This window comes from Engystomops pustulosus, chromosome 4 (assembly GCF_040894005.1).
Source record: "Engystomops pustulosus chromosome 4, aEngPut4.maternal, whole genome shotgun sequence".
Lineage (NCBI taxonomy): Eukaryota > Metazoa > Chordata > Amphibia > Anura > Leptodactylidae > Engystomops > Engystomops pustulosus.
In genome coordinates this window covers 195,126,152-195,270,330 of record NC_092414.1, presented here as the reverse complement: position 1 = coordinate 195,270,330, position 144,179 = coordinate 195,126,152, and the positions used below count along the sequence as shown (strand labels likewise).

The following is a 144,179-nucleotide window of genomic DNA, read 5'->3' as shown; positions in this document are numbered from 1 at the left end:
AAGATGCCTGATTAGAGGATTTCTCCTTTTCTTCATTTTTTCCCTAGGGGACTTCTTCCAGCCATGACTCGTCTCTGCAGATTTAGCAACAGAAATATTTTAGCAACAACATAACACAAACTCAATACTGTTCTTCGCACAGTAGTCAATATAGGAACGGTGCACCCACAATGGCTAATATGGTAACAAGAGCCTCACAGTAGCCAATATAGTTACATTGTCCCCGTGGTAGCCAATATAGCTACAGTCCCCCATAGTAGCCAATATAGTAACGGTGTCATCACAGTAGCCAATATAGTCACAAGGACCCACATAACCACATAGTCAGTGTTCCTACTGTAGATAATATAGTTATAGCACTCTAACAGTAGCCAATCTATTCACATTGCCCCCACTGTAGTCAATCTAGTCACAGGGGCCCCACAGAAGACAATATAGTCACAGTTCTTCCACAGTACCCAATAGTCACATTGGGGGATACTTATCAGACACTGGCGCACAATCGCCTCGCCGCTGCAAATTCGCAGGCTTCTGCCTCTTGATGTATCCAGCTGCCAGTAGCGCAGCGTTTAAAGAAAAAATTGCAGCCGGCGACTTTTCACGTATGAAAAGTCGCCTGCAGCAGCGAGTGCGCAGGCGCGGGGACAGTAACGCCCCGCGCCGGCCCACTCCCGTCCGGCCGCGCACCCCCTTCACGCCCCACTGGCGTGAAGGTGGCGGATTGGGGAAAATAATCGCAAAAGCTAGCAATAAGCTAGCATTTGCGATTATTTCAGGGCCTCTGCGCAGAGGTCCTGATAAATATGCCCCATTGCCTCACAGTAACCTATATATTGACAGTGCCCCCATCATAGCCAATAATCAGTTTTTCCACAGTAGCCAATACAGTCACAGTGCCCCAACAATAGCCAATATAGCCAGAGTTCCCCCACAGTAGCCAAGTCACAGTACCACCCCTGCAGTAGCCAAGTCAAAGTACCCCCACAGAACCTACCTCACAGTGTTCTCCAACAGTTGCAAAGACCAAGTCCCCCGACAGTAGACATATTTCAAGACCCCCTCCCCAACTAGTAAGAATCCACTATAAACTAAGGAAAAATAAAATATTTGACTGTTTCTCCTTCTCTTCATATCTTCTTTATAATAATAATAATTGTTTTATTTATATAGCACCTTTTGGAGCTGTGGTGCAGGCAACATGTGAGGACACGTTCACCTTCATGAGGTCAGGTGTGATCATAGTACCTAGCGCAGGCGTAAGTGTCATCACAAGTACCTACTCTGACAGTGGAGCCAGGGGCTGCTACCGGGCCTGCAGGTTCAGGGGGCCGAGGTGCCGTTGTCACGAACTGCAAACATCTTTACAGGGACCCCTGACCCTGCTATATATAGTTCTCGATACGGCCATTGTGAAGTGCTTCAGTACTATTACACCATGGCCAATAAATCAATGGTATCCGTAGGATTACATGTATAAAGCTAGTGTGGCTATTCTACTCACTTTTGCATGCCCCAGCTTCCTTTACACAGATAGCGCAATATGATAATATCATCATCTTGAAAGAGGAGGTCAAAGGCACAGACAGGACAGGGATGGGGTGGGTATTGGTAAATATAATTTATTATGAGGCATAGCATACAATTATTCAGGGGTCCTGTATATTATTTATTAGTGGAGGGGGGGGCTGTGCATAATTAGTTAGAGAGGGGTATTACTACATTATTAATTATCCTCCGCCCCAATCAATTGTGCACAGCCCCCCTAAAAAATTATATACAGGGCCCCTGGAATAAATATATATTCCCCATAATAAATTATAAGGGGTATTCCTGTGACAACAAATCAATAAGATAGGAGCCAACTTGTTGAGCGGGGGGGGGGGGAGGAGACCCCTGAGGGATCATGTTGTACCAAGGATAAACAGAGCAGCCAGTTGCTCATGCGCAGGGTGCTCTGTTCATGTCTATGGTGCTGAGCCGAAAACTGGCTCTCATGTGTGACTGGCTGCTCTATTCATTGAATGTACAACAGGGGTACAACATACAATCCGTTGTGATCCCATCACTGAAACCCCCATCGATCAACAAGTTAGCTTAACTTTTTAATTAAGTTTGTTATGGGGCCCAGCCTCTCCTGTGCTCTGCTTCCACACATAAAAGGCGGGATACGGCCTTTCCCAGTTGGATCCCACCACAGAAGCAGTGATTAGGGACAGTGTGGGGACAACACGGAGGGTAGCCCTCAAATGCTCCCTCCACCTGTGCTAAACTTAATTTTTGTCAGATGCATTTTATCCTCCCTCTGCAATTATACATATTTGGGCTGCACCTGCTTATCCTACACCTTACTATCTAGTGTGGTACCAATGGCAGAAGTTGAGGGCAGAAAAATTAGGTAGTAGGATTTAAGGAGAAGGCCACCATTAGAGTATAAGATACTAGGGATAAAAGAAGACCGAGGTTTTACCTAATAGTGCTGAGAGTAGGGTTCATGATGTAATAGCTCCAAAGGGAAGGCAGTATGCACACCATATCAGTGACCATCAGTAAAGCCTGATGGTAGATTAGTACAAGGATGACTCAATATCTGAAGTTATTGTCTGTTTTTTCATCAAGACCTCATGCTGTTAAGTTCACACTAGTGTAATTACATAAAGTAATATCATACGGTGAATAATACTAACAGCTGCAGGGAAGATTAAGATGGACTTATTATATCCTCAGAGCAAAGGACCCACAATCCAAGTCCAAACACCATGATTGAAAGAGTTACAGATGATCGGCTCACGAGAAGCAAAAAGTGCCTAAAGATGCAGCATCATCTCCTGTCTATTTTCTATGAAATTTTTGGATGTTTGAAACGCCATCTGCTAGATAAAGATTGCTGGAGGAGGAAAAGACTTGACTTAAAAACATTGTGGAGGAGGGTGGAAGAGCAGGGTTGCTGGTTGTACTCAATATTTGTGTGAGAAAAGATGTGTATAAACAGAAATATATTTGGTAATCATGTCATCATGGAGAGGGAGGGAGAGGGAGCTGGAGAGGGTTCAACGTAGAGCCACAAAAATGATAAGGGGTATGGAGGGTCTTGGTTATGAGGAAAGATTAAAACAACTAGATTTATTTAGTCTGGAAAAGAGACGACTACAAGGGGACATGATTAATTTATTTAAATATATGAATGGTCCATATAAAAAATATGGTGGAAAGTTGTTTCAGATTAGATCAAATCAAAAGACGAGGGGGCACTGTCTCCGTCTGGAGAAAACAAGGTTTAATCACCGGAGGCGACAGGGCTTTTTTACTATAAGAACTGTCACTCTGTGGAATAGCCTGCCTCAGGCGCTGGTCACAGCAGGGACAGCAGAGAGCTTTAAGAAGGGTCTAGATGCCTTTTTACACCTAAATAACATTGATGGTTATGTTATATAGAATTGTTTCCCCTAAATCCCTTCCTCATCCAATCCCTTCCCTTCCTTGGTTGAACTTGATGGACAAGTGTCTTTTTTCAACCGTATAAACTATGAAACTATGAAACTAGGTGGCCCCCTACTTAAGAACACCCGACTTACATACTACCCCTAGTTACAAACGACCTCTGGACATTGGTAATTTATTGTACTTTATCCTTAGGCTACAATAATCAGCTATAAGAGTTATCACAGGTGTCTGTAATGAAGCTTTATTGTTATTCCTGGTTCTTATGACAATCCAACATTTTTAAAATCCAACTATCACAGAGACCAAAAAAAATTTGTCTGGGGTTAGAATTATAAAATATACAGTTCTGACTTACATACAACTTAAGAACAAACCTACAGAACCTATATTGTATGTAACCTGGGGATTGCCTGTACTCAACTAGTCAAAAAGTTGATGAAAAAGTTGGGTATAGTCTGAAGAGTGAACCATATAGGTTTCACAAAGCAGCGACCAATAAACTGTAAAGTGAGACAGCACAAAGCGGTACTTTGCATTATTTCAATAACCCTAAAATATCTGATTGTTGAAACACCTGGCCAAACCATCATGGTGCATAGAGTGGTTGACAAAGTGAGATCAAATGATCCAAGATCTATCAAGAGATAAACTCAACTTAGAACTTTTGCACACCACCAAGATTTAGCACCTACTCCTAAATATCATTGTTCCGGCCCAAAGAATAAAGGGGGGATGTCATGTAGAGAGCACAGTGAATGCCATAAAAAATGACGCAACTGTGTACAATTGTCCTGTACAGGCAGTCACCGGGTTACGTACAAAGTCGGAAGTCGGAACTGTTTATTTTATAATTGTAACCGCAGCCAAATTATTTTTGGTCTCTGTGACAATCGGATTTTAAAAATGTTGGATTCTCATAAGAACCAGGATTAACAATGAAGCTTCATTACAGACACCTGTGATAACTGTTATAGCTGTTTATTGTAGCATAAGGCTAAAGTACAGTAATTTACCAACATCCAGAGGTCCGTTTGTAAAAAAAAAAATTAAAAAGTTCTGTCTTTTGGAAAACGTTATAACGAAAACGTAAGAACTAAAAAAGACTGCGGCATTAAGGTGTTAACAAAAACTGTGATGAGAACCCTTTCCAGTCGCACTGGGGCCAGGAGACCACCTGCAGACAACGCACTTCGGTCGGTATTAAGGTTTGTTTCCTAGGGGTTGATCGAGATTGGGCCTTCAGAATAATTTAACTGGGGGGCACAAGGAATTCTCGCCTGACCATACTGACAAACAGGTCTATCCATTCATCAACACAATGGAGTTTATTGATCAGGGATTGTATTCCAGTTTTCTGGGGTACAAGCCTTGAAGTAATCTGAACTCCTGGTGCAATGCCACCGCTACACCAAGTGAGCGGAGAAGGGGGTCATATCTGGTGGCAGAGTTGGCCAGCTCAGGGCGTTCCTGTTCCGCACCTGCTCACTAGCTACACCCTACATAGCGGCAGGTTAAAGCGCAATTGGACACGAGGCAGGACATGTCATAGAACATGAGATTAATGGAACAGAACGGTCACTCGCAGTCTTATTTTTTTAGTTAGTTATCATTAGTCTGACGGAGCGGCGAGAGGTCAGTCGGATCCCTTGTTTTTGCGTTCTGTGGGGGTCTCAAGACCCCCACTGATCAGCAAGTTAGGCCCTATCCCGTGGATAGGGCCTAACTTTAGCTCGTTGGAAAACCCCTTTAATGGGGAGAAACACAGCCTGAAATTCCTGTATGTACAAGTCCTTATTCTGGAGTTCAGAGTCATCATGGTTGATTGTATCTAGTAACGTAATGATTTGTGTTCTATTTTTCACAATTTCCAGGTGTTTTCGTCCCATATGATTTATGGCTCCCTGAAGACTTTATAGGTTTGTGGCAGATTTAATGAGCTTCTTCCTAATTAGGTACGTAGTTTGTAATTAAAGAATCTAGTTAAACAATGGAGACCTCATAGATGATGGTGCACACCAGAAGATGAGGCCACCGGGGAGCAGAAGGCCGGAGGTCTATGGAGAAATCATCTCATCCCTCATGTTTCTTTTTTTTGTTTCTAGATGATAATTAAAAAGATTGTGAAATATTCCAACTATGGTCTGCTCGAGCCATCTTCATAGCTAACCGCGTCCATCTAAATAAATCCGGAACCCTGTAAGATTCTATAGACTTCTAGAATGTGTCTGGTAATTTGTAGGCATTTCACAGCATTTCTGGGTGATATTGACACTGAAACCTAAAAATGCAAAGACTTTTTTATCAATAAAATATACAGGAATATCAAAACTGTCTGTGAGGAAAATGTAACATTTACACCAGTCAAGGCCAGGGGGACCACCACAGTCCTGGTGCCTGGATCTATGAGTAAGTGCCCGGTTTATCATGATGTATTTTGATGGCAGATTTCCTTAAAGCTTTAACCCTCCAAAATTAAATATATTTTCATAAAGAGTCATTAGAAAGCATTGCCCCTATTTGTACATTGTCCTTCTTCGTGCCTGTAAACCTACAGGGCATCTACCACCGGGATGAAGGTTTGTAAACCAAGCACACTGACATACTGGTGTGTGCCCCCTCTTGTAGTATCTGATCTTATAATATCTTTTTATTCCCTGGTTTTCACAAAGAAAGGCATTTTAAATATATGCAAAAAAGACTGAGGGGCTCTGGGTTTCATAGGCTTTAATGGTGCCCACAGCCCCACAGTTCATTTGCATAACGTTTAAAGCTTTTTATTCTTAAAAACAAGGGTATATGTAGATCAAAGAAAAGTGCATCCTGCTCGTGGGGGCATGCACCAGCATGTCAGTGTGCTTGGTATACAATCCTAGTGGTAGATTTCCTTTAAAACGGTGGTCCCCAACCACCGGGCCATAGCCAAAAGAACTAAAATAAAGAACTGCAGACTCACCTCTGATGCTCCTTTTCTCCCCGCGGCTTCCCAGCAGACGACCATGCACGCTGCCAGTGTGCCAGTGTGCTTGAAGCGCGCAAAGAGCTGCCTCTGGCCGTCGTTGATTGGGAGGCTAAATGATGATGTGACACTTCTGCTGCTGCCGCTACACCCCCTGCAGATACAACTGCTACAGGATGCAGCCATGTGTATAGGAGAACACAGCATGTCAGGTTCTTGTGTAGCTGATGTCTGTGTCTCTCACATGTGTATTGGAGAAGAGAGCATGTCAGGTACTTGTGTAGCTGATGTCTGTGTCTCTCACGTGTGTATTGGAGAAGAGAGCATGTCAGGTACTTGTGTATCTGATGTCTGTGTCTCACACGTGTGTATAGCAGAACATGTCAGGTACTTGTGTATCTGATGTCTGTGTCTCTCACATGTGTATAGAAGAACATGTCCAGTACTTGTGTATCTGATGTCTGTGTCTCATACATGTGTATAGCAGAACATGTCAGATACTTGTGTAGCTGATGTCTGTGTCTCTCATATGTGTGTAGCAGAACACGTCAGGTACTTGTGTAGCTGATGTCTGTGTCTCACATGTGCATAGGATAACATGTCCGGTACTTGTGTATCTGATGTCTGTGTCTCACACATGTGTATAGCAGAATATGTTATGTACTTGTGTAGATGATGTTTGTGTCTCTCACATGTGTATAGAAGAACATGTCCAGTACTTGTGTATCTGATGTCTGTGTCTCATACATGTGTATAGCAGAACATGTCAGATACTTGTGTAGCTGATGTCTGTGTCTCTCATATGTGTGTAGCAGAACACGTCAGGTACTTGTGTAGCTGATGTCTGTGTCTCACACATGTGTAGAGCAGAACATGTCATGTACTTGTGTAGCTGATGTCTGTGTCTCACACATGTGTAGAGCAGAACATGTCATGTACTTGTGTAGCTGATGTTTGTGTCTCACACATGTGTATAGCAGAACATGTCAGGTACTTGTGTATCTGATGTCTGTGTCTCACATGTGTATAGCAGAACATGTCAGGTACATGTGTATATGATGTCTGTGTCTCTCACATGTGTATAGGAGAACACAGCACGTCAGGTACTTGTGTAGCTGATGTCTGTGTCTCTCACATGTGTATAGCAGAACATGTCAGGTACTTGTGTAGCTGATGTCTGTCTCTCCCATGTGTATAGGATAACATGTCCGGTACTTATGTAGCTGATGTCTGTGTCTCACATATGTGTATAGGAGAACACAGCATGTCAGGTACTCTTGTAGGTTATATATGTATGGCAGAACACAGCATACCAGGTACTTGTGTAGCTGATATCTGTGTCTCTCACATGTGTATAAGAGAAGAGAGCATGTCAGGTACATGTTTAGCTGATGTGTGTCTCTCATGTGTATATAGGAGAACACAGCATGTCAGATACTTGTGTAGCTGATGTCTGTGTCTCTCACATGTGTATAGGAGAACACAGCTTGCAGGTACTCTTGTAGCTGGTGTCTGTGTCTTTACACATGTTTATAGGAGAACACAGCATGTCAAGTACTTGTGTAGCTGATATCTGTGCCTCACACACAGGTGTAGGAGAACACAGCATGTCAGGTACTTGTGTAGCTGATGTCTGTATCTCTCACATGTGTATAGGAGAACACAGCATGTCAGGTACTCTTGTAGCTAATATGTGTAAGAGGGAAAAAAGCATATCAGGTACTTGTGTAGTTGAGGTCTGTGTCTCCCACATGTGTATAGCAGAACACTGCCAGGTACTTGTGTAGCTGATATATGTGTCTCTCACATGTGTATAGGAGAAGAGAGCATGTCAGGTACTTGTGTAGCTGATGTGTGTCTCTCACATGTGTATAGGAGAACATGTCAGGTACTTGTGTAGCTGATGTGTGTCTCTCACATGTGTATAGGAGTACACAGCATGTCAGGTACTAGTGTAGCTGATATCTGTGTCTCTCACATGTGTATAGGAAAACACAGCATGTCAGGTACTTGTGTAGCTGATGTCTGTGTCTAACATGTGTATCGCAGAACATGTCAGGTACTTGTGTAGCTGATGTCTGTGTCTCTCACATGTGTATAGCAGAACATGTCAGGCACTTGTCTGTGTCTCTCACATGTGTATAGCAGAACGTGTCAGATGCTTGTGCAGCTGATGTCTGTGTCTCCCACATGTGTATAGGAGAACACAGCAATTCTGGCACTTGTTTACCTGATGTCTGTAGCTGTCACATGTGTATAGGAGAACACAGCATGTCAAGTACTTGTGTAGCTGATATCTGTGTCTCTCACATGTGTATAGGAGAACACAGCATGCCATGTTCTTGTGTAGCTGATGTCTATGTCTCTCACATGTGTATAGGAGAACATGTCAGGCGCTTCTGTAGCTGATGTCTGTGTTTCTCACATGTGTATAGGAGAGCACAGCATGTCAGGTACTTGTGTAGCTGATATCTGTGTCTCTCCATGTGTATAGGAGAACACAGCATGCCATGTACTTGTGTAGCTGATGTCTGTGTCTCACACATGTGTATAGTAGAACATGTCAGGCGCTTCTGTAGCTGATGTCTGTGTTTCTCACATGTGTATAGGAGAGCACAGCATGCCAGGTAGGAGAAGATGTGTATAGGAGAAGATAGCATGTCAGGTACTTGTGTAGCTGATGTCTGTGTCTCACACATGTGTATAGCAGAACATGTAAGGTACTTGTGTAGCTGATTTCTGTGTCTCTTACTTGTGTATAGGAGAAGGGGGAGAGGGGAGGGGTAATAGGAGTGACATCACTTTCTCTCTCCATGTGTGCAGCCTCATTTGCCTAATACAGTAAACATTATTTTACAATGATTAATATCTGGATCAACTAGATAAAGGCTAGGATAGAATCCTTATGAGCTGCCCCAGAAGGTAGTATGGATAGAATAGGTGACATAGACCCAATGACAGGTGTCCTTTAAAGAAGAAAATTGCATAAAATTTCTGAAACTGAGTGTCTGGATTAGTGATCATATTATTTCAAAGTAATAATATATAGACAGTGGGATTTTTCTTCTTTTCCTAAATTTGTATTTTTTGACTTAGGTCTCTGTTTCCTGTCAAAAGATACATGATATAAAAATAATTTTGGGTAAAAAAAAAAAAGAAAATATATACATGTATTTACTATGGATAATTAATCGAAGAAATACGCCTGCTCGTAAGAACTGATATTAGCCGTGTATGTCACTGGCCAGTTATAGATGAGGGACGATTCTTCTTCTTTGGGGTTTGAGAAGTGATTTGGGTTCTTTCGGGCTGTAACAGAGAAGAATTACAATTGTAAATCCTTGTAGAAGGAGCTAAAAAAACATAAAATACATATATTTCTAAGTTATTCAGAAGGCGGATACCTTCACTACTTCTAATGTGTCAGGTACGCACAGGAGCTGTGGGTCCTAGTGGGATCAGATAAGCTCTGAGTATATATTAAGGAGCTGTATTTCCCCCCTATTCCTGTAACCGGGGTTAAAGTTTCAACACTGGACACAGGCAAAATACTTAATAAAAATAAATACTATAGTTTTGTTAAAATGGCGCCCTAAATGTTATTTTTAATACTTGTAGGAATAGCTTTCAGAATGGTGTGTCACCCCTTAAACATGTCACCAGGTTTTACCCCACTAGACTACTAGTGCCCTAAGGTAGGGTATTCTAAACATTGGACCTATTGTCACGGCAGGGATTTAGAGACAACTTTTTAAAATATTTTCTCTTTCTCATATTGAGCATTTTTAATTTTGAACATTAATAAAAGTGATGTTTTAGAATCACTATAGTTGTCCGGATACGGGTAATCTTGCGCTGCCGAAGGTAGGGTATGAAAGTCCTTTATAGAGTTGCCTCTTGTATGTGAAATTTACCCTGTTTACCTATAGAAAATCCTCCTCCTGCAACCACTAAACTTGACTCATCTCATGGGAAAATGGGCTGAGAAGAGTCATATTTGGAGATTTTTTGTAGGTAAATGGGTGATATTTCAAATAAAAGAAGAAATTCTAGAAAGTACATTTTATCCCCTACCTGAGGGGACTAATAGTTTAACAGGGTAAAACCTGGTGACAGGTTCTCTCAAAGAACCAGGCCATTTTAATTTTTTTTCCACATCTTTTGAAATCCATAACTTTTAATTTTTTCCATATACAGAGCTGTATGGGGGCTGGTTTTCTGCCTACCAAATTGTACTTCCTACTTTAATTGTTCGTGCCGTTTACTGGGAAGCACGACATTCCAAATAAAAAATTAAAAAATTGACTGCTCCATTTTTTTGTGGATTTCGTCTTCTTGGCTTTCCCTATGAGCTCCAATTGACACCTCTCATGTATTTTTTGGGTAAGCTTTATATAGGAAGTGGCTTCACCGCACCGTGGTCCCGACCACTTCCTATTCAGACGCACGAAGTGGTACCACGGTTTCGGTGCAGCTGCTTGTATATCAAGATCGGTTTAATAACATAACGAAAATAAGCGCCGGCACCAGCTCACCCTGAGCTGGTGCACGGCATGTGCAGCTTATACCCACCATCAGAAGTGGTAGGTTTACTTTAAAGGGGTTGTCCACTTTCAGCAAACAATTGATATTGTTTGTGTAAGGAAATGTTTTACAATTTTCCAATATACTTTCTGTATCAATTCCTCACGGTTTTCTAGATCTCTGCTTGCTGTCCTTCTATGGAAACCTTCTATGTTTACTACCAGTGGACAAAAATCTGACCACGCAGGTGCACAGCTAACAGTTAGTAATCAGAGCTGTGTGATATAACGAGCCGTGCACATGTGTGACCATGGACAGATTTCTGTCCACTGGAGGTAAACATAGAAGCTTCCTATAGCAGGACAGCAAGCAGAGATCTTGAAAATCGTGAGAAATTGATACAGATAGTATATTGGAAAATTGTATAACTTCTCTTAAACAAACAATATCAGTTATTTGCTGAAAGTGGACAACCCCTTTAACCATGTCTTAGTGAAAAAGCATAAAATAAAGGTTCACATCATTACCTTCATTTACAAAGAAATTTGCCAAATACTGTGATATCCAAATGGCATTGGCAGAGTGTGGAAAGGCGAGGTCACTGCGCCACTGGAAGCGGTTCACCTCTGGGTGCCACTGCACGGCATAGATGGGGTAATCCCGAGCTGTGGGAGGAGCTCAAATCAATATGGCTGCCATATCATAACGAATATTATCATTAGACATAGAATATTACTCACCCTCTATGGTGGATACAAATTCCACACCATTCTGATCGTGGTTTGTGGACAGAATTCGGTAAAACGTGGACAGCTTCTTATTGCCAAGGAAAGCCTGTTCAATGACCGGGATAATAATAGAGGAAAAAGATAATAATACGGTGTAGACATAGAAAACACATAGAGACACTCGCCATTGTCTTATGATTACCTTCGGAGTGATTCCAAAATGGTGGAAATTTGCTGTGATATTTTCCTGGGACACTGCCTGTAATAATTTCAAGGGAGCGTTGCCCAACATTTTGCTGGAAGAGACTTCTATACAAAAAAAGATGTAAAAAGCAACAGTGAATGGTGGAATATTAAGGGAACCCGTCAAATAAACTATTATCCATTTGTTATTAGGCAGATATGATATCTTTCATATGTTCTTTCATGGTCCAGTGCGGTGACATCATTCAGAAAATCATCATTGAAGTGAGATGTAAAAAGGTTTTATAAAGTCAGGGAGGTGGAGAGCTCAGCACTGAAGTCAAGCTCTCCCTGCCTCAGAAAACCCCCCTGTGATGTGATTGACATCATGCAAAACACTTTAAGAGAACATGTTATTTATATCTCCGGATGCAGGACAGTCAATGATAGAGACCAGGACATTCTGACAAGGAGAGAGCTTGACTTCAGTGCTGAACTCTTCGCCTCCATGACCTAATACAACCAATTTACATCTCACTTCTAGGTTGATCTGGTAGATGATGTCACCACACTGGGCCATGAAAAAAATGCCTCTACCAGTAGCAAATTATTAAATGGGCGGTTTGGATGGCAGTCTGGGACCAAAGGCTTCTAGGAGGCCCAGGGCACCAAAACCACTGCTAAACTTTGATACTGCCCTACAGTTGTGAACCATCCATGAGGCGAGTCGAGCCTCTTACCTTAGGCAGCACCATCCGCAGTATCAGGGATGCAGTCACTTGCTATAAATCACAGAACTTAAAGTCAACAGAACGGGCCCCATTCCTTTCCCAAGAAGCTTGGTTCTGGTACCCTATGTAGGTAGTAAATGTCAAACAAATATGGAAGTGGGTGTAGCCTCAAAGGTGAAAAGTATCTGGTCCACCGAAAATCTTGAAAGGGAGCAAGGAGCTCAGCTATGAGGATTGACCTTCTGACCTGTGTGACCATTCGGAATTCCAAAAATAAGAGTGTTCAGGGGCTTACTGTGACGCAAGACATGTGCCACTTACCGTCAGTGAGGATGAGTGGGAGGGATATGTTTTCAGCTGACGTGCTACTTAATAAGTCCATCTCAGATGTCAGGACAGTAAGAAGCTGCAAACCCAAACAAGTTCCCCATACCGGGAAATAAATACCAGAGGAGGCGGCCTGAGAAACAGACAAGAGAAAGAAACCTTATCCAGTAACACTACACACACACTTTTATTACTTTTCAGTTGCTTGAGTCGTGAAAGGGCTTGTTTTTTGTTAGACAACTTGTACTTTGTAATAGTGTTGTCTTATGTAGTAGTTGGAAAGGTTCTGGGTTACGTTGGTGGCTTTTAAGACAAACCGTGGGATAAGTCATTTTCCCACCCGTAATGCTATGTTAGGTGGAGCTTCAGGTGTATATTGAGGGTATAATAGCAGCTTTAGTCCAGTGAGTATCGTAATTGAGGCAACTACTTGGATCCTCTTGGTTGTGATTTCTCAGAGAGAATAGCCTCTCTGAGTGCAGTACTTGTTATTAGGGCTCTTCTGACAAGTCACTGGGTGATGAAACCCATAGGGAGCAGAATGGAAGCAAGACCCTTGAGGGCCTTTCTACTTAGAGGGGAAGTTCATATACTTTCCTTTTAATGGCACTTTCCTTTTAATCTCAAAAAACTAAAACAAGGGGCCACGTGGTGCCCTATACCACAGGAATCCGGTAAGACCTTCCTATTATTGTGTTGGCGAGCGTGGACACCCTAAGTTTTATCCTTTGCTAGCAGACTTTGTGAGGCTCATTGTGAGAGTCCGAAGGCCACACTTTCGTCGTGTTTCCCGAATATTTCCATTTTGCGCCGAATTGCCCCGGGATTTTGGCACATGCGATCGGATTGTGGCGCATCGGCGCTGGCTTTCACGCGACAGAAATATGGGGGTGTGGCCGTCGGACATCCCGACGGATTCGGAAAAACCGCGGAATTTAAAAAACGATTTGTGTCGCAAGATCAGCACTCACATGCACCGGGAAGAAGAAGGTGAACTCCAGCGGACCTCGGCGCAGCAGCGACACCTAGTGGATATCGAGCGTACGACCTTAGTGAATCCTGGCAGACCCGAATCCTCGTCGGACAACGCGCCGCGGGATCGCGACTGTACCGGGTAAGTAAATGGTAAATGTGCCCCTGTGTGTTACTTTTAGGCTTTACCTCTATCTTGGCTGCTCACCTCAATAGCTAGCCGATAAAATATCCCAGCAGTCCGAGCAAAGCTGGAACTCAGGATATTAACTGCTCCTCCAGGTAGCAGGACACTGAGGAAGAAAGAGGCATCCATCATAATACATACATTATTCTCCTGGTCCAAGAGGATTCGGCTAAACAGAGCTGCATCACAACCCAAAACTCACCCATTGATGGAATGGAATAGATGGAAATATTCATCCTCACTCAAATTCAACCTGAAAACAATAAACATATGAAAAGGTTCTCCTTTCTATAATGAAGTCAGACATATAAGATTAAACAATTGCCCATTATATTTTTGTCCTCAAGAAAGTTATTCAAGCTTTTCTCGAACATGTACAAAGGATTCACCATAACAACCCCCTGTGGTAGAGAGCTCCATAGTCTCATTGCTCTTACAGTAAAGAATTGTTGCGGCACATTTAATTACCCGGTCCTGTCGCGATCCAGCGGCGTGTTCTCCGACGAGGATTCGGGTCTTCCGGCGATTCACTAAGGTCGTGCACCCGATGTCCACCAGGTGTCGCTGCTGCGCCGAGGTCCGCCGGAGTTCACCAACCTATTCCTGGTGCATGTGAGTGATTGATTTTGCGAAACAATTCGTTTTTTAAATTCCGCGGTTTTTCCGAATCCGTCGGGTTTTCCGACGGCCACGGCCCCCGATTTCTGTCGCGTGAAAGCCGGCGCGATTGCACTGAAATCCGACCTCGTGCGACAAAATCCCAGCGGAATTCGGTGCGGCCGCAGAGCCCTTAGTAAATGAGCCCCATTGTCTATGGTGATGGTAGAACCTCCTTTCTAGGTGTAGAGGATGTCCCCTGTCTATGGTGATGTAGAACCTCCTCTTCTCTAGGTGTAGAGGATGCCCCCTGTCTATGGTGATGGTAGAGCTGCCTCTCCTCTAGGTGTAGAGGATGCCCCCTGTCTATGGTGATGGTAGAGCTGCCTCTCCTCTAGGTGTAGAGGATGTCCCCTGTCTATGGTGATGGTAGAACCGCCTCACCTCTAGGTGTAGAGGATGCCCCCTGTCTATGGTGATGGTAGAACCGCCTCTCCTCTAGGTGTAGAGGATGCCCCCTGTCTATGGTGATGGTAGAACCGCCTCTCCTCTAGGTGTAGAGGATGCCCCTGTCTATGGTGATGGTAGAACCTCCTCTCCTCTAGGTGTAGAGGATGTCCCCTGTCTATGGTGATGGTAGAACCTCCTCTCCTCTAGGTGTAGAGGATGCCCCCTGTCTATGGTGATGGTAGAACCTCCTCTCCTCTAGGTGTAGAGGATGTCCCCTGTCTATGGAGATGGTAGAATCACCTCTCCTCTAGGTGTAGAGGATGCCCCCTGTCTATGGTGATGGTAGAACCTCCTCTCCTCTAGGTGTAGAGGATGCCCCCTGTCTATGGTGATGGTAGTACCCCCTCTCCTCTAGGTGTAGAGGATGTTCCTGTCTATGGTGATGGTAGAACCTCCTCTCCTCTAGGTGTAGAGGATGCCCCCTGTCTATGGTGATGGTAAAACCGCCTCTCCTCTAGGTGTAGAGGATGCCCCTGTCTATGGTGATGGTAGAACCACCTCTCCTCTAGGTGTAGAGGATGCCCCCTGTCTATGGTGATGGTAGAACCTCCTCTCCTCTAGGTGTAGAGGATGTCCCCTGTCTATGGTGATGGTAGAACCCCCTCTTCTCTAGGTGTAGAGGATGCCCCCTGTCTATGGTGATGGTAGAACCTCCTCTCCTCTAGGTGTAGAGGATGCCCCCTGTCTATGGTGATGGTAGTACTCCCTCTCCTCTAGGTGTAGAGGATGTTCCTGTCTATGGTGATGGTAGAACCGCCTCTCCTCCATGTGTAGAGGATGCCCCCTGTCTATGGTGATGGTAGAACCACCTCTCCTCTAGGTGTAGATGATGCCTCCTGTCTATGGTGATGGTAGAACCTCCTCTCCTCTAGGTGTAGAGGATGCCGCCTGTCTATGGTGATGGTAGAAGCGCCTCTCCTCTAGGTGTAGAGGATGCCCCTGTCTATGGTGATGGTAGAACCTCCTTTCTAGGTGTAGAGGATGTCCCCTGTCTATGGTGATGGTAGAACCTCCTTTCTAGGTGTAGAGGATGCCCCCTGTCTATGGTGATGGTAGAACCACCTCTCCTCTAGCTGTAGAGGATGCCCCCTGTCTATGGTGATGGTAGAACCGCCTCTCCTCTAGGTGTAGAGGATGCCCCTGTCTATGGTGATGGTAGAACCACCTCTCCTCTAGGTGTAGAGGATGCCCCCTGTCTATGGTGATGGTAGAACCACCTCTCCTCTAGGTGTAGAGGATGCCCCCTGTCTATGGTGATGGTAGAACCTCCTCTCCTCTAGGTGTAGAGGATGCCCCCTGTCTATGGTGATGGTAGAACCACCTCTCCTCTAGGTGTAGAGGATGCCCCCTGTCTATGGTGATGGTAGAACCGCCTCTCCTCTAGGTTTAGAGAATGCCCCTGTCTATGGTGATGGTAGAACCTCCTCTCCTCTAGGTGTAGAGGATGCCCCCTGTCTATGGTGATGGTAGAACTGCCTCTCCTCTAGGTGTAGAGAATGCCCCTGTCTATGGTGATGGTAGAACCTCCTCTCCTCTAGGTGTAGAGGATGCCCCCTGTCTATGGTGATGGTAGAACCTCCTCTCCTCTAGGTGTAGAGGATGCCCCCTGTCTATGGTGATGGTAGAACCTCCTCTCCTCTAGGTGTAGAGGATACCCCCTGTCTATGGTGATGGTAGAACCACCTCTCCTCTAGGTGTAGAGGATTCCCCCTGTCTATGGTGATGGTAGAACCTCCTCTCCTCTAGGTGTAGAGGATGTCCCCTGTCTATGGTGATGGTAGAACCTCCTCTCCTCTAGGTGTAGAGGATGCCCCCTGTCTATGGTGATGGTAGAACCACCTCTCCTCTAGGTGTAGAGGATGCCCCCTGTCTATGGTGATGGTAGAACCTCCTCTCCTCTAGGTGTAGAGGATGCCCCCTGTCTATGCTGATGGTAGAACCTTCTCTCCTCTAGGTGTAGAGGATGTCCCCTGTCTATGGTGATGGTAGAACCACCTCTCCTCTAGGTGTAGAGGATGCCCCCTGTCTATGGTGATGGTGGAACTGCCTCTCCTCTAGGTGTAGAGGATGTCCCCTGTCTATGGTGATGATAGAACCGCCTCTCCTCTAGGTGTAGAGGATGCCCCCTGTCTATGGTGATGGTAGAACCACCTCTCCTCTAGGTGTAGAGGATGCCCCCTGTCTATGGTGATGGTAGAACCTCCTCTCCTCTAGGTGTAGAGGATGCCCCCTGTCTATGGTGATGGTAGAACCGCCTCTCCTCCATGTGTAGAGGATGCTCCCTGTCTATGGTGATGGTAGAACCGCCTCTCCTCCATGTGTAGAGGATGCCCCCTGTCTATGGTGATGGTAGAACCTCCTCTCCTCTAGGTGTAGAGGATGCCCCCTGTCTATGGTGATGGTAGAACCGCCTCTCCTCCATGTGTAGAGGATGCTCCCTGTCTATGGTGATGGTAGAACCGCCTCTCCTCCATGTGTAGAGGATGCCCCCTGTCTATGGTGATGGTAGAACCTCCTCTCCTCCATGTGTAGAGGATGCCCCCTGTCTATGGTGATGGCAGAACCACCTCTCCTCTAGGTGTAGAGGATGCCCCCTGTCTATGGTGATGGTAGAACCTCCTCTCCTCTAGGTGTAGAGGATGTCCCCTGTCTATGGTGATGGTAGAACCTCCTCTCCTCTAGGTGTAGAGGATGCCCCCTGTCTATGGTGATGGTAGAAACGCCTCTCCTCCATGTGTAGAGGATGCCCCCTGTCTATGGTGATGATACATAGAAGAGACAGGAGATCAGTGGATTAAATTGCATGTTCGCAATCTGAACATTGCATTACATGATATATCCCCAAATAACTATTATATCATGGAAGTTTTTTACTCACCTGATAGGAACAACTCTGCTACCGGCTGACTCAAGAAACTTCACATAGGAGTCTGCTATATATGTTTTACCGTACTGAAGAAATACGTCATCCGAGACCTCCTGGGTAATAATACCTGAGGAGAAAAATACCAGAAAATACTCTGCATAGTATTATAATCACTGGCCTGTATGTAATGCTAATAGAACTATGAGTCACAGGGACAGAGAGTCTGTTGACCATTTAGTGCAGGAGGAGCTGAGCAGAATGTACATAGAGTCCTATCTGCAGGAAGCATGCTATAGAGCAAAAGGAGCTGAGCAGATTATACATACTGTCCTATCTGCAGGCAGCATGTTATAGAGCAGGAGGAGCCAGGGCAAAATTATAGGGGGGGGGGGGTGCACGGGGCGCGTGCCCCAGGGCCCCCACCACTTTTCCCAAATCACCAACAGTGTATTTGGGTCCCGGCCGAATCCCGCCGTTGTTCCCCGACTTCAGTCTATGGGAACAATAAGTACCCTGCTCTGCCATAGACGATTAGATGTAAAAAAAGATGGCGTCGCCCTGCCGCTTGCGGCGCAGCGCGTGACACCTCGGTGCCTCCTGTAGCAGGGTGCTGCCATCTTTGTTTACATCCGATATCCACTAGTATCCTGACACCGCGAGGGAAGGGAAGTAGGTCGGCGCGCAATGGGGGAACGATGGGAGGTTAGTAAAATTTTATTATTTTACCTAGGACTGTATACAGTTATTATAGGGGGATTGTATATATGTATTATGGGGGGGTGTACATAGGTGTAATAGGAGTCTGGATATAGTTATTATAGGGAGGCTGTATATAGTTATTATAGGGGGACTTTGTATAGTTATTATAGGGGGCTGTATATAGTTATAAGGGACTGTATATTTTATTTGGGGTGTATATAGTTATTATGGGGAACTGTATATAGTTATAGGGAGGCTTTATATAGTTATTGCTGTGGGGTTATTACTGTTGGAGCTGTATATAGTGATTGCTGGGGGAGCTGTGGGGCTTTATATAGTGATTGCTGGGGGGCTGTGTACAGTGATTGCTTTGGGAGCTGTATAAAGTAATTGCTGGGGGAGCTGTAGGGCTGTATATGGTGATTGTTTGGGGAGCTGTATATAGTGATTGCTGGGGGAGCTGTATATAATGATTGCTGGGGGAGCTGTATATAGTGATTGCTGGGGGAGCTGTATATAGTGATTGCTGGGGGAGCTGTAAACAGTGAATGCTGGGGAAGCTGTGTATAGTAATTACTGGGGGCCTGTTTATAGTGATTGCTGGGGGAGCTGTATATAGTGATTGCTGGGGGAGCTATATACAGTGATTGCTGGGGGAGCTGTAAACAGTGAATGCTGGGGAAGCTGTGTATAGTAATTACTGGGGGCCTGTTTATAGTGATTGCTGGGGGAGCTGTATATAGTGATTGCTGGGGGAGCTGTATGCAGTAATTGCTGGGGGAGCTATATACAGTGATTGCTGGGTGCTGTATACAGTGGTTGCTGGGGGAGCTGTATATAGTGATTGCTGGGGGAGCTGTATACAGTGATTGCTGGGAGAGCTGTATACAGTGATTGCTGGGGGAGTTGTATACAGTGATTGCTGGGGGAGCTGTATATAGTGATTGCTGGGGGAGCTGTATACAGTGATTGCTGGGTGAGCTGTATATAGTGATTGCTGGGGGAGCTGTATATAGTGATTGCTGGGGGAGCTGTATATAGTGATTGCTGGGGGAGCTGTATATAGTGAATATGGAGGGGTTGTATATAGTGATTGCTGGGGGAGCTGTATATAGTGATTGCTGGGGGAGCTGTATATAGTGATTGCTGGGGGAGCTGTATATAGTGATTGCTGGGGGAGCTGTATATAGTGATTGCTGGGGGAGCTGTATATAGTGAATATGGGGGGGTTGTATATAGTGATTGCTGGGGGAGCTGTATATAGTGATTACTAGGGGCTGTATATAGTGATTGCTGGGGGAGCTGTATATAGTGAATATGGGGGGGTTGTATATAGTGATTGCTGGGGGAGCTGTATATAGTGATTGCTGGGGGAGCTGTATATAGTGGTTGCTGGGGAGCTGTATATAGTGATTACTGGGGAGGCTGTATACAGTGATTGCTTGGGGAGCTGTATATAGTGATTGCTGGGGAAGCTGTGTATAGTGATTGCTGGGGGAGCTGTATACAGTGATTGCTGGGGGAGCTGTATACAGTGATTGCTGGGGGAGCTGTATACAGTGATTGCTTGGGGAGCTGTATATAGTGATTGCTGGGGAAGCTGTATATAGTGATTGCTGGGGGAGCTGTATACAGTGATTGCTGGGGGAGCTGTATATAGTGATTGCTGGGGGAGCTGTATACAGTGATTGCTGGGGGAGCTGTACACAGTGATTGCTGGGGGAGCTGTATACAGTGATTGCTTGGGGAGCTGTATATAGTGATTGCTGGGGGAGCTGTATATAGTGATTGCTGGGGGAGCTGTATACAGTGATTACTGGGGGAGCTGTATATAATGATTGCTGGGGGAGCTGTATATAGTGATTACTAGGGGCTGTATATAGTGATTGCTGGAGGAGCTGTATATAGTGATTACTGGGGGAGCTGTATATAATGATTGCTGGGGGAGCTGTATATAGTGATTACTGGGGGAGCTGTATATAATGATTGCTGGGGGAGCTGTATACAGTGATTACTGGGGGAGCTGTATATAATGATTGCTGGGGGAGCTGTATACAGTGATTGCTGGGGGAGCTGTATATATAGTGATTGCTGGGGGAGCTGTATATAGTGATTGCTGGGGGAGCTGTATATAGTGATTGCTGGGGGAGCTGTTTACAGTGATTGCTGGGGTAGCTGTATATAGTGATTGCTGGGGGAGCTGTATATAGTGAATACGGGGTGCTGTATATAGTGATTACTGGGGGAGCTGTATATAGTGATTGCTGGGGGAGCTGTATACAGTGATTACTGGGGAGTCTGTATATAGTGATTGCTGGGGGAGCTGTATATAGTGGTTGCTGGGGGGCTGTATATAGTGATTGCTGGGGGGCTTTATATAGTGATTGCTAGGGGAGCTGTATACAGTGATTGCTGGGGGAGCTGTATACAGTGATTGCTGGGGGAGCTGTATACAGTGATTGCTGGGGGAGCTGTATATAGTGATTGCTGGGGGAGCTGTATATAGTGATTGCTGGTGGAGCTGTATACAGTGATTGCTGGGGGAGCTGTATACAGTGGTTGCTGGGGGAGCTGTATACAGTGATTGCTGTGGAGCTGTATATAGTGAATGCTGGGGAGCTGTATACAGTGATTGCTAGGGGAGCTGTATATAGTGATTGCTGGGGAGCGGTATATAGTCATTGCTGGGGGAGCTGTATATAGTGATTGCCGGGGGAGCTGTATATAGTGATTGCTGGGGGAGCTGTATATAGTGATTGCTGGGGGAGCTGTATATAATGATTGCTGGGGGAGCAGTATACAGTGATTGCTGGGGGAGCTGTATATAGTGATTGCTGGGGGAGCTGTATATAGTGATTGCTGGGTGCTGTATACAGTGATTGCTGGGCGAGCTGTATATAGTGATTGCTGGGGGAGCTGTATATAGTGATTGCTGTTCCCTGTCTGGACTAAATTCAATGGGGGCCCCCACCAGATTTTGCACCCAGGGGCCCCTATCAACCTTGATCCGGCCCTGGGAGGAGGTAAGCAGATTGTACATAGTGTCCTATCTGCAGGCAGCATGCTATAGAGCACATTGTATAAAGAGGATCATCCACCCTAATTAGCATTTTGGATGGTAAAAATAACTATTATCTTTTAGGAACAGTGTTGACTAAAGAAAAAATGTGCATTTACCAAAATCAGTGGAGTAACATTTCCTAATAAATACAATCACTTGAAGTTGTGGATGCAATTATGAGAGTCCGCGCAGTCTGGTACTGGCATTTTAGGACACTAAAAGAAGTTTTTTAACACCTTAACACTGATGACCTATCTTTAGGGTAGACCACCTATGTGTGATTCTTGGGGGTCTCATCTTCTATCTAGTCACCTGCTGCTCAATAGAGCAGATTATTTCATCACTGCAGCCTGTTGTACCTGACAACTCTATATGTGGAGCTAAAAACGGATGGAGGAACAATACAAGGTGTCGTTATATGTAGTGGTCTAGTATCAGCATAGTCATCAGCACTGAGGGGTCGGTAGTGGTCTAGTATCAGCATAGTAATCAGCACTGAGGGGTCGGTAGTGGTCTAGTATCAGCATAGTAATCAGCACTGAGTGGTCAGTAGTGGTCCAGTATCAGCATAGTCATCAGCACTGAGGGGTCAGTAGTGGTCCAGTATCAGCATAGTCATCAGCATTGAGGTTTCAGTAGTGGTTCAGTATCAGCATAGTCATCAGCACTGAGGGGTCGGTAGAGGTAAATAATGGGGCTCCATAGGGTTTGTCACTTACCTATTATTGGCCGGTCATTCTCTCCCAGGACGCCAGGGCACAGCAGGGTGAGGGTCAGGAGGTAGAGGTGGGCAGGAGGCATCGCAGGGACTAACCTCACTCCTGGAATAGACTATTACACAAAGATTGCTTAGGATATAAAATAGATAAGAATATACTTACATTATTACTGACACATTGTAGAAGAGGACTGGGTCATACAATGTATCTAATTACTAACTTTTTTTGTAATCTCCTTTCTGCTTTAAGGGCAAAGCCTCACATTCAAAGCTCATTATCCCTGTACTGTGACATCACTGTGTGTATTATCCCTGTACTGTGACATCACTGTGTGTATTATCCCTGTACTGTGACATCACTGTGTGTATTATCCCTGTACTGTGACATCACTGTGTGTATTATCCCTGTACTGTGACATCACTGTGTGTATTATCTCTGTACTGTGACATCACTGTGTGTATTATCCCTGTACTGTGACATCACTGTGTGTATTATACCTGTACTGTGACATCACTGTGTATTATCCCTGTACTGTGACATCTATGTGTGTATTATCCCTGTACTGTGACATCACTGTGTGTATTATCCCTGTACTGTGACATCACTGTGTGTATTATCCCTGTACTGTGACATCACTGTGTGTATTATCCCTGTACTGTGACATCACTGTGTGCATTATCCCTGTACTGTGACATCACTGTGTGTATTATCCCTGTACTGTGACATCACTGTGTGTATTATCCCTGTACTGTGACATCACTGTGTGTATTATCTCTGTACTGTGACATCACTGTGTGTATTATCCCTGTACTGTGACATCACTGTGTGTATTATACCTGTACTGTGACATCACTGTGTATTATCCCTGTACTGTGACATCACTGCGTATTATCCCTATACTGTGACAGCACTGTGTTTTATCCATGTACTGTGACATCACTGTGTGTATTATCCCTGTACTGTGACATCACTGTGTGCATTATCCCTGTACTGTGACATCTATGTGTGTATTATCCCTGTACTGTGACATCACTGTGTGTATTATCCCTGTACTGTGACATCACTGTGTGTATTATCCCTGTACTGTGACATCACTGTGTGTATTATCCCTGTACTGTGACATCACTGTGTGTATTATCCCTGTACTGTGACATCACTGTGTGTATTATCTCTGTACTGTGACATCACTGTGTGTATTATCCCTGTACTGTGACATCACTGTGTGTATTATACCTGTACTGTGACATCACTGTGTATTATCCCTGTACTGTGACATCACTGCGTATTATCCCTATACTGTGACAGCACTGTGTTTTATCCATGTACTGTGACATCACTGTGTGTATTATCCCTGTACTGTGACATCACTGTGTGTAATATCCCTGTACTGTGACATCACTGTGTGTATTATCCCTGTACTGTGACATCACTGTGTGTATTATTCCTGTACTGTGACTTCACTGTGTGTATTATCCCTGTACTGTGACATCACTGTGTGTATTATCCCTGTACTGTGACATCACTGTGTGTATTATTCCTGTACTGTGACTTCACTGTGTGTATTATCCCTGTACTGTGACATCACTGTGTGTGCTATCCCTGTACTGTGACATCACTGTGTGTATTATCCCTGTACTGTAACGTCACTGTGTGTATTATCCCTGTACTGTGACATCACGGTGTGTATTATCCCTGTGCTGTGACATCACTGTGTGTATTATCCCTGTACTGTGACATCGCTGTGTGCATTATCCCTGTACTGTGACATCACTGTGTGTATTATCCCTGTACTGTAACGTCACTGTGTGTATTATCCCTGTACTGTGACATCACTGTGTGTATTATCTCTGTACTGTGACATCACTGTGTGCATTATCCCTGTACTGTGACATCACGGTGTGTATTATCCCTGTGCTGTGACATCACTGTGTGTATTACCCCTGTACTGTGACATCTATGTGTGTATTATCCCTGTACTGTGACATCACTGTGTGTATTATCCCTGTACTGTGACATCGCTGTGTGCATTATCCCTGTACTGTGACATCGCTGTGTGTATTATCCCTGTACTGTGACATCTATGTGTGTATTATCCCTGTACTGTGACATCACTGTGTGTATTATCCCTGTACTGTGACATCGCTGTGTGCATTATCCCTGTACTGTGACATCACTGTGTGCATTATCCCTGTACTGTGACATCACTGTGTGTATTATCCATGTACAGTGACATCACTGTGTGTATTATCCCTGTACTGTGACATCACTGTGTGTATTATCCCTGTACTGTGACATCACTGTGTGTATTATCCCTGTACTGTGACATCACTGTGTGTATTATCCCTGTACTGTGACATCACTGTGTGTGCTATCCCTGTACCGTGACATCACTGTGTGTATTATCCTGTACTGTGACATCACTGTGTGTATTATCCTGTACTGTGACATCGCTGTGTGTATTATCCCTGTACTGTGACATCACTGTGTGTATTATCCCTGTACTGTGACATCACTGTGTGTATTATCCCTGTACTGTGACATCACTATGTGCATTATCCCTGTACTGTGACATCACTGTGTGTATTATCTCTGTATTGTGACATGGCTGTGTGTATTATCCCTGTACTGTGACATCACTGTGTGTATTATCTCTGTACTGTGACATCACTGTGTGTATTACCCCTGTACTGTGACATCACTGTGTGTATTATCCCTGTACTGTGACATCACTGTGTGTATTATCCCTGTACTGTGACATCACTGTGTGTATTATCCCTGCACTGTGACATCACTGTGTGTATTATCCCTGTACTGTGACATCACTGTGTGTATTATCCCTGTACTGTGACATCACTGTGTGTATTATCCCTGCACTGTGACATCACTGTGTGTATTATCCCTGTACTGTGACATCACTGTGTGTATTATCCCTGTACTGTGACATCACTGTGTGTATTATCCCTGTACTGTGACGTCACTGTGAGCAGTAGATTGCACTGAATTATAGAGACAGTAGGGACATGTAAGGGAGCGCAGGAGTGAGTTGTAGACTTACCTCCAGGATCCTGAGGCTCCTTCTTACTGACTGCTGAGACTCCTCCAGGAAGAGGAATCGTCTGTAAGACACTGGGAGGAGTCACAATAAGGAAACCACCGCACGCTACGGAAAGTACATGTCACCCAAAACTGTGGCAAAGTGTAACAAAACCTAAAAACATCTCCTCCAACTTCCTGGTTAAGTTCGAGTAAAAATAACATTGGGGCAAATACCAAGATAAACGTAACAAATCCTAAGATATGGGGGGGATGGGGTGTCACTCAGCTCATGCGAAGTTCTGGAATGTTACGTTTAAGTTATTTTGTAAACTTTCCGGTTAATCTGTATTCGGCTGGAAACCATCAACAATTTTGTATCCCTATGTGCAGATATGGGCACCATACTATTTTTTGTGTGACAGTTTATAAATTATTACTATAAAAATACAGAACTGAATACATGATTATAGGAAGATGAGGCACAGAGATAATGTAGGGAGCTGCCGGCTCTGCTACACACAGCAGAAGCAGAGGCACAGGGATAATGTAGGGAGCTGCCGGCTCTGCTACACACAGCAGAAGCAGAGGCACAGGGATAATGTAGGGAGCTGCGGGCTCTGCTACACACAGCAGAAGCAGAGGCACAGGGATAATGTAGGGAGCTGCAGGCTCTGCTACACACAGCAGAAGCAGAGGCACAGGGATAATGTAGGGAGCTGCAGGGTAAGATACACACAGCAGAAGCAGAGGCACAGGGATAATGTAGGGAGCTGCCGGCTCTGCTACACACAGCAGAAGCAGAGGCACAGGGATAATGTAAGGAGCTGCGGGCTCTGCTACACACAGCAGAAGCAGAGGCACAGGGATAATGTAGGGAGCTGCCGGCACTGCTACACACAGCAGAAGCAGAGGCACAGGGATAATGTAGGGAGCTGCCGGCTCTGCTACACACAGCAGAAGCAGAGGCACAGGGATAATGTAGGGAGCTGCGGGCTCTGCTACACACAGCAGAAGCAGAGGCACAGGGATAATGTAGGGAGCTGCAGGGTAAGATACACACAGCAGAAGCAGAGGCACAGGGATAATGTAGGGAGCTGCCGGCTCTGCTACACACAGCAGAAGCAGAGGCACAGGGATAATGTAAGTGCAACGTCCCCCACCGGGGCCTAGCCCTTGAGGTGAGGCCTGGAGACAGCCGGGGCCCGCGGTACCGGAGTGGCTGGCGGTTGCGGCCTAAGCACGCTATTGTCACGGTGCTTGGTACGGGGGAACCGGAGGGCTGTCCTACAGCCTGGCAGGTCTCCAGCAGGGTGGTGTTGGCAAGAAAAGATGAGGGAGAGGCTGCTATAGCGGATCTCCCTGGGGCAACCCCTTAATGTCCCGAGTGTGAGTCTCTGGGTGATGGACAGGGTGCCGGTGATGAAGGCAGCCGTATTAGCAGGGACCAGACGGAGACAGAAGTTGAAGAAAACAACTTACAGTTCTTTATTTGAACCGCAGGAACCGCAGTAAACGTGCCTTTAACAAGTAGATGGAGTGCTGAGATGTGAGTTGGAGGGAGCCTCAGGAGATAGTTCACCAGCCTGGATGTAGAGGGCAGGCTGGGAGGCAGCTGTGTCCTGGTAGGAAGCTTCAGCTTGTCCTGTAGGGCTTCAGGTATCACCTTTAAAGGTAGGATGATACCCCTTTCCTCACTACACTAACTCTAGTCTTATTCTCCACTTCAGGCAGGGGCTAGGCTCTTCCTGCACTGGTCTGGTGTGCTAGAGACTCTGAGCTACTGCTCAGCTAACTACTCTCTGCTTGCGTCCTGCAGACCCAGAGGGCCTGACTAGGACCGGTCTCTTCTCCCTTCTGGGAGAGACTGCTCTCCTCTCTCTCCTGAGAGAGACTCCTCTCTTCTCCTCTAGAACATTCCTGGCCAGGGGGTTTTATTACCTCCCTTTGGTCAGGTGGTGGCTGCTCCTCCAATTACCTCTCAGTTCACAGAGACAGGATGTAACACAGATCATTGGATACTGGACTTTTACATCATATACAGATTTAACTTCTGCCTTGCCAGGCAGGATTAACCACTGCAATTTCCCCTTTGTGATGTGGTGACATGTTATGGGGCTTATTCGCAAGCACCCACTCGCCATTGCATCGGCGAGGGTGTTGCATACCCCGGGGGCAATTGAAAGAGACGCCCTCGGCTCGACTACAGATGGTTTGGGGCACAGAGGGGGCTAAGGGCACTTCTAGGAAGTGCAGGCTATGTGAGGTGTAGGGACAAACCGCCCATGGTCCTGGAGACAGGCACCTGGGTTGGTGTCGGACTAAGACAAACATGTAGCTGTATGACAGTTGGTCGCTGACGCCATTAAACCGAACTGTACAGTAGGAAAGGTGTGGTGTCATGTCCTGTAATCCACTCCTTGCACCAAGGCCTGTATATTTGTTTTATCAACGCTTCTTCCCTGGCGGCAATTATATAAGGTGTCTACCTGCATTGCGTTAGCATATGCGACACGAGTACCTCCTGACTGGTATCCTTACCCATGTATGAGTGGCATCCAGGTGCTAACTCTGTAACACCCCCGGTCCCCTTAGGACCCGCAGTTTACGGACTACCCCCATGTGCAAACCTCAGTTTGAGGGATCAGGTAGCGGTCAGTGTTTTACATAAAAGACGGTCCGACACAGCCACACTACAACCTGAAAAGCCTATGAAAGGGTTAATGCAGACTACTGGTATATCTTCTGACAGTGTGCAAACAGGTTAAGATCACATTGGCTTAGGAGCCCAATGGGTACACATCTTATAACATAACGTTACAGATAGATAGGCTACTCAGAGTAGCACGATAGCAAATGTCTCTTTTCCTGCAAAGAAAAGGCATAACAAGTGCAAGCAGAATGTCCATACCTAAAAAGGAAGGCATTAAGTGCAATATAGTAGTCAATAGTAATAGCAACTTTTCCCTGGAGTATCTGGCAAAAGTCTCTCAGAAGGTCTCTACTGACAAAGTCCATCTTCTGGGTACAGCCCTTGATGTGGGGGAAAAGTGCAATGAAGAAGCAAAGGGTCTCTTCTATTTGGAGAGGGACAGAGTCCTTTGAAGAAATCTCTGCTGTGGCAGAGGAAGGGTGCTATCATAGCACAAGACAGTGTATAATCTCTGGACTGAGATAAATAAGGGTAAGAGTCTCAGGAAAGTCTCTGGCTCTTTGGGGTAAGGACAGAAATATACACAATATGTACAATGGACATAGTACCTGGAGAGGGCTACAGCCCTTCAGGGGTTAGTCAGATGCACCTTCGCTGGGTTCAGCAGGGACAGGATCCAAAGTCAGCAGGGAATCCTGTGCATCCTCAGCGGGAGTAGGTGCCGGCTGGGGACACCCGGTGGCAGTAACGGGTACTGCAGGTGCAGCAACATCCTCCGGACCTTCAGGGGGAGGAGCGCTGTCGCCCGGGATGTCGGCTGTTCCAGCCGGGGGCTCAACTGAGCCAGGGACCACGGAGGGGTCCAGGAAGAAATAGACAGAGCCCGGCGGCCGCGCCGCAGCTCCTTCCAGCTCCGGTTCTTCCGGGGCCGGGTCATCACCCCATTGGTAACCGGCAAGGGGAGATGTGGGCCTAGAGGGAACCTCCGGACAAGGTTCGCTAGCCGAGATGTCTTCTCCCACAGAAGAGCCACGGGACCTGGCAATGCTCCCGGCAGGGGAGACGGTGGGGGTGGCACCCTGGATCATGCCCGGCCCATGGATGGCAATGGGACCCGTACTCACGATTACCGTGGATGGGGCATTCACGTGGGTCACCGCCCGGGGACTCGCAGCCGAGGAAGAAGAGGTGTTTGGAGATTCCGGCCACTCGTCGTCCTCATACCAGTCATCGTGCGGGAAGTAGCGGTCCTCATCGGAGTCGGGGATCCGGATCACACCAGCCGCCCAAGGTCCTCGGGGCCCCTCTTGCAGGGAGAATTCAATGCACTCGCCTGGCTTCAGGTTGTGCTGGCTCTCCGGCAGATCAGGCCTCTTGACTGACCGGCGGGGTATAAATACTTCCCGTCCGGTGTAGTCCTGGGTGGCGAAGCCATAGCCACGCTGCTTGTCGAAGAACCGGACCATGCCGGTGGTGCGGTTCTTTTCCACCCAGGCTCCAGCTGTAGACCAGCCGGCCATGTAGCGCTGGGCCTCCTTCTCGCGGCGTCGCTGCTCCGAGACAGCGTCCCGGAGTCGCTGGCGGTTGGCCTCACCTCGAGGCTGCGGAGGTGCCGGTGCTGGGGCTCGGGGCTCCGGTGCAGGCTCGGATCTCCGTGATGATCGGGCAGGTGCCGGAACAGGAGCAGGAGCAGCCGGAGGATCAGGAACCGTCACAGCAGGGCTAGCAGGCCGAACAGCAGGAATGGTAGGCCTCGGAGCAGGTGGCACAGCCGCAGTAGGCCCAGGCGTTGGCTCGACCGGAGTCGGGGCCTCCCCACGTGGCGCCTCCACGTGGGCCTGCGGTACCGGGATGGTAACCGGGATGGGTATGAGGAACCGCCCGGGTGGGACTTGGTACTGCGTCACCGTTTGATAACACGTCCTGGTGACGAAGGCCCGAGTCAGTCCTCGGTGCAGCCGATGTCCAGCGGAGGGTCTCCGGACCGGCTGCGCAGAGACCACCACCATAGTCTCTAGTACCTCATAGAATTCAGGACGCTCCACAGGAGGGAAGGGCGGAGGACCCCACATGGTGTTGTCCTCACTGTCCAAAATCCACTCAAGTTCTGGCGCTTCTCTGAGGCGGGGCAGGAAGTCCGCCTCTAGCCAGTGGGAGGAGTCCAAGTCCTTCCCGCCAAGAGCTGTGGCGGGCTCTAATTTTTCCTGCGCCACAGGAGGCGGGGTTCGCGCCATTCGCGCGTGGGTGGAGCTTGATGCGTCATCTGGGTTTCCCGCCAGTGAAGGTTTTGACGGGCTTGAATTATTTGCTGCGCCACAGTTTCTGAGGTAAAAATCTTCAGGCGCGGCAGCGCCGGATGTAGCAGAGCTGGTACAGTTCTTGCCAGGATTAACCTCTGGAGTGCGGGAGCAGCGCTCGACAGCACGTGGCAGCAGTATAACACAGTTCATTCCAAAAACACACAAGCACTTTGGGCCTAAACCCGGATGGCAGCAGGGTTAGGCAGCACAGTCTTTTTAATAAAGGAAAGTCTTTAATGCCGTAATAAGGCACAGAAGTATCAATCCTGTTCGTGACGCCACTTGCAACGTCCCCCACCGGGGCCTAGCCCTTGAGGTGAGGCCTGGAGACAGCCGGGGCCCGCGGTACCGGAGTGGCTGGCGGTTGCGGCCTAAGCACGCTATTGTCACGGTGCTTGGTACGGGGGAACCGGAGGGCTGTCCTACAGCCTGGCAGGTCTCCAGCAGGGTGGTGTTGGCAAGAAAAGATGAGGGAGAGGCTGCTATAGCGGATCTCCCTGGGGCAACCCCTTAATGTCCCGAGTGTGAGTCTCTGGGTGATGGACAGGGTGCCGGTGATGAAGGCAGCCGTATTAGCAGGGACCAGACGGAGACAGAAGTTGAAGAAAACAACTTACAGTTCTTTATTTGAACCGCAGGAACCGCAGTAAACGTGCCTTTAACAAGTAGATGGAGTGCTGAGATGTGAGTTGGAGGGAGCCTCAGGAGATAGTTCACCAGCCTGGATGTAGAGGGCAGGCTGGGAGGCAGCTGTGTCCTGGTAGGAAGCTTCAGCTTGTCCTGTAGGGCTTCAGGTATCACCTTTAAAGGTAGGATGATACCCCTTTCCTCACTACACTAACTCTAGTCTTATTCTCCACTTCAGGCAGGGGCTAGGCTCTTCCTGCACTGGTCTGGTGTGCTAGAGACTCTGAGCTACTGCTCAGCTAACTACTCTCTGCTTGCGTCCTGCAGACCCAGAGGGCCTGACTAGGACCGGTCTCTTCTCCCTTCTGGGAGAGACTGCTCTCCTCTCTCTCCTGAGAGAGACTCCTCTCTTCTCCTCTAGAACATTCCTGGCCAGGGGGTTTTATTACCTCCCTTTGGTCAGGTGGTGGCTGCTCCTCCAATTACCTCTCAGTTCACAGAGACAGGATGTAACACAGATCATTGGATACTGGACTTTTACATCATATACAGATTTAACTTCTGCCTTGCCAGGCAGGATTAACCACTGCAATTTCCCCTTTGTGATGTGGTGACATGTTATGGGGCTTATTCGCAAGCACCCACTCGCCATTGCATCGGCGAGGGTGTTGCATAAGGAGCTGCGGGCTCTGCTACACACAGCAGAAGCAGAGGCACAGGGATAATGTAGGGAGCTGCCGGCTCTGCTACACACAGCAGAAGCAGAGGCACAGGGATAATGTAGGGAGCTGCCGGCTCTGCTACACACAGCAGAAGCAGAGGCACAGGGATAATGTAGGGAGCTGCAGGCTCTGCTACACACAGCAGAAGCAGAGGCACAGGGATAATGTAGGGAGCTGCCGGCACTGCTACACACAGCAGAAGCAGAGGCACAGGGATAGTGTAGGGAGCTGCAGGCTCTGCTACACACAGCAGAAGCAGGGGCACAGGGATAATGTAGGGAGCTGCCGGCTCTGCTACACACAGCAGAAGCAGAGGCACAGGGATAATGTAGGGAGCTGCAGGCTCTGCTACACACAGCAGAAGCAGGGGCACAGGGATAATGTAGGGAGCTGCCGGCTCTGCTACACACAGCAGAAGCAGAGGCACAGGGATAATGTAGGGTGCTGCAGGCTCCGCTACAAACAGCAGAAGCAGGGGCACAGGGATAATGTAGGGAGCTGCCGCCTCTGCTACACACAGCAGAAGCAGAGGCACAGGGATAATGTAGGGAGCTGCCGGCTCTGCTTCACACAGCAGAAGCAGAGGCACAGGGATAATGTAGGGAGCTGCCGGCTCTGCTACACACAGCAGAAGCAGAGGCACAGGGATAATGTAGGGAGCTGCCGGCTCTGCTACACACAGCAGAAGCAGGGGCACAGGGATAATGTAGGGAGCTGCCGCCTCTGCTACACACAGCAGAAGCAGAGGCACAGGGATAATGTAGGGAGCTGCAGGCTCTGCTACACACAGCAGAAGCAGAGGCACAGGGATAATGTAGGGTGCTGCAGGCTCCGCTACACACAGCAGAAGCAGGGGCACAGGGATAATGTAGGGAGCTGCCGCCTCTGCTACACACAGCAGAAGCAGAGGCACAGGGATAATGTAGGGAGCTGCAGGCTCTGCTACACACAGCAGAAGCAGAGGCACAGGGATAATGTAGGGAGCTGCCGCCTCTGCTACACAAAGCAGAAGCAGAGGCATAGGGATAATGTAGGGAGCTGCAGGCTCCGCTACACACAGCAGAAGCAGAGGCACAGGGATAATGCAGGGAGCTGCCGCCTCTGCTACACACAGCAGAAGCAGGGGCACAGGGATAATGTAGGGAGCTGCAGGCTCTGCTACACACAGCAGAAGCAGAGGCACAGGGATAATGTAGGGAGCTGCCGCCTCTGCTACACAAAGCAGAAGCAGAGGCACAGGGATAATGTAGGGAGCTGCAGGCTCTGCTACACACAGCAGAAGCAGAGGCACAGGGATAATGTAGGGAGCTGCAGGCTCTGCTACACACAGCAGAAGCACAGGGATAATGTAGGGAGCTGCAGACCCTGCTCCACACAGCAGAAGCAGAGGCACAGGGATAATGTAGGGAGCTGCAGGCTCTGCTACACACAGCATAAGTAGAGGCACAGGGATAATGTAGGGAGCTGCAGGCTCTGCTACACACAGCATAAGTAGAGGCACAGGGATAATGTAGGGAGCTGCGGGCTCTGCTACACACAGCATAAGTAGAGGTACAGGGATAATGTAGGGAGCTGCAGGCTCTGCTACACACAGCATAAGTAGAGGCACAGGGATAATGTAGGGAGCTGCGGGCTCCGCTACACACAGCAGAAGCAGAGGCACAGGGATAATGTAGGGAGCTGCAGGCTCTGCTACACACAGCAGAAGCAGAGGCACAGGGATAGTGCTGGGAGCTGCAGGCTCTGCTACACACAGCAGAAGCAGAGGCACAGGGATAATGTAGGGAGCTGCAGGCTCCGCTACACACAGCAGAAGCAGAGGCACAGGGATAATGTAGGGAGCTGCAGGCTCTGCTACACACAGCAGAAGCAGAGGCACAGGGATAATGTAGGGAGCTGCAGGCTCCGCTACACACAGCAGAAGCAGAGGCACAGGGATAATGTAGGGAGCTGCCGGCTCTGCTACACACAGCAGAAGCAGAGGCACAGGGATAATGTAGGGAGCTGCAGGCTCTGCTACACACAGCAGAAGCAGGGGCACAGGGATAATGTAGGGAGCTGCAGGCTCTGCTACACACAGCAGAAGCACAGGGATAATGTAGGGAGCTGCAGGCCCTGCTACACACAGCAGAAGCAGAGGCACAGGGATAATGTAGGGAGCTGCAGGCTCTGCTACACACAGCATAAGTAGAGGCACAGGGATAATGTAGTGAGCTGCAGGCTCTGCTACACACAGCAGAAGCAGAGGCACAGGGATAATGTAGGGAGCTGCAGGCTCTGCTACACACAGTATAAGTAGAGGCACAGGGATAATGTAGGGAGCTGCGGGCTCTGCTACACACAGCAGAAGCAGAGGCATAGGGATAATGTAGGGAGCTGCGGGCTCTGCTACACACAGCAGAAGCAGAGGCACAGGGATAATGTAGGGAGCTGCAGGCTCTGCTACACACAGCAGATGCAGAGGCACAGGGATAATGTAGGGAGCTGCCGGCTCTGCTACACACAGCAGAAGCAGAGGCACAGGGATAATGTAGGGAGCTGCCGGCTCTGCTACACACAGCAGAAGCAGGGGCACAGGCAGGGGCGCACCTGCCATGAGGCGAGTTGAGATTCTCGCCTCAGGCGGCGCGCTTCCTGCTATACTAGGGGGCGGCGTCGGGCTCCCGACCGCCGGAATGTGTTACGGCCGGTACATCTCCCCGACCCGCCGCCCATCACATCCACCCGCCGCCCATCACATGCACCCGCCCGCGGCCGGCACATGTACCTGCGCGCGGGCCGTCACTTCCCCCACAGCCCGCCCATCCATTCAACACGCGCGCGGCTGTACCTGCGCGCCCACAGAAATTTCCCCCTGCGCACCGCTCTACACTTCCCCTTGCGCGCCCGCTGACACTTCCACCCCCCGCAGCCCGCCTAGCTCATCCACCGGCCCGGCACAAGTACCACTCCCCGCCCCAGCCCAATGTCCGCTTTCCGTTTTCGAACCCCCCTCGGTCCGTGTCACTGCCAACAATCCCCCCCCCACCCCCGCTCCGACATCCCCGGCAACCGCCTCCCCCCCCCCCCCGCTCCGAAATCCCCAGCAACCCCCGCCCCCCCTGCTCCGACATCCCCGGCAACCCCCTCCCCCCCCGCTCCGACATCCCCGGCAACCCCCTCCCAACCCCCGCCCGCCCCCGCTCCGACATCCCCGGCAACCCCCACCCCACCGCTCCGACATCCCCGGCAACCCCCCCCCCCTTCCACCAGAGGACAAGGCCAAAGAGAAAAGAAGAAAAAAGAGTAAAGGTAACTTCTATGTATGTATATGTGTGTGTATGTATAGATTTGTCTGTGTGTATTTGTATGTATATGTGTATGTATATATGTAAATATACATATATATGTTTGTCTGTATATTTGCTGTATATACTGTGTATATATATATATATATATATCTCTGTATGTCTGTGTGTACATTTATCGTGCCACCATTTAAAATATACTATATGGCGGCACGCTGTATGTATTATATGGTATATGGCGGCACGCTGTATGTATTATATGGTATATGGCGGCACGCTGTATGTATTATATGGTATATGGCGGCACGCTGTATGTATTATATGGTATATGGCGGCACGCTGTATGTATTATATGGTATATGGCGGCACGCTGTATGTATTATATGGTATATGGCGGCACGCTGTATGTATTATATGGTATATGGGGGCGCACTGTATGTATTATATGGTATATGGCAACACGCTGTATGTATTATATGGTATATGGGGGCACGCTGTATGTATTATATGGTATATGGCGGCACGCTGTATGTATTATACGGTATATGGCGGCACGCTGTATGTATAATATGGTATATGGCGGCACACTGTATGTATTATATGGTATATGGTGGCACGCTGTATGTATTATATGGTATATGAGGGCACACTGTATGTATTATATGGTATATGGCAGCACGCTGTATGTATTATATGGTATATGGCGGCACGCTGTATGTATTATATGGTATATGGTGGCACGCTGTATGTATTATATGGTATATGGCTCCACGCTGTATGTATTATATGGTATATGGCGGCACGCTGTATGTATTATATGGTATGTGGCGGCACGCTGTATGTATTATATGGTATATGGCGGCACAGTGTATGTATTATATGGTATATGGCTGCACGCTGTATGTATTATATGGTATATGGCGGCACGCTGTATGTATTATATGGTATATGGCGGCACGCTGTATGTATTATATGGTATATGGCTGCACGCTGTATGTATTATATGGTATATGGCGGCACGCTGTATGTATTATACGGTATATGGCGGCACGCTGTATGTATAATATGGTATATGGCGGCACACTGTATGTAATATATGGTATATGGCGGCACGCTGTATGTATTATATGGTATATGGGGGCACACTGTATGTATTATATGGTATATGGCGGCACGCTGTATGTATTATATGGTATATGGCGGCACGCTGTATGTATTATATGGTATATGGCGGCACGCTGTATGTATTATATGGTATATGGCGGCACACTGTATGTATTATATGGTATATGGCGGCACGCTGTATGTATTATATGGTATATGGCGGCACGCTGTATGTATTATACGGTATATGGCGGCACGCTGTATGTATTATATGGTATGTGGCGGCACGCTGTATGTATTATATGGTATATAGTGGCACGCTGTATGTATTATATGGTATATGGGGGCACGCTGTATGTATTATATGGTATATGGGGGCACGCTGTATGTATTATATGGTATATGGGGCACACTGTATGTATTATATGGTATATGGCAGCACGCTGTATGTATTATATGGTATGTGGCGGCACGCTGTATGTATTATATGGTATATAGTGGCACGCTGTATGTATTATATGGTATATGGGGGCACGCTGTATGTATTATATGGTATATGGGGGCACGCTGTATGTATTATATGGTATATGGGGCACACTGTATGTATTATATGGTATATGGCAGCACGCTGTATGTATTATATGGTATATGAGGGCACACTGTATGTATTATATGGTATATGGCAGCACACTGTATGTATTATATGGTATATGGGGGCACGCTGTATGTATTATATGGTATATGGCGGCACGCTGTATGTATTGTATGGTATATGGTGGCACGCTGTATGTATTATATGGTATATGGCGGCACACTGTATGTATTATATGGTATATGGCTGCACGCTGTATGTATTATATGGTATATGGCGGCACGATGTATGTATTATATGGTATATGGCGGCACGCTGTATGTATTATATGGTATATGGCGGCACGCTGTATGTATTATATGGTATATGGCGGCACGCTGTATGTATTATATGGTATATGGCGGCACACTGTATGTATTATATGGTATATGGGGGCACGCTGTATGTATTATATGGTATATGGCGGCACGCTGTATGTATTATATGGTATGTGGCGGCACGCTGTATGTATTATATGGTATATGGCGGCACACTGTATGTATTATATGGTATATGGGGGCACACTGTATGTATTATATGGTATATGGGGGCACACTGTATGTATTATATGGTATATGGCTGCACGCTGTATGTATTATATGGTATATGGCGGCACGCTGTATGTATTATATGGTATATGGGGGCACGCTGTATGTATTATATGGTATATGGTGGCACGCTGTATGTATTATATGGTATATGGCGGCACGCTGTATTGATTTTATATTATATGGCGGATCGTTTTATGTATATTGTTCTTTGTAGTAGCTCGCTGTGTGTATTATATAGTTCAAAGAGGGAAGCTTTATGTATTTTGCATTGCTTTATTTTCACATTTTTCACATTGGGTCTGGTTCTGACACTCCTCGATATTTTACATGTATAGGGGGGGGGGGGCGTTTTTCTATAGTTCGCCTCAGGCAGCAGAAAGGCTAGGTGCACCCCTGGGCACAGGGATAATGTAGGGAGCTGCAGGCTCTGCTACACACAGCAGAAGCAGAGGCATAGGGATAATGTAGGGAGCTGCAGGCTCTGCTACACACAGCAGAAGCAGAGGCACAGGGATAATGTAGGGAGCTGCAGGCTCTGCTACACACAGCAGAAGCAGAGGCACAGGGATAATGTAGGGAGCTGCAGGCTCTGCTACACACAGCAGAAGCAGGGGCACAGGGATAATGTAGGGAGCTGCAGGCTCTGCTAAACACAGCAGAAGCAGAGGCACAGGGATAATGTAGGGAGCTGCAGGCTCTGCTAAACACAGCAGAAGCAGAGGCACAGGGATAGCGTAGGGAGCTGCCGGCTCTGCTACACACAGCAGAAGCAGAGGCACAGGGATAATGTAGGGAGCTGCAGGCTCTGTTACACACAGCAGAAGCAGAGGCACAGGGATAATGTAGGGAGCTGCGGGCTCTGCTACACACAGCAGAAGCAGAGGCACAGGGATAATGTAGGGAGCTGCAGGGTATGATACACACAGCAGAAGCAGAGGCACAGGGATAATGTAGGGAGCTGCAGGCTCTGCTACACACAGCAGAAGCAGAGGCACAGGGATAATGTAGGGAGCTGCAGGCTCTGCTACACACAGCAGAAGCAGAGGCACAGGGATAATGTAGGGAGCTGCCGGCTCTGCTACACACAGCAGAAGCAGAGGCACAGGGATAATGTAGGGAGCTGCAGGCTCTGCTACACACAGCAGAACCAGAGGCACAGGGATAGTGCAGGGAGCTGCCGGCTCCGCCACACACAGCAGAAGCAGAGGCACAGGGATAGTGCAGGGAGCTGCCGGCTCCGCCACACACAGCAGAAGCAGAGGCACAGGGATAATGTAGGGAGCTGCTCTGCTACACACAGCAGAAGCAGAGGCACAGGGATAGTGCAGGGAGCTGCGGCTCCACCACACACAGCAGAAGCAGAGGCACAGGGATAATGTAGGGAGCTGCTCTGCTACACACAGCAGAAGCAGAGGCACAGGGATAATGTAGGGAGCTGCAGGCTCTGCTACACACTGCAAAAGCAGGGGCACAGGGATAATGTAGGGAGCTGCAGGCTCTGCTACACACAGCAGAAGCAGAGGCACAGGGATAATGTAGGGAGCTGCAGGCTCTGCTACACACAGCAGAAGCCGAGGCACATGGATAATGTAGGGAGCTGCAGGCTCTGCTACACACAGCAGAAGCAGAGGAACAGGGATAATGTAGGGAGCTGCGGGCTCTGCTACACACAGCAGAAGCAGAGGAACAGGGATAATATAGGGAGCTGCTCTGCAACACACAGCAGAAGCAGAGGCACAGGGATAATGTAGGGAGCTGCAGGCTCTGCTACACACAGCAGAAGCAGAGGCACAGGGATAATGTAGGGAGCTGCAGGCTCTGCTACGCACAGCAGAAGCAGAGGCACAGGGATAATGTAGGCAGCTGCAGGCTCTGCTACACACAGCAGAAGCCGAGGCACATGGATAATGTAGGGAGCTGCAGGCTCTGCTACACACAGCAGAAGCAGAGGCACAGGGATAATGTAGGGAGCTGCAGGCTCTGCTACACACAGCAGAAGCAGAGGCACAGGGATAATGTAGGGAGCTGCCGGCTCTGCTACACACAGCAGAAGCAGAGGCACAGGGATAATGTAGGGAGCTGCAGACTCTGCTACACACAGCAGAAGCAGAGGCACAGCGATAATGTGGGGAGCTGCAGGCTCTGCTACACACAGCAGAAGCAGAGGCACAGGGATAATGTAGGGAGCTGCAGGCTCTGCTACACACAGCAGAAGCCGAGGCACATGGATAATGTAGGGAGCTGCGGGCTCTGCTACACACAGCAGAAGCAGAGGAACAGGGATAATGTAGGGAGCTGCGGGCTCTGCTACACACAGCAGAAGCAGAGGAACAGGGATAATATAGGGAGCTGCTCTGCAACACACAGCAGAAGCAGAGGCACAGGGATAATGTAGGGAGCTGCAGGCTCTGCTACACACAGCAGAAGCAGAGGCACAGGGATAATGTAGGGAGCTGCCGGCTCTGCTACACACAGCAGAAGCAGAGGCACAGGGATAATGTAGGCAGCTGCAGGCTCTGCTACACACAGCAGAAGCCGAGGCACATGGATAATGTAGGGAGCTGCAGGCTCTGCTACACACAGCAGAAGCAGAGGCACAGGGATAATGTAGGGAGCTGCAGGCTCTGCTACACACAGCAGAAGCAGAGGCACAGGGATAATGTAGGGAGCTGCAGGCTCTGCTACACACAGCAGAAGCAGAGGCACAGGGATAATGTAGGGAGCTGCCGGCTCTGCTACACACAGCAGAAGCAGAGGCACAGGGATAATGTAGGGAGCTGCAGGCTCTGCTACACACAGCAGAAGCAGAGGCACAGGGATAGTGTAGGGAGCTGCAGGCTCTGCTACACGCAGACCAGGCCCACTAGGAACCCATCAGCGTAGCCTAAAGCCCCTTAGTGACAGATGGAGGAACCTGTATGTGTGGTAATTAAGGGGTTAACATTGAATGGAACTAATAATGTTTATAAAAAAAGAAGACTGATAATTAGTATTAAAAAGCCTATGAGAACCTATCCCTATGTAAAAATGTGAAATCCTTATGACAGGTTCCCTAGGAAAACTACCATCAAAACGAAGCATGATAAATCAGGCTTGGATCGATGAGCAAGTGTCCTTGGTTTATCATGAAGGATCTTTATAGTAGATTTTTGTTTTTATTTATGTTGAATCAGTTTATTGAAAAACACTTAAAAAAAAAACTTTAAACAATAACAAGAAAAACAAAACTAAATAACAATCACTTTGTTTTTATTTAAATACATATACGTAGCCCGTCGGGTTCACTTTGGCACACAGGATGTGCCATTGCCGGCCTATGGGGCACATATATACGGCGTCCCCCAACGGTCACGTGAATTTGGCCTAAAGGGGTTTTCCCCATGAAAGAAATTGCACAATGCACTTTCGGGAAATCCTCCGGACCGGGTAAGTAAATGTGCCCCACAGGGTGTCATTTACATACCTGGCCGCTGGAGTTCACAGAAAGTGCATTGTCCGTCTGATGCAACGTGCAGCGATTCACTAAGATCATGCGCCAGAAATCATGAATGGGTCGCTTCACCACTCAGGTCCAACAGAGTCTTTTTGGGGGTGCATCTAAGTGCTTGGGCTTGCGACACAATTTAAAAGTTAAATAACGCGCTTTGTCTGAATCATTCAGACCGTCGATGGCCCGCCCCCCAATATTTGTTGCACGGAAGTAGCGCAGCTGCGCCACAAAAAGGGTCTGAATGTGGCACAATCCCAGCGCACACTTCTTAAATACCTGTGCAAGAAGTTTTAGCCCCGAAAAAGTTGCACAGTCTGACAAAAGTCCACACGCAACTCTTAGTTAATGAGCCCCATTATGGTGGGGTTAGATTTTCAGGGTACAGGGTTTATATACACTTTTATTTAGCTTCTGAACATTGTACTAGTATCTGACTCATAGAAATAGAGACAAGACAGATCAGAGATGATGAGATTAATGAGATGCCTATTACACACAATGACACAGTCCGCTCTCCTACATCTCTGCTATTCCACAATACACTAGATCTGCTGTGCCTTTCTCCCCCTCCCCGGGCTTTACACACCTCACGTTGCTGCCGGCAGCATGTCAGTGTCTGTGTGCTCCGTCCTGGACTGCAGGGGGCAGGGCTAGAGTGCAGGGGGCATGGCTAGTGTGCATGGGGCAGAGAGAGAGAGAGAAACTCAGCTCCACAGATGTCACACACAAATCCAAGATGTCGTCCCCAACCCCAATGGACATGCTTTGTACAAGGTTTATACCGCAGTATCCGGTCCTGATTATCGGTACGAGGAGACCTCCGAGGGTCTTCGATCAGACATGTATTGGTAGAATGTGTGATACAAATACTGAAGGCGGGGGGTATTATAAAAACATTCTTTATTGATTACAGTGTATGTATTTTACACGCTTTAATAAAAGCCCTTCAATAAAATCAAACAATTAAAAAAAAAAAAAGTCAAGTGAAATTCCAAACGACGTACGTATAAAGTTACATTAGTATGGGCATGGGACTAAACAATGCAATAGTGAGAAATCATCAGTTTCTGGAAATGTCTCACGGTTTATCCAATTGCAAATCTACAATGCACATCACATTGTTCTGGTTAAGCGGGGGCGGGGCTTCATAATAATAAGAGGCCGTTACATTGGCCTAGGAGCCTAGACACCACCCACGAGCATATTGGCCCGGGCTAATCTCAACCAGTCCTCCCACGTACAGGGTCTTTCTCATGAATTTGGATCAGTGTGGATCCTCTTAACCACTGAGCCCCACTGTAGCGCATAGGGAGAGATTTGTGGTCCAGCAATATCGGACCAATAGAAGAAACATGGTCCTGTTGCTCCCATGGGCAATTACTTATTGAGCCCCCAATCCAATATGGCGGGAGAGGATGTAGTCCTCTCTGTTTTTAGGACTACTGAATTGCAATTAGAGGAAACGAGTGAGAACATTCCCAGCCGTGTTACATACAATCGATTCCTTAAAGTAACGAGTGAATAAAATTATTTAATAAAACTAAAGTGGTTTTTGCGAAGCTCATCAGTCTCACGTCTTAGAAAGTTAGGTCAATCGCTGCGGCGCAGAGGTGGAGCGGTGACAATACGATAGGTCACATGTTCCTATAGGCTCCATCTATTCCCCAATCTCATCCCCCTGTTACTGAGAACTAAAGTTTTTTTTTTGGGAAGGCCCCATCTAAAAAAAAACAAAAAAAAAAACAAAACAACATGGCCTCCTTCATACTATCAGTCATCCATGATGCTGGAGAAGAGTACAATATCCACATCCAAATTCAGTGCAGTTTATCATCTATCTTCATATTTTACCAAAAATGGCCCATTAAAAAAAATTAATAAATTGAGATTTAAGGAGGAAATATAATAGTCCTCGACAGGAATTTTTTGTATTCTGAATGCTTACTTAGGGATGGTTTTACGAGAAGTGGTCATAACGCAATTAGGTGCACTCTAAAAAGGAGTGAGTAAAAGCAGCTAGGTCTCTATAAAACGTTTATGGAGAGGGGAGGGGGAGGAGTGAGTCAAAGCAGCTGGGTCTCTATAAAAAGTCTATGGAGAGCGGAGGGGAGGAGTGAGTCAAAACAGCTAGGTCTCTATAGAAGGTCTATGAAGAGGGGAGGGGGAGGAGTGAGTCAAAGCAGCTGGGTCTCTATAGAAGCTCTATGGAGAGGGGAGGGGGAGGAGTGAGTCAAAACAGCTAGGTCTCTATAGAAGGTCTATGGAGAGGGGAGGGGGAGGAGTGAGTCAAAGCAGCTGGGTCTCTATAGAAACTATGAAGAGGGGAGGGGGAGGAGTGAGTCAAAGCAGCTGGGTCTCTATAGAAGCTCTATGGAGAGGGGAGGGGGAGGAGTGAGTCAAAGCAGCTGGGTCTCTATAGAAGCTCTATGGAGAGGGGAGGGGGAGGAGTGAGTCAAAGCAGCTGGGTCTCTATAGAAGCTCTATGAAGAAGAAGCTCTAGTGTCATAGGTGCAATTTCTTGCAGGGCAAATACGACTGTTTTCACACCATGACCAGACAAAGGATTTCCTCTCATTTATGGGGCTACTTATTTCTGCTAAGTTTTCTTAAAGGAGATGTACGCTTTAAAAGTAACATTCGTTGGACATGACGTCCCTTAGGGTTATTAGTGTCCATCTAATGCTATCAGTGTATCATGAAGCATAAAATGACCGATTTTCTACAGAAGGTTCTAACATATTCCCCTCAGGGGCGAAGCTTTATTCAGTCCTGCATAGGAGGGGGGGGGGGGTGTCCAACCCAATTTCTCAAGCATGTGTCATGGAAATGCTACGGTAGCCTCTTGGTGACAAAAAAAAGTGACAACCAGAGCAAAGTTATCCGACCGACAAGCTTGACTGGGGTTTTCCTTTAACAATAAAGGGAAGGGTGGCAGACAATATGCCCGGGGACAGAGACATAACCACCAGAAGTTGAACGTTTTCAGGGACAGCCATAATAAAACCAATATGGCCGCCATTATACGCTGCACCCCACTTGGATGGCACATTTGGCTGGTGACCATGTTTATCATATTTTCTGTGACAGCCGAGTATCAACAAGGATATGGATAAGAAATGAAATGGACAGTGTGATCCGAATAAACCTCACTGATCCCCTGCCACTGCCATAGTGTCCTACATGTAGGCCGTGTATTATACAGCAGCTGGAATTATGCAGATCTCACAAAGAGCACCACCTACACGTAGTATATTATAGAGCAGAAAGGGCGATTTTATAAAGCATTCAATCTGCATGCAGAATGTTATAGAGCAAGAGTAGAGGAACATAATGTAGACATGTTCTTTTCTGCCAGTATCATGTTATATAACTGAGTATATTTTACATACAGACAGTACGTTATTTGGTGGAGGGTGCTGAGCAGATTATACATAGTGTCCTATCTGCAGGCAGCATGTTATAGAGCAGGAGGAGCTGAGCAGATTATACATAGTGTCCTATCTGCAGGCAGCATGTTATAGAGCAGGAGGAGCTGAGCAGATTATACATAGTGTCCTATCTGCAGGCAGCATGTTATAGAGCAGGAGGAGCTGAGCAGATTATACATAGTGTCCTATCTGCAGGCAGCATGTTATAGAGCAGGAGGAGCTGAGCAGATTGTATATAGTGTCCTAATCTGCAGGCAGCATGTTATAGAGCAGGAGGAGCTGAGCAGAATGTACATAGTGCCCTAATCTGCAGGCAGCATGTTATAGAGCAGGGGGAGCTGAGCAGATTGTATATAGTGTCCTATCTGCAGGCAGCATGTTATAGAGCAGGGGAAGCTGAGCAGATTGTACATGGTGTTATATCTGCAGGCAGCATGTTATAGAGCAGGAGGGGTTGAGCAGATTGTACAGTGTCATATCTGTAGGCAGCGTGTTATAGAGCAGGAGGAGCCGAGCAGATTGTACATAGTGTCCTATCTGCAGGCAGCATGTTATAGAGCAGGGGGAGCTGAGCAGATTGTACATGGTGTCATATCTGCAGGCAGCATGTTATAGAGCAGGAGGGGTTGAGCAGATTGTACATAGTGTCATATCTGTAGGCAGCGTGTTATAGAGCAGGAGGAGCCGAGCAGATTGTACATAGTGTCATATCTGTAGGCAGCATGTTATAGAGCAGGAGGAGCTGAGCAGATTGTATATAGTGTCCCATCTAAAGGTTACATGTTATAGAGCAGGAGAAGCTGAGGAGATTGTACATAGTGTCCTATCTGCAGGCAGCATATTATAGAGCAGGAGGAGGATTATTTTGGAGTAATATTGGAAGAAAATACTCTACTTTTTAGAGTAAAAACCTGAATGGTTAGAGGAAAAGTGAAAAAAAAACCACTGAATTTTTATACAAGTTAGTTTAAAGTAATCCTCATGACCTTCTACTTCCTTCAGAAAACTCCATTCATAACACTGAGGATAGAGCGATCACACTCACTTCATAGTGAATTACTGAGGGGTCTCTACATAGTTGTTACCAGCAGACCCCAGGCAGTGTTGTCATAGGAACACTTTTTTTTTTTGCCATAATTTCCCACAGATCAGGACTTTCCTCACCACAGATTGGAGGTGAATGAGGCCTAAAACCTAATAGTTAGATTATTTCTTACAATTAACCACTTCCTGTCTGTGAGAAACGCTAAATATCTGTATGAAGCGTAAGATGATAATGCCCTAATGTTAAATACACATCAGAAACAAGGTCCTACATGTAACATACACTAAAAATACATCAAATCTTTTGAAAAATCAAAGTAAATCAGCAAAATAATTTAACATTTTCCTCAGAAACGCGCCTCATTCTGCTTCACAGTATAACAATTCATAGGGCAGAGGTCTGGGTAGTAAAAATGGAAGCGGCCATTTTGAATACTGAAACCATTGTCGTGGCAACAAGAAGGAGAGAGGGAAAACAAGTCCATGCACAAAATGGCTGCCGAGTTTGTGTGGAAACAAAATGGAGTCATGTCAAAGCTAGTGCAAACAATAACAAAGCGGTTACCAACCAATCGCATAGGGACGTCATTGGCGCCACCACTTTCTATATATATAAGATTTTGTCATGAGCACAGAGTGGTAGAAAAGGATTAAAATAATTTAAAGGGTTGTTACATCTAACGTGTATTATTTAAGTTGGTCAGCATTTGTTCGGAAAAAATATGTATATAAATGATTTAGGAGTCATGTGACAAGGCTAGGTCTATTTTCATGATTAAAAGTCTAATTAAAAGTTGCTACAGCAGATCGCAGGGTTTCTGGAGCTGGCAATAAATTGTTCACAAGTGTGGATCTATCCTTTATAGGCATCCGGCACCAAATTTTACCTCATTAAACTACTAGCCTTCTCAGGTCTTATATGAAATGTCCTTTGTAGACCTCAAGCTTATAAGTGAAAACTCATTTGTTTACCTATAATAAATCTCCAGTGACAGCGAGCAGATAAGAGTCATATTTTACTCGAGATGAGTCAAGTTTAGAGGCAGCAGGAGGCCTCATTTCAGACATCCCTATCTTCAGTTCTATGGTACCCAGAAGCATGGTGCTGGTGTCATATTAAAGATAAGATTCTCTTCATCAGTCTTGTGGTTATGTGAGCTCCATAACCATAGAAACAAATAGTTAAAAAAAAAGGAACTGTACCTCACATTTCCAACTACGTCGGATCCGAAAGATGAGATTATTATCTTTAAGATGACATCAGCAGCATGTTTGTATGTATGTATGTACGTACGTACGTACGTACGTACGTACGTATGTATGCATGTATGTACTATAGAAGTGTAGATAGAGGCTTCAGAAGTGACACTCCCCTGTAGTCTTCAAATTTGACTCCTCTCAGGCAAAATAGGACTCTCCTCTCCTCATGTTTTTGAAGGAGATTTTTTTCAGGTGAGATCATGCACGAAGGCTGAGTGAGTAGCACTTCTGCCTTGCAGTGCTGGGGTCCTGGGTTCTAATCCCACCCAGGTCAACATCTGCAAAGAGTTTGTATGCTCTCTCCGTGTTTGCGTGGGTTTCCTCCGGGTCCTTTGGTTTCCTCCCACACTCCAAAAACATACTGGTAGGTTGTTTAGATTGTGAGCCCCATTGGGGACAGGGACCAATTTGTCATGCTTTGTGCAGCGCTACGTAATCTGTGTGCGCTATATAAATAAAGGAATTATTATGTCTAGAAAGGACATTTGATCTGCTACCTGAGGGGGCTGGTAGTTCAATGGGGTAAAATCTAGTGACAGGTTCCCTTTGAATATGCTAATGAATGAATTAAAATGACACTGCGGGATGAACAAGCAGATGTGGTAACGCCATTATATAGCTAGTGACAGGGTGGTACAGATAGGAGGATGTTCTGAGGCTTCAATACCCAATTCAGTCAAAATCCTTCAAAAAACTCTACTCCACGTATTTAGCGTCCTAACAGGTTTGCCGCCGGATGGCTCGGACATTTCAGAAGTCGCACGCTGTAAACAGAGAATCTAGGACTGTGCTATGAAAACCCAAGCAGCACAGGTCTGTAAGGCCAGCTTCATGGTTCTGTCTCCCAAACATGATAAGTCGTGTCTCCTGGAAACACACGTGTACCTAGTAATAAAGTCCGATACAAAGGCTACGCTGATCCGAGAAAGCAGCGTTATACCGGAGGGGCGGGCGGAGGGCGTGCCGGAGCGATGTTAGGGTGTTGGGGTTCTCTTTGGTGGGGAAGTGGAGGCCTGAAATAAAAAAAAAAATGCAGATATTAGCAGGATGGATGGGTAGATTATATTGGTTTTACACCACTGAGGGCATCATAAAGAGTTCTTCTGCAGCGCCCCCTACTTGTGGCTGTAGTAAATAACTGCAGATGGTGGTGGATATTAGCCCTGGAGATAATCATGTGTGTTCTTTGTGTGTGTTCTTAGTAGCAGCTAGACTGTGAAAATTCCATTTATATTCCAGGATTGTAGCTGGACTTCTGTGTGAGATCTCTTCACTGAACATAGCACAGCCCCTACAGCAAAAAATATATAGTAGCCTTGGGTTACATATTGTAGTAGAAGGGAAGGGGGGCTGTGAAGCAGTTTAAATTCAAAGATCAAAGAGCAAGCAGTGTGAGGAGACTGCTCCAGTCCAGCTATAATCCAGGAATACAAATACATTTTTCAATGTTCTGCTGTGGCGTGGTTAAACGTATCTCCAGGGCTAATACCAAACACTGTCTGTAGCTTTGGTATTAGGATTAGTATTATGTAACATTACCAAAGCTTTACATGAAAATTCCGGCAATATATAAAACAATAGGGCAATTTAATCAATCCATTTCTGGCATAAATTGTTGTAAAATGCAGCAATAAGGGTTCAAAATGCATTGCTATAGAATTATACAGTGTAATAGGAGTTGCACAGCAAAAGAGGTCATGGCCCTAATTGGGAAGTGACAATTCTATGGAAAAGTGATGGGGTACAAGGGCCCCTACTTTTCAACAAGACAGGATAAAGGTTTATCTGTGGACCAGACTATTTAAAGGGGTCGTCTGGTAGACAATGATCGCTTATCCTTTAGTGTATTGGATCCGGTAATTCCAGTATCCTTTCCCCCCGTCATGTTTTCCAGGCAAAGTCCAGAACATATCCAGAACGTAGTTGCCCAGAGCGACCAGATTGCAGATAAATTGACATGAGAAATCCCTGTGGTTATGGAGGACTTACCTAGACGGTGTATGCTGAGGCTGTCTTACTGCATATGATGGAACCGCAGCGGCGTTCGGTTTGTAGGACTGTAATGTAAGAATGTACATACAGAGGTCATTACAAAGGTGAGGGCCATAAACAAATTAAGACTTTCGATCTGAGCTTTACAATATTACACAAAATGGAAGGATTCATATAAAAAGTCACATCTATACAAACCTAAAAACACAGGAGAAGGGGCCAAAAACTCCACCTTGTGCCCTCGCCCCTCCTGGATCCTTATGCCCCTTCCTGGACTACTGTAGTTTAGTCTGTAGGCAGTTATCTGCCATCTTGTGGGCAAAAGTGAGCACTACAAGGGAGACATTCACCTTCACCAGCAGATGGAAACACAACATACAGGAGTCCGGGGTGAACTTTTTCACAGTTAAGTTAGGATTTATGACTTTTTCTAGGCTTGTATTTCAAAATATGTAAGTTTAAGTGATCCAGTGTGAATATATACATTCATGTAAATCTATAAATTAGTTTTGATTACAAATGATAAACTGCAGCAAGTGCTACATATTGTCCCTCTGGAGCTGTGTAACCATACCTTTGTGTGTGTAGTAAGTAGCAGTAGCGCTGTGGAAAGTAAAATAATCCATGTTTGCAGCTTCTGTCAGGTCTTTTTGCTCTTTGCAATGAATTGTTCCTCAGTATCCAACCAAAATCCTGATCCAGCTCCTCCTCAAGAGTAGGAGGTTGTGGAGCAGCAGAGAGCAGAAAGCTCTTCAGGCTAAAAGACAGACACAGGAGCTGCAGAGCTGGATTATAATTTCATGCTTCACAGCCCTGTCCTACACAAAGGTATGGTTACACAGATCTCCAGGGCCAATCCCTAACACTGTGTGCAGCTCTGTATGGTCAGATTCCATTTGAATGTATCTGTGTGTGGGAATGTGTGTATTATACAATTTTCCAATATCCTTCCTCGGTTTTCTAGATCTCTTCTTGCTGGGATCCTATCAGGAAGCTTTCTTACTTACTTCTAGTGGATGCTGCAACAGGTTTCCAGCACAGACAGATCTCCATGAGTTGGGTTTCTTTCACACTACCCTATGTTCAGCCTGGCTGTAGCCCCGGGCAAGTATACAGCCGTGCGTTGGAGAGGCGGAAGGATGAGTGCTGCTCACCCCTCCCCTCTCCATAGCGGAGCACAGCACCCGGCCATACGTACAAGGAAAGACAGCAGGCTATATCTTTTTCCCGTGCATGGTACAGTATGGTGACACGTGTGTACTAACCCTACCGCGGCCAGCCGTAATAGGCATCTATGGAGATGTATATTGTGGCACAAAATTACGTCCGGATATACGTCCTCAGAACGTCAGTGTATACTGTGCAAGACGAAACTCTGTCCGGACTCGCAACAAGTTTTCTTTTTCTAAATAAAACCATTATTCACTATGTTAATCAATAACCAGAACCACAGAAAGGGGTAAGGGGGGGGGTAAATATCATCATTAGATATGGAGCCATGACCTACAGTGCGTGATGAAACTGATGCTGCCTTTTGAAAAGCAAGATATCATCTTCATATGATCTGCCTTTGTAGATAAGGGTCCCCCTATATGGGAACCCCCAATATATATCAGAATAAAGAGCTGCGTATAAACCAGCTGTGTTGATGTACTTCACAGACTGCTATATTTCTGAATGGCCACTGGTAATACCACACCTCTCCAGTAGTGGCCACTGTAGCCAAATTTTAGCTCCACCCACGAGGAACATGAACTATCCTCCAATAAGACTTGTAACTTGTATCTTACGCAGAGGTACTCACACTTTCATATGATGGTTGGGGGATATTTCTGGGGGGTCCCATAGGTGGTACATTCCTGGGAGGTGCATTTGCTGCAGGAACTGGTGGCACATTTTGAGGTCTTGTATTAGGAGGTACTCTGGGTGCTTGCATTTGTGATGCATTTCGTGGAGCACCTGTCGGGGGACCACCTCTACCAGGGACGTTGTTTGGTGCATTTCTTGGTTCTCCTGCTGTAGGACCACCTCTGCCGGGGGTAGCCTTGGACAGCTCTCTCTTACCATCTTGTGTTGTCCTGTGTAGATCAAATAATGTGCAAGTTTAAGATTAGGAACTATAGTTTCTTATAAAATATAGACTCAAATAGCCTCAGCACGCACTCACACTGAATGTCATTGCCTTTTCTATTTTAGCATTAAGTGGACAAGTTAATATAACTATATACCTCTTGTTTATGCTCACTCTCTCTCAGCAGGAGGAAAGAAATGAGCTGCGTTTACCCAAGTCTTAGATTAGACTCTGAGGTTCCTACATCACAGGATCACAGCACACAGCAAAATATAGCAAGAGAACTTAGCAGTCACTTACCCGTGTGATCTCCTCCTCCCGCAGAATCTACTCTTCAGTTCATTTCTTCTAAAGAATACAAATGCTCCGAGAGCCAAAAGAGGCACGACCAAGAAAAAGAAGACCAGCAATCCATCCCGGAGGGAAGTGTCTTTATCTGTAACGTCGAAGGGCAAGAAATTTGGATTAATAAAAAAAAAAAAGTAGAAAAAGGGATTTTGCTGTTGCACCCATATGGACACTGGTATTGAATCACAACTGAGTTGAAGTGAATAATGTAGAGGCGTGTAGTACCACATCCAACCTGTGAAATGGCGTAGCACTGTTTTTCAACCTTTTTTTAATGACTTCTTCAAATATGGATTATCCAAAATAATGGACCCACAAAATATAGCCAACGAATTCGCCAAATATTATTCTAACCTCAAAAATGATTCATCAACCCCACAACCAAGTTTTCGCCTTCCCCCAATAGCTCAGAAATATGAAACAATATTAGGAAATTACTGAAGTAATACCATCATTAAAACTCAACAAATCCCCCGGCCCAGACGGGCTCACTTAACAATTTTTATAAAAAATTCCATAAACCGCTCACTCCACATCTTACTAAAGTATTCAATAGCATTTTCCAAACCCAACAATTCCCTAAAGAGATGCTAGAAGCAGTAATAATTACATTACCCAAACCAGGGAAACCACCAGATTGCCCTGTCAACTTTAGGCCAATATCTTTACTGAACTCGGACCTAAAGATATATTCAAAAATTCTAGCCAATAGATTATTGGATATTATCCCTGAGTTGGTCCATCACGACCAAGTGGGATTTGTGAAAGGACGTCAAATTTTAATCTCATATCCAAAACGAAGGCAAATCGAACGCCTTCTCTGCTCCCGACTCTGGATGCGGAGAAGGCTTTCGATAGAGTTAACTGGAAGTATATGGAGGAAGTTCTCAAAGAATTTAGAATACCACCACCATTAATGACACTAATCTTAGCGCTATACAAGAACCCAACCGCAAGAACATAGACATCTGGATCCATCTCTAATTATTTCACAATAACTAACAGAACCCGACAGGGATGTCCCCTCTCACCATTAATTTTCACATTATTAATGGAACCACTAGCACAACATGTAAGGAACAATCCACATATTAAGGGTATTCAGACAGGAGAGACAGATCACAGAATTGGTCTCTTCGCAGATGATGTGTTTATATGCCTAACCTCCGCAGAAAATACTTTACCTCAACTAAATAAAATCCTTGAAAACTTTAGCTCTATAAGTTACTATAAAATTAACAAATCTAAATCCTTAATCCTGAACATGGGCATTCCCCCAAATATACAAAAAGAATTTGAGAAAAAAATTTCCATTTGTTTGGACAGAGGGAAAAATCCCATACCTTGGTATAACATTAACCTACCCTACCAAACTCCTTATGCCAACACATTACTCAACATTAACTAACCAATTACAGAAAGATATACAAACGTTTTCTAACTATCCAATATCTTGGTTAGGCAGAATTGCCGCAACAAAGATGTTACTATTACCAAAAATATTATACTTTTTTAGAAATGTACCCATTAGTGTATCATCAAACACAATGGGGCAGATTTACTTACGCGGTCCATTCGCGATCCAGCGGCGTGTTCTCTGCGGTGGATTCTGGTCTTCCGGCGACTCACTAAGGTAGTTCCTCCGACGTTCACCAGGTGTCGCTGCTGCGCTGAAGTCCGCCGAGGTCCACCGGAGTGCACGATCCATTGCCGGGTGAAGGTAAGTGCGTGTCCAGCGACACTTTTTTTTTTTTTTAAATGCGGCTGTTTCTCCGAATCCGTCAGGTTTTTGTACGGCCACGCCCCCCCATTTCCGTCGCGTGCATGCCAGCGCCGATGCGCAACAATCCGATTGCATGCGCCGAAATCCCGGGGCAATACAGGGAAAATCGGCACAAAACTAAAAATTCGGTTAACCCGTCGCAAAAAACGCGAATCGGGCCCTTAGTAAATGACCCCCAATATCCAGAATACAACAAATTATACAGAAATTCATATGGAAGGCACAAAAAGCTAGGATTGCAGCTAAAATATTACATCTTCCTCCTAATAAAGGCGGACTAAGTAGTCCATTCATTAAAGCTTATTACCATGCAACATTACTGGACCAAATAAAATCCTGGTGGAATAATGACCTATCAAAACAGTGGGTTAAAATAGAAACGGATCTATTCTACCAATCAAATATACAATCATTACTATGGCAAATAGCTATAACTAAGAGAATCCCTAAATGTCCCTCCCCTACTATTAAAGCAGGACTAAACTTATGGAACAAGGACGCTCCTACCAGAGACCTGATTCCACTTAATTTACTGGAACTTCCCACGGAACCAATCCAGAGATTATTACCCAAAATCGACTACACGAATTGGATAACTTCAGGTATAACTAAAACAGATAACATCTACTTTAACGGCTCTAGATTTTCCTTTCAAGAAATAAGAGAAAAATTACAATATCCCCAAAGCAGATTTCTATAAATATCTCCGGTTGCGAGAATACAGTACTTGCAGAATATAAGAATTTCAACAAATAAAAAGAAAACTCTATATGGTGAATACTTCCATAATAAAGAAAGAAAAAAGAAAGGCATAAGCAAAGGATATAGGGAAATATTACTGCTTAATCTTCCAGATAAACAATCATTCCAGGAAAAATGGGGAAAAGAACTAAACATGACATATGAGAACATATGGGAACATGCATTTTCCATTACAACTCAAACATCTCAATGCATTAATCATCAAGAAACCGCGCACAAATTAATGTATAGCTGGTATCCAACACCGTACCGACTAGCCAAAATGTATCCCAACACGTCAGGCATATGCTAGAGATGTAACAAAGATATAAGTTCCTTACTACATGTATGGTGGGCCAGTAAACCAAAAAAAGCATAATAGGGGTAGGGTGAAAAAAAAAATAAAAAATGTGCTAAAATATAACTTTTAATTGTATCACATAAAACCGCACTAAAGTGTCATGTGCCTAAAGTGCAATGTCAGGAATGAGGTGTACCAATCCTAACCACAACATATCCTCAAAGGACTATTAGGTAGCATATCCGCCCAAATAAACCAGCCAGTAAACCAGTAAATAAGCCAGTAAAACCAGTATGGAAAACAGTCATTAACAAATTGAGAAGCATCATCCCCTACCCTATCCCCGGGGATTGCTTTATTATCCCTTGGCCTTGAAGACATACCTCTACCACACTTAACTATTTCCCATATTCTAAACACAACTAGAAATCGAATTGCAAAAAACTGGAAGTCACCCGTGTTGCCCACTGTCAACGAGATACTACACAATACAAACAGGAATTTTATGATGGAATCTTTATTAGCAAGCGACAGAAGTACAAGGAAAACATTTGAAACAAAATGGACTGATTGGATTAAATTTCTCTCAGCCCACCCATTATGATTCTTACATTACTACAATTATAAAACATATAGGAACGCAGAGGCACTGCTATTAGTTCTACTTGTTTGATCAATTTTTTTTCTAGTATGGCTATATTTATACAATGCATCATGTAATATGTACACAATACTTTAGTTACAACAATGTAAGAATATGACAAGATGTAACACTAATATAAAATGTATGAGTAGGGAATGCAAAAGAAAGTGACAAAAAAAAATAAAAATTCTGAAAACATGACTGCACACATTCAAGGATCAGCAGGGGCAGATAAGGGGCAGTTGGTTCGTACCGTTATATGTAGGGCCACTGTCGACGCTTCCACCATAACCCTTATTTTTGCAGTCCGGGAAGGCCCAGCCGTCGTTGCAGTGACAGTTCTTATTGCTGTTACATACCTAGAATATAGACGTGATAGGAGTCAAAATAATAGTTGCAGAGACCATATACAGTATATACTTAAGGGACGTTTAGATCTTCTCCAAAGTATCTAGCATGAATGTCAAAATTTTGAAATTATTTTGTTGAATTTACAATTAAAGGTAGTACATAATGGATTAGGCACACACCCTGTATTAGATAAAAATTTAGGATAGGAGAACACGTACGAAAACTTGGCTAAGCCACAATTGTCGATGAGCATGATGATAGAACACGCTGCCATAGCAGGTCAATAAATCAATTCCTATGGGTTGTAATAGATGAAGACCTCTACATGGAAGGGACATTATTTCTTGGTTTCTTATCCAATGGCTTTCCCCAAAATCTGACAAATATGATATACTGGATATATATGTTAAAGGAAACCTACCACTTCCGATGGTGGTTATAAACTGCAAATGCCGTGAGCAGGGTGAGCTGGTGCCGGCGCTTATTTTCGTTATGTTTCTAAATGCTAATTGTCAAATTTGCAATAGAAATAAAGGGTACTGTAATGGTTCCAGCATTCACCCTTGATATGAAAATTCAGGATAGGAGGACACATTCAAAAACTAGGAATTGTTAATGTGCTTGACAATAACAGAGATTATGGTTTTAAAGGTTCTGTACTCACCCCATTACCTCCACATTTGTTTTGTACATCACAGTCATAGCCCAGCACAGTTGCTTCGACACACTGGAACCGCTTACAGACCTTATATGGAGAGGAAAAAAAAACAGATCCTTAGATGATGTACATAGACCAAAGACAGAGGACAATACTTCCTAGTAGTATAGAATGAAGGAAAGAGGTTTTGGGATCCCTTACCTTGCCCTCTGCACACTTGGTGCCTTCATTAACCATGGCAGGATCTGGAACATCGGAACCAAGCTGGAAGTCCACCCCCCAACATGTAATACCTTGGACCGTAGTCTTAATAATTGAGGGCTCAATGCCAAAGACAGGCATAGAGTTCACATTTTCACACTGCAACTTGCCGCACAGCGCGTTCCTGTGGGCAGAGAATCACAAAATTTGGAAATGACTTAGGAGACATGTCATTGCAGATATTACCAACACATCCCAATAACAAATAAATACATAATAGATGGTACAAAGGATCCCCCACATCTATGATAACCATACATATTTGTAGTTAGCTGCTCATTTTTTCCTACAGTGTCCACTTCAGGCTAAATGTAGTATTACAAGAAGCCCTTCAAAAGGTTTTCATAATGATATATGATAAACGTTCCCCGATTAATAGTAGAGACTAACTAATCATGATTGTGTTCCGCTGGCAAGCAGGGACTCCTTGTATCTTATATCACTATGATGCAAGGAGTCGCCACTACTGCATTGTGCTCAGTCTGTGAAATCTGGGCCAATAGATCATCCATTATTCACGGATTAAACACTGTCAAGTTGAGTTTCACCAAGTGTTCTCTTGGACAAAGCTTTTGACTTACCGTGATTCACAAGATTTGTAGGCGTTGCCTTGGTATCCACAATTCCCAAATCGGTCACCTTTGGAGTTTACATTTTGGAAACAAACAGGAGCAGCTGCCTTTGCATCTACGAGATAATCATATAAAGTTTTTTTTTTAAGCTTAGACATGTTTTAGCTGTGTATTTTATTTTGGCTACAGTTTTTTAATTTAATTGCAGCCCCCTGCACAACGCTGCATGATCAAGCATCCTAGAGATCAAGGTCTTACTCTGTCCAAATATTCCTTGGCACTGGGCATCGTAATACTGGCAGATGCCATTGTAGCAATAGGCTTGGTTGTTTTGGCAGGGGTTTCCATCCTGAAGGAAGACGTCTGGTTGGCAGAAAGGCGAAGAACCATTGCAATACTCAGGGAGGTCGCATTCGTTGGCCATGGCTCGGCACACGGTACCACCGGGAGAAAACTGATAGAAAATGTAAGAAGGAAATAAGCGGATGTCAAAAAAGTGACTTCTCTTCCCCACAACCCCTATACGGATATGTCTTTAGTATACAAAAACCCTTATTTTATGACTTTGTATAAAGTCTTATTCTTAAAATGAAAAGGCTATTTGTTAAATTTACAATTGCAATCAAGGGGACCGTAATGGGTCCAGCATAAACCCTTAATGCATTTCATAAAAACATCAGGATAGGAGGACACAGAAAACCTTGCTAGCCCACAACAAAGTGAAATTCCCCTTTAAATAGGAAATGATCACTAATTTTACTATAAAATACTTAGGTTCTGGGATACCTGTGTGTATACAGTGATGTATGTATATAAAATACAGACCCGGCAGTTTTGGCAGCAGGAACCAGTTGCACACTGGGCTCCTGATCGTAGTTTGCATGTCCCTGGCTGGCAACAGGGATCCTTCTCACACTCCTAGAATTCACCAAGAAAACAAACATTTATTCACCTATCACAGATAAGGAGGAATCAGGACTCTCCATTGTTATTTGCCATCATCAGGAAGTCCCCAAAGAAGCCATCAGGCACACCTCTTATTATTGTTACCTTTACACAGCCTGAATTACTAAACATTGATGTCAGGTTACTAAACCAACACTGCTATATCCACACTGGATAAAATTCAATGTGTGTTCTCATTTTAGAGAATAGCATCTCCTATGCCATTGCTTTATAATAGTTCAGGGATCAAATCTCATGCTACATGGCCACTAGGGGGCAGTGCTCTATTAAAACTTTAAAGGAAACCTACCATTTGATTAGATGCATTATGAAGCAAACAGACCTTGAGACTGCTGTAGCTGCACTGATGCAGGATCATATCCTGGTTACTCCCTGAGCTGAGGGGTTTTGCTGATAAAACAGATATAACATTATGATAATGAAGCTCTGTGGCTTCTATGGCTGCTTCAGCGCTTGTCCCAGCACACAAGTTATTCTCTGCAGGAGAGGATGATGTAATCCCTGGGTTGTGCCTGAAGGCAGAATAATCAATAGCTACACCATCCCTCCGCTGCTGTGTATGAGTGATCCAGCTCAGGTTCATTAGTCATGTCTTGACTAACCTCCATTTGTAATTACAAGCTCGGTGTCTAATGTGTTGATCTAAGCAGCCAGACTGACCCAGCTTTCCCAAGGTCCTGAATGTTATAATTGTTTTTTCAGCAAAACCACTCAGTTCAGGGATTAACCAAGATATGATCATGCATCAGTGTAGCTACAGCATTCTCAAGGTATGTTTGCTTCATAATGCATCACATCAATGGTAGATTTCAATATTTTTTTATTGATTACCCATCAGTAGAAAAGGTAATTAATATCAGGGCTGTTTCAAGACTAAAGGTCTTGACAGCAGAGCTCTGTACACTGTATAGTGTCTGTGCTTGGTATTGCATCTTGGTTCACTTGAATGGGTCTAGGCTGCAAATGTAATATGTGACAAATGGAAGTGACACATGAGTCTATGATATGTAACCAAATGATAAATAAATGCCAAAATACCCCTTTAAGTCAGTGATGTTACATATCTGCTCTTAAGTTCCTTTACCTTTTCACTTCCGCAGTCGCACTCCTCTCCTGGGTCCACCAACTTGTTCCCACAGAAGGGGGCGGTGTAGGACTCGTCTGGTCGGGGCACGTTCAGGAGGCAATTTCCACCTTTGTTCAGAATTAACTTCTCAAAGTCGTCTTCACTGCAACTGCTGAAGTTCTTAGAATCCCTGTATGGCGGGAAAGTGGAACTACGTGTTAGGCTATATTCACACTGCCGTTGCCCGCCCGTACCGTACCGTAGCGGGCAACGGCAGTGTACGGGGAGAGGAGGAGGAGGTGAGCGCAGCTCACCCCCGCCCCTCTCCATAGCAACCTATGGCGCACGGCGCCGTATTACGGGAAAAGATAGGACAGGTCCTATCTTTTTCCCGGATACGGAACGGTACGGTGCCGCACGTGTGCTGCACCGTACCGCTCCCGTAGGGTGCCGTGCGCCCATAGAAGTGTATGGGGGACGTATATCGGCCGTATATACGTCGGCCGTATATACGTCCCCCATACGTTAGTGTGAATGTAGCCTTAAAGTCATAGAAAGACTAAATGTCCGGATATTCTGAGTTTCCCATTTCTCTTTACTCTCTTTTCTCATTCCTTTGCTAGAAATTGTGGTTTAATCCAGTTGCAGTACAGAGAACAGGGGTGTAACTACAGCGGTAGCAGCTATGGCAGCTGCTATAGGGCCCGCAGTGTAGGGGGCCCTGGCATCTGGCATAATTTGTGTATACATGTGTAAAGGTGTATAAACGTATGTGCATATTTTACTTTAAGCGGAAGAGGGGCCACATGGAGAAGTCTGCTGTGGGGCCCAGCTTATGCTAGTTATGCCCCTGAGGGAGGGGCTCTGGTATCAACCCCTCAGAGCCCTTCAGATTCCCACACAATGCCTGGATCTATAAGTAAATGTCTCTGGGTTCTCAGGATGGATTTTGATGGTAGATTTCCTTTGTGGGTAATGTGTATCTAGAAAACTGGCGTGCAAGTCCTGTTAAACTCATTCCATTCACATTTCCCATTATAAGATCATTGTTTGGTACAGGCTCTTTTTGTCCTAACAAATTCACCTATAAGTAGGTTATGTTCTCATTTTTGTGGGGTCCTGAGCACGTATGTCACAGGATCTATAGGCCAGGTTCTCTCATAGAAAATAGCTTTCTCAATCTTTCCCAATATGTTTGATAATTCCCGACTGCAGACGAGCCCCTCCACGCTGGACTTACGAGGCTCCGGAGTTCATGATGCAGTACTTGGTAGGGCAGGAGCATCGCCGCTCGTCATCGTGATTCATCCCCAGATTGTGACCCAGTTCATGGGCGACGATGGATGAGAAGGACGGCACGTTCTGATGTGAGAACTATAAGAAAGATAACACACAATTATCAATCATAGGGAAATTCTGGAGGACGGATACTCCCCTTCCCCTATAAGTATTTTGTGGTCTGCCTGGACTAGGCCCCCACCACTGATCTAAAGTCACGTCTGTCAGAGGGTCAGGGTGCAGCTCTGACTCCTAATCTGCAGCTCTGCTTCTTCACCTGCTCAATACATGGAAGATGATCCTGCCCTTTTTAAAAAAAAAAAAAAAAAAACTTGGCCAATAGTTTGCATCGAATCATTTTGGTGTCATAAGCTTTTTTTGTGCCATTTTGGGACCGTTTGATTGGGTTTAATATACATCACATCCAACAGGAAACACTGGATAGAAAATAACTCAGACTGCCCTATATAATCCGCTGCCTGTTGAAGGGAGCAGTATACATTAAACAAAAGCCTCCATCCCCGGACTCCGCTGAGTCCGTGTATAAGGACATTTATGTCACTTAGGAGACACAACCAGAACATCAGCAGCAGAACATTGGCCGATGATGATGTTCACTCCTCCCCCTCCTTTCAGGGGGGAGGAGCCAAACCAGAGGACGTCTCCAACTATACGAGCATACAGTGGTGCACGTTGCTGCCATTGTAAGGATACGTTGGGAATGCTTAGAACAAATGCTTATAACGGAGGGAGTATAATGCGATAGGCCGGGTGCACACAAATCTGTGTAGGCTCGATCCCAAGGACTGCAAAACTTTCCCAGGATGGGAGTCCTTGCTTTACACAAATCTAATGCATGGAAGTTTCGTTTGCTGGTTGAACTGTAGCTCACTAGACAGATTTATCACACAGAAATAAACAATGCTAAATACGGTGCTGTATACAAGTGTCCAGTCTAATTTTTAGGAAATAAATCTGCTCCCAAATGTATATAGAAAGGAGACCTCTGGACATCAGGCCTCAGGCTTATAGGAGACTTGGGTAACAGGACAAGAGTGACAGGCATCTATGGAGTTAAATACCCATGATTGTAGTCTTCTGATCATACGTGATAGAGTACTGGCCCTGCATAGCATGGATCACATGTAAAATGGTGTAAGCAGAAGTTAAAATCCCTTAGTGATTGCCGTATAAAGGCGTATTAGTATTAAGGGGTTAAATGTAATTCCTCCAAACTGATAACATACCACGTTTATGCCTCCCGCGTGGCTCCTAGAACAAATGGTACCCACAAAGGCCATCCCTGCTGTGCCGCCGAAATATCTCTTCCTGCAAAACAATCAATAAAATTTATTTTTTAATTTTTTTTTGTAAAAATGACTAATGGCAATCGCTCCGTACACCCTGTAGTAACTCCAAGAAGTCTGCAAGAAAAGGAATTATATCAATGTGCTCCATGCAATGCCTCATCTGCCCTTTGGAGGCGCTGCAGGGAAAGCGAACACTTCCGGCCTTGTTACCTGTAACAGGATATCGGTGATAGCTGAATAATTTGTATTACATCACACAACCAGCAGATGGCAGCGTCACATGAAGGATTTACTATAGAAACCAATATGGTGGCATCCGGCAGTGGTACCGGGAGGTCCTGGTATTATCTTTGTGCTGTCTGATCACACAGAGGGACAGGTCATTTTTCTGACAGATCCAAGTGCAGGAATTGACAACTACCAGATATTTATATCAGACAGTATACACTGATATAGTGAATATCAATATAGGAATTCTTGTTGTGGCCTTATAGATTCATTCTATAGGACAATGTGACCCTCAGACCAGATATTTGTCAATGGCTATTGGTTGTAGGACAAACCCAGCTCTGCTACATCAGTATAGTAGGTTTACTTACAGTACTAGCTGTGCGCTGTCATGCCTGCGCCGCGATAGTAGTTCTGCCTCTCGCCACTGCACGAAACGGCCGAGCACTTCTCCAGCCGAGCCGTCAATGTTGATGTGATTCATATTTGTCCAGATCTCCAGCCCCACCAGGACAATCCTTATATTCAGCATAGAGTACATCTAGAATAGGAGAAATACAATCTGCTCAGCTCCTCCTGCTCTATAACATGCTGCCTACAGATAGGACACTATGTACAATCTGCTCAGCTCCTCCTGCTATGTAACATGCTGCCTGCAGATAGGACACTACGTAGAATCTGCTCAGCTGCACCTGCTCTATAACATGCTGCCTGCAGATAGGACACTATATACAATCTGCTCAGCATCTCCTACTCTATAACATGCTGCCTGCAGATAGGACACTATGTACAATCTGCTCAGCTCCTCCTGCTCTATAACATGCTGCCTGCAGATAGGACACTATATACAATCTGCTCAGCTCCTCCTACTCTATAACATGCTGCCTGCAGATAGGACACTATGTACAATCTGCTCAGCTCCTCCTACTCTATAACATGCTGCCTGCAGATAGGACACCATGTATAATCTGCTCAGCTCCTCCTGCTTTATAACATTCTGCCTGCAGATTGTAAGTCGTGTCCTATCTCCTCAGCTCCTCCTTAAAGAAGCTCCTTCCAGAAACAGCGGCTTCGTATATTCATGGTCAATGGTTATATTCCACAACTTTATGTTCCCTGACAAAAATGTAGGTAAGGGTTTGTCATACTCACAATGTCCAGGTAATTAGACAGCTCTACCATCTGGGCTCGTACGGCGGTGTCATTCCTTCCCAACATGTCATACTGCAAGACAGATCAGAGAATATATATGTTATATAATATTTATATTCCAGGATTGTAGCTGGACTTAGTACACTGGGTGCAGATCCTCACACTGTTGTGCTGTGAGATCTCTGCATTGAACGGTTTTATAGCTCCTCCACTCTCAGTAAAAGCTGTAGTAGTTTATGTTAGGATATTAAAGCAGCCACAACAGCAAAATAGAGAGCTAAGAGCACAACAGTGTGAGGACAACCCACGATGCACTGGGTAGCCCGGCACATGGAGGTTTTGGACTTTATATGAGCATGATGCACCTTGCTGGCTTCCTTTATAATAGAAATAAATGCTAGGGGACGCCATATCACATATAACCCCAGTATTAGCTGTAATGATTGAGGTCTATGAAGGGGACGCATCATAGGAGGATACAGAACAACAGGGAGAAATATCTGCTGACGTTTCTAATTACATATTTGGATGTGGAGGCAAAATGACGGCAGTAGGAATGGAGATATTAGGATCCAGGGTGTCAGCATATGGACACGGCGCTCTCAAATTATGGAGATTAGGGGAGAACGGGCTGACACAGGGCGGAAATGTCCGGGGGATTCTGAGGAATGATCCAATAACAGATGTGCAGCCGTACAATCCAGTGCTGGGGATAGTAAGTGTAAAACTAGGGCTAGGCTCAGCTATTACATACATTTTACAAGAATATAACTACTATAATACTGCCCCCTATGTACAGGAAAATAACTACTATAATACTGCCCCCTATGTACAGGAATATAACTACTATAATACTGCCCCCTATGTACAAGAATATAACTACTATAATACTGCTCCCTATGTACAAGAATATAACTACTATAATACTGCCCCCTATGTACAGGAATATAACTACTATAATACTGCCCCCTATGTACAAGAATATAACTACTATAATACTGCCCCCTTATGTACAAGAATATAACTACTATAATACTGCCCCCTATGTACAAGAATATAACTACTATAATACTGCCCCTTATGTACAAGAATATAACTACTATAATACTGCCCCCTATGTACAGGAATATAACTACTATAATACTGCCCCCTATGTACAAGAATATAACTACTATAATACTGCCCCCTATATACAAGAATATAACTACTATAATACTGCCCCCTATATACAAGAATATAACTACTATAATACTGCCCCCTATATACAAGAATATAACTACTATAATACTGCCCCCTATATACAAGAATATAACTACTATAATACTGCCCCCTATGTACAGGAATATAACTACTATAATACTGCCCCCTATGTACAGGAATATAACTACTATAATACTGCCCCCTATGTACAGGAATATAACTACTATAATACTGCTCCCTATGTACAAGAATATAACGACTATAATACTGCCCCCTATGTACAGGAATATAACTACTATAATACTGCTCCCTATGTACAGGAATATAACTACTATAATACTGCCCCCTATGTACAAGAATATAACTACTATAATACTGCCCCCTGTGTACAGGAATATAACTACTATAATACTGCCCTCTATGTACAGGAATATAACTACTATAATCCTGCCCCCTATGTACAAGAATATAACTACTATAATACTGCTCCCTATGTACAAGAATATAACTACTATAATACTGCCCCCTATGTACAGGAATATAACTACTATAATACTGCCCCCTATGTACAAGAATATAACTACTATAATACTGCCCCCTATGTACAAGAATATGACTACTATAATACTGCCCCCTATGTACAAGAATATAACCACTATAATACTGCCCCCTATGTACAAGATTATAACTACTATAATACTGCCCCCTATGTACAGGAATATAACTACTATAATACTGCCCCCTATGTACAAGAATATAACTACTATAATACTGCCCCCTATGTACAAGAATATAACTACTATAATCCTGCCCCCTATGTACAAGAATATAACTACTATAATCCTGCCCCCTATGTACAAGAATATAACTACTATAATACTGCCCCCTATGTACAAGAATATAACTACTATAATACTGCCCCCTATGTACAAGAATATAACTACTATAATACTGCCCCCTATGTACAAGAATATTACTATAATACTGCCCCCTATGTACAAGAATATACCTACTATAATACTGCCCCCTATGTACAAGAATATAACTACTATAATATTGCCCCCTGTGTACAAGAATATAACTACTATAATACTGCCCCCTATGTACAAGAATATAACTACTATAATACTGCCCCCTATGTACAGGAATATAACTACTATAATACTGCTCCCTATGTACAAGAATATAACTACTATAATACTGCCCCCTATGTACAAGAATATAACTACTATAATCCTGCCCCCTATGTACAAGAATATAACTACTATAATACTGCCCCCTATGTACAAGAATATAACTACTATAATCCTGCCCCCTATGTACAAGAATATAACTACTATAATACTACCTCCTATGTACAAGAATATAACTACTATAATACTGCCCCCTATGTACAAGAATATAACTACTATAATACTGCCCCCTATGTACAAGAATATAACTACTATAATACTGCCCCCTATGTACAAGAATATAACTACTATAATCCTGCCCCCTATGTACAAGAATATAACTACTATAATACTGCCCCCTATGTACAAGAATATAACTACTATAATCCTGCCCCCTATGTACAAGAATATAACTACTATAATACTACCTCCTATGTACAAGAATATAACTACTATAATACTGCCCCCTATGTACAGCAATATAACTACTATAATACTGCCCCCTATGTACAAGAATACAACTACTATAATACTGCCCCTATGTACAAGAATATAACTACTATAATACTGCTCCCTATGTACAAGAATAATACTACTATAATACTGCCCCCTATGTACAAGAATATAACTACTATAATACTGCCCTATGTACAAGAATATAACTACTATAATACTGCCCCCTACGTACAGGAATATAACTACTATAATACTGCTCCAATCCTACAGATTCCATGTGGAGAGTCATGAATCCGTCAGACACCTCATACAGGCCACAAGTGACTAAAAACGGCATCACTCTAACATAGAGGGAGTGATGTACAATATGGAGGGTTTTGTGATGTGTTATACACTGGAGCGAGGCCAGACCCTGGTGTGAGGTTTTCTCGAGAGTTCACACACAGGGGCAGATTACTTACCCGGTCCATTTGCGATCCAGCGGCGCGTTCTCTGCAGTGGATTCGGGTCTGGCCGGGATTCACTAAGGCAGTTCCTCCGACGTCCACCAGGTGGCGCTGCTGCGCTGAAGTTCCCCGAGGCCCGCTGGAATGCACTGAAGTACACCGGCCTATTCCTAGTGAAAGTAAGCGCGAGTCCCGCGACACTTTTTTTTTTTAAATGCGGCGTTTTTTCCGAATCCGTCGGGTTTCCGTTCGGACACGCCCCCGTTGCGTGCATGCCATCGCCGATGCGCCACAATCCGATCGCTTGCGCCAAAATCCTGGGGCAATACAGGGCAAATCGGAAATATTCGGGTAACACGTCGGGAAAACGCGAATCGGGCCCTTAGTAAATGACCCCCAATGTCATAGATGAAGCACCTACCTACCCCAAGTCCGGAGGGCTTAAAAAGAATGGACTTTGGGCTATTGTAAGCCCAGTCCAGGTAAATAATGGTTTCCATCCTTCGCTGCAGTTACCAAGGCTTAGGGAGAAGCAATACGACACTGGAGCGCTGCAGTCTAGATTTGGATTGCAGAGGGAGAGGAACCTGACAACCCTATACAGTCACCATTTAGGTAATGGATACCTTTAATTATGGCTGTTAGACCGCTCTAAAGAGGATCTTGACGGTTTTACCCCTTGTATGCAGTGGTGAAAAGCAGCCGAGACATCTAAGTGGTTAAAAAGATGCTCCCTCAGGCACCACCCCTACCGTACACTGCTCTACTGCTGGTGCTATAGCAGATATCACCTGAGAACTAGTATGGGACCGGGTCACTCAAACACCTTGCTGAATTTAAAGGGAGTGTGCAGCCCTAATCTATAAATGACCTGTTTATAGGAGTGGTAATTGCAGGGTCAACACTGGATCTGTCCATAGCACCGGTCAGCTGATTAGTGGTGGTGCTGGGTATCACACCCCTACAATTCATAGTTTGCCAATTAAAGGGGTTGTCCACAGTTTGAAAAACATGGAAGGTTTCTTCAATAAAAAAAAAATAGAAAAATATAGCGCCACACCTGATCATGGTTCTTATTGGTATTGCAGCTCAGCTGTATATAGAGATGAATGGAGCCAAGTTGCAATACCCCATGGTCAGATGAGGAAGTTGATTTTTTTTTTAGAAGAAAGCAGCCATGTTTTGTTAACCTATGGACAATACCTTTAATGTGTTTGTGCAGGACAACCCCCTTAAATTTATTTGTAGAGAACAACAAAAAAAAAAAACTTCAGGATTATAATTTGTGAAAAATGTGTAATAAATACATCCCCGGGGTCTTCATAGGTTAACAGTAGTGATGCACATGACTAGGACACGCAGCGGTACTGATCCGTGATCATCAGGTGTCACATGACGCACATCTGTACAGAGCCGCCAGTATCCCCGGATCCCACCCATACACGGCCTCGCCTGCCAAACATCTGCTCACAGTCCGGATTTTTGGAAACTTTAGGGTAGAACTTTAGTAAACACTATTAAAGAAGTGAGGATTCTTATGACAACAATCAATGGTGTTCCCTCAAATCTGATCAGGGGTTCAGCTAAAAAACAGAGCTGCGCAAAGTACAATCACATCGGAGCCAAATTTCAGCTCTGGACGGAGATTATACACGGATGGGAATTACTGCTCGGAGACAATTCCAGAAATGAAAGCTGGAACATGAGAGACAAAAAAGAATTGAAGGGGCTCACAAAGTAATTGTATTGATGGTCTTCTCCAACAGGACAGGTCATCAATATAAGGTCATTGGGGGTCTGCACCTCCAGCAGCCAATGAATGGAGAGATAAGACTAGCGCCATCCTTAGTGTGGTGGCCAGTGTTGGAAACTGCAGCTGACTTCTTAATGAATTGTATAGGAGCTGAGTCACAACACAGAAAACAGGTCTGGACTTCTCTATATCCCAATATCAGCTGATGGACAGGGATCCAAAGCCTCGGATCCTTCTGACTAAGACCTTGCACATGAAAGTATATGGCGCCATATGGTAGGTAGCCGTATGAACAGCAGCTAGCATACGGTCACCATAGTAGTGCATTGTGGGGAGGGGCGAGGAGCGCTCTCCTTCTTCAGCCAGCATGCTAAGCTATGCCCGGGTTGCGACCTGGGTGTAGCATACATTCATCTGCATGAGGCCTAATCTGACATGGATGAGCAATCCTAGGTAACGCTCATGAATGACTTGAGAAATGGAAAATCCCTTTAAGGAGTAGCAATTTATAGTGGGACAATGGGATATTATGTGGCGAGGGGCTAATGCTGGATGAGAAGATCCGTCATGTAATCTCCATTCCAGGAGAAGGTTGAGGTGCTAGGGGGGTCATTTACTAAGGGCCGGATTCGCGTTTTCCCGACGTGTTACCCGAATATTTCCAATTTGCGCCTGTATTCCCCTGGGATATTGGCGCACGCGATCGGATTTTGGCGCATTGGCGCCCGCATGCACGCGACGGAAATGGGGGGGGGGGGCGGAGCGGCGTGGCCGAACGAAAACCCGACGGATTCTGAAAAAACGCCGCATTTTAAAAAAAAATGTGTTGCGCAACTTGCACTTACCTTCAGGGCATTCCAGCGGGCCTCGGGGAACTTCAGCGCAGCAGCAACATCTGGTGGACGGCGGAGGAACTACCTTTGTGAATCGCCGGAAGACCCGAATCCACCACAGAGAACACGCCGCTGGATCGGTAAGTAAATCTGCCCCAGTGTCTTCGTTGACCTTGCAGCCTCAAAAATGTATCACAATGGCTTCTACTAAACCCAGATTTAACCATAACCCTGCCAGACAGACACTCATGAACTGAAGAGAAGTTGGCCTCTATGTGCTTGGGCATTGGTGTAACACCTGAATTCGATCGGAAAGGGGTTCACTAATATATATATACACACAACTTTTGTATCCAAAATTAGAAACTTCCATGACTTACCCTTTCCTTGTCCACCACCAGGAAGAGCTCCACGTATCTGGTCTGGGGCAGGACGGCTCTCTTCTTCTGGACACAAGGAGATGAAGGAAACTATTAGATGGGCACAGACATACACACTGTATACTCCATATACAGCGCCAAACATCTGCCATCCTGCAACCACCACTACCGCAGCAATCCTCTTGTGTACACAACACATCATGGCGGACGTCACCTGCCGCCCCAGGCGCATTATCTTTTCATAAGTGCTCAGAAATGGCACCGACCAATAATCAGGGCTACTTCTCTGAAACACTGACGGCACACAGAAGAAATTTGGCAGGATGGTTGGTGGTTGTATAAGATGATGAGGATTAGGCACAATGAATTTTAATGCCCGATTTTGTTCTCAGATTTGAAAAACTTAAAGAAAATCCATCATGATAAACAAGGCACCATGACTGTGGTCGTCTTCTTATTTGTATTATCCATGGCCTTCTTCCTTCTTAAATTAACTGTTAAAATTATACTCATGAGCCTGGAGTGCTCTTGGGGGCATTACCAAAGCCCCTCCGTGCTGCAGCTTCACAGGCTGTTACACTGTGCAGGAGCACTTACCCCCTTGCAACCCCATCAGGCAAAGGGTGGGAAGAAGGTCCTAACGGACCACGTCCTGTAAATCTGCAGCACGGAGGAGCTCTGGTAACACCCCCAGAGCCCTTCTGGCTCATCACATAATTTTAAAACTTGATATTAGAAGAAAGGAAGCCATGGATGACAAATATAAGAAGATTACCACAGTCACGGTACCTGGATCTATGAGTAAGTGCTGATGGATTTTGATGGTCCATTTCCTTCAAAGGGATTCTTGCCTCTCAATGAGAACAGATGAAGGTGTAGTGGAGTATGTTGTGCATACTACTACTTAGACTTGTATAAACAGTGACCATTCAAAGGAAGGGGGGGTGGCTACCTGAACCAATGAGGAGTACGGGGTGTGTCTGAGACTACCTTAGATTCCCAGTAGTCACAGATAACAGCTCTATCCTAATAGAATGGAACACAAAATGTCTTGTATAAACATTTTTTCAGGTGCAGAATGACCGGCCCCTTTAATGTCGGTAGGTGTAGTACTTACCCGACGTAGAAGCTGAACCATGCTGGGCGAGTGGTTGTGTAGACTCTCATCATCGCCCCCTGCAGGACTAGACACGCCGCAGGTCATCGGCTCCTGCTTCACATCTTCCAGACGATATATGAGGTGTTCAAAGTCCGAAGAGTTCTGTAGAGGCTCGATGCCGTAGCTCCCCTTACTCAGGTGCAGAAGACCCCTGGTGTATAGACAGAGAGGGTCTCAGGGTTAGTAATTATACACCCACATCTGGCTTATGTAAGGGGGTTGAGAAGAGGTAACATTGCTGTATCCGAATAAGGGGGTCATTTACTCACCACTTAGATACTGGCACATGAGCAACATCAACAGCAGCAAGCAGAGATATTAAAAACTAAGTTCTAGTGTAATTTATACTCAATATATTCTTAAAGTTGTTGTCCAGGTTAACGATATTGATGACATAAGATCCAATAGATATGACATTAGCACCAGTATGGTGGACGTCTGACACGAACGTCACCGTGAAGGAGAATAAATGACTTGTAAGTACAAAAGTATTATCATCTGATATGGTGATAATTAGTAGATTTTGCCATCAGATGATTGTGGGGAGCCCCAAATGTCAGAGTAAGCAGCCAGAAGAACATCTCTGTTAAGTGGCAGAGCTGTGTTACTGCAGCTTAATGGGGTTGCCCAGTTTCAGCAAAAAATGGTATACAGTAATTTGAGTAATGAAGAGTTATACCATTTTCTGTACTTTCAATACCTCACGGATTTCTACATCTCTGCTTGCTGTCTTTCCATAGGAAGCTTCATTGTTTACTTTCTGTGTATAAATCTGCTCATGTGATGCACAGCTCATTAGTATCACAGAAAGTAATCAGAGCTGTGTGTTATAACAAGTAGTGCATCTGTGTGACAACACATGACCAGGGATATAACGAGCTGTGCACCTGTGTGACATAACATGACAAAAGGCTATGACAAGCCATGGACCTGTGTGACATCACAAGTCTAGGGATATACCACGAGCCTTGCGCCTGTGTGACATCACATGACCAGGGATATATAACGAGCCGTGCACCTGTGTGACATCTCATCACCAGGGATAAATAACGAGTCGTGCACCTGTGTGACAACACATGACCAAGGATACAACAAGCTGTGCACCTGTGTGACATCACATGACCAAAGCTATGACAAGCCATGCTCCTGTGTGACATCACAAGACTAGGGATATTAACGAGCCGTGCGCCTGTGTGACATCACATGACTAGGGATATATAACGAGCCCTGCACCTGTGTGACATCACACAGCCAGGAATATTAACGAGCCGTGCGCCTGTGTGATATCACATGCCAGAGACCAGTGCCTATATAACAAGAAGTAAACAATGAAGCTTCCTATAGAATGACAGCAAGAAGAGTTCTAGAAAACCGCGAGGAGTTGAAACAGAAAATATATTGGAAAATTGTAGAACTTTTCATTACACAAACAATATCCCAATATCTGTTCATGGGCATTCTGCCTAGAAACCAAGGGCGTCCCCCTAACATCTGCACATCATCTGCAGGAAAACACACAGCCATGTGCATGACTATAGAGGAGCTCGTCATTGTGTATGAAGACTGAGGTTGGCATTTACTGGTACAATACAAGCACCTGAGATGAACAATCCCTTTAAAAGGTGATGCAACAAGCTTAAAATGATCTTCTATTCACATTCTAGAGGGATAACGAGGTGACGAGTGAGAGGTCAACTACTGGTACTGCAACATCATGACCCCCCCAGCAATCTGGATAATGGGGGTCCTGTTCTCACTAATGGGTGGAGTGGCAGATTGAGCATCGCCTACTGCCGCTCCATTCACATGGAAATTGCTGAGTAGAACGCTCAGGTATCCCTGGAGATAGCTGAATGCCAGGCTCACCAACTTCCTACACCCCCATAGTATTGGATGGTGGGTAGAAGGCAAGCTGAACCTGCACTCCCATACCAATGAATGGGGCACCAGGTCGCTGGATAGCTGGGGGTCCTGTTATCATGATCAGTGGGGCTTTTAGCTGCAGGACCTTCAAGATTACCTTGAAATCCCTTATCCTGTAAAAAAAAAAAACTTGAAAATTTGGGACCACCCCTTTAAATGTGAAGGCCCACAGCACAACAATGCCCCTTGCCAGTCACTATGGGCAAGTCTTGTGTAAAATGAAAACTTACCTAAGCCCTGAGCAGGTGCTGATGGCTACCCGGGACTCGGGGTGTCCTTCTGCGTAGCCCCTGTAGTGGCACAAGTCCTGGGGGTATATAAAGGGGCAGAATTAGACAACTACAGAACACAGACAATGTATATGAACCATCATCATTGCAGGTTAATGTAAGGGTGGGTCCTATGTTCACAACTTTGCTTTTAACGGACAATGTGTAATGCCTTATTTCACCTGTGGTGGCGCTGCAGGATAACATAACAGTTGGTATCAGCTTTCCTCATAGATCATAGTCGATCGCAGGAGGTCCCAGACACATAGTTACACATTATAAAATTATATAATGAACTTTTTTGTTGCATTACTATTTTATATTGGGTCTCCTGTATAGACACTGTTAAAGGGGTTGTCTTAGACTACATATTGAGCAACTAGCACCCTGACTGATTAGCCTCCCCTTTAACACATCACAACTCAGTGGCCGGAGTAATGCAGAGTCAGCGCGATATAATAACAGGAAGCCGTCTCATGCGGTCACCCTCCAGGACACCCACTTATTTCCCATGTAAGGCCGATGACCACTGATATTTATGATTCCAGTTCCTGCTGCATCTCAGAACAGGACGTATTTGTGGACCACCCCCATGACCTGTGTCCTATATCAGATTTATACTACTGGTACTGGACACAGGATGTGATACCTCGTCCAGTCTGGAGGAAATGTACGTCCTGTACTGCCGAGAATGCACACACCATGATTATCAAATCCGTTTACTGTAAGTGCCAGCCTCTGACATTCAGGGGTGAACAAGAAGCGGGTTGAGCCTCTCGTCTCAGGCGGCAGCACCACCTGCAGCAAGGTGGGGGGGGCAGCATCAGGGGTGGAGTTATCTGCTACAAAGCAGGACCAGATGATTATAAAATAGCGTCTCTTCACAGCTGATGTCAGGATGGGTATGAGACGTTGTATGGGGTGGAGGGGCGATGTCTATAGCTTGCCTCAGGCAGCAGAGTGTTTAGGTTCCCCCTGCCGATATGTATAATAAGTGGGCTCATAGACGTCTATTCACAATTAAAGAAGACATGGGCATCAATGGGGCACAGCGCCACCTAGACCTTTCATTTCAGTTTATTGCGAACACAATGGGGATCCTTCAGTCCCTAAATACACACCTGGCTATTGAGGGGGCTCACCAATCTGCTCCCATCTTCTGCATAGGTATAAACAGCAAAATCTTTGGCTAATAAATCCCTGTAGAGACAGAGGAAAACATAAAAATTAACCCTTTAAATGTTTTCTATTAAAATGTTTAAGAAAAATAATAAAAACAACAATATTTATATTATAAAATCCATTATTTTGTCCATAGGGGGCAGTATTACAGTACTGTATATCATTCATACCCAAAGTCTTGTCATGTTAAAGTCAAGTATTTGGTCAGAACAATTTTTTTTTCTGAGGGTCCAGGTTTCTATTTACACTGAGTTAAAGGGATATTACATACATACGGTACATACGTACATATATATGTAATTATAGGACACTTTGGGTATAGCAGGAGAGGGGTCTGGTTATCACATCCATAAGATCTCCCTCTGTCCACGTCTCCTCTAGAATGTGCCACTGATCTAGTCACAGTAATGGCTTGTGGTGACGATATTGATCTTTAAGCTTCCTTCCATTAGACTTGTGGTCGGATCATGGACTTTGACATCCATGTGACAAAACAATAGAGGATTATAAATTACTGTATAGATAAACACTGTTGATAATTGTTAGAAAAAAAATGTATTGCTACGAAAAGAGTATAGGATTGTGATACATAGCTGTACAGCTATTAAACCTTTACTGGCATGACTCCTTTAACCCCTTAAGGAATCAGCCCTTTTTCGCTCATTTTTCGTTCCCCACTAACAAAAATCCATAACTTTTTAATTTTTCCGTGTACAGAGCTGTGTGAGGGTTTATTTTCTGTGTAACACATGTTACTTCTTAGTGAAGTTATTTATTTTTCCATGCCATGTACTGTACAAATTAAAACAATGGGGCAGATTTACTTACCCGCTCCTGTCACGATCCCGCAGTGCATTGTCCGACGAGGATTTGGGTCTGCCGCGATTCACTAGGCTTGTGCCCCGAGTTCCTGCATCCATCGCTTCTGCGCAGAGGTCCGCCGGAGTTCAACCTGCTTCTTCCTGGTTGTGTCTTGCAACACAATTCAAATTATCATATCCTGTGCGTAGTCCGAATCTGTCGGGTTGTCCGACGGCCCGCCCCCTGATTTGTGTTGTGTGCAAGCCGGCGCCGATGTGGCAAAATCCAATCACGTGCACCAAAATTCCTGGGCAATACGGCGCAAAACGGAAATCGTCGGGAATCCTAACGAAAATGCGCCTTAGTAAATGAGCCCCAATGTGTACCAAAAAAAAAAATTGTTTCGCCGCCTCCTGACTTCAGTGTACAGAGCTGTGTGAGGTGTAATGTTTTGCGAGATGAGCTAATGTTTTCATTTCCTTCCATTTTGAGGACTGTGTGACCTTTTGATCACTTTTTTGGGCGCTATTTTCCACCAATAACCGGTTTTATTTTTTGATCGGACATTTTGGGATGCCGCGATACTTAACGTGTTTGTGATTTTTACATTTTTTTTTTTATTTCACTATTTCTTATACCCCTGAGGGTACTCCAATCCTAGATAGTCTGATGGCTCCTACCATATGCCATACTACTGTATTGCAGTGTATGGTGTTGTTACATAGGATTCATTAAAATGAGTTACCGCCTAATTGTAACGAATCTTCAGAAATCAGACGAAGACCCGAGGCAGTCCTCTGTATGAAGAGGGTTCAGCCAGTGAGTCCTCTTCATACACCCTTCATAGCTCGCTGACGTATATATCTATCAGTGAGCGTGAAGGAATTAAAGAGACTAAGTCACCAGGTTTCACCCCGTTAAACTAACCATACTTACCCCCTCAGATAGGGGATAACAATGTCCTTTCCAGAATTATCTCTTATGTGTAATTTCAGCCATCTACCTATAAAAACAAAAATTATGTGAAAGTGAACAGAGTCATATTTTACCTGAGATGAGTCAAGTTAAGAGGCTGCAGGTGGAGGGACACTTTTGGATGCTACTATCTTTAGTTCTATATTAAATGGAAGCTTATAACTTATTGGGGCACATTTACTTACCCGGACCAATCGCAATCCAGCGGCAGGTTTTCCGACGCTGATTCAGGTCCGGCCGGGATTCACTAAGGTCCGTGTGCCTAGGTGTCGCTGCTGCACCGAGGTCCTTCTATTTCTTGGTGCAGGTAAGTGCGTGTCAAGCAACACTTTTTTTTTTATTTTTAAAATTCGTCAGGTTTTCCGACGGCCACGCCCCCCATTTCCATCGCATGCAACTCGGCACAATCGAAATCTGATCGTGTGTGCCAAAATCCCGGGGCAATTCAGGGAAAACCGGTGCAAATCGGAAAAATACGGGAAACCCGACGGAAAAATGTGCGAATCGGACCCTTAGTAAATGAGCCCCATTGTGTCATATTAAAGACCCCCAGACGAAGACTCATTTGAGTCGAAACGCGCGTCGGGGCTGGAGTCACCCTGGACTTGGGATCCGCCAACTGATCATGGGTAAGATACCCTGCTTACTTTCAAATGTTTTAGGGATCAGTGCAATGTAATTGTATATATATATAGAGCGAAAGTTTATAATAATATGTGTTTAGTCAGTTTATCTGACCATAGAAAGATGTAAACATATTGGCCCTTCCCCTATATGTCCAAGTGGTGTTACTCCTTTGTCTGCTTACCATCATTTGTGGCTGCATAATTTTAACTTGGAAAATTAGTTTTATATGGTGTATACATTGAATTAATAAAAATTTACTTGATTATATATTGCAATACGTGTTTTTTGTCCTAGGCCTTTCTTCCTGTTTTAGGAAGATACAATTGGTTTATATGTCATATTAAAGAGAAGACACATCTTTCAGATCACATCAAGATTTTAGTTCTGGGAGCTACAGAACTGGACAGGCAGTTGGAATGAAAATGGAATGGGATTTTTATTTGCAGCTCATATTTCCAATTACATCTTTAATGGCCTGTATCTTCGGTTCTGTAGATTACAGAATCATAAGCCAAATGTGATCCGATGCGGATTCTATGTGCTATAGAACTAAGATAGCAGAGTCTAAAGTGTCCCTTCCCCTGCAGCCTCTAAACTTGACTCATCTCAGGGAAAAACAGAATTCTCTGTTCATTTTCACAGGATTCTGTGGTAGATTTATAGGTAAACTATAGAGGGAATTCTAGAAAGGACATTTAGGACTGGAAGCAGAGGAAACCAAAATCCCCAAATGGAAGAAAAAGAGGTTTTTTTTTTACTCATTTGTATCATTCGTTTCTAAAAGCCTATTATTCGTAAATGATTGAGATTTTTTTTTCCATATCCAAAATTGCTCTAACCAGTCTGTGTGCCAAGAGAAAATTGCTTTAATAATCCACATTCCGGACAATCATCATTGAGGAGAGCAGGTAATGGGATAGATGGCACCACGCAGCCACGTCTCATCATCATCTTATCTTATTGCCCTTTGACCATCTGGAACACGGACTAGGAAAATAATATCCACCAAGGAAATCAATGTACAAACAACCATTGATTATCTGGAAACAAGTTATCTGACGAACACTTGTGACGTCACCGCAACTTACCTCACAGAGCCACAATTGTGATGTCGCCACAAATTACCTCACAGAGCCATAGTTGTGATGTCGCCACAACTCTCCTCACAGAGCCATAGTTGTGATGTCGCCACAACTCTCCTCACAGAGCCATAGTTGTGATGTCGCCACAACTCTCCTCACAGAGCCACAGTTGTGATGTCGCCACAACTCTCCTCACAGAGCCACAGTTGTGATGTCGCCACAACTCTCCTCACAGAGCCATAGTTTTGATGTCGCCACAAATTACCTCACAGAACCATAGTTGTGATGTCGCCACAAGTTACCTCACAGAGCCACAGTTGTGATGTCGCCACAAATTACCTCACAGAGCCACAGTTGTGATGTCGCCACAAATTACCTCACAGAGCCTTAGTTGTGATGTCCCACAAATTACCTCACAGAGCCATAGTTGTGATGTTGTCACAACTTACCTCACAGAGACATAGTTGTGATGTCGACACAAGTTACCTCACAGAGCCATGGAGTTGTGATGACGCCACAACTTACCTCACAGAGCCATAGTTGTGATGTCGCCACAACTTACCTCACAGAGCCATAGTTGTGATGACGCCACAACTTACCTCACAGAGCCATGGAGTTGTGATGACGCCACAACTTACCGCACAGAGCCTTAGTTGTGATGTTGCCACAACTTGCCTCACAGAGCCATAGTTGTGATGACGCCACAACTTACCTCACAGCGCCACAGTTGTGATGTCGCCACAACTTACCTCACAGAGCCATGGTTTTGATGACACAGCAGTGGCTCTGACAATCACAATCACCATCTAGCAAACACACAAATGTGATGGCACGACAGGCTGCCTGACTAAAACTCCACTCACAAGTGACTTACAGGATAAAAAATATTGTGATGTCACAGCAGTTATCAGACTGAAAAACATTAAAGAGATGACATCACAAGTCATTGGCTAGGCCTCTGATGTGTTTCAGTCCGATAACTGATATGACATTACAACTATCTTAATAAAGTAAGCAATGGTGACATTGGTGACTACTAGTCTGTCGTGACATCACTTCTGTGTGCCTGTAAGATAGCGACTGTGACATCACAAGTCATTGAAGCCTCCGATACATCATCGCTGAATATCTCTGAAACAAACCTGCAAAGTCATTTTCTTCAGTCAGGTAAATGACTGACATCACAATCGAGTTTTACCGTATTTTTCGGACTATAAGGCGCACAAAAAAATCCTTTGATTTTCTCAGAAATCAAAGGTGCGCCTTATAGTCCAGTGCGCCTTACATATGAACCATACTTACAGCCAACAGTTGCCTTGAACTGTGCAAAGGTCTGCCACCTGCTGGTCATTCATCCTTACAATCAGGTGCTCCTTATATATGAACCTAGACGTTTTAGCAGGCATTTATTGATGGTGCGCCTTATAGTCCAAAAAATACTGTAGTTAATCTGTTGTGAAGTCACATGTGGATTTTCATTCAGGTTAGCTCTTGTGACAGCTGTGATATCACACTCGCTTCAGCCAGGTACCCTGTTGTGACATTACGAACTAATTTTAGTCATGGAAGCTTCTGGGTATCTGTGAGGTAAGTATCAACTGACCAAAACAAGTGGGATGTCACAGCGGTTACGTAACAAACACATATACAGTAGACAACCTGATTGAAAACTTGTGTGTAATATTGTTGTGATGTCACAGTCACTAATGTAATTGAAACCATGAAGTCAACTTACCTCAGATATCCAGAAGCTTCCATGACTAAAACTGACGTGTGATGTCACAGCAGCTCATGTGACCCAGTCACTTGTGATGTCATAACAATTACTCTATCCCAGTTACCCAATTATGGTGTCACACAGCATCTCACACAGTTGTGATATGACCACAATTTACCCATGGGAAGTTGCTAATAACTCAGCTTGTCCGAAAACTCCTCACTTCTGTACCAATTTACCATGTGACATATTTGAGCTCGATTTTGCCAGGTTATCCATTAAATGTCTTTAATTTGGACCAAAAGTGCTCAATACCCGACCGAGGGATATAATCAGTGCTAAAGTGGATAGGCTGGGCAGATGCCTTGGCCTACAGGTCTTGGGTCACCTTGACCATAATGACCCAGGATCTTAATAATCTAGAGAGCAGAGATTCAGATCCTTACGTTGAAGGCACAGACTCCAATACTATAAAAATACATCTCTCTAAAGAAACTGGAGGCCATGTGTAGTGTTTCTAATACATTTCTGATACGGCTCCAACTCTTACATCACTTCTTCCTCAGAAATGTTCTAAGATGTTCCAAGAAAGACGGCAAACAAGTCACGTTAGGATCTGCAGGCCATCTCTCTGAGGTAGACATCCCGGTCTACAAAATGAAAGTCATCCAACCTCACACAGACTCTGACTGGCGTGTATATAAATGTGTATTATGGTAGTACTGATACTCTAAGGAGGACTAGGGGGTTCACATCAGAAGATTATGTGATGTGTAACCTTCTTAGGTATGGATTGAGTAATTAGGTTTCGACCACCCAATCCTTGAATTCTTGAGGTCAAAAGCTGCTGAGCGTGCATGTACATGGGGAAATATGACAGAGTGTTCAGTCTACATCTATGTAATATATAACATTAGCACCTGCATCATGATCATAAAACTAGAGGCACAAGATAAGCAGTATACAAGTATAAATCTATCCCAGGTGTACGGACATGTGCTGCACTATAGCCCGGGTGTGTCTACTGGAAGGGAAGAAAGTCCTGTTCATGTCAACTCAGAATGTATAACATAAGAAAACACAAACTACATACATTTTTTTCATCCATCATCACATTGAGAAACATTCTTTGAAAAACTAAACCAAGTCAACAGAAAAAAGGATGGAATTTGCCCTGTACGGTTGAATGAAGACACGATTGAATGAAAGATATGGAACGTTTACTGCATTAGCCAATTACAGGAAGATACAGTGTTCATCAATATTTTAATCCTAGACAACCATGTACTGAACAAAAATATAACTACTATAATACTGCCCCCTATGTACAAGAATATAACTACTATAATACTGCCCCCTATGTACAAGAACATAACTACTATAATACTGCCCCCTATGTACAAGAATATAACTACTATAATACTGCCCCCTATGTACAAGAATATAACTACTATAATACTGCCCCCTATGTACAAGAATATAACTACTATAATACTGCCCCCTATGTACAAGAATATAACTACTATAATACTGCCCCCTATGTACAGGAATATAACTACTATAATACTGCCCCCTATGTACAAGAATATAACTACTATAATACTGCCTCCTATGTACAGGAATATAACTACTATAATACTGCCCCCTATGTATAAGAATATAACTACTATAATACTGCCTCCTATGTACAGGAATATAACTACTATAATACTGCCCCCTATGTACAAGAATATAACTACTATAATACTGCCTCCTATGTACAGGAATATAACTACTATAATACTGCCCCTATGTACAAGAATATAACTACTATAATACTGCCCCCTATGTACAGGAATATAACTACTATAATACTGCCCCCTATGTACAAGAATATAACTACTATAATACTGTCCCCTATGTACAAGAATATAACTACTATAATACTGCCCCCTATGTACAAGAATATAACTACTATAATACTGCCCCCTATGTACAAGAATATAACTACTATAATACTGCCCCCCTATGTACAAGAATATAACTATTATAATACTGCCCCCTATGTACAAGAATATAACTATTATAATACTGCCCCCTATGTACAAGAATATAACTACTATAATACTGCTCCCTATGTACAAGAATATAACTATTATAATACTGCCCCCTATGTACAAGAATATAACTACTATAATACTGCCCCCTATGTACAAGAATATAACTACTATAATACTGCCCCCCTATGTACAAGAATATAACTATTATAATACTGCCCCCTATGTACAAGAATATAACTATTATAATACTGCCCCCTATGTACAAGAATATAACTACTAGAATACTGCCCCCTATGTACAAGAATATAACTACTATAATACTGCTCCCTATGTACAAGAATATAACTACTAGAATACTGCCCCCTATGTACAAGAATATAACTACTATAATACTGCCTCCTATGTACAAGAATATAACTATTATAATACTGCCCCCTATGTACAAGAATATAACTGCTATAATACTGCCCCCTATGTACAAGAATATAACTACTAGAATACTGCCCCCTATGTACAAGAATATAACTACTAGAATACTGCCCCTATGTAAAAGAATATAACTACTAATATTCTTGTACCCAGGGGACAGTATTATAGTAGTTATATTCTTGTTAATAGGGGTAGTATTTTAGTAGTTATATTCTCATATACTATAATATGCTTCTACTGTGTGTACAAGAATATAACTACTATATCACTGCCTTCTCACATTCTGATGATCATTTATCATAGGCAGACTACTAGATCTGAGTGAGACGTAACAAAAAATACCTGTTGTGTTCCAGATGTAATACATGTTCCTTGCCTTCAGCCTGGATGACATAGGAAAGACCCTATAATGTACAAACATGTCATTACCCATTATACATATGATCATAGCAGGAAAATATTAAATTACAGCTCTCCAAAGATGTCTATGGAGAAGGGAAAGGAACCAAGGAAAGCTCAGTAAGGGAGAAGGAGTGACACAAAAACACTGCAGCTAATAGTAAGTTATCTATGTCACATCAACACTGGTCAGTACCAGTACCATTTCTGCATGCACAATGCATTGTATACAATCATAACTGATAATCTTATTTGGGGATTAAAAGATAGAGCCTGCAGAGGGGAAACTGCTAAAAAATGCAAATTTAAAAAAAACCAAAATCAATGCAAATATTCTACTGTGTGAACATACGGTAGTTTGTAAGGCAAAAGATAGTTACCTCCTGTAAGGAGCTGGACACATCTCTTTTTACACGAGTCAGTTTCTGGGGTTTTATAATTTCATAGGAAGAAAGAAACGATGATGGGTCCAGACCTGTCAAAATGGGAGAGACAGACCTGTCAAATCTTGTATATTACATGTGCACCAATATACCAACTTGGCCATAACTACTACAAAGAACATCATACTGCATTGTATCCAGATGAATAGCCATAAAATTGGTCTTCCGTTTCAGTTCATAGATGGGGTCCTGAGCATAGGAACCTCTGCCCCATAACTCAGACATATAATCATAGTTGTCTTAGCGAGACAACCCTATTAACATCATTAGAAGGACCAAAGCTATGAAGAACCTTGGGGTACGAGTGAAAGTGGTCCTCAAGATTTCTACAACCACTTGAATCTGTTAACTACACAAGACCCAAATATTCCCATGTGCCAAAATGATATAGTTATAAGACACATCAGAATATGGTGGGCTCTTGGCTCTAGTAAGGGGAAGTGCTGCTACAGAATGGATTGACCTGAAAGTGAAGGCAACGAAAGACAATGAGAACCAAAGAGGATGAGCGCCACAGGACATTTGTTACTCAACAACTTCACTGATCGTCCAGATTCTGAGGATTTATGAACAGTACAGTGTCTGACTGCCACAGTAAGGTAGCACAAAACCCACAGGCGGACCCAGCTCTGACAAACATGCCCCAGAGGTCAAGCAGGAGACAACTTTATTTGGATACTTTTGGGGTCAATTTCCTAGGGGTTGATGGAAAATGGTTCCATCTGATGGGACAGCACTGGAAAAGTGGACAGCACTGTGGTTGAATTGTGCCCAGGCTTGGGATTAACCGAGACAAATATTTAAGTCGAGATCATCTTAACGTAAGTGATCATAGAGGCTTATCCCTCTTAGCCCATGGGCCACGCAGCTGGACACAGGAGGTGATGTGTCGGTATGATTATAATCCATTAGATTGTATTTAGAGGCTCCCACCCAGTGACGAACACTGCAGTGATTACAAAGCAGTATCACCTAAAATAGCCTGACCTCCTGCCCCCTCGCTGCACTCCTCCTCTCGCCTGGACAATTCAGGGACATGTGTCAGTCGGCTGACAGCTGTGGTGATGCTGATCTCCGCTCGCTCGCTGCCCTTACAATGTGGAGTGCCTTGCTGTCTCACAACCCAGAAATGTTCAGGAGGAAACATCTAGGAGGTGATGAGTGGAGTCCTGGACTGCTGACTCTGCTCTACCACTTCCAAAGAACAGGAAATGACAAAAAGGAACTGAAATATTAAAAAATAATTATGACTCAAGCTTGAATGTTCCAACTTTTGTTTCAGCTTTGATCCTGTAATTTTTTTGGGGATTTCTGATACATAAAATGGACCATCCATCAGATGGAGCGTCTGGTCTTCTGGTTTGCCTTTAGGTCAATACAAAGTTCCAAAATTCCAAGAAAGGACAAGGGGTTGGGTTGTCTAGTGTACATCAATTTTTTTTGGCAAGGGTCTCACAAACTACTAAAACCACAGATTTTTCTGGTGGTAAAAAAACGTAGTATAACACGGTGGACATTTAGATGAAGGAGACCCTACAACTGCCTCTACTTTTATGATGTACATGTGCTCTAAAGGAGTACGAGGACTGGACGTTTTTGGTTAAGAAGGCATGCCAGTCCTATGGCTACATTCACACACATGTATGGGGGACGTATATACGGCCGATTTACGTCCCCCATACACTCCTATGGGCTCACGGCCCTGTACGGGAGCGGTACGGTGCAGCACACGTGCGGCACCGTACCGCTCCGTAGCACGGGAAAAGTTAGGACATGTCTTATGGAGAGGGGCGGAGGTGAGCAGCGCTCATCCCCTGCTCCTCTCCGCAGCGCCGATGTATGCCCGCCGTACTACGGTACGGCGGGCATACATCGTGTGAATGTAGCCTCTCTGTATGATCACAAAATGCATGTGATCTACCAAACAAATTTTTTTCTTCACAGTGAAAGGTGTCTCCATGACTGTGGATTGAGCAGCTCTCTCCTCCCTCGATCCCAGAGTGACCTCAAGCACCCATTGCACTAGGCACATGGCCAAATCCTTGTTACTCTATGAATTTTTAAGATGAAGCATCAAGGACCTCACTAAACAATCTACAACAACAACACTCAGTGGTGGGTTCCATTTTCAGATGCCAAAGAGCTTAGGAAGATTGAAGGAGCTTGGCGATTCAAGTTTGGTCGAGCAGAACTTTGGAGGATCCAGGTTGGATTAAGATAAGAAGTATTCCGAGCCAAACAAACACAAAAATATCTACTTTCCTAAGAACTATTATTTTACACTTCGTTTTTTTATGTGCTCTCATGTTTAGGCCAAAATCCTCGTCCGAACCAGTCAGCTAATATACGCCTACATTATTGGGAAAGAGTAGACACCTGGCTTTGACCCCCCTACGTCCACTTAGGCCAGTTTACTAAAAACACATAATTTGCCCTCCTTCTTCTTAGAACCTTACACAACCTGCCAGCTGGGATTAGCACACAACCGCACTCTTAAGACCCCAAACCACGTGTCCTTGTGACTCCGAGCACCCAGCGCTGCCCATACAAGTAATCCTTTCAGTCGCTCTGCAGTCATGGAAATATCCAAATAACTTATTTTCTCTCGGTCTGGAAAAGTGCAGACAAGTCTGTTAATTAGAGCCAATGATGACCAGAGCAAGGGGAAAAATAAACTTCAGGTCATAATACTGCAGTGCCAACCACAGAGGGACGAAGTGCCAAGACCTACCTGCAGTGCAGAGCTGTCCTACTGATAGATTATAGATAGTGATGTAATGATGGTGTTATCTATATAGAGGTCATTGTACAGGGAGGGGGAGGTGATAAGCTGTGACATCATCTATTGTCAGTAGTGATGTAATGATGGGTCAGTGTTATCTATATAGAGGTCATTGTACAGGGAGGGGGAGGAGATAAGCTGTGACATCATCTATTGTCAGTAGTGATGTAATGATGGTGTTATCTATATAGAGGTCATTGTACAGGGAGGGGGAGGAGATAAGCTGTGACATCATCTATTGTCAGTAGTGATGTAATGATGGCTCAGTGTTATCTATATAGAGATCATTGTACAGAGGGAGGAGATAAGCTGTGACATCATCTATTGTCAGTAGTGATGTAATGACGGGTCAGTGTTATCTATATAGAGGTCATTGTACAGGGAGGGGGAGGAGATAAGCTGGGACATCATCTATTGTCAGTAGTGATGTAATGATGGTGTTATCTATATAGAGGTCATTGTACAGGGAGGGGGAGGAGATAAGCTGTGACATCATCTATTGTCAGTAGTGATGTAATGATGGTGTTATCTATATAGAGGTCATTGTACAGGGAGGGGGAGGGGATAAGCTGTGACATCATCTATTGTCAGTAGTGATGTAATGATGGTGTTATCTATATAGAGGTCATTGTACAGGGAGGAGGAGGAGATAAGCTGTGACATCATCTATTGTCAGTAGTGATGTAATGATGGGTAAGTGTTCTCTATATAGAGGTCATTGTACAGGGAGGAGGAGGAGATAAGCTGTGACATCATCTATTGTCAGTAGTGATGTAATGATGGGTCAGTGTTATCTATATAGAGGTCATTGTACAGGAGGGAAGGAGATAAGCTGTGACATCATCTATTGTCAGTAGTGATGTAATGATGGGTCAGTGTTATCTATATAGAGGTCATTGTACAGGGAGGGGGAGGAGATAAGCTGTGACATCATCTATTGTCAGTAGTGATGTAATGACAGAAGGGATGGATGTCCAATTAGCAGTAGATGTACACATGGCTGTACTTTTACCGTGCAGAGTATCATATTCATAATCCTCTTTATCTTAGATTTCACTTCTCATTTTGCTTTCTACATAATATGACTCGAGTGATAATGTCACATCCATGATAATTACACAATACTTTCCCAACTCACATGAATATCAGCCCATACTGAGTCACCGGTCACACTGTCTGTGCAACCATAGGTGACCTCTACATTAAAATTAATGGTTACCAAAATAAATCTAAGGATTCATGCATCTGATGCATGTGGTAATTTTTAGGGAAGCGGAGAGAGACCCTCCCACAGTATCGAATGGAGCTGCAGGATGCCCGCTTGACCTGCTGCTCGCCAATTAATGAAAACGAGACCCTCGCTTGACCATCGTTGCCCCCACTGATCAGCTGAGTGTTCAGACAAGCGTTCCGGCTTCCTCACAGTCTGCCCATAACAGCGCTGTACATTGTATAGTGGCTCTGCCTGGTATTGCAGCTCTGCGGTTTCACTATATATATATATATAAATAATTAAAGAAAAAAAAGGATCATGGGGTGCTCGACGTCCCCTTTGGATCAGTGATCAACAATAACGCCCGGATTATGCCTTTATGGTGCATTCTTGGTGTGTCTTCACATGCACTGAAAACGCCTGTGTTTAGCCGCTTTGAATCTATTTTTCTTAATTTCTGGAAGTACAACATCTTCACAGCTGCTTACACTTCCAAAAAATTAATAAAAATGGATGCAAACCAGCCAAACGCAGGCGCTTTCAGTGCGTATGAACCAAGAACGCACCATGTGACTATACCCTTAGTAACTGTGACCCCTCAGCGGCCAAATAACAATGTACAACTGGAGACAAATTACATTTTTTTTAATTAAGAAAGTAATTTAAGAATTCCATTATATTACAAGATATGATCCAGAGGTAGAAAAACATTGCTACTTTCTTCCAAAAACAGCGCCACACCTAACCACGGGTTGTGAGTGGTATTGCAACTAGGCTCCATTCATTCTTTAGCAGATGAGGTGCAATACTATACCATGGCCAGGTGTGGCGCAGTTTTTGAGAAAGAAAAAAACAAAACAAAAACATGTTTTTCAACCTCTGGACAACCCCTTTTTGACATATGGAGCAAATTCAAATGTATTGGAACTGTATATGTGACCTATTAGTCTCAATTAAAAAAATTGTGAGTCGCAAGGTTTTTGTGGATGCTTCATTATAGAGAACTGTGCTAAATAAACCAACGTATACCAACCTAAGGGCGCCAAATGGGTAACTCTTTTTACCCCCAGTACATGAATGGGGGCCTATGGGCAATACCAAATAATCATGAAGATTTCCAAGCATGTAGGCACATAAACAGTGTAAACACAGCCCTATGTAAACAATTCCAGGCCTCAGCCATAAAATCCCTTTCCTTAGGTGAAGGATCTAGTCCATGAGCCTGTAAATTCCTCCCTTATCTCCTCTCAGGCTCCTCTATGACAGAGGAGAGCAGTCGGCCATTATAGGCCCCAGTAACATTTCATTTTACCTCAGACAAGCGCTAACAGACAGGGCAGGGAGATAACAAGCCATTGTCCACATCCCTCAGACCTGACCCCGTCCTACAAGGAGAATACACCCTGTCCTGCCAAAACAGCTGCTGAGGGAGGAGAAGGAGGAATGTCAGATTCATGGATCCTTGTAATGTGATTTAACTAAACAAAGTATGTAGGCAATCCAATCCAGAAAGGAGGATGCTCAGCCAACAAACATCACGCCCATGAATCCATAGGTCATCGGTATACTGTACTGAAGGCTCTGAGCCTGCGGTCACATTAATGTATTTGTGGGATATTAATATTTTCCAAGATTTCCAATGTCACCACATTACCACTGCTCTGGCCTGCCACCATACTTTACATTGCAGCTCTGACTGAACATGATGTCACATCTGTTTACAACATTTTATGCAGGAAAAAGATGTAATTTGTGTAAAAATATTCAGAATGATTTGTCACTTAGGCCGCGTTCACATGTTGCGTTTTCGCTGCGTTTACATTTTGGGCCTTTGCAGTGAAACCCAGATATCATGCATTTAAACAATACAAGACACCAAGGTCTGATTAACAATTGGAAACTTAACGCTAGCGGCACGTGTTACTATGGTCTATGCCGGGAGGCGAGGATACATTACTGTGAAAGAGGCGTAGGGTTCATTCACACGTGGTAATAACGCATGAGTTTTCAAACGCAGCAGAACAGCTGAGAAGAGGCGATTTGCCCGATTAGATGGCTGTTAACACTGTGTTAACACACGTGTTTGTTAAAACTATGTTAACAGTTATATAACAGGGGAAATCTCTTCTTCTCAGCTGTTCTGAAGCATTTCTGAAGCTGCAGCTTCGATAAGTCATGTGAGCCAGCCACAGTCCGGTCAGGGGGTACGTTCAACTGTGACGTTTTGGGATGTGTCTAAAAGAATACGTTTTTCGTTTTACCATGCCGTACCACCCCCCACTCCAGAAATTAAGAAAAACGCTTTCAAAGCAGCCAAACACACGAACAGAACGCACCCTGAAAGTTAAAATGTCTGAGGGGACAGAAAAAAAAAAAAGATTGTGTACCCTTTATTGAATGCATGATGTAAGATTCACTATACTTTAGATTTGCCTAGGAGTTATTTATGTGCATTACAGAATTTTTCATAGTCCTCCGCAGGTAAAAGGAGTATTATTATCCTTCTGGAAAAACGTTAGTGCGACCTCTGGTCCCAAGTAAACCTACAGTCGTCCTCATCTCCAATGACTTTGTAGCTGAATGCGCTCTATTGTTCTCTGTTATCTATCACCTCAGGCCGGACAGGATCTGTCGACACTGGGATCACAGGGAAGGGCTGGAAAATCGCAGGCCCTTGCAGTCAATAGTTTATGTCCTATATCTCCAGAACTGGGGCCCTTTGTCATACATTACACATACGTGACTAAGACGATGCTCTTGTAGAAGTTAATAGCATTCACCAAGACAAAATTTTGTTAAAAATGTTATTAAAAATACATTAGTACAGATGACATATAGTAGATTTTATAAATCCCCCCAAATTTGTCCGATGAGGTGATCTGTCGAAATAAATTAGCGTTAGATACCACGTCACACACACTGTGAGGGTAGATGGAAATAGAGAAGGCCACGATTGGCTGAAAACGGTTACCCGATAAAAACTCGACATTGCGCCATATGAGGCGGGATCAGGGATGTGGACAGTGGCTTGTTATCTCCCGGCCCTGTCTTGTCAGAGATAGAATTACCGTAAATATGACTTGGTCCTGCGACTAGAGGACTTCTCTCATCTTCTCCCGCGCTTCCCTTATACACTGGAATTTGCTACCTAGCCAAGTAAGAGAATGAAACCTTTAAATGTTTCCTAAAAGCTACGTTGTGGGGGTCTTCTTCCATCACCATACCCCTCTTTCCCTGCTGTTCCTCTTGTTTATAGGGGTTTTTCCACAAATATGCAAAACCTCCTCAGGGGGCTGGGACAGAAAAGAATAACACATATATACCCTGGGCAGATCAAGGGACCGGCTTCATCCATTGCATGGAAGTAAGGTCCTGTGTTCAAGGAGGCCACTAGTTGGAGTCCTATGACCTACCGGAACTTCTAGTCGGGCACAAAACCTAAAACCAGAATAACTTGACACCCCATATCCTGACATTTGCAGCTTTTTAGGGTGTACATTAAGCGATCTTTGTGGTAATATGCACACAAATCACTGTAAAAAAAAAAAAAAAGTGCCCGCTATATAACACATCAGATGCCGGGGCTATGATCTCGTGCAGTGTGTCCTGGTCTCCTCCTGGTAGTCAGGAAGCAGCAGAACAGGCTGGGATGAGAAGTTTCACTTTTTTTGGGAAATGTTTTCCGTCTGCCTTGTTCCGGGATGTAAGAAATATTTATGTTATCTGGGCAGGAAACCAACTTTCTCCCAGTAGTAAGCAAACCACGAGATCAGTCTGGGAATACGGGAAAAACAGATGAGTGACGTAGCTATGGAGCAGCAGAGGTCTCCACAGTTTTTGGACTGCGGCCAGGAGACTCAATGTCCCTAAATTTATACATTATTTACATACAGGTCCCGATAAAAACTTGCCCAAATAGTGCAATTGTATGAGCAGGACTAGCTAATTACCATATTGGATACTGACACGACACCATTTTTATGTTAATTAGACCCTCTACTGTCAGATGGGTGGTCCTAGGCTGAAGTAGTTACCCGGCTCCACCCATCTGACAGTATAGAGAGGAAAATACTGACATTGATTATTCAGGAACAGGGGAGAATAGAAAGGAGACTCCAACTGCGTCAGAGTCAGTTCCAGTAAACATTTGGGGTTGCTGAGTGTGATGAATATTAAAAAAAACAGGTCAGATACTTTTACACTACTAAACTTCTAGATCAGGTATGAAATGTGCTTTCTAGCAGTCACTTTTATGTGAGATCTCATCAGTTTACATTTTAAAGAAAAAATCTCCTCCAGAGAAGAGTCATATTTTACCCGAGATGAGTCAGACTCAGAGGCAGGAGGTTTAACGTAAAACACCTATATCTTGGGATCTACAGCAGTTAGAACCATGGTTCTGGCACAGTATTACAGAAGAGAATTTCTCCTTTAAAATCAGATCTGTGGTTCTTTGAGATAGAAGAAGAAGAGATATAGTGAGGAAAAGTAATAGTTTGGAGTAAAGGCTTCAGATAAAGATCCAGTCCCATACTTCTTTAACTCCCTGTATCTCGTATTCTATAGCTTACAGCAACACAGACCAGAAACGATTTGAAAAATGAGATTTTCTTCTTTAATCTGATACCACAACCATGGTTCTAAGTACCTTGAAGGGGTTTTCACACAAACACAAGTTAGGGCCTAAAACAACCCTTTTAAGCCCAATATATGGGCATCTGAAATGATGCCACCTCTTTAGCCTCTCAACCGGACTTATTTCTGGGAAAAGAAGAGTCAGGTTCAGAGGCTGGAGGATGTAGTGGCACTTTAGATGCCTATATCTCTGGTTCTAGATCTTTCAAATTGTATCATGCTTATGGTGCTGTGATCACATTTCCAACAGTGAATTTTCCTACCATCTTTGGTTCTGTAGATCACAGAACCACAATCCTGATGTGGTTTTAAAGAGAAAAATCTCTTCTTATTACGCATTACCAGAATTTTGATTTTACGGACCCCAAGACATTGGGGTTTAAACTGAACCTCCAAACCTCTGAGCTTGACTCTTCTCTACTTATTGTCACATAAGTTTGGATTTCACATAAAAGAGGGAATTCTAACAAGGATAGTTCATCCCCTGGTAGTTTAATGGGGTACAAGTAGGTGACAGAGTCCTATATGGCCCTGAACAAACATCATGTGATACAATCCAGCATTTTGGAGCTAGTTTTTTTTCCAATGTTCTTGTCTTCCGTCCCCACACAACAGGATCCTGTGTAGTAAATATATGGCTCCCATGTGAAGCCAGATGATGTCCAGCTGTAGTCTGCTACAAGCATCTCATCCACTATACATAATATTACTAGTAATAGCACTATCTCTGCACACAGACGACATAAGTGCGGAGGTCTGGGGTCTCATGACTTCCTGTTACGTATAAGGACGGATGAGCCCCCTACAGTTAATTGAATAGCAGGTTTTGTAAACAGGAGCGGCCTGCGGATAATATCCATCTAATCCTCTTAAGAACAGTATGATAGAGGCATTGTTCCCTGCAGGGTCACAACACCGGCCTAGAGACGACTTACAATAAACACTAAATATAATGACATCATATTCAAAAACATAATCTGGGATGAATGTAGGGGTGTCCAAGGGGTCACATTGCCTAGGACTGAAACCTAGGGGTGATCACTGAAAGTTCCAGAGGGCCACGGGCCCTGTATCAGCCTTGGACCAGAGGACATCAAAGAAAGTGGAAGGTGTGTTTACATGTTGCATTTGTTAACGCGTTGTAAACGCAATCCAACTGCATGGGGCATCACTTCTGTCTTCCAGGAGATTTTGGGCCAATTTGTGTTCACACATTGCGTTTACATGATGTGAACACACATTAAAAACACATTATAAACTCAATGTCAACATGTTTGTTAACACAATGTAATACATTTGTTACATTTGTAACTGGGCCCAAATGCCAAGTGTCATTTTGTAATTGTAGGATATATTGTACTTCTACCTCCGCACTCCCTTATGGCCACAACATTTCAAAATGCAGCTCCGGTCTGGGTTGGGGTCACTCCTAAACCTTAAAGCATTCCCTCCGGGACCCCGTTGATGGGCTCAGTATACGTGGTAGTTGCAGACAATCCTCCTTGTGTTACACATATGCCATGTTAATGCCTGTAAACTGGTTCAGCGAGTCGCTGCGGTGCCACCATAATAATCTAATATCTAATGAGGTTTTTATTATTAGCAGCTCTATGACACATCAGCCTCATGGAAGAAGCCTTTTCAGGAAGATTTCAGATGAGTCACTGTGGAAATTTTTTAATTCAAGTTCAGGCCGGTGAAACATAAAAAGTGAGAGCGCATGGGGTGATGTATTGTCCCGATACATCATGGCAGTCCCACATCCAGAGCTCTGCTCATACTGCACAGGAAGAAAAGGCTGACAAGACGTCTCTACAACAATCCAGGAACCAAGATCTAAATTGTGCAAGTCATTTCCTAACAAAGTATTTTTAGTAAATGATTAATTATGTATAATAATAGGTCTACACCGGCTCGATAGTCTAAAAAAAACGCTTAAAGAGAGGCCAACCTAAAGGCAAGGCACCGGGGAGGCGGACCGGGCATGGGTCTGTAAGGAGCATTCCTCTAGAGAGGGTTCCAAGAGGAGGAAGGCAGCCAGAGGTCCGGGCGGAGGAAGGAAGGATGGGGGGTCCGGGAGGAAGAAGGCAGGGGCGGCTCCGAGCGGAAGAAGGCAGGGGCGGCTCCGAGCGGAAGAAGGCAGGGGCGGCTCCGAGCGGAAGAAGGCAGGGGCGGCCCCGAGCGGAAGAAGGCAGGGGCGGCCCCGAGCGGAAGAAAGCAGGGGCGGCCCCGAGCGGAAGAAGGCAGGGGCGGCCCCGAGCGGAAGAAGGCAGGGGCGGCCCCGAGCGGAAGAAGGCAGGGGCGGCCCCGAGCGGAAGAAGGCAGGGGCGGCCCCGAGCGAAAGAAGGCAGGGGCGGCCCCGAGCGGAAGAAGGCAGGGGCGGCCCCGAGCGGAAGAAGGCAGGGGCGGCCCCGAGCGGAAGAAGGCAGGGGCGGCCCCGAGCGGAAGAAGGCAGGGGCGGCCCCGAGCGGAAGAAGGCAGGGGCGGCCCCGAGCGGAAGAAGGCAGGGGCGGCCCCGAGCGGAAGAAGGCAGGGGCGGCCCCGAGCGGAAGAAGGCAGGGACGGCCCCGAGCGGAAGAAGGCAGGGACGGCCCCGAGCGGAAGAAGGCAGGGACGGCCCCGAGCGGAAGAAGGCAGGGACGGCCCCGAGCGGAAGAAGGCAGGGACGGCCCCGAGCGGAAGAAGGCAGGGACGGCCCCGAGCGGAAGAAGGCAGGGAAGGCCCCGAGCGGAAGAAGGCAGGGACGGCCCCGAGCGGAAGAAGGCAGGGACGGCCCCGAGCGGAAGAAGGCAGGGACGGCCCCGAGCGGAAGAAGGCAGGGACGGCCCCGAGCGGAAGAAGGCAGGGACGGCCCCGAGCGGAAGAAGGCAGGGACGGCCCCGAGCGGAAGAAGGCAGGGACGGCCCCGAGCGGAAGAAGGCAGGGACGGCCCCGAGCGGAAGAAGGCAGGGACGGCCCCGAGCGGAAGAAGGCAGGGACGGCCCCGAGCGGAAGAAGGCAGGGACGGCCCCGAGCGGAAGAAGGCAGGGACGGCCCCGAGCGGAAGAAGGCAGGGACGGCCCCGAGCGGAAGAAGGCAGGGACGGCCCCGAGCGGAAGAAGGCAGGGACGGCCCCGAGCGGAAGAAGGCAGGGACGGCCCCGAGCGGAAGAAGGCAGGGACGGCCCCGAGCGGAAGAAGGCAGGGACGGCCCCGAGCGGAAGAAGGCAGGGACGGCCCCGAGCGGAAGAAGGCAGGGACGGCTCCGAGCGGAAGAAGGCAGGGACGGCAATAAGAAGCCGGGAGGAACCCGAAGAAGGCTGGTTTGGGTTTTGGTGATGTGTCAGTTGGTCATGGCTATTGGGGTTCCCCAAGATTGATGGTGTTGAATCCTGGTTGGTTACAGGGAGGGCCCTGCAGTGAATGCAGAACTCACCTAGTAAAGAATTATTTGGGGGCTAGGCCAGGTAGGTGGTCCCCAAGATCAGCAGAATAGTCAGCTATAGGAGAATTACATTAAGAAAGGAGCATCAAGGATTTCCAAATTGGCGCTTTTGACCATCTAAGGTAAGGGAGCTCAACCACCTTGGCAAACTGCAACAAAAGATCCATTCGGGCCATGTAAGCCTCGTCAGATCACATCTCCATCACTGATCTGCAGGAACCTATGTGGATCTAGTAGGAGGGAGGTCCCCCGGCTCAAAAAGCCAAGTCTCAGGTTTCTATAAACCAAATGTTTGTTTTATTTCAGGTTTTCCAATGCACATTATGCTCTGTGCCCATCAATGACTTCTATTGTATTTCACCAGCACCATGGAAGTCCAGAAGATCCCATCTCCTGATTAACACTGTCATATCCAGAAGCAGCATGTCCCCCTACCACTACTGTTATAAGCCCCAAGAATATTCGATTTATTTTGGTACTGACTTTCATCAAAGTTTTTGCCTTATATTAAAGGGGTTGTCCCTCCTGCTTTTCTAGGTTTCCCTCGAACAATAAGCAAGTTGTGCTTCAGAATAACCAAAACAAAATTGGAAATAAAACTTGTCAATTAGCAAGATCACTACACCGCACCAATGGGATGGTTTTCCCTTAATGTGTGGATTAAGCTTGAGTCAACCCCTTTAAGAAACATATATCGTAAATACAGCCAATGGATACAATCAGCACAAAAAAATATTATGAATGTTTTATGGAAGAGAGTAACCATATTTTTTACCACCTTGAAAACCCCTTTAAAAGAAATTTCCACCAGGATCAAGAATTGTAAGGCAAGCATACATACATACATGCTGGAGTGTGCCCTCTCTGGCAGGATCTGCTCTTCCTTCAGCTTCTTTTACCCTAGTTTTTAGGTGTAAAAAAAAAAAAAAAAAAAGCTTTAAAAATTATACAAATTAGTCTAAGGGGCTCCATAGATGTTAATGGAGCCCCTCAGGTTCATTTGCATAATTTTTCAAAAAATCCAGGTAAGTCTTTAGGTTTATTTTTTTTTATTTTCCTTCCATTTAAAAACTTTAAAAATGTGTTGATTTGGGACCCAAAAAGGTTGGTTTAGGGTACCAAATCTACCCGACATGTCTATTTTAAGTGTAATTGTTCAAAAAGCTTTCAATATTCTAGTCATTCATAGGTGTCCCCAGTATCTAACAAAGCTCAGGAGACAGGGGGCCAGAATGCCTTCAAATTCACGGCAGGGACAACTTTCGATACTTTTTTGCCTGCTGATCTACATTAATGTTAAGGACTTTAACATTGATTGTGGGGAAACAATGGGCAAAACTACAACATCCATTCAGTGGTAATAAATAGGTAGGCAACATATATATATATATATATATATATATATATATATATGTCACTACACGATCAGACTACAAATGGTAGTTCTTGTAGTCTGCAACCATGGAAACAGTTCTAGCATCCCAACAGCGATGTCTCATTTCCATATTGAGAATACATGCACGCTCTGCTGTAACAGGTCTGCATGTATAAGGAAGGGTTGAGAGGAATAGCCGTCTAAACTTTATGGCCATCTCTAGAATTTTTTTCCAAACTTCTATAATAACATCATAAACGCATCATACTTAAGAATAATTAACCTCTAGAGGTTATATATTCAACTATGTAAAGATAAGAAGACTCCATCTCAACCGCACAGCGATTATACAGGAGAGAATTTCTGCTCTATTGTCACGTTATCCAAATCCTCTAACTATAGCTCATTGTCATATCTACAAGTGGAAAAGCTGGGTGACTACCGATACAACGTGGTTCGACAGCCAGTGGCACTGCTTAAAGGGATACGCTGGATGCAGATGGAATTTGCTGCATAATGTGAATGGTGCCTTTCCCACGTTTAGTTTTTCGCATGCAGTTTTTGAAGTCAAAAACAGGTTTAGATTGTAATGGGCGAGAAAATGTAAATGAGAGAAGCTACTCCTCCTTTTTTTCACTCCAATCCTGGTTTTTACATCAAAAACTGCATCTGAGGGTGAATGCACCCTCAACTTTGTCAGGAGCAAATTGGGAAGTAGTTAAATTTTGTTACAGACCTGCCATTTTTATTGGGGCACCTAGCAGATGTGACTCATATATGGGCGGGAGTCTAGTGTAGAAAGGGCGCTGTACAGCGCTGTACATAGTATAGTGACCGTGTTTGGTATTGCACCTCACACCAATTCACTTGAATGGTATTGAGCTTAAATGTTACTAATGCCGAGTAGCACTGACTGGAGTGCTGCGACTACTTCATACACCAGAGTGATGGGATTACCAGGTGTCACCATTCTAATATAGGTAATTTATCCTAAAAATAGTCGATCAACTGAGGTATCAGGACAAACGACCAATGAGATCACAGCTTTTATTTGATAACTTGTTCTTGAAAAATAACAGCTGCTCGGTGATTGGCTAGAACAGGCAACAGGACTTGTTTGTCGTTCGGATAAATGAGACGTAATTTCTAAATACATTAACTAAAAGTAATGGCTGCCAATATTACCTACTCGGATATATTTGATGCACTACAGCAGTGTTAAAATTTTACCTCAGAAATATAATGCTGTTTAAACTAGGAACAGCAGTGATCACCGAAATGATTTACTATATGAAAGGGCACGACAGATCTGACTGGAAATTTTCTCTAGATCTCTCATTTTGGAGAGGTTTCATTACAATTCTGTGTAATTATTTATAACTAGACAAATAAATTATAATAATATTAGTTAGAAATGAATATAAAAGTCAGGTTACTATGCATAAATTCACACAGTACTCTCATGACCTCGAAAATTGTGATATTGTTAAACGGCTGCTTACACTTCCAAAAATGAAAATATGCATGAGTTTTCAGTGTGTTTAAAACGCACCAAGAACTGCCCAAGAACGCACCAAATGATGTCACAAGCTAATCCCAACTACTTGAAGGGTCACATAGTAAATAATCCACATGCCCGAGATACAAACACAGGCAGGAGTTGGTCTATATTAATATGTCAGTGTGCCATCTCCAAAATTCGGATGGCACTTGGATGAATACATTGCTCATGTGCATGTAGTCTTAGGCCCCTTTCACGCCTGCGGTTTTTTTTACGCGCGTGCTTTTGATGCGCAGAACTTGCAATGCACTCTGACCCATTGTTATCAATGGGTTTTTTGAGATTTGCATTTTTTTTCACGCACACATGTGCTTTATTTTTAATGCGTGTTTAAATCTCAGCATGCAAGTCTATGGAGATGCATCAAAAACGCATTGCACTCTGAGACGCATGCAATTGCGATGCGTTTTTACTGATCTCTTGCTATAGAAAAGCTAGACCGCAGTCCCAAGTCTTTTTCACGCACGCTATCTGCACGTGAAAAAATGCATTGAAAACACACAAAAAAAAATGCACGTAAAAAACTGAGACACTGAAAAATTATGAAAAGTGTCAGTTTTTCACTGACCAAACCCTGAAACCCATGTTCAGACTCTGACGTGATCTGTTGACAGCAAGAACAGAACCCAATAAGTCACCCACTTCTTCAATTATCATTTATGATGAAATACTGAAAACCAATGACTAAAAAAGTGAAAAATCTGTGTGGTCGGATCTGAGGGGAAGCACAGTTGGGTTGATTCAACACAAGTTGATTTGTCTCACAGAAGCTTTCCAGAACATAAGACCCTCTACAAGACATTCATTTCCCCTCATAGACAGGAGTGATATCTATCGGAGAATCATTGATAAAGTCACGTCATTATAAACCATATATCTCTATACACCAAGACGAGCAGAATGTGGGTGCTGTAAGGACTGACACTCATTGTTGTTTCGTGGACACATCATTACCACACTTTGGGCACCTGGGTTTACCCACAATACCATGGCAAATATACAGAGCAATAGAAGTATACAGGCAGCTGCATAAACCTCAATGGCTGTGACACTACAACTCTCAGCATGACCTGTTGTATGTTTGTAATTAGTATCTAATCGCCATGACCCCCATTGATCATAGGAATGTGGGTCATAGAGTGCGATACTACAGCTATAGTTAGGATTTGTGACCACAGCTCTATTCACACACGGTGCCCCCTGTTCTCACAATCGCTGGGGGACCTACTGATCATAAACATCATCCTATACTGTATAGAGTCAAGACCTACCAGATCATCACCCACTACAAAATAAACCTCAATAACCTCGAATTTAAGTGGTTATTAGAGCCAGGGCCACTTGACAACATCCTCTGACACTTAGGTGGTGACCCTGATCCTGCCTATGGAAAATTCCTTTAAATATTAAGCACTTAGTCAGTCAGTAACTACACAGACATCACAGCTGAGGGTTTGTTACACTTGTATCTAGTGTAGAATACAGAATTAAAGTATATTCTCCTGTATCCAGACTACGTACATGGTAACAGGACTACGTACAGGTGACATGGTAACTCTAAACAATAGATCTGGAGGATGTTTCTAGCAAAATGCATATCTGACAGCAAGCAGAGATCCTAATACACACCACATACTGGAAAGTTGCAGGTTCTTACCTAGGACCAGGGAGCAGGTGATGAGCAGGACAATCCCAGGGTACAGGGGTGCAGCCATGACATGTGGATACAGTTATACAGCCAGATCACTGGTGCATAGTGCAGCAGCCTGTCCTCCAGAGCTGAAATCACTGCCCTGCACTTCTCTATTACTGCAGCTGATCCCCCAGACACAAAGCCCACCCCCAAAGTTGTCTGATCCCCTCACTTCCTCTTCTGCTAGATGATCCCTGTACCCCCTCCCTCCTTCGGAGGATGATGATGGTGATGATCCCCGCCTCTGCCTCACTTCTCCCATAGAAGTGCACACACTGCACTCAACCCAGCTGATCACTCCCTGACCTCAACAATCCCAGTGCGCAAGCGCGACCCGGTATTTACCTTTTCTTCTTATTGGCTGTTTATTTATCCAGGACTAGCGCCATCTGCTGTTCACACACTTAAACTGCAATTTACATTACATTTTTAATCATTTCTTACACTTATAATTTTCTTTATTAACCATTGATAGAAGTGCATTTAATAGTTTAGCGCTACTGACAACAATGTCTGTATTTAAGATTTTGTTTTCTATGGTGTAGCCATTTTCGTGAAGACTGTTGTGTACCGTTATGAATTATTAGAACCACACAAAAATGGCGCCTGCAGAGGAGACCAAAAGGAGTGTGAGGCTTACTACATAAGGAAGCGTCATTACGTCAACGTCTGTTTTCTGCTTTGTGATTGGTTGCTACTAGTGCTGGCGGAAGAAGCTGCTTGGAGGGTATTATCCTGCTCTAGGAGGAAGATGGGGTGGCTGCGGCCCCCGGTGAGTTACCTGCTGCTGGGAGGGCAGGGGCTGCTCCTCACCTTCTCCCTCATCGCCACACAGAACAACACCAGCCCCGCCACGTCTCCCGAGCCGAGCAGCACCGCCGCCCCCGAGCACAGAGACCCCAGAGGACCCCTCGTACTGTGCGAGTACTTGTGAGTATGCTCCTCCATGCAGCGGCCCTGGTAGACGTCTCTGTGCAGCTGAGGGTTCGGTACAGTGTATTTAAGGTCACTATGAGCAAAGCAGCCTGATAAGTTTAACCTGCACTGATACATTGTAGCAAATTAGGACTTGGAGGAGATTTTCTACTCTGATACATTGTAACAAAATCTCATCTATAAGGAATGTTGTATCTGTGTTGTAAGTCTCTGGATGAAACCGATATCAAAAGTGTTAGGAGCACTTCTGTCTACTGAGGAATGTGCGGAGTTACTGCCGCCACTACTGGGGAGCACGGGGGGTGGCGGGTACTACTGCCACTACTGGGGAGCACGGGGGGTGGCGGGTACTGCTGCCACTACTGGGGAGCACGGGGGGTGGCGGGTACTGCTGCCACTACTGGGGAGCACGGGGGGTGGCGGGTACTGCTGCCACTACTGGGGAGCACGGGGGGTGGCGGGTACTACTGCCACTACTGGGGAGCACGGGGGGTGGCGGGTACTGCTGCCACTACTGGGGAGCACGGGGGGTGGCGGGTACTGCTGCCACTACTGGGGAGCACGGGGGGTGGCGGGTACTACTGCCACTACTGGGGAGCACGGGGGGTGGCGGGTACTGCTGCCATTACTGGGGAGCACGGGGGGTGGCGGGTACTGCTGCCATTACTGGGGAGCACGGGGGGTGGCGGGTACTGCTGCCACTACCGGGGAGCACGGGGGGTGGCGGGTACTGCTGCCATTACCGGGGAGCACGGGGGGTGGCGGGTACTGCTGCCATTACCGGGGAGCACGGGGGGTGGCGGGTACTGCTGCCATTACCGGGGAGCACGGGGGGTGGCGGGTACTGCTGCCATTACCGGGGAGCACGGGGGGTGGCGGGTACTGCTGCCATTACCGGGGAGCACGGGGGGTGGCGGGTACTGCTGCCATTACCGGGGAGCACGGGGGGTGGCGGGTACTGCTGCCATTACCGGGGAGCACGGGGGGTGGCGGGTACTGCTGCCATTACCGGGGAGCACGGGGGGTGGCGGGTACTGCTGCCATTACCGGGGAGCACGGGGGGTGGCGGGTACTGCTGCCATTACCGGGGAGCACGGGGGGTGGCGGGTACTGCTGCCACTACCGGGGAGCACGGGGGGTGGCGGGTACTGCTGCCACTACCGGGGAGCACGGGGGGTGGCGGGTACTGCTGCCATTACCGGGGAGCACGGGGGGTGGCGGGTACTGCTGCCACTACCGGGGAGCACGGGGGGTGGCGGGTACTGCTGCCACTACCGGGGAGCACGGGGGGTGGCGGGTACTGCTGCCACTACCGGGGAGCACGGGGGGTGGCGGGTACTGCTGCCACTACCGGGGAGCACGGGGGGTGGCGGGTACTGCTGCCACTACTGGGGAGCACGGGGGGTGGCGGGTACTGCTGCCACTACTGGGGAGCGCATGGGGTGGGGGGGGGGGGTACTGCTGCCACTACTGGGGAGCGCATGGGGGGGGGGGTACTGCTGCCACTACCGGGGAGCACGGGGGGTGGCGGGTACTTCTGCCACTACCGGGGAGCACGGGGGGTGGCGGGTACTGCTGCCACTACCGGGGAGCACGGGGGGTGGCGGGTACTGCTGCCATTACCGGGGAGCACGGGGGGTGGCGGGTACTGCTGCCACTACCGGGGAGCACGGGGGGTGGCGGGTACTGCTGCCACTACCGGGGAGCACGGGGGGTGGCGGGTACTGCTGCCACTACCGGGGAGCACGGGGGGTGGCGGGTACTGCTGCCACTACCGGGGAGCACGGGGGGTGGCGGGTACTGCTGCCACTACTGGGGAGCACGGGGGGTGGCGGGTACTGCTGCCACTACTGGGGAGCGCATGGGGTGGGGGGGGGGGGTACTGCTGCCACTACTGGGGAGCGCATGGGGGGGGGGGTACTGCTGCCACTACTGGGGAGCGCATGGGGGGGGGGGGGTACTTCTGCCACTACTGGGGAGCACGGGGGGTGGCGGGTACTGCTGCCACTACTGGGGAGTGCATGGGGGGGGGGGGACTGCTGCCATTACTGGGGAGCTTTAGGATTATTTATATTCTTTATACTATTATTACCGAATGATATAGCGCCACCTCCTGGATGTGTATGTGGTTTACATAACGTGATATTCCATATTGTGTTCCCAAGGCCGGATGAGTTCATAGACTGCGACGATCCAGTAGATCACACGGGGAACGTGTCCAACCAGCAAGACCTGGGCTACGGCTGCACCAAGGTACTTACCTCAGGACTAGCAGTGACCCAGATGAGAGACATTGGACCAGCACATTCACATGGTTATATCCAGGATATCTCTCAGCGTATGTCTCCTACCATGTACCCGGCCACCAGCGGCTAATCACACGTCTGAAAATCCCTTTCTTAGTTCTATCTGTTTCTGGGAAAGCTGGGTTACCAAATCTTAATCATCCAAACACAAACAATAAAGTCACCTTTATCTTTGTCCCCTGATTGTGTGCGGGTAATACTGCTGCCGGGATCTTTTTGGCATGGCCGGAGCCCTGCTGTATAGATTATGGGAGCAGGAAATATCACTAATTCTCTGTTCTTTCTTCCCCACAGTTCGGGGGTCAGGCTTACGCTGATGTGGAGCACACAAAGGTTATGTGCCGAGCGCTGCATGGCATCGAGTGCGCTGGACCTACTACCTTCCAACGTGGGAACAAGCCGTGCATCAAGTATGTGACATCACACTGGTTGTGGGAATATAGAATAGTGACATTACCATCCTCCTTATCAGGACAATGTGTCCCTACACCCATAATGCAGAGGATCACACTGTACTGACAAGAAGAAAGGTGACAGCCGTCAATTTCCAGGAGGAATAAAAGAGGTTCGCTCCTATGTAGAGTCCTCAGTAAGCATGTAGTTTTGCTGTACATCCTGAGGGTGGATATCTGACTTTCAGTACATGAACCAGACCCAGTTTGTGATTGGCCGGATGACCTCTGAGACCTGAATGCACAAATCCAGATGATATCCCATACTTGCTTTAATTCCCTTACTATGTGGCTGCATCTGGACTCATGATCATAGGATCATTTATGGAGTGGTTCTTCATTATACAAAGTTTATAGTCATAAGCTGCTTAGCTACCGGGTGCATCTAGCTGGTGCCTTTTATTTAGGCTCCAAACTTCATTTACCTGCGCTGCATCATCCCCATCTAGGTGAAATTCACTCATCAATTGTGCTTTGCACATGCTGCCATATGAACACTGCAACTATAAGAGAACATATCTCTAGTAGTACTAGGACATGTTATATAAAGCCAGGCCCAGGACTCATGTGGAGGCTCTGCGGGTATTTAAAGATGTGTAGTATATGAGAATAGTAATTATAGTCAGACGTTAAAAGTCTCCTCTAGGGGGCAATGTAACATTACATATTTATATCAAGATACCCTTGTCAGGGCATCTGTTAAAGGGAACCTGTCACCACATTTTTCACTTATACAGCTAGTGACATAGCATACAGTTCTATTAACTAAATTAAATCCCCATAAAATCAACTTTTTTATCTTACCTAGCATCCAGCTAGATTTAGCAGGAGTTGGAGTGGCTACTTTAAATGCCCCGTTCTCAAACGGATGGCGTGCGACGCATATGTGGCACAGACACTTCTTCTTAAATACCTGTGCAAGCAGTTTGCACTAGGAAAAACAGGCAAAGTTCGACAGAAAACTGGTGCACAGCCCTTAGTATATTTGCATTATTAACCGGTTAAGGACCGGGCCCTTTCCTGTTTTTTCATGTCCATTTTTCACTCCCCACCTTCAAAAATCTATAACTTTTTTATTTTTACACGTAAAGAGCTGTGTGACGGCTTGTTTTCTGTGTAACAAATTGCACTTCATAATGATGGTATTAAATATTCCATGCCATGTACTCGGAAGCGGGAAAAAAATTCCAAATGCAATGAAAATGGTGAAAAAACGCATTTGCGCCATTTTCTTGTGGGCTTGGATATTACGTCTTTCACTGAGCGCCCCAAATGACATGTCTACTTTATTCTTTGGGTCGGTACGATTAAGGGGATACCAAATTTGTATAGGTTTTATAATGTTTTCATACATTTACAAAAATTAAAACCTCCTGTACAAAAATAATTTTTTTGATTTTGCCAACTTCTGGCGCTAATAACTTTTTTATACTTTGGTGTACGGAGCTGTGGGTGGTGTCATTTTTTGCGAAATTTGATAATATTTTCAATTATATCATTTTTAGGACTGTACGACCTTTTGATCACTTTTTATAGATTTTTTTAGATTTTTCAAAATGGCAAAAAAGTGCCATTTTCGACTTTGGGCGCTATTTTCCGTTACGGGGTTAAACGCATTGAAAAACCGTTATCATATTTTGATAGATCGGGCATTTTCGGACGCGTCGATACCTGTTGTGTTTATGATTTTTACTGTTTATTTATATTTATGTCAGTTCTAGGGAAAGGGGGGCGATTTGAAATTTTAGGTTTTTTTATTATAATTTTTTTTTTTTAACTTTTTTTAATTTTTATTTATACTGTTTTTCAGACTCCCTAGGGTACTTTAACCCTAGGTTGTCTGATCGATCCTATCATATACTGCCATACTACAGTATGGCAGTATATGGGGATTTTCTAACTCATTCATTACAATGTGCTATCAGCACATTGTAATGAAGGGGTTAAAACGAAATAGCCTCGGGTCTTCGGAAGACCCGAGGCTACCATGGAGACGGATCGCCGCACCCCGATGACGTCACGGGGAGCGGCGATCCCAGGTAAGATGGCGGCGCCCATGCGCCGCTATCTGTTTGAGGCTGCCGGCAGCTTTGCCGGCAGCCCACGCTGTAAAAACACCCGCGATCGGTGCTAGCACCGATCGCGGATGTTACCGGTAAGCCTTTGCTGCAATATGCAGCAAAGACTTACCGGCTATGGAGAGGGCTCAGCCCGTGAGCCCTCTCCATGCAGCGCGACGCGACCGCCGCCGTGAATCGGTTAAAGGGGTTTTCCCATGGGATAGGGCCTAACTTGCTGATCAGTGGGCGTCTCAGTGCTGAGACCCCCACAAATCACAAAAACGAGGGGTCCGTCGGACTAATGGAGCAGTCGGCCGCGCATGACCGTTATGCTCCATTAATCTTCATGGAGCTGATGGAGATCGGTGAGCGCTGCGCTCGGCAATTTCAGTCGGCTCCATAAAGATTAATGGATCAGAACCGTCATGCGCGGCCGACTGCTCCATTAGTCAGACGGAGCAACGGGGGGTCCAACGGAGGTGCGTGGGACCCCAACGGACCCCTCGTTTTTGTGATTTGTGGGGTCTCAGCACAGACTCCCACTGATCAAAAAGTTTTGTTTGTGGGAAAACCCCTTTAAGTTGCACTGAATTTGGAGATAAATGTGTAATACCCCATGTTACCTGCGGGAGTGCTGTAGGATAATGAAACACTTGCTGCTGGTTTCAATGCATCTATTAAGGACGTTCTGAGTGATCGGCTTACAAAAAGGATCGTCACTTCCCTTTAATTGTCAGTTTTTATTTGGATAGTCTTTGCTTTTATTGATGTGATTTTGTCTCTTCACAGATACACGGGCCACTATTTCATTACCACCCTGCTCTACTCCTTCTTCCTCGGGTGCTTTGGGGTAGACCGCTTCTGCCTAGGACATACCGGCACTGCTGTGGGGAAGCTCCTCACTTTGGGAGGTCTCGGCATCTGGTGGTTTGTAGATCTTATTCTTCTTATCACCGGAGGGTTAATGCCAAGCGACAACAGCAACTGGTGCACCATCTACTGACCGCACCTCCCCGAGGACTGTGCCGCAGCCATTACTGTACTCTGTATCCAGCTCATGTGGCTGTATGGGAGGCAGATCCCCTCCGTGACTCCATTATTTATTTCACATTGTGACTATACAAAGGAAGATGGGAATCCTTGGACCCCGGGTTATGTCTGAGATCGTATCGCCCTAATGCCTCACTTGTAATATAATAATCTGTAAATATGTTATAAATGCTGATGCCCTGTGACTATAATAAAGTCCCTGAACCTGTGGACTGTGTGATGTTCTGTATGGTCAGAAGGCATCGGGCTCGGTATGGACCTTCACCCATGACTCAATGGGTCATTCACACTATATATGTTGGGTCATCTCCTGAACTTGCACATTTCTTCAGGACTGCATTTCCCGGTCCAGCCTGGTGAGGTTACTGGGGCATCCAGGATTGTATATAATTAGTGTGTACATTATATTGTTTCTCTATGAAAAGTAATAGTTCTGAATTACTTTCCCGCATCATCCCTTTAGAAGCAGGAAACTGCTGGGACTGGTCTAAAAAAAAGGGTAAAATTATGCAAATGAGACTGAGGGGCTCTAGGCTCAATTACCACCTATGGAACCCCTGAGGCTCATTTTCATATCTTTTAAAGCCTTTTAAAAAAAAAAACAAGGGCAAATGTAGCTTAAATAAGAGTAGATCCTGCCAGAGGGGGCACACACCAGTATGTCAGTGTGCTTTGTTTACAATTCTTCATCCTGGTGGTAATGTCCTTTTTAGAGTACCTGTTGCCTATTTTATCCCATAAACCACCAGTCCCCTCAGGTAGGGGTGAAATGTCCTTTCTAGAGTTCCCTCTATTATGTGAAATTGCACCTGTTTACCTTTTTAAAAATCATGTAAAAATGACCAGAGAAGAGTCATAAGTTTTCATCTCTTGGTGTCATCTTAAAGCTAAGAATCTCATCTTGCAAATCACATCAGGCTTGTAGTTCTGTGATCTACAAAACCAGCGGTACAAGCAGGTAAAAGAAGTGGGGAATTGGCTTACAATTTTGATGCGATTTAAAAGATGAGAAAAACCAGGACATTAGAAGCTAAAATAAGAGCAGATCCTGCCAGAGGGGGCGCACACCAGTTTGTCAGTGTGCTTCATTTACAATCCTTCATCCTTTTGGCAGCTTTTTACCTACTAGAGGCACCTTTAAAAAGGGGAGACTGGGAAGAATGTACCTCATGAGTGGCCTTTTTGGACCTTTGAGACAACAAAAGAAGCGACTCGGTGGTCAATAGAAGCGACATCCCATGGTCTGAGGTGGTCACTCATTGGTCAAAGATGGTCCCGTGACCCCTTAACTAATGGCTAATAAGTGTACTCCTTGCACCTAGGGATAACAAAGGAGATTTGTCTGAGGAGGGCCCTCATTGGCTAAAGAGGGTCCAAAGAACTTGCAGCTGGCAACCAGCTGTCATTATGGTTTCCCAGGAATCTGAAATACCCCTTTAAGAACTGATGTATAAAAGGTGGGCAAAGGTCTGTCTGAAACTTTCACAGCCTCCTTATGTTTCCAGATATGGCTGAATTAAAAGGGTCAAAAGCCTCCGGGGTTGGTTTTGGATGAGGGGTACGAATCCATAGAAAACTATAAAACTCCCATTCTGCTACGAAAGCCAATCGGAAGCATAGAGGCCCACCTATCCGTTATGTGCTTCCATCCCTTAATATTCTATAACAGTCTAAGGCGTCTCGGCAGCCGTACCCCCTCCAATCAGAACAAGTCACTATGGGGACTATGGGTCACTATATAGGGACCCATAGTCATATTGGTAGATCAGGCTGGTTCTTGATTGATTATGAAGAATTAGGGCGGAGCCTCCGTTTTGGGGTAAAACATCTCATGTGATTGTATACAACAGACAATCTATGTATTAGTAAAAAGTAATGACATGATAATACAGGAGCGTTATACATAGTGTAACATATACAGGATAATGCAACTATACCAAAATATGACAAAATGCAAACAGCTACAAGCTAAATGTAAACTTAGAACTCAAATGCCGCAGAGTTTTCTTTGTATTTTTTTTTTTTATAGATTAAGAATAAAACTTTAAAAAAAGAAAAGCTGGAGAATATGATTAGAATATATAATAGTAGGCACCATGTGCTGGAATGTTATGGACTACGAAAGGTTTAGATTCCAGTTCTGTGGGTTTAGACTTTTGTATCTGATTTTATAGTAAAGTGAAACTTATATGTGCAGAAGTTCTAAAGCTTAGTAGAAACTGCTCTATGTTACTCAAAGGGGTTAAAAGTCCATTTTCCAAATTTCCTCTCAAATCTGAGTTTGTTTTAGAACCCTTCTTCATGGCTACCAAACATTCCTCATTCTGGAAGATCCTACATTACATGGCTAACCCATATTTAAAAGAAAAAAAAAAAAAAGTGTAATGCTCTATTTCCACTGCGGGGGCACTGCAGCATAATGGAATAATAACAGCCATGAACGGCCCAGACCTTTGTTACAAAAATGGATGGACCTAAGACAGTGTCGCTTAATGGAGCTGTATTTAAAGTTCTGCCACTTGCTATTGGATCCTGTCAATGTTACGCTAACAGTAAGGTAACACCAAGGGTTTAGAATTAGTTTAAATAATTTTCGATTGGATCTTATAATATATTATTTGGAAGTAATTTGGTGTGGTAATATGCTTTATAACAGGTAAGTTGATGAAGTATTGAGAAAATGTGTGTCATAGAGAGAATATAGACTGTAAGCTCTTGTGTCACCCCCTCATCCTCATAGACTGTAAGCTCTTGTGTCACCCCCTCATCCTCATAGCCTGTAAGCTCTTGTGCCACTCCCTCATCCTCATAGACTGAAAGCTCTTGTGTCACCCCCTCATCCTCATAGACTGTAAGCTCTTGTGTCACCCCCTCATCCTCATAGACTGTAAGCTCGTGTCACCCCCTCATCCTCATAGCCTGTAAGCTCGTGTCACCCCCTCATCCTCATAGCCTGTAAGCTCTTGTGTCCCCCTCATCCTCATAGATTGTAAGCTCTTGTGTCACCCCCTCATCCTCATAGTCTGTAAGTTCTTGTGTCACCCCCTCATCCTCATAGTCTGTAAACTCTTGTGTCACCCCCTCATCCTCATAGACTGTAAGCTCTTGTGTCACCCCCTCATCCTCATAGTCTGTAAACTCTTGTGTCACCCACCCATCCTCATTGATTGTAAGCTCTTGTGAGCAGGACCCTCACTCCTCTTGTTCCATATGACTGTTTGTGCTCTGTAATGTAATATTATATTTGTAGATGTCCCCTATTATTTGTAAAGCTACAGAATATGATGCTGTATGAATAAAGATTATTATTATTATTAAGACATCTGCTAGCAGTAGTGGATTATAATAATAATAATTCTTTAATTATATAGCGCCTACAGATTACATAGCGCTGCACAAAGCATGCCAAATAATTTTATGCTGAGAAATCCATGTTTCCTGCTCTGAATACACATGTACACAAGAACCAGTTCAGGACCATTGAAGGTCCTCCAAAGGTCCTGAAACCGCAGATTGAATGCAGCAGAAGGGACACATCCTCCATTCCCCAAAAAGCTGATAACAGTTATCACATGTATTCTATCACATGTAGGAAGTGATTCCAGACTTGTAGGGGCAATAATATTCCTACAACCCAGGGCCCATGGTGGTCATATCTGCCCCTGGCTACTACCGGTAGATTCTACAAACCATACTGTAACAGTAAATGTAGTGAGAAGAACCTTTACAAATCTCAGATTCGGTTTGTAAAAAAAATCTTTGTGAAAGCTGAGCTCCGATTGGTTACCATGGGCAACTAAAACAGTTCTGCTCTAAGAGACTTATGATAAATCTCCTTTTATACAAACAGAATTGAGGAGATTTATCAGAAGTGTCTGAGGTAAAACTGTTCTAGTTGCCCATGGAAACCAATCAGAGCTTGTCTTTAATTTTATAAACAGCTGTGAGAAAATGAAAGCTGAGCTCTAATTGGTTGGGCAACTAAAACAGTTCTGTTCTCAGTTACTTCTAAAAAATCTCCCCATATATGTCAAGTTTGTCTCTCTACTGTCAAGTGGGCGGACCTGGGCTGGAGCAAACTTCTTGGAACCGCCCACCTGGCAGTAGAGAGTCTAATTAGCATAGTGTGTGCTAAAACTTTCGGTGCTGATTGCTCGTGCACCATGGGGGCTAGAGGAAAAATTCCAACAGCACCGGAATCAATGGAATGGCGGCTACGGAAGGGTGTACATAGTCATTTCAGTGGTTATAAGGGGACATTGGTCCTATAAACAACACATTATAGCTAGGGACACAGTATAGCTTAGCATTCGGGCCCAGATTGATGAAATGCCTTTTTCGCAATCGTGTATATGACCCAGAAACCTATAAAACTTCTCTTAGGAATCCGATTTGCTGATACTGGAATGAGGGGATGAGTTGGAGCACGCTGACATATTTCTGTGTAGGAAAGCATGCCAAGGCATTGACTGCAACATGACTCTCCCAGGCTTCTTGTAGTGTGCACAGAGCCATGTGCTACGACCTCGAAAATCCTAGTATTACCGTATAAGTGCGAGCCTATGGACCAGTATATAGCTAGAACTGCAAGTAATACTATAAGTATATATATATTCATGTATACCTACCACACCAGCAATGGACGTCTCTGATATCCGCATCAATTCCGATAATCTATTGTTATATATATTGTCGGGAATTGTACAATTTTATATACTAAGAGGTTATTTGTGTGGTAAAAGCGTTTTTTATGTGGTTAATATATAATACAATCTAGATTAAAGGGAATATCTGGTTTATAAAACCCATTTCTCAAAATCCTCTTTGGGCTTTCTGAGTTAAAGGGGGTGTACAGACTTACAAAATATTGCTCCATTCCTGTGTGGTAATACAGCTCAGTCTCTATTCATTTAAAGGGGTTGGAAATATTGAAAACAATACCATAGAGTTGGTACTTAATATCAGACTTGTATTGCTCCAATACCCAGAATTCCCCACCCCAGATACATAGAGATTGGAACCGAAAGTAAATAGCTCCGCTTTCAGTATAGTGGTCAGACCCAGTTACTGCAGATCAGCTTCAATTTTGCTAACTGGCAGCTGAGCTGCAGTGACTCAGTTCAGCCCCAACACTGTGAGTGGAGCTGTCCGCTTCCTATTCCCATTCCCTATGGATAGCTAATCTGTGAAAGGACTGGATATTGGACCCCCAACAAACTAATATCTATCCTTAGGATAGACCATCACTATTTTTAGCCTAGAGTACCCCTTTAAACAATCTTTAAGACAAGTGTGGTACTATTAAAAGGGAAAGAAGCCATGTTTTTGTAACCCTGTGTAACCCCCTTTAGTAGATGAACATACCTCATTGAGGCTCTCCAGATTTAGAAGAGAAGAAACTGCTAAGAGCGCCCCCACTCTGCTGGACCAAGGATTACATGGATAGCCCATTGAATTCAATAATGACTGTGTAATACTTAATTTCCCCTGTGGGGGTGCTTGCAGCTTATTTTTTGAGGATCTTTCTACTTATAACAGATTGAAAGCAGTGGACAACCCCTTTAAGCAGACTCCTTTAAGAATTAAAAGATTTCCTACAAAGTCCTTATGTATGGGTGTAAATATGGCCGAGATTTTGCGTTCTTCATAACGTCTGTCCTCTGGTGGGCTGTGTTGAATGATTTCCATTGATCCTCATTGAATATGAGATTGAACATAAAAGCATAATACATATATCCGTTTTAGTTCAGGTTCATATATAATTATGTAATATTTGTGTCTATAGGATAATGATCCTCCCCCCACAACCTGTGTCATAGAAGGACTGCGTTCCCACAAAGTGGGGGCTCAACAATGGAGCCGGTTGGTGATATCCACGTATAAGCTTCTGTCCACAAGGTGCTGTAAGGAGATTGGGGACCTGGATGACAGATTGGGACATCTGAACTTCAGAACATTCTGCCGTGGTTCTAGCCCATCTCTTCCGGCACTACATTGAGGATGATATCTTCGTTGCCCCTTCGTACCACAATGGATAACGTTTCGCTGACCTTCACTGCTTCAGTCACTTCCTCTGTAGTGCTCACCGTTCTTCCATTAATGCTGATGATGACATCATGATCCTTCATGCCAGCACTGCAGAGGACAGTATCATAGACATTAAAGAGAAATGCAATACTGTAGGTAAGTGGAGACATGACTCCTGGGAGAGACAGTGAGAGTCCTGATTACCCCGCCCACATGCAGTGATTGGCAGTGAGAGTCCTGATAACCCTGCCCACAAACAGTGATTGATAGTGAGAGTCCTGATTACCCCTCCCACACACAGTGATTGACAGTGAGAGTCTCGATTACTCCGCCCTCACACAGTGATTGATAGTAAGAGTTCTGATTTCCCTTCCCACACACAGTGATTGACAGTAAGAGTCCTGATAACCCCACCCACACACAGTGATTGACAGTAAGAGTCTTAATTACTCCACCAACACACAGTGATTGACAGTAAAAGTCCTGATTACTCCTCCTACACCCAGTGATTGACAGTGAGAGTCCTTGTCACGGGTGCTCCCGCGATCCCTGTCTCGGATCGCGGTCGCACCCGTGCTCCTACAAGTGCTCCCTTGGCCCCCGCTTCCCCGGACTCACCTGTCCCGGCTCCTGATCTCCGTCGGACTGCCGTGCGCGCGCGTCCCCGCCTGGTTGCAGAAAATTTAAAGGCCCAGCGCAACGCTGATTGGTGTGTTGGCTGAACACTTCCACCTTATAATCCGGCACCTCCCTTCCTGCCTTGCCGGATCTTTGTGCCTCATAGCCTTAGAGAAAGCTTCCAAGCGAGTATTCCTGCGTTCCTGTGTATTCTTGTGTTTATGTGTATTCCTGCGTTCCTGTGTATTCCTGCGTTCCTGTGTGTTCCCGCTCCTGAGTCCTGTGTTACCCAAGTTCCTCCGTGTTGGTGTGTTCCGTGTGCCTGTGTTCCCGCTCCCATCTGCCTGGACCTCCTGTTGCTGACCCCGGACTTGGACTTGACGTTGCATCTCTGCCGCCTGCCCTGACCCTGTGCCTGGACCTGACTACGAGATTGTCATCCGCTAAGGTACCTCAACCTCGGCTGCCTCCGGTCCCAGGTGTTGGCTAGTTCCACCTCCCGCGGTGGTCCAGAGGATCCACTGATCCTAACAGTCCTGATTACCAACCCCAAACAGTGATTGACAGTAAGAGTCTCGATTACTCCGCCCACACCCAGTGATTGACAGTAAGAGTCTGGATTACTCCGACACACAGTGATTGACAGTAAGAGTCTCGATTACTCCGCCCTCAGGCAGTGATTGATAGTAAGAGTCCCGATTACTCCACCCACACCCAGTGATTGACAGTAAGAGTCCCGATAACCTTGCCCACACATAGTAAGAGTCCTGATTACTCCTCCCACACACAGTGATAACAAAAATTTGATGGTAAGATAATTCTGGCAGCGTTTATTCCCCTCTCATCACTAAAATATAAGTTAGTAGTGGGGTGTTACACTGGATATAATTATGACATTAAATGGCCACTAACTTTTCAACAAACTGTGCAGTTGTTACAGTAGTTATTACTTTCTACACCCTTGTCTATTTCATGCTGAACTCCCTCTTGCTAGATAAAACACAGAGGCATCAGAGTAAAAAGAAGCCCATGGAGAGGAGTGAGCCTCAGGAGCAGAAACATTACATGCTCTGTTATACTCTTGGCTGAAAAGTTAGATACACTGTATACCCACAGGTGTATGGGAATCTATTATATCACCAAACTCTGATCCCCCTTAGATGCCGTGTTTAGGAAATCCCTCAATGAGTAACAGATACATTCTGCATGATTGGTTCCCCCATACCCCATTTTGCTGGGGATGATGGGAGGTGGCCTTGTGTCCATTATATATTCTCATACTCAATGGGAATTAAATGGCCTCTTACCTTGCAGCTGCGGTTCCCGGAATGACCTCAAATACATACACTCCAGCGTTAACATCGGGGAAATCGTCATCTCTCATCTTGAGTTCACGGATAAGACTGCAAAATAATGAGGATTTGCCATAAATCTTCTGGGACTATCCAAGTGCCATTGGGTATCCAATGCAGAGGTAGCATTGCAATGGTGGTGGGGCCCTGCCATAGGGAGGAAGGTACTTCGGCAGGTGGGGGAGGGGCCAACTTCTCCATAAAGGGGTCGGCCGCTTTACCTCATGTATTTTGTAATAAGTGAGGGGCTCAGGATATTAGGTAATTTACCAATATACATCTATTAACCCCTTTCTGACCAGGGCTTAAAAGGCTTTACTGACCGCAGCATTTCTAACAAATTTTCATAATTATTGTTTTAAGGGTCACAACTTCCTATTTTTGTGCAATACCGTCATTTTTTTTGCTGCATTTTTTTTCATGACACATTGGGATAGTTAAAAATAAAAAGTTAAGAGACCTTTTTTCATTTAAATTTTTCGGGGGGTTAAAGTTACAAAAACTGGGAAAATATTTTTTTTAGTATTTTTTTTTCAGTTTTAAAATTAACTCGAAATGGCCATTATAAATTAATTCCCTATAAAATATACACTGTATATATGAAGCAAGAGTCAGAAAATAAAGTTATACCTTGAAGAAAGCTGTAACATCCTCACTCCCATGTATTTCTTTTTTGAAAGGGACTTTCCTGAAAAAAAAAAGTAAATTGGAATTATTATTTTCTGGTGCTGATTGATGGTCCAAAAGAATATGACCATACAGGGGCCCCCCACCAAATTTGGCCAATTCAGGCAGTCCCAAAGCCGCCCAAATTGCCTACTATGAGTTGGGGTCCAATTCTGGTCTGGTTCCCCGGGTTTTATGAATCAGCTGTTAAAACAGCAGCTGGTTCAGAAAACCGAGCAGTAGCCGGTAGACTTGTTTCATATGTATATATACGTATTACTGGGGGGGACTGTATATATATGTATTATCAGGGGGGCTGTATATATATATATATATATTTATGTATTACTACTGTATAGTAGTCAGACCATGATAGGAGGTGGGGTGTTTGATGTTCCTAGTATAATAGTGTATTATGTCAGGTATGGAGGTGTTCTATATATACACTCTTTGGGAATTCCAGAGCAGGGGCCAACCAAAGTGTATATGGGACCAAGATGTTCTTCTTTAAGACCAGGAGTGGTCTAAAGAACTGAGGACAAAAGTGCAAGGTGATATCTTCAGACAAATGTTCTTGGTGAAGAATGAGACTTTATCTGCTGAGGAAAACCAAATAGGATCAGATCTGATGAATAGAAGCTGGGGTCTTGGTGGTCTTGGTGTCTTGCCAAAAATGGAGAAAGTCCCTATAGTCAAAATTAGCTGTTGGTACCTTCGTGTATGAAGCTCTTGTAAAAGGAATATGAGGATACTTTCTATAGACCATAAACATTGGCAAAAGACATTGAAATGTCATGTTTTCAACTTCTTGAGAAAGCAATAAAAAATGGTGACCACCGCCCTTAACCATGGTTCAGTTTATGTACCGTACGTAAATCAAGATGCTATAATCCATCTAGATGACAGCTGAATGTTCTGTTTGGATATCTAAATAAGATATCTCCAGCCTTTAAAGCCGACTTAATGTTGAGAAGTAAACGAAGAAGCCTTCTCATGGTTGGAGAACAATTTGGAAATGAACCTGCATGTCCCTTTCCCTTAGAACTGGAAGAGGCATGGTCTCCACTACCTATTTGGTAAGAGATGGGAGTTGTCAAAGAGTAGAAATGAGGAATAACGAATTAACAGTCAAAGTTGGGGTATTGAGGGCAATACAGGTGACCGCAGAACTTTTTTGGGAACATCATAAAATGTTAGTAAGAGATTATGGCAAGAAAAATCTCTCTCCTGTAACCATTGTACTACCAACCAACTACAGATTAGGCACATTGGTCGAGCTATTGTCCATAGTACACCACAGATGTTGAGCAGATTATGGATTATATCTTTCAGAGGCTCTTGGAATATAGCTGGGGTATGGCAGAGGAGACATGAGGAGGCACTTGTTGCAATTCAGGAAGGGATTGTCACCCTCCAAGGCTTGACCAAGTGATTGTAAGCAGAGGAGACATGGGCAGAGACATCTTTGGAGAGAAGTCTTCTTACCCTAGGCTAAAGCCATCTATCCTAAAGACCAAAGTTGTTGGTGATTGCCAGTTTCACAAAATTTAATATGTATAAGTTCCTTGGTAATGAGCAGCATAGGAACAAACAGGGGTTTTTCAAACAATGGAGCCAAATGAGGTATCCTTCTTTTCTGAGGCGTCTGTACCCTTATGGCCTAGGGGTGCTCATGTCGGACACATTAGTATAATAGAGTTGTAATATGGTCATGTCTAGTGGTCAGTCATGTTGGGGGTTGTAGTGATGTCTGACCACTAGACATGACCATATTAAAACTCTATGATAGAGTTGTATTACGGTCACGTCCAATAATCTTTCATGTTGGGAGTTGTAGTGATCTATGTATAGACTAGAATGGAATTGTATTGTATAGGGTTCTGTGTATAGAGTGCAATAGAGTTGTATTATGTCCAGTGGCCATTCATGTTGGAGGATGTAAAGTTGTATGTAAAAAGTATAAAGCTCATATCCAGTATTCAGTCATGTTGGGGATTGTAGAGTTGTATGTAGAGAGTGTAATGGTTATGTTAAGTATTCATTCATGTTGGGGGTTGTAGTGATTTCTGTATAGAGCATAATAGACATGTTTTATAGACCTGCCCAGAGGCTGGTCATGTTGGGAGTTGTAGTGCTCTATGTTCAGAGTATACTAGAGTTGTATTATGGTCATATACACAGACATGTTGCAGTTATATTTTACAGTGCAGTCTAGTAAATTCAACAAATATAATGATATATTCTACATATTTTCCAAATTAATCCTTACCTTTTAGCTGACGATCATGGGATTCCGCAAGAAATTGCCTGATTCTATCAGACGGAATAGCAAATGATATCCCTGCTGTCACTTTCAGTGTGTTTATGCCTATGACCTCCCCGTCCTAGAAAGTCACAGAAGACCAGAATATTTAAGTCATGGATTGTAGGACAAAACTCTTTTCAAGTCCAGTAAAAGTTAAAGTAATAAAAATGTCTCTCAACATCCAGAAAAGTTCCCCCGCAGAGGTCCACCACGATTTAACTATACAGATTTCCATTACATAAAATCAAAGGGTAATAAAACTTCTGGCTCAAATTTGCATCACATAACATCTGTACCACAAAAGTCACAAATGTCCATAGCGACAGATTTAATTGACCTGATCAACATCTTTGATCCTGACCAACTCAAGACAGAAAAAATGGGACTTTTTTTTGATATTGGATAATTGCACAACAAATTTCTGCATCACTGCTATTTTAAAAGTATTATCTCAGTAAGTAATATTTCAGTATATATATATATATATATATATATATATATATATATATATATATATATATATATGACCTGATGAAGCATTTGTTTATTATATTTTATTATATGTTTTTATTTTAACAATAAAAGGTGTCTACAAGAAGTCCCATTTTTACTATACTCGATACCTGGTTCTTTCTCTCCATCTTGTGTTCAGAGGTTTGGCTTCCATCAGAAGGGACGTGGCAGAGGCACTCAACGGAGCACAACTCAAGAAGGTGAGTAGAGACCATTATACCTCATACCAAGTACCTAGGGAGCGCATGTTTTTTCCTTGCAATTTTCAGTTATCTATGACCCTGGACTTTGTTTGAAAGCAGTTGGAACGGTTTTATCTCAACTTTGTTGCCTACTAACAGTACATTTGCTAAAATACTGAGGTTATTACATGATTAAATAGTTGAAACTAGGAAATAAATGGAACTTTTTACTAAAATAATGCGTTATGTTATTGTTAGGACCATTTTCTTCACATATATGTTCTCCAGAACCTGTACACAAACACCTGTTGTCACCTTCCAATATACAGGCGACTGGACATAACTTATTCCGAAATTGGTGATCCTTGGAATTGATTCTCCAAGAACCCCAACAGGATCTCTCAGAATAGCTAAGCCTTACTTGAGCATACTTGAAAAATCCTATAGACAGTGCAATTTTCTATCCTTTCACTACAGCCATAAGATCGGGGCTGGGCAACCCCCATTTTTAAGGTAGATGAAGGTGTCTATAGGGATGCAATTCAAAAATAGCCCCCACCAGGGAGGAATTCAAAAACACCAGTAAAATTAAGGGTCAGTAGGGGGTCGTCTAGTTGCACATAAATGAATATACCAGCCCCCTTAATTCCACATCCTCGCCATGTCCATCTCCCTGAAAATGATGAGCGTGGCATAAAAACCCCATTCCCACAAAGGGGGTCATTTACTAAGGTCCCGAATCGCGTTTTTACGGCGATTTACCCGAATTTTTCCGTTTTGCACCGATTTTCCCTGAATTGCCCCGGGTTTTTGGCGCACGCAATCGGATTGTGGCGCATCGCCGCCGGCATGCACGCAACGGAAATTGGGGGGCGTGGTCGTACGAAGACCCGTTGGATTCTGAGAAACCGCCGCATTTAAAAAAAAAAAAAGTGTCGCTGGACACGCGCTTACTTGCACCTGGTCCGGCTCGGTGAAGATCAGTGCATTACGATGAACTTCAGTACAGCAGCGACACCTGGTGAACGTCGGAGGAACTACCTTAGTGAATCACCGGAAGACCCGAATCCTCCACACAGAACGCGCCGCTGGATCGCGAATGGACCGGGTAAGTAAATCTGCCACAAATATTTGGCTCAAATGGAGGATAAAAAGATGCAAACCCAAAGGTTGTGCCTATTCTTTTATTCAGTAATGGATGATAGATACCTTGGGGGTTATTTATCATCAGGCGGCTTCCTGGGGCAGTTTTTGTCTATTTCTAGAGCTCCGCTCCCCATTAGATTCATTAAAGTGACTTTGGCCCTTTAATAAATGTTCTTGTGGTCTACTTTCTGTCTTTCTGTCCCCAAAAAAGACTCAAAGGGGGACATTTACTATGGTGTTTCCGCCAGTTTTGTGACGCTCTCACCACATCTTCTGCTCTCAGACCTATTTATTAGCTGTCGGGGACAGAAAAAATGACTTTTTCCGTCTGCTCCGACTCTTCTCTGAAAAGGGGCGTGGCTTTGGCGGAGTGGAAACTCAGACAGAATTAACATGTGTCACAGCCATTTTTAGGCGCTGTAAACTGGCGGAAAGTAGACCAAAAGAAAACTGGTCTAGCAGGGACTGTTGGACATATTTCTGGTGCTCGGGACAGATTTTGGTCCCAGGGACAGAAAATGGTTTCGGGGACAGAAAATGGTCTCGGCGCCAGAAATGTCTCTGCACAGCTCTACAATATTAAATGTGTGTCTTCTTTCCGAGAGCAGGTCGGTAACAGAGCCAATGCAGACACCGACACTTTAAGTAAATGTCCCCCAAAATGCACAAAAAGTCCCAGCACTTAGGCCAGTAGGGGACTGAAGTTATTATGAGATTTTTTTATGGGAGTTTTTATGAGACTTTTTGCAAAAGTCATGAATCTGGTGTTTCACGACGCAACTTTTTTGAGACTTTTTTTACGCCAAAAAAGCCCAGGAAGATCGTAGGGTTACAGAGAATTCAGTGGGATAAATCCTATCTAGACATTTTACATATTGTGGGCCTCTTAGACCTCAGCTATACAAATTCTTGGTAATATACAGTAGTGGTAGTGGTTAAGCCGGTTAAGCAAGTTAATTTTATATTACAATCTGTCATGGAACAAACACCTGGGAAGGAAAGTGCAAGAAGGGACATGCGGTCTAGCTACAATCTATCATGGAAATTGTTTGACAGGATAAGCGCAGCCACTACAGCGAAATATACTATTAAGGCGATGGATTTACTAATGATATACATCACTCTACTGCATGGAGGCTGCCAATAGTCCTAAGCCCCAGGGCAATATTACATTACACACCTAATAGCTAAAGGAAAGTGTAAGGAAAATGTGTCATCTGCTCACAACATCTACCCACATCATGGTGGCCAATATCACACCAGGTTCTGACCATGAATGGTCCATCATTCTCTCCCCTTCATTACTACTCTACAATGTCATCTCCACAATCTATTCCTCTTACACTCACAGATCATTCTTTAGCTATGTCATTGAAAGATCAACCCTTAAAGATATAGAAAATCTAAACTTCCAGTACTGTCCTTTTACATAGATCAGCTCTATACAGATGCATGGAAGGTTTCCATTTTAGATTGTGGCAAACATGATTATATGATGAGGAATATTTCACTTCACAACATTCTGATGACAGAAGGAGAAGGTGTTAAAGTTTCTAATGACTTAACTCATTAAAGACAATTACTTGTCTCCTTACAGAGTTGAATTGTCAAGTGAAATATTTTCTAGGTATGTGAGGAGTACTTTTCATACTCCATCATGATAAACTAGGGACACTTACTCATAGATCCGGGCACCGTGACTGTGGTAATCCTCTTATATTTATTATCCATGTCCTCCTTCCTTCTAAAATCAACTATTATAATTATATGTATGAGCCAGAATGGCTCTGGGGATGTTACCAGATCTATGAGTAAGTGTCATGCCTATCATGCTTGATTTTGATGGTAGATTTACTCATAAAGAGGACCTGTCATCCCATTTATCGGCACTAGGAGCTGTCTACTAAAGTAAGCAGCTCCTAGTGCTTGATCAAACGCCGCAGTGTTAGAGTGATAGCATTACCGGAAACCTCCGGTAACGCTATCAAACACTGTGGCGGGGTACAATGTAATTGTCGGACAGCTCGCAAAGCTGTCCGACGTATTCATGAGGGGGCGGGGTTGGGGCGTGACTAGGGGCGGTTACTGCCGCCTTGCGTGCGGCAGTCAATGCCGGCCTATGGAGCGAGCGGGGCGGTCCGGGGTAGAGGCAGCGCCTCGGACCGCCCCCTCATGAATACATCGGACAGCTTTGCAAGCTGTCCGATGATAACACTATACCCCGCTGCAGTGTTTGATAGCGTTACTGGAGTTCTGCCTCATCACTGTGTATACAGGAAGTAACTAAAAGGTTGGGACAGTGAAATATTGAATGCTCTACATTAAGTGCTGGGTAACATTAGATCGCTTTTACAAAAATATTGCATCCATCTATTTTCGGATTTTGGATCTGATGTGTACTTATTGAAATATCCCCTTTTTTGACATTTTTACACACCTTTTAATTTTCATGGCGATTACAGCGCCATCTGTCATTAAAATTGACAAACAACTAGGTCAAATCATTGTAATTTTTCCTGGGGAACCTGAATCTGCAATAAAAAATGGGGGTTCCCTTTTAAGATTTTAAAGTTGCCCCCTGCCTTACTTTGGATATATTTTTGAAAAATATTTGACGTGTATATTTTAATTTTTTTGATCCGATGTGTATTTTGAAAGATATTCCTCCGTCCCAACCTTTTTGTTACACCCTGTATACCTAATGCATTTGGTCAGGCTGGCATAGCACATGATCTATCCATGGTCCTGAAAACAATAGATATGATGATATGATAATACTTTATTGATCCCCTGGGGGGAAATTGTTTTGTACATAGCGTTACGGCAGATGACGGGATCACTTAGTCCCTGAGCAGCACGGAGCTCGGGGACAAGATGTCTGTTACTAGGGGTTGCTTATTATGCACGCCCCCACACCTCCCTCTCCAATGCTGGGAGTTTGGAAGATGGAGGTGACATAACGTGAGAGGCGTGAATTTCCCCAGCATGGGAGAGAAAGATGCAGGGGCGTGCATAATTAGCAGCCCGGAGCCCCGGACATCTTGTCCCTGCACTCCAGGCTGCTAATTATCATTTTTTTTTTTCTAGGTGATCCCGGCATGTCAAGACTAGCAATGGACAGCATCAGGATGAAGATGAACAGGGATGAGTATTTCTAGGTGTTTTTGTGATTTTACAACTGTTTGATTTCCTTTAACGTTACATACATACACTACGAGAGGCGCGTTCTTACATGTGGCTAGTTCCTTAGTTATAAACAAACAGTTATAGGACAGTACAGGTTACCAAGACCACATTACATTACATAAGGCAAAATTAATACAATAGTGACAATAACAAATAGACACAAGCTAGACAGAAATGCGTAAGGGGTATTATAGTAGGGGTACCAGTGATTGGGGTGAGACAGTGCTGGGCTGCTATTGGATTGGCAGAAAGGTGACTACTCACCAGGTTCACCAATGGTCCTCCAGAATTTCCATACTGGTAAAAAAGAGAATAAAATGGTAATGCCCATGAGGGATGCGCTCTATCATCAAATATACTGTAACATATACTGTATTTTCCTATACATGTAGTATGGGTTCGAAAGTTTGAGACTTACATTAATAATGGCGTCTGTCTGGATGTAATCCATATCTGAATCTTTTAGACCTAGTTCCTTCCCTCCTCGTTGGGTTGTGCTAATAATCCCGGTGGTCACAGTGTTCTGTAGAGAGAACGGGCTACCCAGAGCCACCACAAATTCTCCAGGTCGGAGGTCAGATGATCGGCCCAGCATGAGAACGGGAAGAGGAGCCTAGAAAGGAGATTTTACAGAATCGGGTATGAATGGGATGTCTTGGTACTCATTGAAGAGGGTGGCCTACGTGGTCATGGATGAAGATCTAGAGGCCACAATCCCACATTTCTACCTATTGATGGACACTTTTATGCATATGCCTGAACGCCAATCAAACTATCTTACTGAACTGTATTGAATTTTATGTTTTACAGATTTGAGTTGCATCCTCCAGAGCAGGATTCACAATTCACGAATCGGTCTTTTGCGTTGTAGAAGCTCAGTTAAGCTGAGGGAGAGTCTGGTAACAAGCTGATTTATGGCAGAATTGTGAATGCAGCTCTAGAGAATTAAATATCTTGTTACTGAGAATCCTTTAACGTTCTATAATGATGTTCCATGATGATGCCGTTTTCCCAGGCTCCGCCCCTTACACATAATTCATTACACAAACATCGATAGGATAATAGGCCAGTGCTTACATCTGGGTCAATCTTAATGAGTGCTATATCCAACTTCTGGTCAATGTCTTTGATCTTGGCATCGTAGTGAGCGCCATCTTTTACTTCTACTTTGATCCTCTGCTTGTTGGTGAGGACGTGGGCGTTAGTTACAATGAGTCCATCTTCAGACACAATAAATCCGGAACCACTGGACACAGCCATCTCCTGCCCGGTGAACGGTGACCTGCAGTGAGAAGACACAAGGTTATTTAATATGTCGTAGTACAAGTCAGTTATTATATTGTACACTATATACTTGTATTGACCTATCACAATGCCTTCTTTTCTGGTTCTGAGAACTTGATGATCATCTAAACAAAGTAGTAGTGCAACTAGCCGAGCGGCTCTAGGCCCACTGCAGGACCACCAGAAAGGACAACTGAAATGAAACTAAAGTGGCCATATGCAGATTGCTGGTGCTTCTTCTGGTGCGGTCGGGTCACAGAGATGGGGGAGGGGATGTGCTAAAAGCTGTTGTATATGCATCTGGACTGTATGTGTATAAGTGTCTGTATTTTTTTTTTTTTCATGATCATGCATGTATCCCACATATGCATGAGTGTATATGTACAGTTAGGTCCATAAATTTTTTTGACACAAATTTATTTTTTTTACCTGTTTACTATTACATATTCAAGTATTTTTTTTTGGGGGGGGGGGGTCAAAAGTAATTGGACTCAAATACTATTTCATTGGGCAGGGGTGTGCAATTCCTTCACTATGTCATTCTCAAGCAGATAAAGGTTAATTTGAAGTGTGATGCTTGCATTAGAAGATTTTTCTGTGAAGAAAACCTGCAGTCTAAGGGTGGTGTTCACCTGCATGGAGAACACCTTAAGCCAGTGGCACACGTGGCGTTTTGTACCTGTTTTTGGGCCGTTTTTAAGCAGTACGTTAAAAAACGTATGCGTTTTTCACTGGTTTCACCAATTATCTTAATTAAAATGGGTCACAAAACCCATGCGTTTTTCAATGCGCGCTTTTTTGGACGAACTGCTTAAAAACGGCCCAAAAAACGAGTTCAAAATGCCACGTGTGCCACTGGCCTAAGGTGCTCTCCATGCAGGTGAACCATCCTTAAGCTACAAAAACAGAAAAAAATAATCCGGCAAATTGCTATAATATTACAATAAAGTTTGGTACATCCTGAGAAAGAAAGGACTGGTGACCTCATCAGTGTAAGGCCTGGACACCTACAGAAGATAAGAGAGGTGGATGAGAAACCCCTATGGCAGTGGTGGCAAACCTATGGCACGGGTGCCAGAGGTGACACTCAGAGCCCTCTCTATGGGTACCCAGGCCATCACTAAAAAGGATGCAAGGTATCTTTATTGATCCCCAGACAGCCAAGAACTTGCCATGCTCAGTTCTATCCTAACGCTATCTTAAAGGGGTTGGCAGTATTGGAAAGTTATACAATTTCCCAATATACTTGCTTGCTGTCCTCCTATAGGAAGCTTCTATGTTTATTTCCAGCGGATATAAATCTGTCCCGTGGTCATGTGATGTCACAGGTGCAAGAGCCATTTGTATCACACGGCTCTTATTACTCTCTGTGATACTAACAGCTTGTGCACCTGTGTGACATCACATGACCACGGACAGATTTCTTACCCCTGTAAGTAAACATAGAAGCTTTCTATAGAAGGACAGCAAGCAGAGATCTAGAAAACTGTGAGGAATTGACACAGAAGGTATATTGGAAAATTGTATAACATTTCCTTACACAAACCATATCAATTATTTGCTGAAAGTGGACAACCCCTTTAATAAATACATGTGCAAGCTCCAAAGACCTTCTATTTTAGTGCACAGTTAGAAAAAAAAAACGGGCACAGCAGACTATTATTTTTGGGCCACTCTGTGACCAAAAATTAACATTTTATTTCATTTCAATTATTTCATTTGTCCAATGATTTTTTGAGCCTCTGAAATGAATCGATTGGGGGTTTGGGGGGGGGGGGGAATTAACCCCTCAACGACCATTTCCATTTTTCACTTTTTTATTTTTTCCATGTACAGAGTTGTGTTTGGGCTTGTTTTCTGCATAACAAATTACACTTCATAGTGACGGTATTTAATATTCCATGCTGGGAATTGCGAAAAAATTCCAAATGCAGTGAAATTGGTAATAAAAATTCATTTGCGCTGTTTTCTTGTGGGCTTGAATTTTACGGCTTTCATTGTGAGCCCCAAATAACATGTCAACTTTATTCTTTGGGCCGGTGTGATGACAGGGATACGAAATTTATATAGGCTTTATGATGTTTTCTTACATTTACAAAAATTAAAACACCCTGTACAATAAAAAATTCTTCATTTTACAATCTTCTGGCGCTAATAACTTTTTTGTACTTCAGTGTACGGAGCTGTGGGAGGTGTCATTTTTTGTGACTTTTGATGATTTTTTTCAATGCTACCATATTAAGGACTGTACTGCCTTTTGATCACTTTTTGATGAATTTTTTTCATATTTTTCAAAATGACTTTGGGCACTGTTTTCTATTTAAGGAGTTAAATGCTGGGAATAACTGTTATTATATTTTGATAGATCGGACATTTTGGGTCACGGCAATACCTAATGGGGCACATTTACTTACCCGGTCCATTCGCGTTCCAGCGGCGGCTTCTCTGACAAGCGTTCGGGTCTTACGGCGATTCATGAAGGTCCTGCGCCCGATGTCCACCAGGTGGCGCTGCTGCGCCGAAGTCCGCCGAGGTGCCCCGGAGTTCATCGTCTTCATCGTGGTGTATGTGAGTATGGCCCGTGCGACCAATTTTTTTTTTTTAAATGCGGCGGTTTTTCCGAATCCGTCGGGTTACCGTTCGGCCACGCCCCCGATTTCCGTCGCGTGCATGCCAGCGCCGATGCGTCACAAACCGATCGCGTGCGCCAAAATGCCGGGGCAATTCAGGGAAAATCGGCGCAAATCGGAAATATTCGGGTAACACGGCGGGAAAACGCGAAACGGGCCCTTAGTAAATGATCCCCAGTGTGTTTATGATTTTTATTGTTTATTTATATTTATATCAGTTCTAGGGAAAGTGGGGTGCCCTCTCCATACAGTGGAAGCCGACGAGAGGTTAACAGTCTTTCTATGCTATTATTACGGAATAATTTGCCCCAGAAATAACTTGGTGCCACATTTATTGATGGTTCGAGACCATCCAGCGCAGAATAAAAGAGTGGAATCTAACTCTGCACTATGATCTATTGTAATTGCTCAAAATTTTAGTGATTATTTTGTTAAACCCACTGAATTAAAGTGGAAATTCTGAACTTCTTGTCTTGTTCAAATTTCCAGGTGGTAATGTTCAGAACCAATACTTAGAAAAATATTTTTCTGTCCAAATTTTTATGGACCTATCTGTATATGTCTGTGAGGATGTCTGTATACTGTATGTGGAGTGTACTGCATCATAGGAGTGTTTTTCTGAAAAAATATGTGGTGTAAAGGGAGAAAAATCTTCACTTTTAACAACCAAAAAATTATAATTTAGTTGCCTATAAGGTTGGTGGCACACGTGGCGTTTTGAACCCGTTTTTAGGCCGTTTTTAAGCAGTCTGTTAAAAAACGCATCTCTTTTTTGGACGTTTTTTGTCCATTTTCCAATTATCCTAATTAAGATAATTGGGAAAAACAGTCAAAGACGGATGCGTTTTCAAAAAACGGCCTAAAAATGGGTTCAAAACGCCATGTCTGCCACCACCCTAAGGTCCAGTGCACCCTCTCTGGCTGTCTGATCCAGTCCAGGACCACTAATTAGCATATTGGGTGGTGAAACTAACGTCACTGATTGTGTTGTGGAGTGGCAGCTATTCAGGGTGCGTTCACACATGACAGTAACGCATGCATTTTCAATAGCTTCACAATATCTCAGAAGAGGAGATTTGCCTAATTACATTGCTGTCTACATTGCGCTTACAAAACGCAATCTCCGTCAGCTCCATAGAGATGAATGGAGCAGAACGGTCATGTGCGGCTGGCTGTTCCGTTCATCTCTGGTGGTCGACGGGGAGTCCGACAGAGGTACCTCGGAACCCATCGGACTCCCATGTTCTCCTGTCCTGTGGGAGTTTCATCACTGAGACCCTCACGATCTGTAAGTTAGGCCCTAAGGTGACTATTGAGAAGATTAGAATCAGCTTTATGATGCTAATATAACATACTCCTTGTATAACATCTTCAGTATCAGAACAGCTCAGGCAGCGTTAGAACATGTGTATAAGATCTAAGTTATTTTTCTTACATCTGTAATATTTGCATCACCTTTAGCCAAACACCTAAATACCTAAAGTATAATTTGCTACTCATAAAAAGCAAATACAAACAAAATCTCTCACTATTACGAGTCCAATCGCCCTATACATTGTTATAACAGTGACCATGCCATCAATGCGAATAGAGCCTTACATAATTTCTTACCTGGCTCCCTGCTAGTAGCTTGTGGTGAGTCCCTGGGAAGGGGGGGAGGGTTTGTTCAAATGACACAAGTCATCTTCTCTTCAATCCCACTGCCTCACTTAGTCCACGTTCACACATTGCGTTTTGGTTGATTTTGCATAGCTTTTTGAAACGCATTGCAACAACTGAGGAGAGGTGATTTGCCTAATTACATTACTGTTAATATTTGCGTTTACAAAATGCATTGGGAATGCAATGTTAACGCATGTAATAACACTACATTAGAAAATGTGTTATTTTAACATTTGTGTTAACACAGTGTTAACAAATGTAAACAGCAATGTAATTAGGCAAATCGCCTCTCCACAGCTTTTGTAATGCGCTTCAAAATGCAATGAAAAGGCAATGTGTGAACGCGGCCTTAGGAAGCAGGGAGAGGCTGAGGAAGGGTAAGGGGAGAAGGGATTTTGGAACAGATGACTTTGAACTGACCAAACCTTCCCACCTCCTGGACTCACGACACTTCGCTGGCTTGGAGCCAGGTTATAATAAAATATTGATTAAAAAGCACTGGATCCACTGACATTTCTGACAAAAACTATTTTGAACCTAACATACTATAGGCTATTGGAACCTATATTCAGGTAAAAAGGACATCCCTGATGATAGGTTCCTTTTATAGTTAATCTACCATCAAAATCCAGCATGATAAACCAGGCGCACTTACTCATAGATCCAGGCACAGTGACTGTAGTAATCTTCTTATATTTGTTATCCATGGCCTCCTTCTTTCTAAAATCAACTTTTATAATTATGCTAATGAACCTGAAGGGCTTCTGGGGGTGTAACCAGAGCTCTTCCATGCTACTGATTCATAGACTGGTACATGGTGCAAGGAGCACTTCCCCATCCCACTACTGCTGCTACTTCATCTGCTGACATTACATCAGGCAGAGGGTGAAGTGTTGAGGGGGAAGAGTGGGGAGTGAGACACTGAAACAGCCTGTGAAAGCAGGGACACCCTTAGGAGTCTTTAGGTTCATTTGCATAATTTTAAAGGTTGATTTTAGAAGGGAGGGGGCCATAGATTACAAATATAAGAGGATTACCTGGATCTATGAGTAAGTGCCCCTAGAATTTAATGGCAGATTTCGTTTAAGAAATTATATTAAATCTTTTGAAAAACCAAAATGAAGTGCTAAAGCTTTAAAGGGGTTGCAGAAAAATTTTGCAGTGGGGCAAGAGAGGGCTTTTAAAAAAAATAAACCTTTACTCACCTCCTTCTGTGCTCCCTGTGTCCCGCGTCTGAGCTGTACCCCTGTTTATTTACGTACAAGGGAGTACCAGGCAGTCATAAGTTGCCAGATTGGAGCTGTTGTTGCCCCTGTAAACAAAAAGGGGCGTGGCTCTGACACCGGGAGCCCCGGAGGAGGTGAGTAAAGGTTTAGTTTTATAAAGCCCTCCCCAGCCCACCTAATTCATTCTTCTAATAGTAGGACAACCCCTTTAGTTGTCCCTTGGAGATATGAGAAGATTTCAGCTCTGAAGCCTGCAGAATTATTGCAGCTATTATTAAATTTATAAAGTAGTTGTCGTACAATACAGGTTCATTAAAATTAAAATTGAGACATTTCTCACCTTTCTGTGTAAGAAACTTTTTCAAATGAAAAGCAACTAAAAAAAGTTTGTCGGAGAACCCAACACATTGGGGCTTAGATTATGCACCACGCACAACCCCTTGAAGGACGCCTTTTCCAAAAATAGAAACATGGCAGACAAATGTGCAGTGTATTAGCCAGTTCCAAGTTGGATCCCACCCATGAAATCCAGTCCTGATGATTACCTTCTAAAGAGTTCCAGATGGACAACCGCCGGGGCGATCTTCTGTACCACGTCAGCGATGAAATTAAACTTGTATCTCAGGCTATTAGGGTAATGCGAACCTTGAAAAAATATTTGTAAAGCTGTTAATAAAGCAAATAAATCTAAAAATAAAGACATTTGCAGGGAAAGTTCCATCATATCATAGGCCGATCTGGTTCATGAAATAGGTGCTGACTGATTTAGAGGATCTTTTCATCATAATGGACTGTTTGTCAAATGTATTCCTATATTTACAAAAAGTTGCTTAGTGGAGACCTTTGCTCCCTCCATTCTGGCCCCTCTAGGCTATAAAGCAATAACAAATTACTCATTGGGGGTCCCTGAACCAATAGTGTTTATCCAGTGTTGGTCTCAGGTTACTAATCCCCACCAAAATATATAATTCTGGGAGCCAAAATTCCAACAAATTGAGTTGTTTTTAGCTCACCCTATAGGCCCGTCATTGGGATAGACCCTGGTCCAACCACAGGATCCTCTAGAACTCTTGTAAAGGAGTAGGACCCTAACTTGATCAATGAGAAGTCAACTGTTCAAGCCACACCAATTGATGGAAAGGACCCCCATAATCCCCTTTACTTCCCACCAGCACAACATTTGTGATGTGGACTTCATGGGCTGCTGCCCTGCATTACGTAGAGTTGTGCAAAAAGATATTACTAGAAGGGTACATAGTTACTGACAGTAGTAATTGAAAAATACATTTATATTCCAGGATTGCAGCTGGACTGAGAGCTCTGGGATAGTTTCCTCACACTGCTGTGTTATAAGATCTCTGATTTCCAGAGCCTCTACTAGGAGAGTAGCAGTGCTGTGAGATTTCACACAAGAGTACATCAGAGTGCATCAAATCCAGCTACAATTGTGGAATATAAATGCATTTTTAGTCCAGTATTAGTTAACTGCAACTGAGTCTCTCTGATTGCCTTTATATATTCCACTCACTGCTAGTTGAGTGCTGGTTATATTATCTACTAGCTTGTTGGATTGTGCTTTTCTTGCTATCCTACTTTACTTCTAGTTTTCCAATTTTTTTGGCTATTGTTCACAGACTATCCCTTTGCATCCGCAATTTTGTGCCTCATCTCTGCGGTGACCCGGACCTCAGACCATGTCTTATCGTTTTCCATTTGTCTTGTTTCGTGTCTGCACAGTGACTTAGGAAGGGATTGCCTTTGTGGTTGTCCCCTATCACTTAGGATACGCAGAGGCAAGCAGGCAGGTGACAGTTAAGGGGCCTCAGTTTAGGGCTCACTGTCGTGTCTCTCTTGCCAGGGGCCCAGTCCCCATTATAGTCTCTTGGAGCAGAACATGTGCATATAGTCTTGGGTGCAAGCATTGAAAGGCCTTACCATTCCATAAACAGATACATTCCAAGATGAAGCAACACTCCCAAAAATATGTTTATTTCACCAAATGTAAACTTCAATATTTCCAATGGCTGAATATGCAAGAGGCTGAAATGTTGCAGTTGATATTTGGTGGAATAAAAGTGTTTTTTGGGAGTGCTGCTTCATCTTGGAATTTGTCTATCTATGTATTAATGTGTATGCAGTGAACACCCCCTAGTGGTGGCTATGGGTAGACAAAAAGCCAGTGTCCCAGCAGACACAAGGGACCATTGATGGGCCTTCTAGCACTACAAGTCCGATGCTACTATGGTACTGTAGGTTAGATTCTTAATTTTATTTCAGGAATAATCACTTCTTTGGTAGCAGAATATTGCGGAATGTATGTGGAATTGTATGGGGACTGCACAGTACTACTACTCTTATCCTGTATATATGGACACAGCACAGTACTACTACTCCTATCCTGTATATATGGGGACAGCACAGTACTACTACTCTTATCCTGTATATATGAACACAGCACAGTACTACTACTCCTGTCCTGTATATATGGGCACATCACAGTACTACTACTCCTATCCTGTATATATGGGCACAGCACAGTACTACTACTCCTATCCTGTATATATGGGCACAGCACAGTACTACTACTCTCATCCTGTATATATGGGCACAGCTCAGTACTACCACTCCTATCCTGTATATATGGACACAGCACAGTACTACTACTCCTATCCTGTAAATATGAGCACAGCACAGTACTACTACTCCTATCCTGTATATATGGACACAGCACAGTACTACTACTCTCATCCTGTATATATGGGCAAAGCTCAGTACTACTACTCCTATCCTGTATATATGAGCACAGCACAGTACTACTACTCTTATCCTGTATATATGGGCAAAGCACTGTACTACTACTCCTATCCTGTATATATGTGCACAGTACTACTGCAACTATGCTGTATATATGTGCACAAAACAGTACTACTATTCTTATCCTGTATACTGTATATGGGCACAGCACAGTACTACCTCTTTTATTCTGTAAATAAGGGCACAGTAGTGCTACTCTTGTCTTATAGATATGGGAACAGAATAGTACTACTAAACTTATACTATATATAAGGGCGCTGCAAGTACTACTACTCCTATCCTGTATATTTGGGTACAACACAGAACTACTTCTTATACTATCTTATCCTATATATATGGGCACAGCACAGTACTACTAGGTTTATCCTATATGTATGGACACAGCACAGTACTACTACTCCTATCCTGTATATATGGACACAGCACAGTACTACTACTCCTATCCTGTATATATGGGTATATCACAGTACTACTACTCTTATCCTGTATATATGAGCACAGCACAGTACTACTACTCTCATCCTGTATATATGGGCAAAGCTCAGTACTACTACTCCTATCCTGTATATATGAGCACAGCATAGTACTACTCCTATTCTGTATATATGGACACAGCACAGTACTACTACTCCTATCCTGTATATATGGACACAGCACAGTACTACTACTCCTATTCTGCATATATGAGCACAGCACAGTACTACTACTCCTATCCTGTATATATGGGCACAGCACAGTACTACTACTCCTATTGTGTATATATGGGCACAGCACAGTACCACTACTCCTATCCTGTATATATGGACACAGCACAGTACTACTACCCCTATCCTGTATATATAAACACAGCATAGTACTACTCCTATCCTGTATATATGATTACAGCACAGTACTACTACTCCTATCCTGTATATACGGACACAGTACGGTACTACTACTCCTATCCTGTATATATGGGCACAGTAGAGTACTACTACTCCTATCCTGTATATATGGGCACAGTAGAGTACTACTACTCCTATCCTGTATATATGGGCACACTACTCCTATCCTGTATATATAAGCACAGTATGGTACTACTACTCCTATCCTGTATATATGGGCACAGTAGAGTACTACTACTCCTATCCTGTATATATAAGCACAGTATGGTACTACTACTCCTATCCTGTATATATGGGCCCACTACTCCTATCCTGTATATATAAGCACAGTATGGTACTACTACTCCTATCCTGTATATATGGGCACAGTACAGTACTACTACTCCTATCCTGTATATATGGGCACAGCACAGTACTACTACTCCTATCCTGTATATATGGGCACAGCACAGTACTACTGCTCCTATCCTGTATATATGGGCACACTACTCCTATCCTGTATATATAAGCACAGTATGGTACTACTACTCTTATCCTGTATATATGGGCACAGTAGAGTACTACTACTCCTATCCTGTATATATAAGCACAGTAGAGTACTACTACTCCTATCCTGTATATATGGGCACAGCACAGTACTACTACTCCTATTCTGTATATATGGGCACAGTAGAGTACTACTACTCCTATCCTGTATATATGGGCACAGTACTACTACTCCTATCCTGTATATATGGGCACAGTAGAGTACTACTACTCCTATCCTGTATATGTGGGCACAGTACTACTACTCCTATCCTGTATATATGGGCACAGTACTACTACTCCTATCCTGTATATATGGGCACAGTAGAGTACTACTACTCCTATCCTGTATATATGGACACAGTTCAATTCTTTCATTGCTATTCTGCTTACACAGTATAATCACAGCACAGTACTATTACTCCTATCCTGTGATTACAGGCACTACACTGGTCCAGCCATCTCTCCCCAGCTCAGGAGAGACAGTTGTTAACATCACAGCCGGCTCGCTGAGCTGGGGAGAACCAAGGCAGTGAGCCGGCTCCCATCTCAGAGACCACCAGTGTGCAGCCTGTTAGATGCATGAGTTTAGGTGATGATGTCGTCATGCGTTTCCTGCGCCGCATCTCCAGAATCCCAGAGAAGGTTCCAAGGGAAGAGAAAAGAAGGTGCAGAGAGGAACAAGGTAAATATATATATTTTTTTTAACTCTTAGCTACTTTTGCCAGGAGCTTAATTTTTGAATTCATCCACAGCAATAGGTGACAACATTGCTGTGAATTTGCTGTGATGTTTGAGAGATGTGGTGCTGCAAATCCACACATAACACATGGGACACATGTATCTTAAGGGTGTATTCTTACCTGAATATCTGCCATATACATTTGTTCAATGAGAAGTTACCCGTGAAGATCATTTCCCATAAATGTAGCCATGTTGTCCATTAGAATTGCACTAGACCTCCTTGGATACAACCACCCCTGCTCCCTTCAAGCGGTGGACAGACATGCACTATGGAGGCCTGACCGCTCACCTCGGATTACGTCCGGGACTTGCTGTAACTCCCAGACATTTAATATATTAAAACCATTTGTTTCTTTGTGCAATCACTCCAGCAACAGTGGTCGTAACCAAAGACAACAATCTAGTTTCTAAAGGACCATATCACTACATTTATGGGAAATTATCCTCACACAGTTACATTTAATAACATCCAACTGAAGAAATGTATGTATATGGCAGATAAATTCAATTAAATGTAAATGTCCAGATAAAAATACCCCATTAAGTCAGGCTTTGTGTTTATTTATTTATTTTTTTTCTGCTGGTCAGATGTATCTTAATTGGTTTTCTAAATTAATACTTGTGGAGGGAAGGTCTTAAGTGAATTTAGCAACTTTTTACAACAAACCTCATAAAAACGGTCTCCATTGCTGTAAGCGGTTTTCTATGCCTGGCTCGAACGGTTATGGATGTGCGCCAAAATTAGCGACTTTTTGCTAATTTCACATCTGACTTGTGGTGATAACTCAGGGAACACAAAAGTGCACCGGAACAGGTATTTAGCAGGGGATTGTGTTGCACGTGATCTGATTTTGGCGCAGCTGGCTATCATGCAACAGAAATCGGGAGGCGTGTCGTCGAACGATCCAACGGATTCGGACTGAGTGCAGGATTTAAGATTCAAATTGTGTCGCAAGACAATGCACTTACATGCACCAGGAAGAAGAAGGTGAACTCCTGCGGACCTGAGCGGGGAAGCGACACATGCAGGATATCGGGCGCACAATCTTAGTGAATCGCGGCACAATTGCATTCAAGTCGGACAATACACTTCGGGTGAACTCCGTCGGCCCGGGTAAGTAAATGTGCCCCTATGTCTTTATAGTGGTCATACAATAGAGGCATGGGGCCTCTGAGGTATTATGATGTTCTGCAGCTGCTGAAGAGTGTATCATGAGGGTTTGCAGCAGCTGAAGTGTGTATAAGGAGATTTTGTAGATTATTCATAATTTTGTACATAATTCATTTAAAAGGAACCTATCAGCAGAAATTGGCCTAATAAACCACTACCAGTATGTTATCAAGCAGCTGAACACCTTCAAGATCATGTTTCTTTCATGGATTGGTGTGGTGGCAGCATCCAGAAAATCAACTTTGGAGTGAGATGGTAAAGTCAAGGAGGCGGAGAGTTCAGCACTGAAGTCAAGTTCTCCTGCCTCTGAACCCTGCACTCATGTGATTGACATCATGCATCAGACTTCAGGAGATCTGGTAAATGATGTCCCTGAATGCAGGACCATATTTGCAGTGAAGGAGGCAGGGAGAGCATGACTTTAGTTTTAAACTCTCCACCTCCTTGACTTTATATAACCAATTTACAAGTTGATTTCCTGGATGATGCCACCACACTGGGCCATGAAAGAAATATGATCTAGAAGCTGTTCAGCTTTGTGACAACATACTGGTAGTGATTTATTAGGACAATTTCTAAAGACAGGTTCCCTTTAAGCTTTATGATTTGGGGGTGGGGGGCACTTTTTTGAAATCTGCCCTGTTGTACGCATTTCCAAGAAATTGCCCTGCCTAGGTGCTACAGTGGGGCAGACGCTGGGAGTACTGGACACTGCGAGGTTGATGCTGCGACTATTGGCTACTTTTTGGGACCACTACTTTGGGTGCACTGTTACTAAATTGACTAAAGTGGGGATGCAGTTACTATATTGGCTACTGTTGGTACACTACTGTTGGGGCCCTGTTACTATATTAACAACTTTGGTAGCATAGTTACTATAATGTCTACTATGGGGACATAATAGTGATTTCTAGGTGAACTACAAAACACTTCTGTGCTGCAAAATTTTGGAGAGGCGAGTCATGGCTGGAAGACGCTGACATGACTGTCCAGGTAGAAGAATAAGAAGATGAAAGAAAATACTATGATGTCATCTGTGACTTGCTGTATTAATTATAAGCACAGCCCTACATGGAACTGCAGCAGCAGTACACAGCCATACATGTACAGTAGCTACAGTAGCAGTACACAGCCATACATGTAGCCACAGCAGCAGTAAAAAGCCATACATGGAGCTACAGCAGCAGTACACAGCCATACATGGAGCTACAGCTTCAGTAAAAAGCCATACATCCTATCCTGTATATATGGACACAGCACAATACTACTTCTTTTAACCTGTATATGTTTGTACAGCACAGTTCTACTACTCCTATCATGTATATATTTGTTCAGCACATTACTACTACTCCTATCCTGTATATATTAGCTCAGGACAGTACTACTACTACTCCTATCCTGTATGTATAAGCTCAGAACAGTACAACTACTACTCTTATCTTGTATATGTGGATACAGCACAGTATTATTACTACTCTTATCCTGTATATATGGATACAGCACAGTACTACTAATACTCTTATCCTGTATATATGGATACAGCACAGTACTACTACTACGCTTATACTGTAAATATGGATACAGCACAGTATTGTTACTACTCTTATCCTGTATATATGGATACAGCACAGTACTACTACTACTCTTATCCTGTATATATGGATACAGCCCAGTACTACTACTACTCTTATCCTGTATATATGGATACAGCACAGTACTACTACTAATCTTATCCTGTATATATGGATACAGCACAGTACTACTACTACTCTTATGCTGTATATATGGATATAGCACAGTACTACTACTACTCTTACCCTGTATATATGGATACAGCACAGTACTACTACTACTCTTACCCTGTATATATGGATACAGCACAGTGGTACTACTACTCTTACCCTGTATATATTGATACAGCACAGTACTACTACTACTCTTACCCTGTATATATGGATACAGCCCAGTACTACTACTACTCTTACCCTGTATATATGGATACAGCCCAGTACTATTACTACTCTTATCCTGTATATATGGATACAGCTACTCTTATAGTGTATATGTGGGCTCAGCACAGTACTACTATTTTTACCTGTATGTATGGATACAGCACAGTACTAATCCTCTTACCCTGTATATATGGATACAGCCCAGTATTACTACTACTCTTATCCTGTATATATGGATATAGCTACTCTTATAGTGTAGCAATACTACTATTTTTATCCTGTATGTATGGATACAGCACAGTACTAATCCTCTTATTCCGTGTATATCATATTCCCACCTTGTAACATTCCCGTGTTGCCCGCTGATATGTTTAAACAACACAAAATGTGAGGTCACATTTAGGTGTAATAAGGCAGGTTACCCCGTCTCACATACACGCTAAGAATCGGCACAGTACTGGGTCAGTGTTGCTGGGAGGCCGCTTCCCTTCTATCCCCCACATGTGTGCAGCCAGCATGTTCTCGCATGACACTGACTCACAAACACACACTCACAGGTATTTACCCTGCAGAAAGCTACCTGTCACCTCCAGCTACGACACACAACATCAACACATCTAGCTCCTGCGGCACCCTGTCTTACCAACACTTCCAAGAAGAGAGACCACCCACCCCCTATACAGAGGTACCTACATATAACACACTCCATAACCGGTGGCAATGATACAGGCGGTGATATAGGGGGAGTAACCTTAGATGCAGCAGCTGTGTCTCATCCTTAATGATCAGGGGGGCTAAAGGCCACACAGGTACACACCTGTATCATACATGTTAACTAGGCAAGAAACTGAAAGTAGGGCCAAAATTAGCAATTTAGTATTCTGCCACCTTCCGATAATACTTGATAATCCACTGCCCATCAAGCAGGGCCAATGCCAGCACTGGGCATAATAATAATAATAATAATAATAATAATAATAATTCTTTATTTATATAGCGCACACAGGTTACGCAGCGCTGCACAAGCATGTCAAATTGGTCCCTGTCCCCATGGGGCTCACAATCTAAACAACCTAACAGTATGTTTTTGAAGTGTGGGAGGAAAACGGAGTACCCGGAGGAAACCCACGCAAACACGGAGAGTACATACAAACTCTTTGCAGATGTTGACCTTGGTGGGCATACCTAGGCAAATGCCAGGGCCCATGGCTGCTGGGGGGCCCACATAAGGCTGTACATAAGGAATCCATGGGGGTGAGGGCGGTGTATATAAAACACCCATGAGGGGCTGATTGGAATGATAAACTAGGGAATAAATTAGGGAACAGGTGACAGTTATAGTTTCTGAATGTTTAATGAGTTCATTGCAAAGGGGCCCACTGAGGCTCTGTCGCCCAGGGGCCTACTGAAACCTGGAGCCATAAAATTCCAGCTATACAGACAGAATCAACCCCAAATATGACCACGACAATGCAGACCGCGCTAGGAAGCTGTTTATTCATACCTTTTGGGTTATATTCCCATATTGAAGCTTCTGGGAACGTGTCCTCACACTGCTGTACTCTGAGTTCTCTGCCTTTTCCACTACCCCCTCTCATTGGATGCAGTAGTATAGTATAACCAAAAGCCTGCTACAGATTTACCTCAAAGCAGAGGAGAGGGTCTTAGGACCAGCTCTATGTAGAGAGCTAAGAGCACAGCAGTGTGAGGACTCACAGTAGGTGGAGATCAATCATACTGTAGGAGGCTTAGATGGAAAATATGGCTGACAGTATATTTAGCGCTGGAGGAAGTGAAGCAATGAACCTCTTGGCTCCTGATGATTTGTCTAATATAGATTTTTTTGTGAGATGCCGACTGTCTCTTCCAGGGCCACGGCTTACATGATACTTTGCATTAATGGTGTACTGTCATGTGTGTCACATCAGGACTGTGTAATGCTGAAAAATATGTTTTTGCAACATTTTAGTTGTCCAGGATGGGAAAAACATGGCTAATTTCTTCCAAAAACAGTACCACACCCACCTATAGGTTGTATGGACCCAGTCACCTTAATAGAGATGAGCTGTAATAGTAGGCACAACCCTCGGACAGGTGGGGCGCTGTTTTTGTGTACCTGCACGCCATTAAAGGGGTTGTTCGGGGGGTTGAAAAACATTGCCACTTTCTTCCAAAATCAGCACCACAAGTGACCATGCTTTGTAGCTATGCAGCTAGGTTGTAATACCGGCACAAACCATAGTCAGGTGTGGCACTGTTTTTTGTAAAAAAGAAGCTGTGTTTTTCAACTTCTGAACAACCCCTTTAATTTTTATGGCATTTCAGGTCCTACTATCCTGTAAGCCATCCCATGAATCTTATAATAGAGAGGAGAACAGACTGAGGGTCACATTAAGGAATTTTGGCCCACGTTCACACCAGTTTCTGGGTAACCCAGTAGTCTGACCTATAGTGGTCCTATGAAAAGGGGGTAAGGACCTTTTGTGAGAAAAATCCCTTTAATTATCCTTTCTTGTGTTAGAGACTTGTCTAGAGGGGCCCTCTGCTGCTAACTTTCTTAAAGGGATCTGTGAGTCTATACTGAGGGACCCATAGGTCTTTTCTTGTGTGTATCTAAATGACGCAGACTCACAGGGTGTCTACTGGACTGTAAAACAAACCCATAGGGACTTTGTATGTAACATTAAGTAGTACATGGCCATAAGTCCTTCTAAATGTATAAAAGTCTTTGTTACCTATAGCAACCAATCACAACACAGCTTTCATGTTCCAAGCACATAATATGGAAAGAAAGCTGTGCTGCGATTGGTTAGTTTTGGCAATAAAGATGCTTTTCTTTTAGACAGTCTTCAAATTCATCCTTGACATATAAGATAAACCCCTCTGCCCACTGTGACCTCTGGTGAAGCTCTATGGATTCTCCCAGGCCGCAAAGATCAGCTGTAAAGTGTCTGTAATGAAGCTTTATGGATAATCCTTGTTCCCATGAAAGCACAAAACTTTGAAAATCCAATTGTCACTGGGACAAAAATATTTTTTTTTCTACAATTATAATTATAGAATATGCCTGTTTCGATTTACATACAGATTCAACTTAAGTACAAACCTAAAGAGGCTATCTTTACTACCTGTGCGTGTATATATATATATATACAGGCGGTCCCCTACTTAAGGACACCCGACTTACAGACAACCCATAGTTACAGACGGACCCCTCTGCCCACTGTGACCTCTGGTGAAGCTCTCTGGATGCTTTAAAATAGTCCCAGATTGCAATAATCAGCTTAAAATTGTCTGCAATGAAGCTTTATTGATAATTCTTGGTCCTATTACAGCAAAAAAATGTGAAACTCCAATTGTCACTGGGGCAAAAAAAAAAAATTGTCGGGAACTACAATGATAAAATATACAGTTTCGACTTACATACAAATTCAACTTAAGAACAAACCTACAGTCCCTATCTTGTATGTAACCCGGGGACTGCCTGTATATATATATATATATATATATATATATATATATATATATATATATATATATACAGGTATTAAAAATTTTTTTATATATATATATATATATATATATATATATATCTTTACTACCTGTGTGTATATATATGTGTGTGTATATATATCTCTACAACATGTGTACATAATGGGGGTCATTTACTAAGGGCCCTATTTGCGTTTTCCCGACGTGTTACCCGAATATTTCCAATTTGCGTGGATTTTCCCTGAATTGCCCCGGGATTTTGGCGCACGAGATCGGTTTGTGGCGCATCGGCGCTGGCATGCACACGACGGTAATCGGGGGGGGCGTGGCCGAACGGTAACGCAACGGATTCTGAAAAAACAGCCGCATTTAGAAAAAAAAAATTGGTCGCATGGGCCATACTCGCATGCACCACGATGAAGACGATGAACTCCGGGGCACCCTGGCGGACTTTGGCGCAGCAGCGCCACCTGGTGGACATCGGGCGCAGGACCTTCATGAATCGCCGGAAGACCCGAACGCTCGTCAGAGAAGCTGCCACTGGAACGCGAATGGACCGGGTAAGTAAATGTGCCCCAATATGTGTATATATATCTTTACTACCTGTCGGTAGTAAATCGGGATCAATTATTCCCCCCTGAACCTTTAGGTTTTAATAAAATGACCAGGACATTGCATATATACTCTACATACAACCATAATACAATCCAGAAGAACAACTTTCAGTGTATTTTACTCTATTTCACTCTAGGCTAAAAGGCGTCTATAATACAAAAAAAGATGTAGCAGAGCCGAGTTGAGATCTGACAATTTTAGATTTGCAGCTTTCCAGAGCAATGAAACCTAAAACCCCATTTTCTTACCGGGTGTGATGGACCTGATAGCTCTGCTACCGCTGCTTTTATAGGCCATAGAAGTAAAACTCATTCATCTCCTCTGGCCTGAAGATGTAGAAGGGTCAATGTGGTTATACAAGTCTTAGTAAATATAATCCTTAACTATTACTGAGCGCTCATTTACAAACCAATTTGGCTCTGCTACATCAATAACCCAGAGTAGATGGATGTGTTATACTATCACATGTGGAGATTATGTATAAGATTACATATCATTATTATATTTTTGTATACTAAGTGAATATATATATAACAAATTAGGACCCAAATTATATGTATGAAAAAGGATACTATAAGAGGTATCTCAAAACCTGCTAAAGATGGACTGGGGTATTGTGATGGGGGCACTTATATAACTTTTTAAAACTATGAGGTCCATCCCTATAAGCAGAGCATCTTCTTAAATCCTTATATTGATCTTCTCTCTTTATATTGAACTAAGGCCGACTCATATTGGATATGCTTGATTACATTACACCATATTGAATGCCTGGCCACCATGTGTCTTACTGGCCATTTCATCCCTGACATTTTTATTGCCACAAAGGTCCACCACATATGCTCAATACTAGCTTCTTCTCCACAATCTATATGACAATCGCAGATAATTCCGAGTTATATGGCTCAGGGAACAGTAAATGGAACCTAGTGAAATAGTTGTTCAATATGACGTACCAGAAAAAGGTCCCCCCTAAACCTTCTCCCTACTCATCATTGTATGTAACTTCTCTCCATCTACCAGAACATTCAATACTCTACATATCAAAGAGAATCCTTTGGTGTTCCCAAAAAACAACCCGGAATGGAAGATGGGAACTTACTAACAGAGGTCTTCAATCTATAGATCTCTCTGTCTGTGGCCACAAAATAGTCAGAGAAGAACTAGTGTAGCGACTTACCTTACTTGCCCAACTGGTCACCCTCCCACAGCTCCTTACCAGTATCACAGGGCCCCTTCTGGATGTGAATGGCAGGTGGAGAATTCTGCAGTCTTGCCCGTCTGTTCTCAGCTTTCAGGTGGCACAGGTTCCGGTAGGTCTTCCCATCACTCCCACACACTGGTTCACTGGTACTACAGACACACACTCCTATTCTTCTCCTGGCAGCACCTCCAGGTAGGACACATTCCAGACCTTCTCCACATGGAGATCCCCCACGATGACCACAGGACTCTCCCTCACCTGCCCCGCATACTGGACAGCAACCGCATGAGTCTCTCACTTCCCCCGCCTGGCAGGGCGACTGTGGACGAGGGCATCGAGATAACTCACACACTCTTGGGCAGCTAGATGCCTGGCGACGAGAAATACGTGGGACGGCAGATGCAACGAGGGAGAGAAGACATAAAGAGCTCAATGTCCATAGAGGAGACATCTTCTTAGACCTAAGCAGTGGAGATCACCTCATCCACCTAAAACCCTCTTCTTGGATCCTATATTTGTAGACCCAACTCATACACTAAGTCTCTATCCTGAAACCCAAAATCTGAATCTAAATTTTGGACACCAGTGGTGAAAATCTTTCAGTTTTGTCCTTGGTGGTAAAGCCTATCTTCACTTGAAAGATCTCTACCGGTTAAAAATAAGACTTGATGGATCTTATGGGGCTTTCTTCAACCTTACAATATCTGAGGTCTGTAGCAGTCATCTACCTATAAATCTCCATTATTATCCAGCAGGAGAATGTTCCTGTGTAAAAAGTTGCAATCTATGTCCTCGCTAGGTCTTCTCTTTTCTCCAGTGCCCCTTTTCTCTCCCAGCTACAGATAAACCAGCAATATCCAGGCATTCGTGACAAACCCCCCTGTGCTCCAGCCCCAGGACATGTAATCTAGCAGTAGACCCGCTTCTGTGCCTTGTCTCCTCTCCTCATAGTCGGCTATGTGAGTTGAGCTGGAATCATTGGCTGAGTCTTCTAGTTAGGTGATGTTATTTCCATCTAGTCCCACCTCAGAAAGAAGCCAGCCCCCAAATTCCTGCCTCCATCGTCCCATCTCCAGCATCACGCTGCAAGTGTCACAAGTGACTACAGCAAGAAGAAATTGTGAGGGTCTGCCAAATGTCACCTAAAATTTGTGAATTTAACAACTATTTATAAAAGTATATATATATATATATATATATATATATATATATATATATATATATATATATTTATTTGCTGTAGCTGTAGCGTTGTCCAGGATAGTAAATAACTGCTCTTAGCTATAACAAAATAGAAAGGGTTAACAAAAACTATTTTATATGTCTCTATCTCTCTCTGACTGTCTCTCCCTTACTGTCTTTGTGTCTCTGACTGACTGTCTCTGTCTGTCTCTAACTGTCTCTGTGAAAATTTCTGTCTCCAAGTGTTTCTGTCTGTGTTGATCTGACTGTCTCTGTCTCCATCTGTCTCTGACCATCTATATCAATGACAGTCTCTGACCAACTATGTCTCTAAATGTCTTTGGCCGTCTCTGTCTGTCTGTGATGTCTCTCTCTCTCTGACTGTCTCTGACTGTTTCTGTCTCTGAGTGTCTCTGACTATATCTGTCTGTCTCTGACTCCGGTTTTCTGTTACTGTCTCTGTCTCCAACTGTCTCTGTCTGTCTCTGACTGTCTCTGTCTGTCCCGAACTGTCTCTGTCTGTCCCTGACTATCTCTGTATATCTCTGACTTTCTCTATTTGTCGCTGACTGTCTCTGATTCCGGATTTCTCTGTCTCTGATTGTTTTTTGACTGTCTCTGACTATCTCTGTCTGTCTCTGACTGTCTCTGTCTGTCCCTGACTATCTTTGTCCATCTCTGTCTGTTGCTGACTCCTGTTTTCTCTGACTGTCTCTGTCTTTCTCTGACTCCAGTTACCTCTGTCTGTCTCTGACTGTAACTTTGTCTGTGAGGAAATTTATCAGAAATGTCTGAGAGAAGAATTGTTCTAGTTTCCCATGGCAACAGCTCAAGTTTGATTTTCCCACAGCTGTTTATGAAATTACAGTTGATATCTGATTTCCATGTGCAACTGGAACAGTTTTACCTCAGATATTTCGGATGAATCTCCCCTATCTCTCTATCCCTATTCATCTTACCTCACACATAAGCGTCTTATACTCATTGCCTATAGTAACCAATCACAACTCAGAGCTCATATTAATGACCTGTGGCAGAACAGCAACCAATCACGGCTCAGATCTCATATTAATGACTTGTGGCAGAACAGCAACCAATCAGGGCTCAGCTTCCAGCTGCCACAGCAGCAGTCGCAGACAATGGCTATTGTAAATGGGGGTTAAAGAGAACCCGTCAGGCAAAATAACCCCCTAAACTAAATATATTTTCATAAACTGCCATTAAAAGGCATTGCCTCTATCTCTTCATTGTCCCTCTACATGCCTACAAACCTAAGCAATGAGGTCCTAAAGCTGTATGCAAATGACCTGTGAAATGTCCAATGAGTCATTAGCATATTCAAGCTGTCCAGCTTATTCATGAGTGGGAGGCACAGCCACACCCCCAGTGCTTGAGTGACAGCCTGTATAATGATGTGAGGTATGATGGTGTAAGGGCTCCTCCATGTGCTTCCTGGTGCTGGCACCCCCTGCAGCCTGTGTGTATAGGAGAGATACAACAGTTCCAGGCAGCCATGTTATAGCAGAACATGTCAGGTACTTGTGTAGCTGATGTCACACATGTGTATTAGGAGGATGCAGCATGTCAGCAGATGCAGCACAGACACTAGCAATGCTTTACTATACATTACACACAGACATGAGCAGGGGGAGGAAAGGGGAGGGGTAACAGGGGTG

The 144,179-nt window shown here is 44.3% G+C and overlaps 4 protein-coding genes across 6 annotated transcripts; 1 reads left to right on the top strand and 3 right to left on the bottom strand.

The window, feature by feature from the left end:
• Window positions 1-9,389: 9,389 nt before the first annotated feature.
• Window positions 9,390-25,651, bottom strand: LOC140127971 (gamma-glutamyl hydrolase-like). The gene is made up of 10 exons (XM_072149249.1): window positions 25,557-25,651; window positions 22,502-22,613; window positions 18,035-18,149; window positions 14,252-14,302; window positions 14,071-14,155; window positions 12,885-13,023; window positions 11,852-11,958; window positions 11,662-11,755; window positions 11,449-11,586; window positions 9,390-9,706 (listed from the first exon to the last, which is right to left on the bottom strand). Exons 2-10 carry the CDS (start codon window positions 22,581-22,583, stop codon window positions 9,585-9,587), a joined length of 933 nt encoding a protein of 310 aa, XP_072005350.1. The 5' UTR covers window positions 22,584-22,613; window positions 25,557-25,651; the 3' UTR covers window positions 9,390-9,584.
• A 17,623-nt stretch (window positions 25,652-43,274) lies between these two features.
• On the bottom strand, window positions 43,275-98,643 carry ADAM9 (ADAM metallopeptidase domain 9). 2 transcript variants are annotated; one of them, XM_072149245.1, is made up of 22 exons: window positions 98,284-98,643; window positions 81,575-81,669; window positions 81,138-81,199; window positions 73,065-73,143; window positions 71,905-71,981; window positions 69,710-69,902; window positions 68,593-68,658; window positions 62,353-62,424; window positions 61,572-61,741; window positions 60,910-60,991; window positions 59,625-59,758; window positions 58,403-58,574; window positions 57,178-57,270; window positions 56,611-56,806; window positions 56,362-56,467; window positions 55,721-55,904; window positions 55,526-55,606; window positions 54,764-54,869; window positions 50,995-51,130; window positions 50,428-50,701; window positions 48,621-48,688; window positions 43,275-47,644 (listed from the first exon to the last, which is right to left on the bottom strand). In XM_072149245.1, the coding sequence occupies exons 1-22, from the start codon at window positions 98,339-98,341 to the stop codon at window positions 47,566-47,568; spliced, it is 2,583 nt and encodes an 860-aa protein (XP_072005346.1). In that variant the 5' UTR covers window positions 98,342-98,643; the 3' UTR covers window positions 43,275-47,565. The 2 variants fall into 2 exon arrangements, with proteins under 2 accessions (XP_072005346.1, XP_072005347.1); XM_072149246.1 differs by having other exon boundaries at window positions 68,593-68,655.
• A 344-nt stretch (window positions 98,644-98,987) lies between these two features.
• TM2D2 (TM2 domain containing 2) lies at window positions 98,988-105,335 on the top strand. The gene is made up of 4 exons (XM_072149248.1): window positions 98,988-99,249; window positions 101,421-101,508; window positions 101,856-101,971; window positions 104,863-105,335. The coding sequence occupies exons 1-4, from the start codon at window positions 99,071-99,073 to the stop codon at window positions 105,074-105,076; spliced, it is 597 nt and encodes a 198-aa protein (XP_072005349.1). The 5' UTR covers window positions 98,988-99,070; the 3' UTR covers window positions 105,077-105,335.
• Window positions 105,336-106,944: 1,609 nt separating this feature from the next.
• HTRA4 (HtrA serine peptidase 4) lies at window positions 106,945-142,296 on the bottom strand. Of its 2 annotated transcripts, XM_072149243.1 has the most exons (9): window positions 141,337-142,296; window positions 128,466-128,565; window positions 122,196-122,400; window positions 121,537-121,731; window positions 121,383-121,415; window positions 116,056-116,170; window positions 113,751-113,808; window positions 113,076-113,171; window positions 106,945-111,258 (listed from the first exon to the last, which is right to left on the bottom strand). In XM_072149243.1, exons 1-9 carry the CDS (start codon window positions 141,770-141,772, stop codon window positions 111,093-111,095), a joined length of 1,404 nt encoding a protein of 467 aa, XP_072005344.1. In that variant the 5' UTR covers window positions 141,773-142,296; the 3' UTR covers window positions 106,945-111,092. The 2 variants fall into 2 exon arrangements, with proteins under 2 accessions (XP_072005344.1, XP_072005345.1); XM_072149244.1 differs by lacking the exons at window positions 128,466-128,565; window positions 141,337-142,296 and adding an exon at window positions 123,649-123,715.
• Between the last annotated feature and the right edge of the window lie 1,883 nt (window positions 142,297-144,179).

What these genes read in the sequence shown, in the direction of transcription:
- LOC140127971 (XM_072149249.1), bottom strand. Translation starts at nt 22,583, where the DNA reads ATGCCTCCTGCCCACCTCTACCTCCTGACCCTCACCCTGCTGTGCCCT. An exon ending in GAATGACCGGCCAATAATAG is followed by an intron (nt 18,150 to 22,501) that starts GTAAGTGACAAA and finishes TTTTCTCCTCAG; the next exon opens with GTATTATTACCCAGGAGGTC. An exon ending in ATTTGTATCCACCATAGAGG is followed by an intron (nt 11,587 to 11,661) that starts GTGAGTAATATT and finishes CTCCTCCCACAG; the next exon opens with CTCGGGATTACCCCATCTAT.
- ADAM9 (XM_072149245.1), bottom strand. Translation starts at nt 98,341, where the DNA reads ATGGCTGCACCCCTGTACCCTGGGATTGTCCTGCTCATCACCTGCTCC. An exon ending in TGTCTAATTACCTGGACATT is followed by an intron (nt 61,742 to 62,352) that starts GTGAGTATGACA and finishes CTCCTATTCTAG; the next exon opens with ATGTACTCTATGCTGAATAT. An exon ending in CAGTGGCCCTACATATAACG is followed by an intron (nt 51,131 to 54,763) that starts GTACGAACCAAC and finishes TCGACGTTACAG; the next exon opens with ATAAAGACACTTCCCTCCGG.
- TM2D2 (XM_072149248.1), top strand. Translation starts at nt 99,071, where the DNA reads ATGGGGTGGCTGCGGCCCCCGGTGAGTTACCTGCTGCTGGGAGGGCAG. An exon ending in CTCGTACTGTGCGAGTACTT is followed by an intron (nt 99,250 to 101,420) that starts GTGAGTATGCTC and finishes TGTGTTCCCAAG; the next exon opens with GCCGGATGAGTTCATAGACT. An exon ending in GGGAACAAGCCGTGCATCAA is followed by an intron (nt 101,972 to 104,862) that starts GTATGTGACATC and finishes GTCTCTTCACAG; the next exon opens with ATACACGGGCCACTATTTCA.
- HTRA4 (XM_072149243.1), bottom strand. Translation starts at nt 141,772, where the DNA reads ATGTCTCCTCTATGGACATTGAGCTCTTTATGTCTTCTCTCCCTCGTT. An exon ending in CCATGATCGTCAGCTAAAAG is followed by an intron (nt 113,809 to 116,055) that starts GTAAGGATTAAT and finishes TTTTTTTTTCAG; the next exon opens with GAAAGTCCCTTTCAAAAAAG. An exon ending in ATGTTACAGCTTTCTTCAAG is followed by an intron (nt 113,172 to 113,750) that starts GTATAACTTTAT and finishes ATTATTTTGCAG; the next exon opens with TCTTATCCGTGAACTCAAGA.